Raw genomic sequence first — 121,896 nt, 5'->3', positions numbered from 1 at the left:
AATATACGCTTCCGGTCTAATGCCTGTCTGTTTATCCGCGAGTGGAACTCCTCCGTTATTAAAACATATATAATGACAAATGAGGTATCGAATGAAAGTTTATAACCCTAGGATAGTATTAAAGGTGAGAAATTTCACCTAGATCTTCCGGTTTCAGAGTTGCAACTGGAACTACTGTTTTAAAGTCGCCGAAATAGTACAAGCGATATATTATTCGACGCGCCTTCGCCAGACGAAAACAGATATTTACTTCCGGTTTCATGTATGTCTGTTCCCTCTATCTGTCTGTTTGCAAATACAGTGATGAGCGCGCTAATAACCGGCAAAATAGCACATAAGATGGAAAACGTATTAAGTTGTGAGATAAAATGAAATGAAACTAGTCGAGCTGGGAAATTTAGCGATAGTAATCTTTTTATTTACATTATATTGATTGTTTCCCAACTTTACACGTATCAGAGGAGTATGTCAACTAAAACTGTCACTGTGACAGTGGTATTTGCCAAACTCGTCCGATACGTCTAAAGGTGGGAAACAATCAATATGATGTAAATTAATAGGTTAATATCGCTAAATTTCCCAGCTCGACTAGTTTTATTTCTTTTTATCTCAAAACTTAATACGATTTCCATCTTTTCTGCTATTTTGCCGGTTATTAGCGCGCTCATCACTGTATAACTCCTACCCAAATACCATATATTTATGCATAAGAAGGCCACAATAAAAACTGATGAAAAAACGGACAAATCAATAATAAATACTTTATATTACTTACAAAAAAAATGTTATTACTTAATATGAGTAAACATCTGTTTCTAAAATGCTGAAAAAACATTTTTTCTTAAATAAATTTATTATGTCTTTTAATGTATATATTTACTATAATAAATGTTTTTATATATGCCTATCCGCTCTAAAAACGAACTAAAATTATATTTAAAGGACCTTACTGATTCTTACAGGGTTACAGGGGTCTAGGTTATAGGGGGAAAGAAAGAGATAAAAACAGTAAAAGATACACAATATACAGATTTAAATTATTTAGTTCCATATTGAGTTATCTATTAGATACTCTAACATAAAAAAGCAAATGAATGCAAAATAAAAGATAGTGGAATATAATAAAGGACGATGCTAGTGAACGATAGCTGGAATACAAAAAACTGAAACAAATAGTAGAAAAATTGACTATTTCACCTCAATTATACAATAAAATTGTGTCTTGGTCACAGGATGAGAAAACTGATGATTCTCAAGTACATAGATAAAAAAATTCAATGTAATCTTGGTTTCTTCTCTGGAGGTGGTTTGATTTTCCCCTGTTTCGGCTCCTTTTTTATCTCCTTATTCTCAGGAGCTCCATTGTCAGGTTCTTGTTTAATTTGTGGAGCTGGTGGTATTTTAGGCTGAGGAGGAGCAGGCAAGGGGAATTTTCTTATTAATTCTCCTAGTAACATATCAACCCTTTGTCTTTGAAACAACGAACTAGGTTCTTCCCTTGGTTTTTCATCTTTTTTTACCTTTTCAGCTGCTCGCTGAGATTTGAAATCCCAAGAATAGCCCTTACTGGGATGATACTTGGCAAAACCTGAAGATTCCTCAAAGGATGATTGCAAATAGTGTACGGCTGATAGCTGAAACAAAAATAATGGTTGAACCTTTTTTGAACTTGGGGGTTGAACTGAAAACATTCATCTTTACAACCTTGTTTAGTGATAGTGAAAGAACGAGATCAACAGTACATAAAGTCTATCATTCGTAATAAAATATTGAAATGGCTTGGTTTCTGTAAACTTTGAATTGCAGTGTTGGCAGAAAATAAATAAAAATGTTGCATAATATCGTGGCAACTAAATGTTCAGAATTATCTAGTTACTATGTATAAAATAGTCTTAACCGTTACTTGTAGCAAGCCTCTAGCGAAAAGCTCTGGTAAAATATTTATTCAAAAATGGCCAAAGGAAGTGCAACACACTTACTTACTAAATTTTGTGAATTGATAATTAAAAAATATTATCAGGGTAAAAAATACGAGAAATTACTGAATAATTAGATTTGGCTACGTCTATAGTTGTTGACATACTTAAGCATTATTGTGAGAGCGGATGTGTCCAACCTAAAGGCAAAAGTTCGGGTAGACCAGGAATTGTGTCTGACAGGGATCAATGATAACTAGTGAAAATTTGCAAACTAGGCTGTCACAAGCCCAACACTTTACAAGCTATCACAGCACAATTGATTTTGGAAGTGATTCTCAGGTTTCCGAGCAAATGACTCAACTTTTATAAGGTTGAATCGTAATTCTTTTATTACTTGTAATGTTTTAGGAGAAAAGAAAGAAGTCATATTCAGTAATGTATTGAAATTTAATATTTATGTGGGCCTCTTTAGAAAACGGGTTATCAGATGTAAGAATGAAGCAAACCAGAAAGATTTCCTCAAAAGCATTGTTAAGTTTCCCAAAGGAATTATAATTTGGGGGTACATTTCATCAGCAGGTTTAGGAAGATATTAGGTGGTGGAAGCACAGATTATGGAGACATTGTGTTGGGTCACTGCATAAGATGAAACCAAAATTGTTAATGATCCCCAGAGCATCGCCAACCTGAAGGGAAAATTAGGTGAATTATGAGATTCTACCCTGACTTGTTTCAATCCTCAGTAAGAACATGACAGACAGGACTGTTGGGGTTGTAAAAACGTGTGATAATGTAACCCCATATTATAAATAGTAATTTCTTGAATCGTCCGAACATTTAGTTGCCACTATATTATGCAATATTTTCATTTATTTTTCCACCAATACTGCAATTCAAAGTTTATGAGAAACAAAGTCATTTCAATATCTTATTATTAATGATAGACTTCAATGTATTGTTGATCTCATTCTTTAATTCAACAAGCAAGGTTGTGAAGATGAATGTTTTCAATCAATTTTCATTTTTCGTTTGTCAAAGATTTTGTTAGGGCTTGTATATTAGTAAGCTACTTCTGTACAAACATGTAGTAATTGATAATGTTATTTAAAGGAAAATATTACCAGTCTGGAGTTCAAAACACTTGCTAGATCAGGAGCCTGGTAAACAATACCAGCAATAATATAGTAATCTGCTAAAGCAATAGCCTGCTGAGGACTTTGCCTGTGCTGCTTTCGAATTACATACAAAATCGGTTCTTGAACGTGTAGAAGAACATACTCTACACCAGTCATATTTCTAAAAACAAAAAACATAAATGTTGAACAGTTTGCATATGTGAGTTCTTAATGAATGATATAAAAATAAATTAATAGACTTACTCACAATCAATTTTTATTTACTCCGGATGACAGGTTTTGCTTTCTACAATATGCGAAGCATCGTCAGGTCCCCGTCAGGTACAGGTATCATACCTTTTTGCTCCGTTATTGCTATTAGGGAACAGATGGAAAGGGCAGACTTAACTGAATTGATTAAAAAATATTTGGGCAAGTTCTTAAGGGGAAAGTGGCGAGTACAGCCAACAAACCAGTGCTCGATAGAAATTGTTTGTTTGTTATGGAATAAAAACTGTGATGTTATAATATATTATTAGATATTATTTGTACTGTACTGTTACCGGGACCTGAAGATGCTTTGCATATTGCAGAAAGCGAAACCGGTCATCCAGGGTAAATAAAATTGATTGTGAGTAAAAAAATATAGTTTTTCAAAGCTCTAGTAATTTCTTATTTTACTTACTGCAATTGGTCAGTACTGAGCCGCTGCATTTTGACAATTTCATTGTTACAAGTTCTATCAAAAAAAGGGTTTGATCCTTGGGAAAAGTATTCCATTATATTGGAAGTATTTAGAATGGGAATCCAGGCCGAATCATGCCATGAGAGACTAAGAGGGTTGTCGGGGATAGCCGGGTTCGTTATTCCCAGTCTGCCAGCCATCATTTTTAAATAATTAGCTACTATGCAATGTTTTAAATCAGATAAATATAAACAGATATACACAAATTAGTTAAAGTTAACATAAAAACATCTAAAATTATGAGGTTATGTTACTGACACCTGACACCTATGCCTGACACTGACATTCGGGTGACGTTAGTGACAAACGACACCAAAATACTGTTTTATTGGTTGCATATATATTAGGTCCCAATATACTACCGCCAGTTCGATTGAAACAAATTAATTATTGCAGATTCAATTAAATTTACAGTATGAATATATTTGTACACACGGTAGCACAGATTTGAGAGTTATTAGTCAGTTAGTTCAATATTAGTAGTTGCCCAAATGTTGTCATCTATCGAAATGTTTAGTTTGACAATAGTTCCACAGGTAGCAGCACCAGTTAGACTAGTAATTCTGTATTATTGGTTGCATAGATATGACATACTAATATACTGCTGTCATCTTGATTTGAAAGCGTAAAGCCGAACGTTTGTGTATTACTGGTTGTATAATTAGTAGGTGTTAATATTCTTTCTTTAATGTTTAAAAGGCCTTTTAAAAATCCATAGGTGTCACCAGGATGATCCTAAGGGGGGTTACAACTACTGGAAGGTCTCTGAGGGGTATGGTGTTAAGCGTATATAGCTCAAAGTCCATCCCAATGGGGGGGGTCATAACCCCCAAAACCCCCCTGGTTACGCCTATGTAAAAATCTAATTTAAAACAGGAATTTAAATGCAAGGATAAACAATATAATGTTCTATATTTTAGTTACTTTTATGTTTTTCAGAATATCCGATTTAGGCACCAACGCCAGCTGAAAAATTCACTGAAAATCTTCAGAGAATGTTGCTTCAAGTATAAACAGATATGCTCAAACAAACTTATATGGAATAATCTGATATTTTTTATTATTTTAAGCGAATTAAAGTTAAATTTTATTTTCTTTCATTAAGGCCCCGTCTCACCATCAAATAATTGACAGTTATTTGATCAAACTTGACAGTTAGTGACACAAAGTGACAGTTAGTATGTATAGTTTGTGTCACTAGTCAAGTTTGACTGTCAAGTTTGATCAAATAACTGTCAATTATTTGATGGTGAGACGGGGCCTTTACACCTCTCCGGAGCCTAACTACAGGTTATAGAACCAAATCAACATACCTGCGAGCTATTCGCCCTGAGCTTCGCTGGTGTCGCTCCTGGCGGATTAATAATTCAACTTTCACCGGTAACTTTTAAATTTATTATTTAATTGTTATCGCTTAATATTTACAACACAAAAAATTAATTAAATTATAATCGATTTTTTAAAGATTTTGCTAATCATTTTGACGTTCTATTGATAAAATATGAATTTCTTACTTCGGATACTTTCACAATTATCGTGTAGATGGCGCTAAGATTAATTTATAATTACATATTACGGAACATTAAAAAACTTAAATTCAGTATTTAAAACGTAAGTATATTTAAGGTAAAAATATATACCACAGCTTTGGCCAACTAATATTTTTTATAATTAATGTTTTTACTTTTAATTTTAAATTAATTACTTTGACATTTGTCAAATTTCCGGTAAAGGTTTACAGACTTGCCACTACTGGCGCTCACGAATTTGTAAATATCCCCTCTACGTACGAGCTCACAGCGTATAACCTCTTCGGTACGGTGATGCACCCGTGTGCATCATGCTTGACTGTCCGCTACGTACGGTGATGCACACGGGTGCATCATGAGCTGGCGTTCGCCAGCGGGTAAGCGCGCGAATCCGTATATAAGGTGCGTCTTGCCGTATGACGATCCGGCGCGAAGGGGTTAAAGTTGGTTGGATGAAAATTAAAGGATTTTTTACCGATCATAATTCCTCCCCAGAAAACGACCCTTCCTCTTTTATATTTGTGAATAGATCTGGCAGTTTTCCTTTCTTGCTTGTCTTCTTCGCCCGCTAAGTACACGAATTCGTTAATACGAGGGTTGAGAACAATAGGGTACCAAGCGACATTTTGTACAAAATCGTTTTTTTTAAGAATCGAATGATAGTTGAAAAACGTTGAATTGTTTCTAGATGACGGTGTAATCAATAATGAAAAAGGTTTCAAGTACGTGAAATACTTTCAGGTTAGGGCAATAAGGTTCCAAGCGACAAGTACTTTAAGTTAAGCTTTGTACCCACGTAAGAAGTTATACTTCTATTATATGATTTCAACGAAACAAATATACTTTCAATGGCGTACCCAGGGGTGTTTGTCCCCCCTTCAGCGCGTATAAAAAATATTTAAAGAGTACAGTGGAACCTCGATAAGTCGGCCCCCGATAACCCGAAAGTCCGGCTAACCCGGACCGATTTTCATCGGACAAACATTTCAACAATAAAATGTATGTATTATGTTAAAACATTTTATCTGCAGCCGCTTCTGGAATGTCTTAAAAATATCGAATTTCATTGATAAAACTTCCCTTCAATCATAATATAATATTTGAGAGATAATGGGTATCTGTGTAATTTGAACTATATGATGGTAAAAATGACTCATGCACACGGCGGCGGCAGAGCGACATTCATTATCGCAAACAACAGGCACCTGTTATTCCTTTATTTATTTTCAACTGTCTTTTAAAAAATTGTTTTTTAAACAATGGTCTTTTAAACAATGAAAGAGTCACTGTTCTTAAATTACGTAAGCAGACCAGACGAAATTATTGACACAACCAAACTGACTGAGTTTTTTTACCTAGAAATTAATAATACTCTATATTGTCTATACTAAACTCTATACAACCATAGGTAACTGTGCATATATATTTCATATTATTTTGCTTATAAGGGACTTTATCTATAAGTATACCGTATTTTATTAATTTTTACCATGCTCTCCGGCTAACCCGGATTTTCGATAACCCGGATCAGCCGCGGTCCCGATTAATCCGAGTTATCGAGGTTCCACTGTAGTAGGAAAATGTAACATTCTACTAGGTGCGCCACTGTAACAGTTTATTTGTATTTTATTTAAATGTCAAACTAATTTTAATACTTACCTACTTTCTAATAAATTTTGACAAAATGAAAAATGAAACAGTTACTGAAAAAAAAATTCAACAAATTGAATTTGCCTATAAGTGGATGCCAAATCAGGATCAGGAATATATGAGGGCATCCATTTCTGAATACAAAAAAAGATAATAGGTTTTTCCATAATGTATAAGTATTTTTTTTATTTTCATTTTATATTCTGCTGTTTAAGCTAAATTTAGGAAAAATATGTTTTGTGTTATTATGTTCTATTTAAAAATAAATATTCGATTCATTTTGAAATTTATACCTTAATTTCACCAATTGCGCTAACAATTTTTGGAAAACGAAAATTTAAATTTTTTTGTGAAATGTTTCTCATAATTCCATAAGGTTCCAAGTACAAGGCTTATAGTACAATAAGGTTCCAAGTACACTGCAGACGTCAGTAAATATGTTACAAAATTGCATATTAGAATCTTACTTATGACATTATCTAACGTGAGGCGTTATCACAATTTACCACATTGTAGTATAAAATAATTTTAAGATTTACAGTCCTTCAAATAACGAAGTTACAATAGTTTAAAATTAGAAATTTGTCTCCTGAAAAATTTATGAAACGGCGCTTGGAAGCTTATTGTTCTCAGCCCTCGAATAATCTGATTTTACATATCCTACTTTCTAGTTATTTTATTATTATATTTACACGTATAGCTTCCAAATGCCGCGGGTTTCAAATACATAGTGATTCCATATAAGTTTGATTGAGTATATGTTTAATTCGAATATGGCAGTGTCCATAAAATTGTGTAAATGTGTGAAAAACGACATTATTATTGCTTTTAAGGAGGTATCTGTTTCTTTTAATCGTTACTCATTTATAAAAACCTTTAGACAAAACTAGATAACATTTTATATACACTTTGCAAACAATAAACATATCTATATAAAAAAAGTCAAACGGTATCAGAACCAGTCACTAGTGAGTCCGCCGAACAAAGATGCGCTCTGTCTCATGAAGCTTGCTGGATCTTGGAATTTGTTTGAAGGTACTTTGGACGATTTTCGAGTGGTCTCCTAAATACAAATATATGAATTACAAATATAGTTTAAATTTTAGAATTAATTAGTTTAAACTAGAATTAACTTATTAAACACAACATTAAAATTAACAACCAAAGTGATAACAAACAAATTGAATGAAATTATAACATTAGCAGAAGAACAACAAGGTTTTAGGTTGGGAAGGTCATGCACTGACGCTATATTTGTAATGAGGCAAGTTCAAGAGAAATCGTTGGAATACAACAAACCGGCATATTTATGTTTCGTAGACCTTAAGAAAGCATTTGACAGGAGCACACTAAAGGACGTTATCCATTTGTTATACTCGAGCTCGAGAGAGGTACCTCTAGGAATAATTAAAACGATCGAAAACATCTATCAGAACAACACAATAACAGTAAAAGTAAACGATGAATTAACTGACTCAATTGAAGCCGGCAATGGAATAAGACAGGGGGATTCCTTGAGTCCTTTATTGTTCAACCTGATCATGGACGAAATAATAAAAAAGTAACAACTAAAAAATGATACCAAATGGGAGAAAAACAACTTAAAATAATCTGCTATGCGGACGATGCAATACTAATCTCTCAAAGTGAAGATGATTTACAACGTATGCTGCACCAATTCAACATAATCGCCAGAAAATTTAACATGTTAATTTCCTCACAAAAGACAAAATGCATGGTTATAACAGCAGATCCAATAAGATGTAAATTGGAGCTGGAAGGTCAGATAATAGAACAAGTGATGGAGTTTAAATACCTAGGCATCACACTATCTAGCTACGGAAGGCTCGAAACAGAAGTGGAAGATCAAGTGAATAGAGCAAACAGAGCCGCAGATTGCCTGAATGACACAATATGGAGAAATAAAAATATCGGAAAAGAAATTAAAGGCAGAATTTACAAAACAGTCATCAGACCAATATTAACATACGCGGCAGAAACACGACCCCACACAGAGAGGAGAAAAATATTGCTCGAAACAGAGGAGATGAAAACCCTTCGAAAAATCGATGGTAAGACTCTATGGGACAGAGCTGGAAGTACAGATATACGACGGAGGTGCAAGGTGTATAACATTAATAACTGGGTAAGAAACAAAAGAATAGAATGGAATGACCACATAAGCAGAATGACAACAAATAGGATAGTCAGAACAGCAAGAGACGGTTCCCCAATAGGAAGACAATCAGTGGGAAGACCACGAAAACGATGGAACGACAACTTACTAGAGGTACATTGAAAAACAGACAGAGACATGTCTATACAAAAAGAAGAAGAAGAAGACAAATATAGTTGTTAAAAAAATATATAAAATACTAACCTCGTCATTTTTGGTTGTTGTTCCTGGTAATTTTTGTGAAGGAACTGATACAGGCAAGAGTGGGAACCACGTAGACATAGATGGAGCACTCAAAGCTAGTAAATTGGGGTTCTGGATTCCTTGCTTCAACTTGTCGGACACTCCCAGATTTGCTAATTGATTTGAAGATGATAGAAGACATCCTGCTATGAGCTAGAAAAATACAAATCATTGAAGTGAATTTTTTTCTCAGGCGAACTTAAAAAATAATGTAATTTGCTCTTACCTGGGACTGTATTACAGCCTTCTTCACATTGTTTTGCAAATACGAGTAAAAAACGTCCAAATCAAAGGGGTCTATCCTACTTTTAAGAGTATCACAGATATCTTGGGAATAACTCAACAGCTGAATGTTCTCTCCGGGAATACATAGAGTAGTTAAGAACTTAACGTCAAACAAAAACTGCAGAGCTTGTTTCTGGTTCAATTTCTCTTCTGCGGATATCCTCTTGTAATGTTTAAGGATGATCATAATGTTCTTTTCTATGAATTGGGCGTGGATGGACTTGGGTACGGTGTGGGGGATTTTAAGGCCTATGGTGTTGTTGAGTTGGTTGAATATTTCGTTTAGGATCAAGCTGGGCTTTAATGGCACTTGGATATGGGACACGAAGACTTTTTCGTCCGTTTGTTCTTGGATTTCGATTTCATCCCACCTCTACGACAAATAAGACGTATTATGTCAAAGAACAGGCACCCCCGTAAATATAGGCAAAATACCCCCACCCCCAGAATTAATTTTTTCTCGTTTTTACGTTCTATGTGACTACAAAATAAGACTCAGCTCAATTTTAACCCGCGTTCCCCTCCATATGATCTCAAAATCGTCATTTAAAAAAAATTTGGTGTGCATAACCTAAAATTTTTTTTTTTTCGAAAAAAACGTATAACTTGTTTTTGAAGATCTAATATTTTTGTGTATTTGTGTGTATTTTGTGTGTACATATAATTTGATATAATATTTCTATAGAACATTCAAAAATTGGGCGAAACACTTTCAAGTGCCTCCAAAAACATGTTTTTCAGGTTTTTTGAGGGTTTTGCGGGGTTAATAACATGAGAGAATATGAACATAAACAGTTTCAGACCTCAAAGAAGATAGAAGAAAATACAAAGATCTTTTATGCGACAAAACAAGGTTTTCTAGAGTTATTGGTGGTTTTTACTGGATTTACCCAACTTTCTTTACCTTTCTACATCATTAACACTTTGGCTGCGTTACGGGACAAATAGTTCTCGTATTACACTAATCATTGGTTGCGTCGACTTTGTCGTAGCCCACTGTGGCAGGGTTCACAAAAAAGGTTCATTGCGGGACATATATGCCTCTTAACGCACTTAACGTCAGTTTATAAATATCTCTAAATGCAGCCTTATCCATACCAACTAGAAGCACCGTTGGAGAAATTCACAGCCAAACAAGTTTTCAACAAAATCGAAACAGATATGAATCCGAAAAAGTCCCCAGGGTTCGACTTAATCACTGCAAGAATTTTAAAAGAACTTCCCAAGAAAGGCGTGCAATATTTGACACAGATTTTTAACGCAATCTTAAGAACTGGTTACTATCCCCTTTTGTGGAAAGTGGCACAAATCATCTTAATACCCAAACCAGGCAAGCCTGTAGAAGAAGTTAAGTCCTATAGACCTATCAGTCTACTTTCAGTGATGTCAAAGGTTTTTGAAAAACTCTTACTAGACAGATTACAGCCAATCCTCGTGGAAAAGCAGCTAATACCCAACCACCAGTTTGGATTTAGACAACAACATGCTACCACCGAGCAAATTCATCGAGTCTGCAATTCCATAAACAAAGCCTTAGAAGAGAAGCAATACTGCTCTGCAGCCTTTTTGGATGTCTCGCAGGCTTTTGATAAAGTCTGGCACACTGGCTTGCTATACAAAATAAGAAAAGTCCTTCCTCTCAACTACTTTCTAATCCTCAAGTCCTATCTCTCCGACCGCCATTTCCTTGTAAAAGTTAAAGATCAGTGCACTAACTTATATCCAATCAACGCTGGAGTACCTCAGGGTAGTGTCCTTGGACCAGTTCTCTACCTACTCTACACAGCAGATCTTCCTACAAGCCAAAACATCATCACAGCCACATATGCAGATGACACAGCAATCATTGCAGCTCACTCAAACCCGTACATCGCCTCGCAACTGCTCCAGACAAATCTCGACAGTATAAATATCTGGTTACAAACATGGCGAATTAAAGTAAACGAAAGCAAGTCAGTACATATAACGTTCACTAATCGAAAAGATACGTGCCCAACCGTCTCAATAAATAATCAAGTACTACAACAAAAGGATGACGTAAAATACCTAGGTATGCACTTGGACCGCAGATTAACGTGGAAGAAACACATATTCACGAAAAGAAAACAGTTGGGTCTGAAACTCAATAAAATGTACTGGCTGATAGGAAAAAGGTCACAACTGAGTTTGTACAATAAAATTTTAGTATACAAGGCAGTGATTAAGCCAATATGGAGCTATGGTATCCAACTGTGGGGATCTGCGTCGAGATCCAATATCGACATCCTGGAGAGATTCCAATCGAAAACCTTGCGCATTATCACAAATGCACCGTGGTACATGCCCAATGAACACATCAATCGTGATCTCCAAATGAAGACTGTCAAAGAAGAAATTGCCAGTTACGCCCAAAAATACGACATCCGACTACAAAACCACCCCAACAGGCTAGCGAAGAACCTAATGAGACCCCAGGCAAACAGAAGGCTAAAGCGCCACACTCCAAGCGATCTACGAACAAGATTTTAAATTTTAAATTTTCAAAAATATTTTATTTATTATAGAGTTTTATTTATAGGGTTTTATTTATTAGTCACAAATAATTTTGTTAAGTACTAAAATTATGATTTTATAGGTTATTGTCACTGGACAGTCTCCTGCAAGTCTCTTTTAATTGTTAAACAATTTACTTATTGTAATCATTATTACAGATTGTAAATAAATGGGATGTTAAAAAAAAAAATGCAGCCTAGGTGTTAAACAGCATGTTTTGAACAATGTTATAAAATAACTTGAGACGATGTATTTCCCATATTCAGAGAACCTAAAGATTTCTGGAACCATGCAAAAAACGGTTTTCAAGGTGTTTTGCTAGATTTTTCTAATTTAGTTGTTGTTATGCGGCATTAAATGATACGTTTCAAAGTATGTTTCTGCCAAACGGGAGATCATGTATTTTTCAGCTTTACAGAAATACATGCAACGTAATCTTATAAGAAAAAACCCGTTTTAAAATGTTTTTAGAAGTTTTTACTGGATTTTTTCATCTTTTGCCATCACGTTTAAACACCATTCTTCTTCTTCAGGTGCCATCTCCGCTACGGAGGTTGGCAATTATCATAGCTATTTTAATTTTTGAGGCAGTAGCTCTAAATAGTTTTTTGAGCTGCATCCAAGGTTCTTCAGCCATGAAATTCGTCTTCTTCCGATGCTTCTTCTGCCATTAATCTTTCCTTGCATTATGAGTCGCAGGATACCATACTTCTCGCCCCGCATCACATGTCCGAGATACTGTAGTTTTCTTTCTTTAATTGTAAGTTCAACTTCCTTCTCTTTACCTATTCTTCTCAGTACTTCGTTGTTCGTAACTCCATCTACCCAGGAAACCTTCATAATTCTTCTATAGGTCCACATTTCAAAGGCGTTAAGTCGTCTCATTGTCTCTACATTTAACGTCCATGATTCCACTCCATAGTATAGTATACTGTATGTATACGTAACATTTTGTTAGGCGTAGTTTAAGAGCTAATGTTAAATCTATGCTACATAGGACCTTTTTCATTTTCATAAAATTATAACGTGCTTTTTCGATTCTGACTTTGATTTCTGCAGTGTAGTCATTCTTTTCTGTTATAAGTGTTCCTAGGTAAGTGTACTTTTTTACTCTTTCGATCTGTTGGCCCTCTGCTATTAAGATTTCGTTAGTACAGTCGAACCCGCTTAATGGAATAGCCTTTGTGCAAGGCAAAAATATTCTTATAACCAGGATATTCTAATAACCGATCATTGGTGGCTAATCGAAATAAGGGTTACCGAATATACGTAGGTATAGTAGGTAATAATATTATTTACATACTATGCCAATGTGTAGTTTTACATACTATGCCAATATGTAGTTTTATTACATACTATGCCAATATGTATATCATATATGTAGGTACCTACATAATCAGCGACATTCGTGAAAGAACAAAGATTACTGATGTCGCAGAACGTATAGCAAGGCTCAAGTGGCAATGGGTCGGACATGTTGCCCGAGATAATCCCGAAAAATGGACACAGAGACTAACAAACTGGAGACCAAGAGAGAACAGGCGAGGAGTAGGCAGACCGCAGAAGAGGTGGGCAGATGATATCAAACAAGTCGCGGGCAAGCAGTGGATGAGAATTGCCAAGAGTAGAAATCGATGGAAGCAAATGGAAGAGGCCTATGTCCAGCAGTGGACGAACACAGGCTGAAGAAGAAGAAGACATAATCAGTGTATGTAAATGGTTTTAGGTCTTTTTACGTCAATAATACAGTAGTGTAACTAGTACTTATCTATGTATGTGTTAAATACCAAATTACATTACATGTATGTGAATGAATACATTAGGTAATTAATATGAAATGTATGCAATATGTGGATATGTAAATATTTTCTTATTAAAATGCATATATAACAAAATTACTTTTTTTTTCTTGAGAAATTATTGGTAATTATAGCTTTTTCGTTGTTAATCCGTGTGGTCATCCTTAATCCATTGGTTGAATAGAAGTTTTATTGGCGTCAAGAAATGGATTGTTACATTCTTGTTCTTTTCCCTTCTTTTCGAATTTAACAAAGCCATAATTCACATCTTGTAAACAAGTAGGTACTCTCTGAGTGAATTCTAAATAAACTGCTTCTAACAATTTTATAACAGGCAACAGTGCCTTTGTGTAGACAAATAAAAATTATTTTATGACCCATGCATTTGTCGGTCATGCTGCCCATGCTAAAGATCGAATTGGTATTCGTAACAAAGTAATAAATATTTATTACCCTAATAATATCTAATCCAGCACTACAGGCCGTTGACGACAAACCATAATACCAAACATAATTTAAATTTTTAGTAAATTGTAAAAAAAATATTCTTTGACCTGCAAAATATGCTAATAAGCGGTATTATCTAGTTAGATCCTATTCCAATAAACAGATAAATTTATTAAGGAGTAAATGGAAATGTTTCGGGAACTTGAATTTATATTCCATAAACCGGGATATTCCTATAACAGGGATTCTCATAAGCGGGTTCGACTGTATTATGGCTGTTTTTTTTTAATTTTCATAGACTTCGTCTTTTTGATATTAAGAGAGAGTCCGTACTCCCTACTACACCTTACTATTTTACTCATGAGTCTTTGCAGGTCTTGTAAACTATCGGCTATTATTACTGTATCATCTGCATATCTGATATTGTTAACTAAGACTCCATTTACTCTTATGCCGACTGTTTCATCTTCCAGAGTTTCTCGCATTACCTCTTCAGAATAAGCGTTAAATAATAGAGGTGATAGTATGCAGCCTTGCCTGACTCCTCTCTTTATTTCCATTTCTTCAGATGTTTCTTTTTCAATTCTTACTATTGCTCGCTGATTTTAATAGAGGTGTGTTATTAGTCTTAAATCTCTTTCATCTAGGTTTTTAGTTTTCAGAATTTCCATGAGTCGATCATATTTTACTTTATCAAACGTTTTATTGTATTCTATAAAACAGACGTAAAGAGGACGGTTAACATCCAAACATCTCTGTGTCAGCACATTGAAGGAGAATAATACCTCTCTGGTACCCATACCATTGCGGAACCCATATTGAGTGTCACTAATATCCAGCTCCAGTTTAGAGTGTATTCTGGCGTGGATAATTTTCAGCAGAATTTTCAAGGTATGTGACATTAAGCTTATGGTTCGGTAGTCACTGCATTCTTTGGCATTCATTTTCTTTGGCAAACACACAAATGCTGATGTCAACATTTCTCTAGGGATGATTCCCGTAGTATAGATAGCGTTGAACAGTTCCACTATTATGTCCAGGTTTTTCTCGTTGACCAACTTTATCAGCTCGCTAGATAATTTATCTGGACCAGCAGATTTATTGGTTTTAGAGTCTATTGCCTGACTAACCTCTGATTTGGTTATCTCTGGGCCCACATCTCCGGTTTGGCTATCTACGGATGTACTAGCTTCTCTCTGGTCATGAAATAGTTCCTCGATGTACTCCTTCCACCGTCGTAGTTTTCGTTCTGTCTCCATTATAATATTTCCATTTTTGTCGAGCGATATATTTGAGGTGCTTCTATTTCCTATTCCGGCTAGCTAAACACCATTAAGCCGCGAATTTTAAAGAAAACCTGGTTTCTCGTATGTTTTAAGAAATCTCTAGCTTCTTTAGATATGAGAAATTCATCGTCTTAAGAAACCCTTAAAAACCCAAAGATTTTTAAGGGGATTTGGGAGATTCCCAAATTTTGAATGTCCTAAAGAAATCAGTTACTTCAATTTAGGTAGGTATATACAATTACTCTGGGCTAATTAGCAAAATTCATGGAAAACTTATTTACCAGCAATTTTATTGCTGGAATCGAATTATAAGATCCTATATATTAATAATATAGTTATGCAAAGTCCGCAGATAGTGTGCTACTTTTTTTATAAACAAAATGGCGCCGACAAATCGTATTTTTTTCAATTATTTCTCTATAACTCCGAAGATTTTAACTTTACAACAAAAACACCCAAACAAAAATTCACCGCAATTAAATTCTGCAAAGAGATAAGTTTTTCACGATTTGCTCCGACGAAAGTTTTCCTCGGAAAATGCGGGTTTTCCTAACATAAACTCTAATTTTCAAATAAAGTTTTAGGTAAGTAATTATTAATCAATAATTAAATAACTTAGTGACATCAAAGCTTTCTTGGTATAGATTGTAATTCCAGAAGCCGGTGAAAATTAAACGAATATTTTAGCAACAATTCAATTGTTAATAAACAATTTACGATCGCAATAATAACCAAAATAATCATGATACATTGATCAAACTTATAAAGATTATAAAGATGAGATGCTTATTTAATATTTTATCGACAAAATATAAATTTTTCTTTTTTTTTTGCATAATCTTTAAATTTTGAAAAAAAAATAGTTATAATACGCTGGTCTAATTAGTAAAGTACAAAGAAAGGTTATTTACCAGCAATTTTATTGCTGGAATCGAATTATAAGATCCTATATATTATTAATATAGGTATGCAAAGTCCGCAGATAGTGTGCTACTTTTTTTATAAACAAAATGGCGCCGACAAATCGTATTTTTTTCAATTATTGCTCTATAACTCCGAAGATTTTAACTTTACACCAAAAACACTCAAATAAAAATTCACCCCAATTTAATTCTACATAGAAGCATGTTTTTTCCGATTTGCTCCGACGAAAATTTTCCTCGGAAAATGTGGGTTTTCCCAACAAAATCTCGAATTTTCAAATAAATTTTTTGGGCCAATAATTATTTATCAATAACTATATAGCTTGGTGAAATAAAAGCTTTCTTGGTATAGATTATAAATTCAGAAGCCGGTGAAAATGAAACGAATGTTTTAGCAACAATTCAATTGTTAATTAAAAATTTACAGTCGCAATAACAACCAAAATAATCATGAGACATTGATCAAACTTAGAAAGATTATAAAGGTGTAATGCCTATTTAATATTTTGTCGACAAAATATAAATTTTTCATTTTTTTGCATAATCTTTAAATGTTTAAAAAAAATTGTTTTAAAAAAATTAACATTTCTCAGAAAATGTTTATTATATTCTAATTTTATAAAATACTTAAAATGCGTATTTCATAGGTCTTGAAAATGAATGCTTTAAAAAAATTTTCCAACCATTTGCAAAAAAGTTATGAAACAGCAAAATAAATATACGAAAGCTCCGTTGTTTATAAATTGTTTTAATTGTTTCAAAGCTTAAAAGTGAGTCTATGGTACAATCTAATTATTCACAAAGAATGTCAAAAATTAGTGCAATGGTTATATAAAATACTTTTTTTTGTAAGTTTTAGCGCAAAAGTAGGCCTGATACAGAGTCGGAGCTAAAATGTTCACTCGAAGCGACTGACACGCAGCATATTATATTATTTATAAAAGTGTACGTCTCGCGCGGCCGGTCGTCGCTCCGAGTGAAAATTTCAGCTACAGTGCTGTATTATTCTACTTTCGCGCGTGTAAATTACAAAAAAATATATTTATAATCTTTAATTAAAATATAACCATTAAATTGATAATCGATATTTTTTGTAGATAATTATCTTGTACATTATACTCACTTCTACGCTTTGAAAGAATTAAAAAAATATATAAACACCGTAGTAATCGTATGTTTACTTTGCTGTTTCATAACTTTTTTGTAAATTGTTGCAAAAAAGTTTTAAAGCATTCATTTTCAAGATATTTAAAATGCGCATTTTAGCTATTTTTTAAAATTACAATATAATAAAAACTTTCTGAGAAACGTTAATTTGTTTATAACTATTTTTTTGAAACATTTAAAGATTATGCAAAAAAATAAAAAATTTATATTTTGTCGACAAAATGTTAAAAAGGCATCTCATGTTTATAAGATTTCAAAGTTTGATCAGTGTATCATAATTATTTTGGTTATTGTTGCGACCGTAAATTATTAATTAACAATTGAATTGTTGCTAAAATATTCATTTAATTTGCATCAGCTTCTGGAACTATGATCTAAACCAAGAAGGCTTTTAAGTCACCAAATTATTTATATATTGGTAGATAATTACTTATCTAAAAGTTTATTTGAAAATTAAAGATTTTGTTGGGAAAACCCGCATTTTCCGAGGAAAATTTTCATCGGAGCACATCGGGAAAAACACGTCTCTATGCAGAATTTAATCACGGTGAATTTTTATTTGAGAGTTTTTGTTGTAAAATTAAAATCTTCGGAATTATAGAGCAATAATTGAAAAAAACACGATTTTCGGGCGCCATTTTGTTTATAAAAAAAGTAGCACACTATCTGAGGACTTTGCATACCTATATTATTAATATATAGGATCTTATAATTCGATTCCAGCAATAAAATTGCTGGTAAATAACTTTTCCCAAAAATGGCGTATTCTCCGATAATCAGCCCAGACTAAATATACAACCTATAAAAAAACTTTGATATGATCTATTTTGAAGTATATGTATAACCAAAAAACCCCGTAAAAACAATTTGGCGCAGCTTACGAAAAAATCTGTAAAAATCAGAAATATATTTTTTGATAAAATACACAACATAAAAAATTAGACTGTAGCCATCTCTAAAAAAAGTTATACCTACGCTTTTGTCAAAAAAAATTCATCTTTAGGTTATGTACACTCAACCTACAAATTGATTGCAACCCACTAAAGAGAAATAAAAACAAATAAAAAGAATGTGTGTGTACTTTGTACGCACGTAAGAAGTTATACTTCTATTATATAATTTCAACGAAATAAATATACTTAATAGTTACAATACCAAAAATTAACAATAATTACTAAAAATTAACCAAACTTTGAACCCGCGATCTCTCGATGTCTGGTCCAATGCTATACCAACCGAGCTATCAAGCCCCGTGCTATTGACGTGTCGGATATAATTACACATCACGGTGACAAATAGATCAAAGTGAAGTATAAAAATAGATAATTCTATTATCTTACGCCCGAGGAAGACAAATCCAAGACACAAAAATTATAATAAATAATACATTTACTAAAAACACTAATATATTCTTTTAATGACTTATTTGCGCTGATACATACATAATTTGAAAGATTAGCAACGAACTACATACTGTCTGTATTTCACCCTCGATCGTAAAGAAGTATAACTTCAAAAAAGACGTTTTTGAGGGTAGGCGGGAGGTTGCGGGTTAAAACCCCACAAGAAAACGAAAAAAAATTGAATTCTGGTAATGAGGACATTTTGCCTATCTGAACGGGAGATACCCTTTGTAATAAATCTTGAAAGAATCACTTACACTGAGAATTTTGAGCATCCTCTCCGGACAAATGTTGTTTAGTTCCTCACAATGCTTCTCAGTGGCTTCTAACACGCTGTTTGTCCAATTGGTCCACAAATTCTGGCTTGTAGTGTTGAAAGCATCACACACTCTGATCCAGTCATCGTTGGAGATGTTAAATATGCAGCATCGATGAAGATGCGGACACAGCAACGTGATGGCTTGCATAAATCTTGCCAGAATCGTGGATTTCGTGATAAAGTTGGATGTTTGGGTGGTTAGAAGGTTATTACAATAATTTGACAGTCTGAAAATAAAAATCTTTTTATACCTACCTATTGCCTTACAGATTGGAAGCATGGGAAATAAAGATACTTCGCAGAATGTTTATTGGAAAAGTAGTAGAGGGCGAATGGAAAAAAGGAACTAATGTAGAAGTGTACCAATGTATACTAACCTCCCAATAATAAAAGTAGTGAAAAAACGTAGACTAGAATGGCTCGGTCATCTAGAAAGAAATAGTCAAGAATATTGGTTGAACAGTACTTGAGGGCAAAGAAAGAGGAAACCAAGAAAGAAATGGAGAGATGTAGTGATGGAAGATGTCAGAGAGATGGGAATCGGAGATTGGAAGCTGACAGCTAAGAACAGAAAACGATGAAAATTATCCATCCAGCAATGAGCCTAAAAGGCCTGTTAACGCTATACATACATACGTATATTTATTGCTGGATCTAAAGGACATAAACAACAGACCCCAGCCTGTCAGAGTTAGTCAAGGATAACATGGGGGTATGAGTAAGCCAGGGGAGGCTGTAATCATTTAAGAGACTCTGAACAATAATGATACCTTTCGGGAGAGTCGTGGAATGATTCAGAACACACTTGAGTGATTTAGAAAAGATTGGACCATTTTAGAAGTATCCTGGAATATTCCAAGAGGCATTGGAGTGATCTAGAAAAAGCATCGAATATTTGACGACTGCCCTTGAATTTTTCAGGGCTTTTGGAAGAATGCAGAGAATATTTTAGGTAGCTCTGGAAGACTAGACGGTTCAGAGCAACTTGGAATACTTTAGAAGGTTGTTAGGGCTTCAGGTCAGCATGGCATATTGTAGGGGGTTCTGAAAGACTTTAGAAAGTCCTTTAAAGTTTTAGGACCATCCTGAAATTTGCCAGGGGCTACAGGAGGAATTGAAAGCTGCTCAGAATATTTTAGGGGCCCCTGGAAAATTTTAGAGCAGCATGTATGGTGTTAGAGGACTCGGAAGAAGTTTAGATCGGTTTGGAATTTGTGAGGAGATTCAAACGAATTCAGGACAGTATGGCATAGTACGGAGGGCTTTGGAATACTTAATTTAGCCATGATTTCGTATGGTATTGTCCCGTAATTTCTCAGGACAAACTGGATAACCTTATGAAAGCCTGGAATATGTTAGTACTATCCGGGACTTTTGCAGGTGCCACTCGAGGAATTTAAAACAGCTCAGAGTTTTGTAGGGACCTGTGGAAGACTTTAGAGCAGCTTTAATCGTTTAGGTTTAGGGGACTCTGGAGAATTTTATTATCGTTTGGAATATTTCAGGAAATTCTGACGAATTCAGGACAAAATAGCATAGTGTAGGAGGCTATGGAATAATTAATAGAAGAATGATTTGGTATTCAGGACAAACTGGAGATCTTAGAAAAACATTGAATGTTTTAGGACTGGCCTGAAATTTTGCAGGTCGCACCGAAGGAATTTTAAGCTAATCAGGATGTTTTAGAGGCCCCAGGAAGACTTTAGAGCAGCTTTTATGGTATTAGGGAACTCTGGAGAATTTCAAAGCAGTTAGGAATTTTTAGGAGGTTCTGACAACTTCAGAGCAGTATAGGGGTCAGTTTAGAGCAACCCTGAATGTTCTTGGAAGCCTGGGGATACTTTAAAGCAGCTTGGATGATTTTAGAGGGATACAGGGAACTTAAGACTAGCTTCAAATGCTTTAGGAGGTTCTGAGAACTTTAGAGAAGCAATACTTTAGCATGCTGTGAAATAAGGGCATTTGTAGAAGAATATAGGGCATTTATACAGCAATTAATTTTTTGTTCTCTTGTATATCTAACGATTAGGAACATAACAATCTCAGTGAGTCACAAGATTTGCTTACCGACCTCATTTTCAAAGAAAAACTACTGAAAAGTACTAAGAAAATCGCGATAAGGTTTAGAAAGGACCGAAAAAGGTATAGTAGGCCTCAGTGGCGTGCGGTGACATTTTCGGAAGAGAAAGCGATTCAATAAGGGTTTAACAAATATTTTCTTACGAGGGTCGAGATCAAAATATATACCTACTTAATAGATGTATACCTAATGTATTACCTGTTAACTTATATCGACTAAAAACAAGAACTACAAAAAATTAGGTATAGTGTTTAATCCAGACTGAAAGACATGCACACGCCTTGAGAATGAGATTCGGGTGATACAAATTCATTGAGGCAAGGAGGATTTACTCTTATAAGCGGGCGTCACTCAATCCCGTCCCAATGCTTCATACTATCCACTTCCCCTCCGATAGCACTCTGATGCGCTATATGGGCTCTCTATCAGCAAAGTGCTTATTATGTGGGAGTCCTGGATACAAGGACTCACAAACGAAATCCTACCCCGATCAATGCAGGTTAGTGACTCTAGTGACTCTAGTGACTTAGTATATCGTATATCTAGTGACTCTAGTGACTTAGTATATCGTATATCTAGTGACTTATCATCGATCTGTACTGCTTGCTCAGGGTCGAGTCCCTCCTCCAGGCTTGGTTTCTTTACACTTAAGAAAATGAGTTCTATTCAAAATTGTTTTTATATTCCGATTTCGAATCACCTTCCATAACACACAACTTTCAACAATATGACACTTATTTACTTATACTTGAGTCCTATTCTCTTATCAACCAATGCAAATTTTTTGTCGATAACATCGTCGTAAAATTTTGGATTTTCTGATAATTGTTTAATAAATGCGCTCTTTTTCAATGGATAATAGGGCTAACTTGGAAAGTCTGTCTTCACTTGTAAAATTTATTGTAAAACTTTTGATGCGTTTTAATACTCAAAAACTTCGTTCAACTGATGCACTTGTAGCTGGGATAGTTAGTACCTACTACTTAATTCACACAACTTGCCCACTTCACACAGAGACTGATTTAAACCAGTCGTATTAAAAAAATTCAACCGATTCCTAAGTATTTCTTTATCACTAATTTCAGGTGTTTTATAAATGACATTTAACTGAGAATGCAAAGCTAGATTATCAAAAAAAATCATAATTTAATCGTACTGAATTAAATATGTACATACCTCTGTGGGAGATTTTAATGAATTATAATTACACATATTAAAATTACATAATTCTACATATTTTATTTCTTTAAAATTTTCAAAGTGATAATTCATTTGTTGTAGAATATTATCAAAAATTTCGATGTATAATCGTCGATAGGTCTCTCTTTCGCCGACAATATCAATCATCATTATTTTTCTTTTAGGTTCGAAGCCCATATTTTCAGCTTTATCCCAAATATTTTTTAACAGCTCATTTTTTAATCATCATAAGTCATCAAATTGTCTTGTACAAAATGCAATGTCACTTGACTTCGTCTGTAAAATGTCGTAGGTACTATAAAATATCAGTAAAAGGAAAAATCTCAAAATGTCAAATAAAATATTAGTAAAAATATTAAGCAAAAAATTGAAATCGAGCCATTTGTACCTAAATACCTACCCCTTATAGCAGCAGTAACAGACTCCGCATCTCGTTTTCGGAATCGGAAGCGGTCGAACGAGCGCTTCCAGGCGTATAAAAATTCGCGTGAAAGGAACATGACTAGCGGGTGAGGTTATTAAACCCTGACCAATTTTTGAACGGGACAAATGCATGACAAGCAGCGATTTTGAGATGCGCTTCCGTCAGGACCGGACTGAATCGTTGAATTGTGTGCTTATTTGAGACCGTTCGTATGCGATCAATTTTTAATAATGTTTTAATGCCTATTAGTTACATAATAGATTACTTAGATTAGGGAAACATTGTTGATAATTAAATACTAATTAATAATATATGTATTTTCTTATATGGAAGTATAGGGAAGCGGTGCTTCCACCGCTTCCATGGACCGCACGCCTCTGGTAGGCCTACATAAGCTCCGCAGCGAGGAATAGGTTTAATTATCTTTTGAAGCAATGCCTTGATCCAAGAAAGACCTGACAGCACGCGCTAAAGTCTACCCCATATCTACAGTCTAAGGTCTAGATTTAACACCAATTGATTTGTTTGGTACTTAAAGATTTAAAAATTATCGCGTAAAGTTGAATTTATTTGTTGGATTATTTATCCCATCAAAATTGTTAGTTTTACTTACTCTAAACAAGTTTTAATGCACTCTGCTTGGAGATGATTTTCGATTTCATTTTTATCGACGAATTTCCTCTTAAACTTAAAATCCTTTACAACCACAGTAAAGTTAATATTGTCGTTGTATTCTTTGGCGTACAAATATTGCGAAGCATCTTCCAGCAGTTCCAAATATGTTTTATCTAGTCTACTACAAAGACTAGCTATATTCTGCGAATATCCTCTCGCCTTCATTGAAAGACCTACAACATATTATGATTATTTTAAGTACATCAAACGCATATTACCCCTTTTACCTAAATGTGTGCGTTCGTTCTTACTGACGTCGTCCATATCCTCGGCCCAAATGTACCACGTCAGGTCGGTTTCCGATTTTTCCGATGCACTGGCAGAATCCAAAATTTGTCGCACATGATCCTGAATCACTGTCAAATTCGAAGACACCTTACGACAGATCAGACTTCGACATCTTTCAGTGATCACGTCTTGGAAAAAGAAGTACCAAACATCGAAATTCTCAGGTAGGTGGGAATCTTTGCAGATCTGGTCCCAATTATCAGGAGGTTCTACAAAAAAATAATATATTTATATATAAGAAATGGACGTACGTATCTCAACTAGTCATAACAGGTGACATAATAGTGATAGATAAAGTCTGGATTATAAGCATTTTACTTTTCTTGCTTATAATTAGGATTTTGGTTATTCTTGACTTATCTTTGTTTATTTTACTTCTTATGATAAACTATACTGAAATTTCATGTTACTTCCTGTCTTAAGCAAAATTCTATGAAGTATACAGAGCTATAAAACTCTAATAATTCAATAAACCATAAGAATTTTAGGCTTAGGAGATAAAAGGGAAAAACCATCGTTATACCTGTCATGTAATGAACTAATATTTGTCTGCAGACAGCCCAAATTTATTATATTGTTGTAAAATAGTACCGGTACATTTGCTAAATTTTACGCACCAATCACATCTGCAGATGTTGAAAGAACTTTTTCTACGTATAAATATATATATATATATATATATATATATATATATATATATATATATATATATATATATATATAAAAAACACTTTTGAGTTTCGGTGGGTTGGAGTCAATAAAAAGGGGTTGTTAGAATACTATTTTTTATTACTCGAGCTTTCGAATGTGTTTACATTCATTTTCAAGAGCTAAAAAGTAACTGATAAAGTGGAAACAAAGATCATGTAAAAATATAACTCACCAGATAAATCTAGATTGGTTATTAAAACTTGCTAACATTAATACATATAAATAAGAGGAAAACTATTAATATCCATAAAATGAATTCTTCCCAGACTGCATAATATAAATTAATGGCCAAAAGATTTAAATTTTTTTTTTTTTTTTTTTCAAATGAATTTTGAATTTGTATGATCGGTAAATTGGAAAAAATTTTAATACAAAAAGTCAATGTCAGTGAAAAAATCAGCCTACATCGACAAGTAGCTAAAAGTAATTTATTTAAATATATTATAACGTGATGATTTGTTAAAAAAAAAAGAAAGAAGAAATAAATAAGTAGAGAAAAAAATATTTTAGTAGTTTACAGAAGTACAAAAGAAATGTAATAAGGATGTGAAAAAAGTGAAATATTTATGGTGCTCTGAATATTATTTAAAATTATAAGGAAATGATGTAATTATAAATTTTGCTTAAATTTTGAATTTCTGATCTTTTATTTAAACTATGATCACTTCTACTAATAGATACCATTTCCAAAAAAGTCCTTTTGAATTTATTACCTTCATTGCACAAAATTTTTATGTTGTTAAATTTTTTTTTTTTTAAATTTTTTGATTTTTTTTTTTTTTTTTTTTTTTTTTTTTTTTTTTTTTTTTTTTCTGATTTTTTCACTGACATTGACTTTTTGTATTAAAATTTTTTCCAATTTACCGATCATACAAATTCAAAATTCATTTGAAAAAAAATTTAAATCTTTTGGCCATTAATTTATATTATGCAGTCTGGGAAGAATTCATTTTATGGATATTAATAGTTTTCCTCTTATTTATATGTATTAATGTTAGCAAGTTTTAATAACCAATCTAGATTTATCTGGTGAGTTATATTTTTACATGATCTTTGTTTCCACTTTATCAGTTACTTTTTAGCTCTTGAAAATGAATGTAAACACATTCGAAAGCTCGAGTAATAAAAAATAGTATTCTAACAGCCCCTTTTTATTGACTCCAACCCACCGAAACTCAAAAGTGTTTTTTATAAACAAGTCAACAAAGTACTTCTTTTTTCTTTATATATATATATATATATATATATATATATATATATATATATATATATATATATATATATATACAGATATAAGACATAGCTTTTACAAGAAAATTTTGAAAATCATATTATTGTTAATTGTTTTTATGCTAATGGCCATGAATAAAAAATATAGTAATATGTTAATTATTTTTCGACTCTTTTTACATTATAGCTTAACACTTTGATAATTTTTTATTTATTGTTAATAATACGATTTTAATTTTAGGAAAGGTAGATCAACAGAAGATGCAATAAATAAAGTATTTGAAATAGTAAATGAAAGCATAAAAAAGTATGTTTTAATGATCTTTATAGACGTGTCTGGGGCTTTTGACAATCTTTGGTGGCCGTCATTCTTTGAAAGACTTCGAAGAATGAGATGTCCAAAGAATCTGTACGGAAGTCTCAGAAACTACTGTCAAGACCGATATGCAAGCCTAAGCTGTCCAACAGTAAAAAAGACAAAACATATCACAAAAGGATGTCCACAAGGATCAGTATGTGGACCTATGTTCTGGGATGTAATGCTAGAGGAACTGTTGGAACAATTGACTATAGATCCTGAAGTGCTTGGAAGCATAGCATATGCAGATGATTTGTTGTTGATCATAGATGCAAACTCAAGAAGAGAATTAGAAAATAAATCAAATGAAGTATTAATAAGAGTAAATGATTGGATGAATAAAGTAAAATTAACAATATCAGATTCAAAAACAACATATAGTTTAATAAAAGGAAATTTAGAAAGAGATCCAATTATAAAAATTAGAGGGAAAACAATAAAAAGAAAAATGGAAACAAGATATTTAAGGATTATAATAGACGAACAAAAATTATTTACAAAATACATGAGTTGTGTCTGTGAAAAGGCAACAAAGATCATGCATAGCATTGCTAGTCTAGCACAGAAGGAATATAGAATTTCGTTCCGACAGATGAGAATATACCTAAGTACAATACTTGCATCAATTGTAGGGTACGGTTCAAGTGTATGGGCACATAGATTAATAAATAAAAAAAAATGCAGAAAAATTAAATAGAGCTCAGAGAGGATTTCTTGTAAGAATGACGGGAGCATTTGGAACAACTGCAACACAGGCACTCACAGTTTTAACTGGAGTAATGCCAATGCATTTAGAAACACAAAAAAGAGCATGTAATTATTGGCTAAAAAAAGAAAAATATGAAAAAATAATACAAATAATAGGATTAGATATAAGAAATAAAAGAGAATTAAAAGAAATAATAAATAGAAAAAGACAAAATGAATGGGAAAATTCAACAAAATCTAGACGTTTATACAATTTTATACCAATATTAGAAAACATTCCAAATTATTTTAATCCAAAACAAGGTTTAGTACACTTTTTAACAGGACATGGACCGTACCCAACATATTTGGAAAGATTTAACTTAAAAGATGATGCATATTGTGAATGTGGAGAACTAGGTACACCAGAACATATAGTGTTACATTGTGAAAATACTATAGAAAATGAAGAACATAGAGAAATGAGAAGAAGATTAGAAAGAATTGAAATAAGAGATATATTACAAAATGAAGAATATTTTGGAATATTAAACAATCTAACAGAAATAATATCTAAAAAAACAACAAGAAATCTATAATAATAGAAGAAGACAACAAATAATCCAACCCTGATGAAGTTGAGTAAGATGAACTTAAAATAAATAAAATAAAATATAAATTCAAAAATAGATATTTACAATTATAATAATAATAATTCAATATAAAATAAATGAATAAAAATAAGAAATCAATAAATAATTCATTAAATTAAAAAAAAAAAGACTACCAACTCTCTTCTGAAAATAGAGGGACTGTCTTTATAACTTAGACGGGAGTTGATGGTACCAAAAATATTTTATGTTTACTTAAATTTGTTAAATGTATTTGTTTGTAAATGTTTGTAATGTAATTAATAGATTATGGCAAATTAGTCAATAAATTGTAAAAATAGATTTAGTAGTTTAGTAAAAAATGTAAAAATATAAAAAAATATCTGTAATCCCATCAGGAAAAAACGACCTGGATTAGTCACTATAGGCCAGGTCATATGTAAAAACAATAAATAAATAAAAATAAATAATAAATAAATAAATAAATAAATAAATAAATGTTAATAATACGATAATTAAAAATAAATGTAATTTAATGTTAATGTCCTCTATTCATATTTATATCATTATATCCATGTTTACTTACACGTTTTTTTTCTTGAACCTCGCTTATTTCATAAAAAATATTTGCTTATTTTTGCAACATTTTTTTGCTTATAGAAGTGCTTATTTTGACCTTTCTGTCATGCTTATAATCCGGACTTTAGTGATAGATGACGCTACAGAGTCACTGTAACTGATAATTTTAAATGGGACCTTATAGCAAATAATATCTCATTTGAGAGGTATTGAACGTACCTATTCAATCATACTAATTTTGTTGTGGATGGCCATAGCTCAGCTACGGCTTTCTAAACCAGTGTGTACGAGTTCGAATATTGGCGTCAACAGCCTGAATTATCAAATTTGTAATTCCCCAATTATTTGAAGTTTATTACGAAGTGAAAATCAACTGTAACCACTGTTGTCACTTGAAGGACCATCTCCCCTTTGTCGGATGTATTGTCTCAAATATTTCGTTTATACTTACGTATTTTTAAAGATTCCTCCCGTACTAGGTGCAACCCCTTCATATTGGGGACCAATTCTATAGCTTTCTTCAAGCCAGCTCGAACAACTGTCCGGGTTGAATCCAACCAATTTTTAATGATACCCTCCGTGTTTTGTACATAGTTTTCCGCCTGATTTAAGAACTTGCCTGCAGGCCTACAACACCAAAAATAGAAAATTTTTAGAGAAATAAAAGGCAGATATCGAGCACTGTAATTTATTAAACCTTGCCCAAGTATACTTTCGTTTTTAGAGCATCATCAGAGGCATCTAAATAATAGCTTTAATACCGGTACGTAATTCCAGAATACTAGACGGTGGATCAGTTTCCCTCCTTCAGCATTTCCCATATGTATGCATCAGGTGGCATTAGGTCTGGTGAGTGGCCATCTCTTATGATGATGCTCTAAGAGAGAAAGTATACTTGGGAGTGATTTAATAAAAACTGTGCTCAATATCGGCCTTTTATTTCTCTAAAATTCGTATATTCAAGCATTCAACCATATCCTATATCAAATAGAAAAATGTTCAAAGCATTCACAAGCATACATTACCTAAATTTGCTTATAACGTCAGGTATATAATCATCCTGATGGGTAAAGGGTAGGTCCAGTTTGGATAATGTGGGTGGGGCGGAGGGGGACATGATGTCTTGCAGTTGTTGCCAAATGAGACCTTTGCAACCATTTTTAACACCTAAAAACAATAAAAATAATTTATACAACATATATTTGCTCTCTTTACACACAACAATAAAAACAGAAATTTTTGACCTTTATTCAATATGAAGATGAAAAACATTTGTTTACACACTGTGAATAGACACTTATTTCAATCTGGAAATATTGAGACATATTTTCGCTTGCTTTTCTAATTTTTATACAAATTCCACATTCCACTTAATTCAGAATTATTAAAATGATTTCTATTCAATTTTAACAGGGAGTAATACAATATACAGTGATGAGTGCGCTAACAACTGACAAAATAACGCAAAAGATGGAAAACATAATATGTTATGAAATAAAAAGAGAAGAAATTAATAGGGGTGGGAAATTATGGATAGAAACCTATAAATTAACATTATATTGTATTACTACTATCGATAATTTCCAACCTTTAGACGTTAGCTTAAGAGCTAGTTGATTTCAGTTATAATTAAGTATACGTCATATGAGATCGAACATTAACATTTTTTTAATTTCACTTAAAGTTATAACTGATTGAAGTTAATAAAGCAAATATAAATAAAAACAGTAATTAGTAGGAATTTTTTAATACAAAATTAAATTATTGATTAAAGAATAATTTCCACTATGATTTGAGATGTCGCATACACTCTAATCAAGATGATAAGGGAAATTAAAGTAAAAATTTTTCCAACGTCACATTAGTCCAGAAAGCCACTGCGCATCCGCTAGGAAAAATATTCTGATTCGGATTTTTTACACAATCTTACTCAAAAAGGACTCCTTTTAACAAATTTGCATGTTGCCAGGACCAAAATGTGGTCAAAAATTTTTTAAACGTTTTTTTTTGTTTTTTTTTCCTAAAATTATTTTATTTGCACGGAAAAAGTTTTTTTTAGGTTTTTTTGGATCATTCCAAACAGAAAAGATCTTTAGTGACTTTTCTCTAAAAATGATAGTTTTCTATCTGGGGTTTGTTTTGGTTGGATCAGAGAGAGCAGCATATGTGCCTCCTGATGAGAGACTAATAAGTTTCGAAACCGGTAGAGGTGCTTGATGCACTCTCTGATTGGACTAGAATATGGTTCGGCTGTATTTTCGTTTTGCAACGAAATTGAAAATGGTTATTCATTTTTGATTTACATAATTATTTATACAGGGTGTCCAAAAAATGTTTATTAAATTAAATTATTTGACAAAAAAAGAAGTAGAAGGACACCCTGTATAAATAATTATGTAAATGTTTACATTACTGAATAGAGAATTGAAGAACCTTTCAAATGAGCTACCACACGACCCCTATTCTCATTTAAAAAAATCATCGATTACGTCATCACCCAGACGGATGACGTCACTAGTATGGGCCATTCCACGAACATACGCCTGTTTTGGATTACTTCGACAACGAATATTTTACTGTGCAACATAAGAAGTACGAAAGTAAATGGCGCTAATAATTATTCCAATAAACAATAATGTAATTTGCAATTTACTTTCGTCCTTCTTATTTTGCACAGTAAAATATTCGTTGTCGAAGTAATCCAAAACAGGCGTATGTTCGTGGAATAGGGTATATACCATATATGCCACAATATCATAACTTAAAAATAAAAATCGACCTTTATTCCTTTCATTTGCACCATACTGTCGGTGGAAAATAGTGTCGCACACGCTTGATTAGCAATTAAAAAACAAAGGAGTTTTGAATATTGTATTGCAAAAAACTCTTCGGGATTTCATCAATCGATGTTTAAAGAATATCTACCTACCTTGGCAACATTCAAATTTTCAGTTTTTCACATAGTTTTTGAGGGTTAAAAATGGCCGATTTCGCAATTTTTCAATTTTTAATCGCTTATATGTCAAAAACTATCATTTTTAGAGAAAAGTCACACTAAAGACCTTTTCTGTTTGGAATAATCCAAAAACCCTAAAAAAACTTTTTTCCATGCAAAAAAAATAATTTTAGGAAAAAAACAAAAAAAAACGTTTAAAAAAATTTTTGACCACCTTTTGGTCCTGGCAACATGCAAATTTGAGTAAGACTGTGCAAAAAATCCAAATTAGAATATTTTTCCTAACGGATGCGCAGTGGCTTTCTGGACTATATGTATAATTATGACTGAAGTCAACTAGCCACGTATAAGAACTACTAGCTTTATCTCCTACTATCTCACAATTTAATGTTTTCCACCTTTTGCATTGTTTTGCCAGTTCTTAACGCACTCATTACTGTATAACAAAAAAAATAACTTACTAAGAAAGCAGTCATGCAGAAGATGAACTGTAGTGATAAGACACTTGACCATGGAACATATCTGAGCCCTCACACTCGAATATTGACTATTAATAACAGTGTTCAAAGCAGTTCTGCGATGCTCAATAAAAATGCTGATCAAATCATTGCAACCCTGATTTTCCAGCAACAAAAAGGCGTTCAAATTTTGACTTGTTTCCTGCAACAAAAGTAAATATTATTTTTATGATACCTATTTAAGATAAATGATCAATTTACCTGTGCTGAAGTCTCTACATATTCTAGCTTCTCTATGATTTTCTGTAATATTTTTGACCTAAGTACTGACAAATTGGTCTTGACTTGGACAAGTAGTGGTACTCTATCAATGAACACTTTCTTGGACAGGCTCAAACCTATATAAAGATGATTTTTAAATTAGTAAAGAAAAAATATGCCAAATAATCAGGAAATAGTTTATAGTATAGAAGAATCTACAGTTTATTCAAAGTTTTTGACATGTACAACATCATATAGGAAATAGATAAGTACACAGACTTTTTTGATCATTTTGTAATAACAAAAATACTTTTACACAAAAACAAACATATTATAGTCGAACAAAAGAACTAAGAGACTAGTTAATATTCAGCTGAGAGAGGTGCCATTGTTCAAGGTGTGAAATTTCATAAACAAGGGATCCCTTGTGTATATAATTTCACACCTCGATCAATAGCATCCTGCTGAACTGAATATTAATGAGTCTCTAGTTCTCTTGTTAGACTTTACATACCTGTATGGATATGCTGAGCTAGTAAATAGTACTGGGCAGCCTTTAGATTATTCTCTTCGTCAAGGGCAATCCAAATTTGTTCATTCATAAAAATTGCTAATTTAATTTGACTCACAATGGCCTGTTCTTCCAATACTTTACTAAAAAATAAAATAAGCATATTATAGTAGTTCCTCACTAGTTTTTCTTGCTGTCTAAGGTATCTTATCAATGCTTCAATTTTGTTCATTCTTGATATTTTTAGTGTCCACGCTTTTGCGCCATACAAAAGTACAGACCAAATATAGAACTTAATCATTATATCTCTTAGTTCTAAACTTAGTTGCAAAGAAATGTTTTCATTTTCATAAAAGTACTTTTAGTCATTGCTATGCTGCATTTTATTTCTATGTCTGGATCTAGTTGGTCCAGATTAATAATATTTATTATTTCTAGGATTTCTTCATTAGGTTTTAGCATGTTTATGGCCTGAGAGGATTCATGGTATAATATGTTTCACCTCTCCTGCCAAATGCTGGCCATCACTTTCCATAATTAGTAACAGCAAAGAATATAGACCTTATACAGGGTGTTTCATTGGGAAAGTAACATACGTTAACTGTAGAAAGAGGACACTTAGGCGGTCTCAAAAATACCATACTTAATGGTTCTTACTCCATTAATAACAGAGATACTGGGTGTTTTATCTATTTTGCCATTTTCTTATTTGGTTCATAACTTGTTAACCCACCGTATATTTATTTTATATTTGGCACGCAAATATCCTTTAAGGTGTACAATAAATTAATTTATTTACAAATGTAAAAAATCCAGGCCCGGATTAAAAAATATTAGAAAAATATTCCGACCCAAAAACAACACCCTGTACATTAAATTTTTTTAAAATGGATTTTTTAGTCGAAAAGAGGATGAAAAACTAAATTTAGTGGTATACTTTGAATTTTCGGCAAAATGATTTTTCTGGTCAAATTTTGAATTTAAATTCTGAAATTATGTGAATTGCGAGAGCTCTAAGTAGAAAAAAAAATAAATACAACTTACAACTTGTTAACTGTACTGTATATTTATTTTATGTTTAACACCCGAATATTCTTTTAGGTGTCCAATCAATTATTTTATTTACAATTATAAAAAATCCAGGTCTGGTTTAAAAAATAATGTAAAAATGTTCCACCCCAAAAAACACCCTGTCTATTAAATTTTTTAAAAATGGATTTTTTAGTTAAAAAGAGGATGAAAAACTAAATTTAGTGGTATACGTTGAATTTTCGGCAAAATCATTTTTCTGGTCAAATTTTGAATTTGAATTCTGAAATTATGTATGTGAATTGCGAGAGCTCTAGGTAGAAAAAAAATTAAATACAACTTACAACTTGTTAACCGCACTGTATATTTATTTTATATTTAACACGCGAATATTCTTTTAGGTGTCCAATCAATTATTTTATTTACAATTATAAAAAATCCAGGTCTGGATTAAAAAATATTGTAAAAATGTTCCGACCCAAAAAACACCCTGTATATTAATTTTTTTTACATGGATTTTGCATTTGAAAAGAGGATGAAAAACTAAATTTAGTGGTATACTTTGAATTTTCGGCAAAATGATTTTTCTGATAAAATTTTGAATTTGAATTCTGAAATTATGTCAATTGCGAGAGCTCCAAGTAGAAAAAATTAAAATGCGACTTAATTTTAATTAATACCGTTATTTAATCTAAATTGGTAAAATGTTAAATCATTTCAGTGTTTTTTTATTATCTGTGACAAATAGTTTATGGCGAATATTCATCTTTAAATAATGCATAAATAATAAAGAGTCAATAAAGAATACATCACTTTAATCAACAAAGTATCTAAAAATTATAACAAAACAGAGAAAATGTGCAGCATAACTATTCAAAACTAAAGTGCTTATTCAAAATTACCACCATCAAAAATTATTGTTATGTGTCAAAATGTTAATATTTTACCAATTTAGATTAAATAATGGTATTAATTAAAATTAAATCATATTTTGTTTATTTTTATACTTTGAGCTTCGTAATTCACATAATTTCAGAATTCAAATTCAAAATTTTACCAGAAAAATTATTTTGCCGAAAATTCAAAGTATACCATTAAATTTAGTTTTTCAGCCTCTTTTCAAATGCAAAATCCATTTTAAAAAAATTTAATATACAGGATGTTTTTTTGGGTCAGAACATTCATACAATATTTTTTAATCTGGACCTGGATTTTTTTTATTTGTAAATAAATTAATTGATTGGACAAATAAAAGAATATTCGCGTGTTAAATAAAAAATGAATATATAGTGCGGTTGACAAGTTTTAAGCTGTATTTCAATTTTTTTCTACTTAGAGTTCTCGAAATTCACATAATTTCAGAATTTAAATCCAAATTTGACCAGAAAAATCATTTTGCCAAAAATTCAAAGTATACCACTAAATTTAGTTTTTCATCCTCTTTTCAACCGAAAAATCCATTTTAAAAAAATTTAATGTACAGGGTGTTGTTTTTGGGTTGGAATATTTTTCCAATTTTTTCACCTTAAACGATATTTGTGTGCCAAATATAAAATAAATATACAGTGTGGTTAAAAAGTTATGAACCAATTAAGAAAATGGCAAAATAGATAAAACACTCGGTATCTTTGTTATTAATGGAGTAAGATCCATTAAGTATGGTATTTTTGAGATCGCCTAAGTGTCCTCTTTCTGTAGTTAACATATGTTACTTTCCCAATGAAACACCCTGTATAGAAGGGTACTACCCTATAACGTTTCAGCATAGGATCTTGTGCACCTACTGAGTAGGTTCATGTGGCCTGACAATGACTACAGTATTTTCAAGGGACAAATAAACGTGACCATCTGTTCCATTCAAACTCTTCTTCTTAGAGAGTATATATTCTTTGGTAACAGATTGCAATTAAAGTGTCAATTTTATGCTGATTTTCCTGAGGGTACTCTATGAGTCTTTAATGTAGTGGTTCTCCTTTGTCTTCTGCATTCTTATGCTGCTGACCATTTGTTGATTCAACCACCCTCAACTGATTTCCCAACCCAAGGACAATCAGGTTTTGCCAGTGGTAGATTGTTTTTAGCGGCAATCATTCACGTCAGAGCCTGTGTGTTATCTAGTAGGATGCAGCAGATGATCAAGAATCAAGATAATCACACAGGCAGGTGGGGTTGACAATTGGACAGGAGAGGCTATATGTTGCGCATCACTATCTCTTGCATTAATTTACCTTAGCAATGAAATTTATTGAAACTATGACCTTGTTTTAATCAATAAATTTGGTTATTATCACCATTTTGGGTAATCAATTCATTATACTAAAACTTTTACAGGCAAAACCAAACTAAATTTTGAATATATTTGTTTAAAAAGATATGTTGTACTTTCAAAATGTCTATAAAACTTTTCGATGCATTTTGTAACTTAAAAACGGCTTAAAACTTACAAATGTAAGTCCTACAAACAACAAGTTATTTTCCTTAAAAACTCACTAAATATTTACCTATTCACTGCATAATTGGGTCCAGTGTCGATATTATTAATACTACTAAGAAGATTTTCACAAGTTCCTGTAATTCTTGTGAGGCTATCTACAATATTCTGGGAAATGTCTTTCATACATGTAATTGCATCTGAAGCTACTAGAATATCTTTGTAACGGTCGCTAAAATGTTAAAATTGATTTTTATAAATAATTTATTAGTATTTAATATCTGTAAAATATTCTTACCCAATCATTGATCTTAAATCTTTCCGTTTTCGTTCTATTTCTGCATCTAGGGTCTTTTTTATCTCAATAATTTTATCGATATTATGTTCTTTAAAAAGTGTTTCGGTGTCTAGGTCTAAAATATCACTCTTACTTTCAGTCATTGTGAAAACTATTTAGAGGTACGTGAAAATTGCAGGAAAAATAATATTTTAAGGTAGATTAAATTAGTATTTTCTTTTTGAAACGTCAACAAACTAAACGTCACCTAATGTTAGGTTAGAAACAGCTGTCAGCTCATTGTCAGCTGTGGCCTTCGACTGTTTAAGTGTCAAAATTATTTTTCTCTGAGACAACGAAATGTAAAATTAATATTCTTCACAATAATATTAAAAAAAAACGAAATTATTATATACTATACTCTTTTTATTGCTATAAACAAAGGTGCTATTTCTATGAACTTTAAATATTAAATTAGTACGCCTAAATGTATACATATGATTCGAGTAGGTATAGAGGGTCATCTAATCTTCAGGTTGTAACCGAGTGCAAAAGGCAAAAGATTTTAAGAATAATTTCAAACTGCAGAAATGATTTTAGGGTAAACAATAAAAAATCTTGAATAGTAGGGTTGTGCTTTGACTTATATTTTTGACCAGTGCAAATTTCATCCTCAATCACTCTCCTACATCATGGAAATATTTTGTATTTGATTAAAAACATGGGCGCTCATATAAACATTTTTAGGGGGGCAGACGTGAAGAAAGCACCCGAAAACCTAGGGGGGCCACGCTTCCCTGCCCATGTGTATGGGCGCCGATGATTAAAAAGGTTTTGTTTATTTAGAACAAATTTGTACACAAAGAAAGGCCTTACACAAAGAAAGGTCCAAAGATAACATAGATAATAAAAACAAAAAAAAAATTTTGGTCACTTGTTATAGTTTACCAGAAAGGATTCAAAATGCTCCTTTGTACATCTTCTGTGACACATGGACACATGACAGTAAAATAAAACGGTGTAAATGCGATTTAAAAAATTCAAAATATGAGTTAATACAGTTAATGGATAAAAATGCCCTGTTAGGAAAAAGAAGAAGAAAACAATAAAAAAATATTATTGTATCCATTAGTTTACTCAATATTTCTTTCCCTTTCTCCAATTACTTAATACAGGTACCTATGTATCTTTATGTATCTTGATAATAGGTATATATTTGTGCTTCAACAAATTAGGTAGGTATAGAAGGCCAGAGAAAAGAACAGCCAGAAATTTAGCGATTTATTAGTGTTCGTTGACTTAGAGAAGGCCTATGATATAGTATAGTAAAAAGATTATTTGAAATACTGACGAAGGCATGTCTAAGTATCTAATGCATACATCAACGCTATAGCGAATATGTAGATACCTACATAAATGCAAAAAGTGCCTTAAAATGAAAAATAAAATTTCAGACGCAATTCTTGTCACAAAAGGCTTAACAAGGATGTTCTTTGTCCCAAACTCTATTCAAAATCTATATTCAGGAAGCATTAAACAACTGGAGAAGAACAAATAATAATTACAAAAATGCCACAAGAAAATAGCTTCAGAACGACTGAAGGAGAAAAGAGAAAATACACAGGAATGGCAATAAAATAACTTGAAAAAAGAATGTGTGTGTACTTTGTACGCACGTAAGAAGTTATACTTCTATTTAATGATTTCAACGAAATAAATATACTTTCAACAGGTTATTTGTATTTAAAGATTAAACTAATTTTTACTTACTACTTTCCAAAAATTTTTATTAAAACAATACTATAGAAAAAAGTTAGATAACACACGGAATTGAACCAGGGACCTCTCGATCTCCGGTCGAACGCGCTACCACCGAGCTAAACTCCCTTTGCTTTGACAGCTTTCAAGATTTCTCATACATACTGACAAATTTAATAGACCAAGTGAGGCATAAAAATACTTTAAAATTTAAAGTAAATATACTTACTATTATTATAAAATATTTTATTCCCGAGGAAGACAAATCCAAAGACACAAAAATTATAATAAATAATACATTTACTAAAAACACTAATATATTCTTTTAATGACTTATTTGCGCTGATACATACATAATTTGAAAGATTAGCAACGAACTACATACTGTCTGTCTGCGCATGCGCCAGGTAAGTAGGTATAAAATTTCACCCTCGATCGTAAGAAGTATAACTTCAACAAGTATGTACCTAACAAATAATCATTTCTTCGCATACGATCAAATGATTCTGGCAAAGGATGAGGAAGACATTATGATTTAAAAGTTAACCGAAGAAAACGAAAATTGGGGACTCACAATCAACATAAACAAAACGGAATATATTAGAATAAAGGACGACGAAAGAGAGGACGAAGATAGATTTAAAAAAAATCGAAGAATTTAAATACCTAGGGACAGTGATAGCGAAGGAAGGTAATTGAAACGGGAGACCCAGTAGAAAATACAACGGGGCAGAAATGTGCTACAAGCACTAGATTTGTTACTTTGGCCCCTAAAATTAGTTTACGAATAAAAATGACAATCTACAAGTCTACAATCTACAATAATTAATAATTGTAGAACCAATTTTGACGTACGGATCTAAATGTTGGCAAATGACGATAAAAGAGAAGAAAAACACTGGAAGTAGTAGAAATGGGCAAGCTAAGAAGAGCGTGTTAAATTGGATATCAAGAGTTGATCACATCTCAAATGAAGAAATAAGAAAAAGAACAGAAAGTATTTAGGTAGATACAATACCGTAGATATCTACAATAGAATCCAAACAGCTTTTTGAAAGAAGGAAAGAGGAAAGGAAGACCAGCATTAGAATGGAGAGAAGGAATCAGAGGAATAATAAGAGATAGAGCTATATATGAGGAGGAATGAACCGGCCTAAAAGGTGGAGATCGAAATGCGAGATGTCGTAGGACCCCCGTAAATAGATATATCTTATAAATTGTGTTTTAATACAGAGTCAAACAGTTTTTCAAATTTTCTATTTTTTCTTTTCCTTTGATCGAAATCCGTGACAAACCTAAAGTCCTCACAAATAATTAAAAGAAATGCCACTTTAACGAACATATACTGTGACAGTGCAACGAATCTGAATCTGCTGTAAGTACACATGGTTGCATTGGGGCATAGCGCCTTACTTAGGCGTGCCAAGTTGTCACGGTGTGTTCCTACTGATAGACAAGGCGGGTAACTTTGTGTGCCACCTTAGCGGACGTCATTCTGTCATCTCGTCTCGTTTGTACTAATCAAGATCGGTTTAAAGTTGATGGATTTATTAGACGACTTTCTTGCTTCGCAAAAATTCAAATGCGTAAAGAGTTTGTGTGGAAATAACGAGAGGTTACTGGTTAACTATAAATATATGGGAATGTTGCAGGAGACAGAGGAGGATTTCAGAGCAATTTGGAATGTTGTAGGAGGGTAGGGAGTATAAAAGCAAAATCAAATGATTGAGGATTAGGTATCTTTGAAGTCGTTATAAACGCCATATGAATGCCATTAAACGCTTCGATTCGAAGTAAGTCCAGAATTATATTATAAGTAGGTATATTTTATATCCAGGGTCGCGTTTAGGTCAATTGACGCCCTAGGCAATTCTCTAGTAGCCGCCCTTCAAGCATGTACCATTTTTGCGAAAAAAAAATTGCAAGCAGATTTTTTTATTTAAATAAGAATACATAAAAATTGTCATTCCAGTTCGATCACATCAGATTTCTTTCTTGATTTTTCTTTGGAAAAATCATCTATAATGTAGTCATAATTTATCGCGTTTGTTACATCACTTTCTATGGACAAAATCGACAAATTGTTAAGAAGTTTTTGCATCATACTTGATCGGAAATTATTTTCATGACTATTTTCAATTCTTGACATTTTTCGAAAATGATCTTTCAGCGGACACGTTGGTTGGCAACTGAGAGGCACAAATAAATGCGCAAAGCAATATCAAAATTAGGGAAAATATCTTTCAATCCCCTCTTCTTTAAATATTTAGATATGTCAATTATTGGCGATTGGTGATTTTATTGTGGTATAGAAATGGCCCTTTAAGAGAATGCATTCATGTATGAATGATGTAGTTATCTATTAGTGCAGTCAGTGAGGGTATTTGGCTCCGAATTCCATCCTACTGCATCAATTTACTTGATATTTTCACTGTAAGTAGGAAATAGCTCAAGAAACAAAGTCTACCCTATATCCTATTGCGCTTTTAACTTAGGGGTGGTTCCCACCCGTTCTCAGGGTTGGAAATTTTTTTGATCAAACTAACACCGGAAGTGACCAGAGAACCTAATTCTAAGTAAAAACTGTTTTATAAATTTTTTTGAAAACTCAATACTTTTTGAGTTATTCGTGGTTAAAAATTTGCCATTTTCATTGAAAATTGACACTTTTCGGAGACTGTTTTTTGGGAATACACTATAAAACATTTTTGTAAGTGGTTTATGAAAAATCAGAGAGATTCATATTTTCATAAATCTTCTAGTTTTAATAAAAAAAAGAGATGCTAGGTGAAAAAAGATGTTTTTGGTGCATCCTCAAATCGGTGTATTCAACTTAAAATAACAGAGAAATGGTCGATTTTAGGGGTATAATGCTACGAATACCTGCTGCCTATATTGCCTAATGGATAAAGCAGCCCTGTTATATCCTTCATTCAAGTCACAAATTTTTCGCAACTTTCTCTTCTTTGCCATGTTGACTGCCCTTTTTGGTATTTTTCTCTTTTTAATATAGGTATTTCTTTTTACCGCTTTCTATCAATGTTTGGTTGTACTTCTTCTAGGCAGTTTTCGTTTTCTTTATTAATGTTTGTATTTCTTCACTCCTTCATTCTGTCCTCTTAAAAGGTTTGTAAAATTTCCTTATTCTGCATACTTCTTCTGCCTTACTGCCTATTCTTATGAAAATTTTCTACTTCTCATCGAGATTTGTTTGGATTTCTAAACTTTCTAATTTTTGTAAATTCTTCGTTTTTTTCGTGGTGGTATTTTACTTGTATTTTCTTCTTTTTTAATTTGTAGAGTGGTCAGGAATGCTCTGACTGAAATATTTTAAGGAATTGTGATGATGCTTGGCAGTCTTGAATATTTTAATGGCCTCTGGAAGACTTCATAGCAGCTTGGAATGTTATAAGGATATCTGGAGAAATTTGGATCAGCTTAGAATATTTTATAAGTTCTGAGGACTGTATAGAATGTTCTAGGAGGTTCTTGAAGATTTTAGAGTAAAAGAAAATATTTAGTGATTTTCCTGGACTTTTCCAGAATAGTCTGAAATATTTTGGAATTTTTCAGAGAACAACGAAGGGGCTAGAATGTTTTAGGTATTTCTTTAAGACTTTATTAGTTTGAAATGTCTTAGGAAACTCTGGAAAAGCTTGAAATATTTTAGTAGACTCTTAAAGACTTAAACTTAGAAGTTAAAACTGTATGATATGTTTTGAAATTATCCTAGACCTAGAATGTTTGAAGAGACATAGTAGAGCTGTAGAAAAGCTAGAATACTTTAGGACTGTTTTGAAATTACTGCTTTGTTATGGTGATGTAACAGTCAAGCTAAGAGCATAAAAATACCGAAAGAAAAAATAACGTCTTACCTGTTTGTCATATTAAGTTCTCCATATCTTCCCTCTATTTCCATATTTTTAGAAATTTAAACACGTTAACTTTTCTGAATGTATCATCAGCATACGGTTTAAAATACGGTTGGATATAAAAATACACCAAAAATCGGATATAGAACTTTTTATTTTTTTTTATTCATAAATAGTAAAACGACAAGTCACTTTCTTAAAATTAGAAAACAATGAGTGGATTTATTTTACAAAACAGTATGTGGAATATCAAAATAAGGCACTTCTTAAATTACAACAATTTTTTAGTTTTTTTTTGGGACGAAATGTACAGGGTAGGAACGCCCCAAAAGCACATTGTATAAATTAATGTAACGTTGATAAAAAAACCACAAAAATAGTAGATACCGAATATAGTTGTTTGTAAGGCAGATAGTTTTCTAAAGAGCACTTTTTACGGCAGACTGCGAAAAACAGGTTCCAATAATTGGAATGGAAGGTATACAACTAGAGTACTCAAAATCTGGTGCGCAGACTTGGGTCTGCATAAAAATGTAAATTTCACTAAAATATATTCAATTCTTCCTTTTTGAACGTGCCTTATAACAAAACAATTTTGCTATATTCTCGATGTACTCAATACTATCACGAAACTTCTATACATTATATACATTCAGAACGTGTAATTATTCTCGGATAATCCTACTGGTGCGCCACATTTTGATGACGTCACGAAGGCATTTTTTGAGGCAGCGATACATACGAAACAAACCAAATTGACATCTAAGGTAGTTTATTTTAAAGTCTTCTTTGTAGCATTTTATGTATAAGTTTTCAGGAGATCATATTCGGTAGAAAACCAATAAAAGTGAGCTATATCTAACTGGTATAAAATGATGCTAAATCGGTTAAAATTAACTTTTGTGGAAACACGCATGTATTAAGTTTGTTTGAATCAAAACTTGCTCAACGTCGCTCTAATGTGGCGTATATATTGCATTTCATACTAGATTTGAGACCCAGCTAGAGGCATTGTTCCCATACCACCATTCACCATGTGCATCGCTGTCGAGGTATTGCCTGACTGAAAGTACATATAATAATTGTAGTTCTGCGAGAAATGATCCACACCTCTCGGCGGCGTCCCCGACGTTAGTACGTCAGACAAGGAAGAAGCTGGGGGATTCCCATGGGAGCCTCTATAACCAGGTTGTACTCCCGTCAGTAAGTTCGGTAAAGGAGTGGGAGATGAATTATTGTGAGATCGTCTATAACAACTAGCTGCTTGTACACCCGCGAGGATATCTGTGACGGAGTGAGAACTGGGCCAGCAATGGAGGGTGTTGTGCCTTTGCGTGGGGGGAGGGGAGAGTTTTTGCTGGGGGTATGGATATGTGGGATACATTGAGGTGTAGGACGGGTGATTGTAAGGCTGGGTATGAACTAGAGAACCTATTTTATTTCTTAGTATCCTACTTATTGAACTGACTGAAGGCACGTTGTATTTGTCGCAGACTCCGTCGGAGAGCAGGCGGTCTCGGATTTCCCAAGCGAAGATGCCAGGATCTTTTTGTTTTAGTTTCTTTATGTAGGCCACTACCTGCAACAAAAAGAGAATTATTGAATGATGGCAAATGTTATTACCACGTTTTCAAAACATTGGTTACAATATTTTTAACAAGAAGCAACCAATGCAAGAACTATGTATGTAGATGATTTATTAATTTTATTGGAGAGTAGGTAACATAAATATAGATAATAGTTTATAGTCCAAAAGAAATCTTTTGAAAAGTAGACCATAATGGACATTTTCATTGATACAGTAGTTATAGTAGATAAGTTACACAATGGATGTACCTTGTATGTTGATAATTTTTCAGTCGTATTATAAAGTTTTCCTATGCGGAATATGAAGGCTGTACGTTATGTTTAACCTCCTAAGTTCATAGGTCCAGCCAGCTGGACAATGTTTACCAATTTATTACACGGTGACTATTCGGGTTGGGCATCGCTGCGTCCTATATTTCAGCATATTGGACTTCCTATTTATCAGTAAAATTTACTCGGTTGAAAAATTTGACAACAGAGCCTACTTCGGTAGTTTGTTGTTACATGTGGTGAAACTTTTTAAGTTATGATGATGGCTCCACAAAAATACAGTAAGTTGTAATGTTTTTCTGTACTTTAAAGTATTGATTGTTTTTAATGTATGTTACTTGATGATTGGACGTATTTGTGGTAAATATATATTTGAAAATAATTACAGCTGGACACGTTAGCGGTCCTCTAAACTTTTTGTTCAGCATTTTGAACATTGGGACTTAGCAAAATATGTTACCATACTCACGTTTTTAAGTTTAGTTACAGATAGTAAAAGGATATTGATAGAACGTGCATTGGAGGCTATTTTGACAGATAACGATTTTTTCGTCAGTGAAGATAGCGATAATCATCAAAGGAAATGGATTTACAGGAATTTAAGCTGTATGTTGGAAGGTCACTAGCTCTAGATGGTAAGCCTGCAAGTGGGAGACAAGCTAGTGCGTCTATTTCAAGAGAACCGGAGACATCTGAAGATGAAATGCCCATAATTCCTGTAAAAAGATCTACAGTTGTCCAGTTACCACCTATAGATGTAAAAAAAACCAGTAATGATCATTTGCCAATATGCTCTGTCAGCAATAGAAATTCTGACCGCGTTGCCTAAACCTCTTGGATGCATTAAGAAGACGAGATTCTTTTGTACAAAATGCAAAATGTATATCTGTACCTATTTCTCCTGAACGAGAATGTTTTTTCAGTTTCATACTTAAATTATATGAAAGCTAAGTCCTGATGTCCATTATGCTGGACCTGTCATATTATGTCTGCCAAATAATTTTTTTATAGTTTTTATAGATTTTCGTTTATTGTTTTCACAAATGAGGAGAGAAAATAGAAAATATTGTTAAAATAATAAAAACTCTTTTCTTAGGGCTGAAGAAAAAATTTAAAGAAAAAACTCCATGTTTTTCACTCTTTTTTCCAAATTTTTTGCTATTATTTAAGCAATAAACATTAAATGTTCAATTTCTATCTAGTCAAATATTATATACACTCACCGGCAAAAAATTCCGTCACCCAAAATTTTTGATAAAGTTTGACAATGTATAACTTTATTATCTATACTCCGATTTTCAATATTCTTGCACCAGTTTGTAACTGCATGTATTGATATCGTTTGGTATTTTTACGGTAACACAAAAATTTTGCTTGCATGGCATTATACGGGGGTGAATGAAAGCATTGTATTTTCCCCTAACTTTAAAACATTGTGTGGAAAAATGGAAGAGCTGAATGTGTTTCATACTCCTGTCATATTATCCCGGGGGTATTCTTTTTCTCATGATCATCTTTCAGTGCGTCACAGTTTTTCGATTTCTTTCTAACGCATTAAATTGTATGTGACAGAAAAAAAGGCACGTCGGTGATTACTTTGGTAAATATTCTAGTTCGGTAATTATTCTAATTGTCGATAGATGGCGCCATAATAAAAAAAATATTTTTTTTAAATTAGATTATATAATATTACAAATATAATCTGTATAATTTATAAGACTATACAAATCAAAGAAAATACCATTTTATAAATGCAAGAAACACATTTGATTTATTTTTATTCCAAATTGAAAATAAAATGTGACAACTGTCAGATTTAACTAAAATGTCATGTTGGAATAAATGTCATAAATGTATATTATCACGGACTTACCCTTTTTCCTATCATTTGTTACGCACTAAAAAATGCTCATGAAAAGGACAATATCACTAAAATTTTGTTTTTTGAATTATCCGAATATCTCTTTTCTTGTAAGAGCTGTACCATTTTTTGTAAATAAAAACACTGATTGACTCATAAAATAGAGGTTTGGTTGATAAGATTAGAATGGCCCGCATGCAGCCCAGATCTCAATCCTATTGAGCATTTATGGGATGAATAAAAAAAGCTATTCGCCGTCATCCTAGGCCTCCAGAAAATTTGGTACAGTTATTGCCCTGGTAAAGGAATATCGGGCTATTCCCCAGGCAAGGATAACACATCTTTATGCGATGCCTAACAGATTGCGAGCAGTCGTTGCTGCAAGAGGTAGACATACCCGCTATTAAATTGTTTTGTTTTGTTGTTAATTTTGTTTTGTTTTGCTTATTTTAGTGCGTTTGATATTTTTAATTAAAAAAACCTTCAAAGCAGTGATTTTATTTGCAGCTCTTACAAGAAAAGAGATATTCGGATAATTCAAAAAACAAAATGTTAGTGATACCTCCAGGATAATACAAAAGGAGTATGAAACAAAATCAGTCCCCCAATTTTTTCACAGAATTTTTTAAAGTTAGGAGAAAATACAACGCTTACATTCACCCCCATCTAAGCAAAAAATTTTTGTTACCGGAATAATAGCAATTGACATCAATACATGTACCTACAAACTCGTGCAAGAATCTTTAAAATCGAAGTACAAATAATAAAGATATAGATTGTCAAACTTACTCAAAAATTTTGGGTGGCGGAATTTTGTGCCGGTGAGTGTAGAATTGAAAAACGAAACTTCTATCATTTTTTTGTTGGAGCAATATCTGAGTTATAGGCCCAAAACACAAAAATTTTCGATTATTTTTTCAGATTTTGGTAAGTAAGATTTTGTAAGTTCAGATTTTGGTAAGTAAGCACAAACTTTGTGACTGGCGCATATCGTGACTATTGATAGAACGTGAACGTTGAACGTACACCCTGAAACTGAAGCCCTAAATTGATTCTATCAAAAAAATTTACTCCTATGGAAATTGTCCAATTCAAAACAGATATCGCCAGGACTATTATTAGACCAGGGCGCATCTGTAAAAATATTAGTACATTTGGACTTTGAGAGGTGACTCAAATTTTTTTGCAGAAATTGCTTGAAAATAAATCAAATAATAATATTTGAGTTATCCTCCCTCTCAAAAAGGTCCGGAACATTGTTTAAATAATAAAAATGTCAAAAAATTAAGGAAAAATTCGATTTTTTTCTTGGTTTTTTGATTATAACTTTAAAAGTATTCATTTCCGAGAAAAGTTGTACTGATATAAAAGTTGCGTAATTAAATTTCCTACAATATAGAATTGGTTTAAAATTTAAGAAATAGTCACCCTTGTTGCAAAATAGCAATAATTGTGAAAAAAACATACAAAAACAAGTATTCGCCTTTTACGTTTTTCAACCATTTATGCTACACTTAGGACCTCCATATTTCACCCTGAAAAATTTTATGATAAAGTAAAACAATACTGTAAATTTCATTAAGATCGGTTTAATAGATTTTGCAAAATAAATTTTGCAATCCAGCTTTCGTAAAAAAAATTCATTTTTTCAAAATGTTACAGGACTGAAAATAAAGCAGATAGCAAGTTGAAAATTTTTTTGCATATAGAAGTGTACTGTACCTTTCATTTGCAATTTTGCAAAATTAAAATCGCTTAACACCACGGCGTCAGGAATTTTTTTAAATAAACATTAATTATTGGTGCTACGCGCAGGACAGCGGATAGGTTGCTCTGATTGGGCATTCCAATGACCTTTGATAATGATTGATACATTTTAATTTTTATGACATTTCGATATAAATAAATAAATTTGTTTATTGCAAAATAAAAACACATACTCTATCCTTTGAAATAACACTTTTATTAGCAAAAACTTTCTTTGTTCATATATTTTAACTTAAATAATAAAAGTTTATTATTTTTAAACATATGCAATTGTTTAAACAATATTTCACAAACAATAATAAAATTAGTTTGATTTTTGTGGAATTAAAAAATTAAAATACAACAAAATATAGAGTAAGAAAATAATATATTAGATAAAGATTGGAAGAAATTTTGGTGGAAATCAACCTGTGTGAATCGAACACCGCTGTCCTGCGCGTAGCACCAAAAATTATTGTTTATTTCAAAAACTTTCTGACGCCGTGGTAATTAATCGATTTTAATTTTGAAAATTGCAAATGAAAGGTACAGTACACTTCTATAAGCAAAAAAAAATTCAACTTGCTATCTGCTTTATTTTCAGTCCTGTAACATTTTGAAAAAATGAATTTTTTTTGCGAAAGCTGTATTGCAAAATTTATTTTGCAAAATCTATTGAACCGATCTTAATGAAATTTACAGTATTGTTTTACTGTATCATAAAGTTTTTCTGGGTGAAATATGAAGGTCCTAAGTGTAGCATAAATGGTTGAAAAACGTAAAATGCGAATACTTGTTTTTGTATGGTTTTTTCGCAATTATTGCTATTTTGCAACTAGGGTGACTATTTTTTAAATGTTTAACCAATTCTATATTGTAGTAAATTGAATTACGCAACTTTTATGTCAGTACAACTTTTCTCGGAAATGAATACTTTTAAAGTTATAATCAAAAAACGAAGAAAAAAATCGAATTTTTCCTTCAATTCTTGACATTTTGATTATTTAAACAATGTTCCGGACCTTTTTGAGAGGGAGGATAACTCAAATTTGATTTATTTTCAAGCAATTTCTGCAAAAAAATTTGAGTCACCTCTCAACGTCCATCTCAAAACAGATCCGCCCTGGACTATATAGATCTTCTTCTTCTGCTTGTGTAGACATGGCTCTGTCTGTTTTTCAATATGCCTCCAGTAAGTTGGCATTCCATCATTTTCGTGGTCTTCCCACTGATCGTCTTCCTATTGGGGAACCGTCTCTCGCCATCCTTACTACTCTATTTGTTGTCATTCGTCTTATGTGATGTGGTCGTTCCTTTCTACTCTTCTGTTTTTCACCTAGTTATTACTGTTGTCGTGAACAACGATGAACAACGACTACAAATAATGATACAACAACTAGACCACGAAGCCAGTCAAGTTGGATTAAATATGAACTACAGCAAAACAAAAGTGATAACAAATCAAGAGGATGAGTTAAAAATCGTAGTTAAACAAAACCAAATAGAGGAAGTGCATGAATACATATACTTGGGACAAATAATAAAATTGAATAGAGGCAACCAAACAGCAGAAATAAAGAGACGAACGAAGTTAGCGTGGGCCTCGTTTGGTAAGCTCAGCTTCGTAATGAAGAATAAAAAATACCCTCAATATCTAAAAACGAAAATCTACGACCAATGTATTCTTCCGGTCCTTACATATGGATGTCAAACATGGACGTTCACAAAAGCGAATATGGACAGAATTGCGAAAACACAAAGAGCAATGGAAAGACAAATGATCAACGTAAGACTGTCAGATAGAAAAAGGAATCCCTGGGTAAGAAATATCACAAAAGTTAAAGATGCTACTCGTCAAACAGCTAAACTAAAATGGAAATTCGCCGGTCATACGATTAGACAAAAAGATGGAATAAAATTATTACAGAGTGGAGACCATGGACATATAAACGAAAGAGAGGAAGACCACAGATGAGATGGGTAGATGACATAAAACACCAAGCAGGCTCAAAATGGATGCACATGGCTCAGGATAGAGAAAGATGGAGGAGCGAAGGGGAGGCCTATGCCCAATATTGGATGTCGCAAGGCTAATAGATTAATGTTGTCCACCTAGCATCTCCGTCGTATATCTGCAGTTCTAGCTCTATCCTATAGTGTCTTAGCATCGATTTTTCGAAGTGTTTTCATTTCCGCTGTTTCTAGTATTCTTTTTGTCCTTTCTGTATCAGATCGTGTTCCTGCCGCGAATTTATTTCATTATTGGTCTGATGACTGTTTTGTAAATTCTGCCTTTCATTTCTTTTCCGATATTTTTATTTCTCCATATTGTGTCATTCAGGCAACCTGCGGCTCTGTTTGCTCTATTCACTTGATTTTCCACTTCTGTTTCGAGCTTTCCTTAGCTAGATAGTGTGATGCCTAGATATTTAAACTCCTTGACTTGTCATATTATCTCACCCTCCAGTTCTAATTTACACCTTATTAGATTTGCTCGTATAACCATGCATTTAGCATTTAGTCTTTTTTGGGGAAATTAACCTGTTAAATTTTCTAGCGGTTATATTAAATTGGTGCAGCATACGTTGTAAATCATCTTCACTTTGAGAGATTAGTATTCCATCGTCTGCATAGCAGATTATTTTAAGTTGTTTTTCTACCTTTGGTATCCTTTTTTTGTTCTTACTTTTTTTATTATTTCATCCATGATCAGGTTGAATAACAGAAGTAAGGGAGTCTCCCTGTCACCCTGTCTTATTCCATTGCCAGCTTCAATTAGGTCAGTAAGTTCTTCATCTATTTTTACTTTTATTGTATTGTTCTGGTAGATATTTTCGATCGTTTTAATTATTCCTATGTAGAGGTAGGTACGTATTGTATCCTCGGAGATCGCTGGGAAAATTTACACTCAAAATAACAAAATTCAGTTTGGCAACACTGTGTGAATGTTGATAGTAACATATCCCTTTTAGGATAAACAGAACTGTAATTTAGTCCAGACGAAATAATTTTTGCCAACAAAAATGAGATTTTTCAACCAAATAATGTTTCAAATATGATGTGCAAAATAATTTTTAATTGGGTTCTGTTAATGAGCTTGCTTTTTTTGTCATTAAAGTAGAAAAAACTTTAAATTTCACTCATTAAATCATTATCGTCCAGTTATCGTCTTAATTATTTTAACTGTACTAATATCCGTCGACTAATTCTGAATGATTAATGGGTTGTTAAAACATTTTATTTGTAGCGGCTTCTGGAATGTCTTAAAAATATCGAATTTCATTGATAAAATGCGCATATCCCACCGATCTTCGCTTCGACATTACCTCTCTTGCGTACAATAAACTGAAAATTATAAACGTCAAAATTCATAGTAAACAAAGCATCACAGGCATGCCGTATTGATTATTCTTGTTTAACTTATTGTTGTTTCTATATAGGGCTTTTCATTCCCAGTCATATATTTCGAGCTTCTGTCATATGTCGTATAATCCGTGTATATTAATATTATACACAGATTATACAACATATGACAGAAGCTCGAAACAAACGACAATCGATGAAAAGCCCTATAGACAAGAGGCCTAATTTTGCGATACTAGTTTCTGTGAGTAAAAAAGAGACCCAGTATAAAAAGTAATTCGTGAATAATTTCATGCATGGGCAAAGATAGAGTGGAAGAACTATAGGTACAAAACATTTGCAATGTTATTTTTAGCAGAAGACAATGATAAAAATTGTGCGGAAACATGAATTTTGTCCCGAATATTATTTTTTTCGGTCCCTTATTGTTACTTCTAAATGAAGGAAGCGCCTAAAAGAAAGATTTTCTCGGAATATGTTTGTGAAACACTAGAAAGCCGACCTACCGACAGTAGCTTTATAAATGAGGAACATGTGGAAACGCCCACAATAGATGAGGTGGAGAATGCCCTAAAGATATTAACAAACAATAAATTTTTAGTAAGTGACAGCATAAACCGAGTAGTTTCGTAGTTTGAATGAACTTCCACAGAGAAATAAGGGAATTGAAAAATTTGCGTACGGTAAAATGGTCTTTATGTGTCTTCATTAGGTATGTTTTATTATCTCCGTGACAATAAATAACACAACAGAAGTATGAGAAATTTAGGTTTCATTTGTGACCGTCTCTATATCTACTCTCTAAGTATTCTATCATTGAAATATATACAATTTCTTACTTTATTGATGATGTTTTTATACTTCTTCTTCACGTGACATATCAGAATAATTATCCGAAGCTGGCGATCACCATTGCGAAGGTTTTTCGATCTTCTACAATATGGAATAATAATTAGGTATCCTGCATTTGATATCTGAGTCCATTCACGAATGTTTTTTAACCAAGAAACGTGTTTTATTTCTACACTTCTACGGTCCTCTATTTTGCCTTTAAGGATCAGTTGTAAATTTGGCTATTGATTATATTCAAAATAAGATAGCTAAAAGGAACTACAACGTTAACGGGGTTTTATTATTTCATACGGTCAGTGGACATCTATATATGAAAAAACCGTGGAGTGCTACCATTTAAAGGGGTGCGATTTTGAGAAATGGGTGAATTAGTCCCTGGGCACAGGTTACATTAGTGTGAGTTCTATGCACTTTTGGTACAAACATATCGACATAAAAATTGTTCCTGGTTAAATTTCATATCTAAATATCACTTGTCAATGATACTTTTTTTTACAAAAATATATTCAAAAGAAAAAGCACAAAGGAACCCATAAGAAATAAATTTTGTTTTTTGTCCCATAACTTTTGTCCACGAGGATATAGGTATGGACATTGCTTTACAGAAAAAAAATCTACATATTTCTTCTTTAAAATGTTGTTTAGTAGAGGTAATTAGGATTTATAGTTTTCGAAATATGATTTTTCAAAGTTCGCCACTCACAGCAATTTTGGGCAATTTTCCTTGTTATTTCGCAAATATTGTTCTGTAACTTTTTTCTACGTAACTTTAGGTATATGCAATGGTACACGTAATAGGAATAGAAATCAATTACCTTTAAAATGGTCTACTGTATAACGTTGTACGACTTTTTTTTAAAGAGATTATGGTTTTTCAAGATTTTATACTTTAAACGATTTTTTATAATATAATTTAAAAATAAAATAATATTATATAATATATTATATATTACGTATTTTTTATGGGAAATAAGCCACAATTTTACTAAAAAATGAATTTATTAACGTTTCGAAGCCCAAATCGGGTTTCGTTGTCAAAATACAAAATACTATTAAAATAAAACAAACATGTTGTTGATTTTATTTTTTTTTTTTACAAACATGTTCATTTTCCCTCGTGATTTACTATGGAATCTCTAACGCGAGAATTTTACTGTCATCGTTGCATTTGGTTGTCTTTTTAAAGACAGATCACATGCTATGATTTTTTTTGCGACGGATATTCTTGAGTTGGGATTGATTTCATGTAATCGAATGAACTATCTTTTAGTAAAGTCGTCCCAGGAACGCAACTCATAAATATTGGCGATATCATTTTAAAGTCTTCTACTTTAAAATGTATAATATACGTCTGAATTGCCAATATAAATGAGTCAGATTAAATAAATTATTAGAAGAATTTTTTTACTTAGCAACAACATGTTTGTTTTATTTTAATAGTATTTTGTATTTTGACAACGAAACCCGATTTGGGCTTCGAAACGTTAATAAATTCATTTTTTAGTAAAATTGTGGCTTATTTCCCATAAAAAATACGTAATTATAAAAATGCCACAAGGAAATAGCTTCAGAACAATATTATATATTATATAATATTATATTATATACCGTATATATAATATAATATTATATTATATATTATGTAATATCTACCTAATATAAAAAAATATTATTTTTTACATTTTTTACGATTATTTTTGAAAATTCTCATTATAACTTTTTTTTTCTTGTACATGAATATACTATATATTGCTCAACAAAGGGGACTTACTTTCTGTTCTTTAAAATGGTGTATCATCTATATTTAAATATGTAATGGAAACCGAGTGATTCTTTGATATTTTTTTACCTGTATTATCTAAAATTATTTCTTTTACAAAAGTTACGTAAACATTAGTCTTAGAAAACATCGCTTTAGTTAAAATTATTTAAACGTTGACATTTAAAAAATTTTCAAAATCAAAGTTCATCTCTTTGTTAGCATTAGCTTCAATATCTTCCTCTGACACCTCAGTTATCTTAGAGTTCCCACAATTAGTACCCATGCACATGCACTCTTTGCAGAATATTGAACAACTAATTCCTATCTTCCTACAACCGCAGTTTTTTGTAGGTACATCCTTTGGTACATTTACATGCTATTTTTTCAAGCAAAGCTTGTGGTGCAGGAGCTTTGACAGTAAATATTGGAATTAATCCATATTTTGAAGTTTGCCCGGCCGAGTCAAGTGGATCCAAAGTATTACCTATAAAAAATAAGATTCAATCATAACACACAGTCACATAAAAAAGTTATAATGAGGAATTTAAAAAATAATCCTAAAATCAAAAATCGTTGCAAGTACTTATTACATTTTGAAAAAGAATATCTTATTCAAAAATAATCCCAGAATTTTTTATAATACACCATTTTAAAGTAAACAGAATAAGCTTTCTTTTTTATTATATAATATATACCTAAATGTAGAAAAAAAGAATGGGAAATTTAAAAAATATACGTAAAAATATAAAAACTCGTTAAAAGTATAAAGTCTTGAAAAAGATAACCTCTTTAAAAGAAGTCGTATTTACAACATTATACAGTAGAACATTTTAAAGGTAATTGATTTCTATTCCTCTTACATGTGCCATTGCATATGCCTAAAGTTACGTAGAAAAAAGTTATAGAACAATATTTGCGAAATAACAAGGAAAATTGCCCAAAATTGCTGTGAGTGGCGAAATTTGAAAAATCATATTTTGAAAACTGTAAATCCTAATGACCTCTACTAAACACCATTTTAAAGACAAAATATGTAAGTTTTTTTTCTGTGAAGCAATGTCTACAGTCTACACCTATATCCCCGTGGACAAAAGTTATGGGACAAAAAACAAAATTTCTTTCTTTTGGGTTTCTTTGTGCTTTTTCTTTTGAATATATTTTTGTAAAAAAAAGTATCTTTGACTTTAAAAAGATATATTTAGGTAGGAAATTTAACCAGCAACTATTTTTATGTAGACGTGTTTGTACCAAAAGTGCATATAACTCACCCTAATGTAACCTGTGCTCAGAGACTAATTCACCCATTTCTCAAAAACGCACCCCTTTAAATGGTAGCACTCCGCGGTTTTTTCATATATAAAGATTCATTGACCATATGAAATAATAAAACCCCGTTAACGTTGTAGTTCCTTTCTATAATACATAATCAATAGCCTTATAGCATTCTATATCGATTTACCCTCACTATATGTCCAAGATAAGACATTTTCCGGTGTTTAACAGTCTTTAGCTGTTCTCTATTTTTGTTGACCCTCCTCCTTAGTACTTCATCATTAGTTTTTCGTGCTGTCCAAGATATCTTCAGCATCCGTCTATGAAGCCATATTTCCAGTATATTTCCAATATTTCAATTCTTCAATTCTGTTCATGGTCGATACTAATGTTCACACTTCTGCACCATACAAAAGTACGGACCAAGCTCAAGCATAGCACTTAATCATTCTTTGTCTTAGTTCTTTAATGGTAGGGGAGCCCAAGCGGGGATTTTTGCAGTTACTCGAGCGCGTCAGATTATCACATGGGGAGAAACCTGCTTGTACCTTGTAAATGTACCTCTACCATATATTGGCTCTTAATACAGGGGAGATCGTTATAAGGGGGGTCCGAAAAAAATCTATCCTTAGAAAAGCGCAAAATCGTCAGATTAAAATAAGGTGAGTTAAGTACATGCAAGACAGTGTATATTTCAAAAACCTGACGGTTTGAGAGGGACGTAAGGAAATGGGTGAGTCACAAAGTTTCACAAAAAAGCGAATATTTCGCGAAATAAACTCAGATCAAAAAACTAAAACATACGTGCTCAATATTTTTCAAAAATCTATCGAATTATACCAAATACGACCCCCACAGAGAGGGGTGGGGGTAAATTTAAAATTTTAAATACGAACCCCGCGATATTTCGCGAAATGAACATCAGATCGAAAAACTGCAAAATACACGTATTCAACATTTTTGAAAAATCTATCGAATGGTACAAAACACGACCACCCAAGAATGTGGAGTGGGGGTTACTTTAAAATCTTAAATAGGAGCCCCCATTTTTTATTACAGATTTGGATTCCTTACGTAAAAATAAGTAACTTTTAATGGAGACATTTTTTCAAACTATGTATAGATGGCGCTATAATCGGAAAAAACGATTGTTGGAAATGGAAAATTAAATTAAAAATGGAAAGTCCCCCACTTTATAGAAAATTTAACTTAACTTTTTTGGTTTTGGACCTAATCTTCACAACCCAATAGGTCCCCTTAACGCTCGAGTAACTGCAAAAGCACACTTTCCTCCCCTACTATAAACTGAGATGATTATTGCAAAGAAATCACTTCATTATGAAAATTCCCAAATATGTCATTTTGTGAATTTTTCCAACTGGGACTCCATTTAAGAAATTTGGTTTTGTTTGAGTTGTGTTCCTTTTTAAATAACTGGTCCGAGTAAATCTTGAACAAGGTTGACTATACCTATTTTATACTTATTGAACTAATAATCCAGACAAAGACAAATTTGAAATGGGTTTAAATTTCATATAACCGAATATGTTGAGAATTTTGGCAACGTCGCACGAACTATTCACCTTTTGAACCCTTCTTCATTTTTGTCTGGACACCAGATTGTCAAACCGTCTTCGCCGAACTGAAAATCCAACTAATTACAGCGCCAATTTTAGCATGGCCAAGAAGGGGGCGGCTGTATCTGAAATTGATATGAGTCCATATGTGCACAAATACAAAATAACGAAGAAAACGTCATTGGATACTTCATCAGAAGTTTAGAAGAGCGCGATGTAATTTATGTTATTGAGAATAACATCACGGAAGTCTTTGTAGAAGTCGCAAAATGTACTTTTTTGTCGTTTCTCATTTTATTGTTAGTTTTCTTTTTTTGGTAGAAAGCGCCTAACATAGTTTTTCTTATTCGGAAATAAATTATATACCTACACTGTGTCCGTAAAGTATGGAACAAATTCCTTTTTAACTAAACAGAGCATTTTAAGAAATAATCCTGAAACACGTCGATTTTTTATTTTAATTTACCGTATTTTAAAATAATATTCTAATATACAGGGTGAATTACTTTCGAGTAATGACGTCAGCGTCATTTTTTTTAAATGGAACACCCCCATTTTGTCTCAATTTTCGGATTACTCTAGCTGAGCTGATTCCAAAAATGTATCACATGTTGATTCAAATTGGTACAGGGTGGGCAAAAATACAATAGCTTTGTGTGTGTTCATAAAGTAACGCGTTAGTTAAATTAACAATATTATCAAAAATACTTATTGTATTTTTGATATTTTCATTAATTTTTAATTTTAATTAATTTTTGATATTGTTTAATTTAATATTTTAATTTAATATCAAAAATTAATTAAAATTTAATATTATGAGCACACACAAAACTATTGTATTTTTGTCCACCCTGTACCAATTTGAATCAACATGTGATACATTTTTGGAATCAGCTCAGCTAGAGTAATCCGAAAATTGAGACAAAATGGGGGTGTTCCATTTAAAAAAAATGACGCTGACGTCATTACTCGAAAGTAATTCACCCTGTATATTAGAATATTATTTTAAAATACGGTAAATTAAAATCAAAAATCGACGTGTTTCAGGATTATTTCTTAAAATGCTCTGTTTAGCTAAAAAAGAATTTGTTCCACACTTTACGGACACAGTGTATAGTGAAGGTTGTGCGAATAGTAAAAAAGGTAAAAGATATTAGCATACGTCGCAAAAAGGAAAAAACAATAGTAAGTACCTATATACTTAAGATGGAAGGCAACAATAGTATACAGGGTGTAACAAAAATACAGGTAATAAATTAAATCACATATTCTGGGACCAAAAATAGTTCGATTGAACCTAATTTACCTTAGTACAAATATGCACACAAAAAAAGTTACAGCCCTTTGAAGTTATAAAATGAAAATCGATTTTTTTCCGATATATTGAAAACTATTAGATATTTTTTAATAAAAATGGACATGTGGCATTCTTACGGCAGAAACATCTTAAAAAATAAATTACATATAGTGAAATTTGTGCACCCCATAAAAATTTTATGGGGGTTTTCTTCCCTTAACCCCCCCCCCCAAACTTTTATGTATGTTCCAATTAAATTATTATTGTAGTATTATTAGTTATAGTATTTTTACTACAAAAGTGATATTACGTAGGTCAAAATTTTTGACGTAAGAGAACTGTCAAAACATTAGAATGTGACTTTTCATTATTGTCATGCTTATAATAAACATGGCAATAATGAAAAGTCACATTCTAATATGTTTACATAAAAATTTTGTTGGGGTTTTGTGCCTTTAAACCCCCCAAATGTTTGTGTACGTTTCAATTAAACTATTATTGCGGTACCATTAGTTAAACACAGTGTTTTTAAAACTTTTTTGCCTCTTAGTATTTTTACGATAAGTCACCTTTTATCGAGATGTGGCTTCTTTTTTAATTTGGTTCAAAATATGCCTCAAACTGTGATTTATAAATAATTTTTTATATCCTTACCAGGTCTCCATAATCGTACTTAACCATATACAAACATATGGTGTATTTGACAAATATTCATAATATTTCGATAAAAACTAGCTTATCGAACAAATACTAAGAGAAGAGGTAAAAAAGTTTTAAAAACATTGTGTTTAACTAATGGTGCCACAACAATAATTTAATTGGAACGTACACAAAAGTTTTGGGTGCACAAATTTCACTATAATTTTTTTTAAGATGTTCCTGTCATAACAATGCCACACGTCCATTTTCAATACGAAACCTCAAATAATACTTTTCGATATATTTAAAAAAATCGATTTTCATTTTGTAACTTCAAAGGGCTCTAACTTTTTTTATGTGCACATTTGTACTAAGGTAAGTTAGGTTCAATCGAATTATTTTTGGTCCCAGAATATGTGATTTAATTTATGACCTGTATTTTTGTTACACCCTGTATAAATACTTATTTCTGTAGTTTGTATAAATGTAATTATGAGATAGTGTAAGAAAACCTTTAAAGAATACTGTATAGGATGGAATAGAATGCAAATGATAAATGCAGAGATATTAACACGAAAAACTTGGACGACGAGTTGTGCCCAGTTACCCAGACGAAACAAAACCAAAATCCACTAAATCCAAAATGTATAGCGGAATTTTCAGATAAAATATTTATAAAAAAAAATTTGCTTTAAGCAGATCTTTCAACCTTTCAACTCATGTGTCTTTATAGATCTGACAAAGGCATACCCTAGTGTACCACTTTCAATGATCTGGGTAGCAGTGGACAAAACAAGGAATAAGCAAGAGAAAATAGAAAAGCAGTATAACAGCTTTATAAAAATTTGACGGTAAACATTAAATCTGGAAACAATTTCTATTAGTAAGGGTCTAAAACAAAACTGCTACATAGCACATACACTCTTCAAATTATACCTAAATGAGGGAGGCGATTCAGTATGGAGAATAAAATGCTGCAATATGTTTATCCCAATCGAAGACGAGAGATTAAATATTACAAATTGAAATGGGAATTATAAAACCAACTGAAACCTTCAAATACTTGGGAGTCCAAATAACATCAATAGCAGGGAGTAACGAAGAAATACATTCCAGGATTAGCCAGCAATATCAACTACCAGACAGCTACACAGACTATTGTCTTCTTCTTCTTAAAATTCCCTCTCCTATCGAAGGTTGGATATCATAATGGCTATGGTCACTTTGTTGGCTGCTGCTGTGAACAGTTGTAATGAACTACAGTGAAACCATTCTCTAAGGTTCCTTAGCCAGGAGATGCGTCTTCTTCCTATGCTTCTTCTTCATTGGATCCTTCCTTGCATAATAATTCTCAGCAACTCATATTTTTCTCCTCTGGTAATGTGGCTCAAATATTCCAGTTTTCTAGTTTTTATACTGTTCATAATTTCTAACTCCTTATTTAAACGTCGTAGCACTTCAACATTGGTAATCCTTTGAACCCACTGAATTTTCAATATTCTTCTGTAACACTACATTTGGAACGCTTCTATTTTTCTTATGTGTTGTCTCTTCAATGTCCAAGCTTCTATTCCGTATAGTAATATAGAAAATATGTAGCATCTTAGAGCCCTCAATCTGAGAGGCAACTGAAGGTCTTTGTTTGTAAGCAGTGTCTTCATTTTTATAAATGCTTGCCTTGCAGTTTCAATTCGGACTTTAATTTCTTTGCTTTGGTCATTTTTGTCATCAACCCAGGTTCCCACATATTTGTATGTCTTTACTTTTTTCTATTTGGGTTTGCTCTTTCATCAACCTTTCATTTCCATGTGTTTTTGAGACAATCATAAATTTAGTTTTTTTCTTGTTTATTTTTAGTCCGTATCGAATGCAATAATCGTTAATTCTATTTAGCAATTCTTGTAGCGATTCCAGGGTGTCTGCCATTATAACGGTGTCATCAGCGAATCTTATGTTATTTACTATTCTTCCGTTTATAGAGATTCCATCACTTTGCTCCGCTATCGCTTCCTGAAATATGGCTTCACTGTACACGTTAAACAGTAGCGGCGACAGAACACAACCCTGTCTTACTCCTCTCTTTATATCAATATTCTCGGATTCTTGTTCTTCTATCGTTATATTGGCGTTTTGATTCCAATACAGATTGATGATAATTCGGAAATCTCGTCTGTCTATATCTCTGTTTTTCAATAATTCTATTAGTTTTTCATGTCGGACCCTGTTGAACGCTTTTTTGAAGTCGATGAAACAGGAATAAATATCCAGGTTCATATCTAAGCATCTTTGAGAGAGGACATTAAACGCAAACAATGCCTCTCTTGTTCCAAGTCCTTTGCGGAACCAAAATTGGGTATCATTCATATCATCTTCTAGCTTTCTGTATAATCTTCCATGAATCACCTTTAGAAATATTTTGAGGGTATGGCTTATTAGTGATATTGTCCTATAGTCCGAACAATCTTTGGCATGTATTGTTTTTGGTATTGTTACAGAGGTGGACACCAACCATGCCTGAGACTATTGTGGAATAATAAAATAAAAGAAGAATTTATAAAACAATAATAGAAAGTACCTATTGGGTTGTACGGCGCCGAACTCTGAGAAATAAATCAAAGAAACAAATAAAAAATTAATTCCATGGAAATGAACTATTGGAGATGATGTTGCCAGCTCACTAGACTTGTTAGGGTCAGAAACGAAGATATTAGGAGAGAAATTAATGGAAATTGATCTAGATATAATAGACACGATTGAAGCCAAAAGACTCCAACTGGTATGGACACCTTCAGAGAATGCCTGAAAATAGATGGCAGAAAAAATAGAAAATGGATTCCGCCCACTAGAAGAAAACGAGATAGACCAAGACGGTTCTGGAGAGAAGATGTAATGACCACCAGGGATCTAAAAACTGAAGATTGCTTAAACCTAAAACGCTGCAAATTAGAATGCGACAAACGGCACCAACTGTAGAAGACTCTCTTATTGTAATAATACATATAGTACTTACTTTAGGTGTTGTCACCCGAGGTTTCGATCCTCCTATCGCACCTGGTAGGATGGATCCCGTCTCGTGGTACCTGGCCAAGATTTTGGAAACACAACCATGAGAAACTCTTAGCTGCCGGGAGATATCACAAGGTCTAATACCCACTTGAGATAATTCAACTATCCGCAATCGTACAGCGTTAGGAAGAGGTCTACCGTTGACGAATACACCACCCAGTTGGTTCACTTCTCCATATTGCTGGACCTGGTTTTCTGAAAATAACGAAAATTTTTATTTTACACTGTCTTAGTCGAAATCCTAAAAAGTGCTACCTATATAGACAAGTAAGGATAATAGAAAAAAGACATTGACGTTGTTACAAAATCATTCTCAGTCTTCCTATACTGTTTAGCCCGATCAAAGAACAATCTGACCCAAAAAAAATAGGAAGGATGAAAATTTGGGAATAGGTAGTTGAAATTGTCTATTATTATTTATTATATAAGAAAAAGTTTACAATTCTACATTCCCTCCATTTTACAAAAATGGAGAAGATTACCCCCTCTCCAAGGTGAAAAATATACATTCAAAATAAGACCGGAATTGGAAAAAATGACTACTTAATTCTAAACAACTTTTGTTCTATAGAGTTTTTTGCTAAGTCAATACTTTACGAGTTATTTGCGAATGAATAATTTCATTTTTAACAAAAAAAAAACATGTTTTTGGACGGTTTTTCGGAGATAACTCAAAAAGTAAGTATTTTATTGAAAAAAATATTCTTAGCAAAAATATAGCTTATAAAAAACTAAAAAAATGGTGTATGCATGAGGTCTGTAGTAGACCCAGTAGAAGCAGAGTTGTAGCTAATGAAAAGTAGGTTCTTCTTCGTCAAATTCCAAATCGAATATTTCAATGTGAAATAACCTAAAAACGGAGCACTTTTCGGGGAAAATTAATTTCAACTTTTTTAGTGTTTAAAAAAAAGTTTATTTTTGTTTTTTAAAAAAACTTCTAACAATAAAAGTAAGTGAGTTACGCTCAAAATGTTGTTGGTCACTTTTATTTTTTGGTAAAAAAAATTGCGAAAATCACCGCCTAATTAGCATCGCAAATAAATTTTATCATTACCACTTGATAAGTTACTTTGCTTATGTATTATTTATATGATTTGTAAGTTTCATCGGTTCAAAGTGCTTATTTTTGAAAAAGCTGTAGTTAAAATGGCTTGAACGAGTAACTAATCACCAGCTTAGGCAAATTTTGAACAGCCACAGCATAACCAATTTTTGTCTAACAAGAAAACAAAAAATCACAAAATATTCAGAAAAGCAAAACGAACATTTTATTACTCTTTGAGATTTTTGGTATTACTAATAATTTTTAAGTTAATTCCATAAAAAATTCAATTTTTTTCAAAATAAAAAAAAATGTTTTATTTTAAACCCATTTTTTTTTTAAATGAGCACTTTGAACCAATGAGACTTATAGATAATATAAATAATGCATAAGTAAAGTAACTTGTGAAGCGGTAACGATTGGTTTTACAGTGGAACCTCGATTATCCGTCTCTCTATTAACCGTCAGGGTCCGTACATCATCCATTATTCATTTTGTTAGCATTGAGTTTTGAGCATTGCGATGAGCCAAACGAAATTCGTTGAAATGTACAGTGATGCCACCATTGCATTTGCACAAACAAAGATTTGTGTAAAGAAGCCAGAGAAGGTGCATAGCACATGCAACAATTCATTGAGTGGAATTCTCGACAAGAAGAAGACTATAAAGTAGATTGCATGATCTTACGCGGATTAAGAAATTCTTCGTTGCAAAATTTGAATTAACAGTACAACAAACAAGATTTCAGAATATTCGAAACCAAATTAATTGGATTGGACGAACACAAATCCCTCTTATATTATTAAACAAAACATACAAATAAAATTTGAGAGTTGTACCTGCTGTGAATTTTTTTAACGTTCTGTTAACCGTCTTTTCGATTATCCGTCCTACCCTTGGTCCGGTGCCCTGACGGATAATCGAGGTTCCACTGTATTTGGGAAGCTAATTAGGTGGTGATTTTCGCGATTTTTTAGCAATAAAATAAAAAGGACCAGTAATATTTTGAGCGTAACTCACTTACTTTTAATGTTAGAAGTTTTTTTAAAAAACAAAAATAAACCTTTTTTTAAAAACTTTAAAAAAGTTGTAATGAAGTTTCCTCGAAAAGTGCTCCGTTTTTGGGATATTTCAAATTGAAATATTCGATTTGGAATTTGACGAAGAAGAACCTACTTTTCATTAGCTACAACTCTGCTTCTACTGGGTCTACAGACCTCATGCATATACCATTTTTTTAAGTTTTTTATAAGCTATATTTTTCCTATGAATATTTTTTTCGCCAAAGTACTTTTTTTTTGTTAAAAATGAACATATTCACTTGCAAATAACTCGAAAAGTATTAACTTAGTGAAAAAACTCTATAGAAAAAAAGTTACTTAGAATTAGTCATTTTATACAATTTCGGACTTATTTTGAACGTATATTTTTTCACCCCCGAGAAAATATTTTTCAACCGGCATTTCCCAATTTTTGTAAACATGGAGGGGATGTAGAATTGTAAACTTTTTCTTATATAAAAAATCCACAAGGAAAAAGTTTTCCTGTAGTTGGCTGTATACCATGTAATACAAAAAACAATAAAATCCTTTATAAAAGGTATATTTAAAATCCCTAAAAAGGGCTACATCACAATCACATAACTAGTTTTCGACTGGTTTATCAGTCATCATCAGTGCTTACGTGCAATGTACATGCTAACCACCAAGATATTATTTAACAAAAATATGTGGGTCAAAGCTCTGTAAAAGTAGTCCGTCAAGGAAACATCGGTTTAAAATGCCACATTAAGCGTGGATGTTTAAAGTATTTTACTAATATGCCCCAGGTAACATCTGAGCTGTGGATTTGACTTGTTCACATGGTGATCACTTGCTGTCCCATCTTACCCATATTAAATCCAGCTGTTCTGGGAAGGTTTTCTATTATTTTGTCCATTATTAAATTAAATATGACCTTGACGGATTCCTGTGTTTATAACCATGTTTTCTGTTGTCAAATGTCCTACTCTTATTTTTGATTTACATTGTTTGTTAATATCGTGTACTGGGTTAATTAGCCTGTGATTTAGGCAGAGACGTATCTATCGCCGTATCAGCCGTATCAATTATACGGGGCCCCCGACATAGTGATGAGCGAGACTGGTCTTGGTCTTGCGGTCTTGGTCTTGGTCTTGCAGCAAGACCAAGACCAAGACCGCCTTTTGGTTGCAAGACCAAGACCAAGACCAAGCTTGCAAGAACAAGACCAAGACCGAACCTTGCAAGACCACGCAAGACCAAGACCAACCTGCAAGACTCTTGCACTTTTTTGAGAAAAATTGGTTTTTATTATTTAACTTTATTTTTAGTTCAATAATATATACTGACATTGTAAGAAACCTTAAACAATATCGAATTTTTAAAATATATAATATTTTGGTTATATTTTTAAGTCGTTTTGATTAAGTCAAACGGTTTGCATTTTCTCAACCTTCAAAGTGTCCAGAAGGCAAGTTTTGAAACGGCGACAGTTCAAGGACAATTGAAATTACTTGTAAGACAAAAAAATGTAATTATAGATAGGGTAATCCATTAAAAAAAAATACAATTAAAAACGGTTTTTATGTACCAGTAGTTTTCGCTTTTTTGTCTAATAAAACTACTGACACTTATTTCAATTCTTTTCGCATAATCGAGGAAAAATGTAGGTCGTTAAATTTAAAATTAATACAAAAAATATCAAAATAAATTTTGAAAATGGATTCACAATGCTGTGAATGCATTGTGGCCTGAATAAAAAATAACTGGTTGTCGATTGTAACGTGTCAAGCTTGGTATCGCAAAATCCAAAGCTTAGGTTCAGTTTCTGAATATAATGACAAAAATTCCGATACTGGGAAATTTTTAAAATTATTTTTTGGATTAATTTTTTACAATCAACGAAAGTTGGAAGTTGAATTATTTGTGAAAATTCCGGATGACAAACGCGTAAAGAAGTTTACTGATTTCATAGTTGAAAACTATTTGGAAGAATCTAAGTTTTCCCCAGAAAGGGCCAGTACTACAAATAGTATGTGCCGCACTTGAAATGCATGCGCATCATTTCAGTGTGTTTTAAATTCTAGTTTTTACTACCCACATCCGAATATTTTCAACTTTTTAAATGTCATAATGGGTATTCAATCCAAAAATATGTGAAAATAAAAAGTGCGAATAACTCGTGTTACGAGAGCAATGTAGTTTAAATAAAATTAAAGAACTGCAAGATAACAAATTACAGAATTAAGCGTTTATAACTCCCCATTAGGTATAGTTATTATGTTATAGTATTAGGTCTATAAATAGGTATGGTAAATATGAACGTATTTACTAAAAAGTATGTTTTAGTTAGTTTATAAAAAAAGTTAATTATATTAAATAATGATTAAATAGAGTAAAAAATATTTGATTTTTGTATTCTCTTAAAAAAATTTAATTTATGTTCTTAAATTTGACCCTCGTAGGATAAATACTACAGTGTTCGAGTGAAAGGAGCAGATCATTATCTGTTAACAATTATAAACCGTTTATCCCTTTTCGTAAAATCCGCGAATTGAAGGTCCCCGACCATTTGTGGCACCTTTAAGAAGCTCTTTTTCTTTAACATTTTATTAAAATACAGGGGCAATAAACAATAATCCAGACTCAAGACGTGGTCTGAAGGCAGGCGGCAGTATCGACAGCATGCAAAACACAACGTGACACACCGAAGGCCGGCAATTGCAACAAGGGTTGTAAATGCAGGTTTTTCCTACTGATAAACATTACCATTATAAAAATATACTCTAATCTCTTTATATAGAGAGAAATAATTAGGTCATTAGGTGAATGTATAATGTTAAAATTGGTATCCGTTTGAAACTACATTCTACATTCTGTTAAAATTTTAAAGCAAATAATATAGTTTCATTCTTCACATCTTTATTTATTTCAATGTACATTTTATTCGAAATTGTTTGGTTCAAATTATTACTACCAAAAAAGCAAGACCAGCAAGACTCTTGCAGCAAGACCAAGACCAAGAACAAGACCGGCTAGTGCAAGACCAAGAGCAAGACTGCCTTTTAGCTGCAAGACCAAGACCAAGATTGCAAGAACAAGACCAAGACCAAGACTAGACTGGTCTTGGTCTTGTTCTTGTTTTGCTCATCACTACCCGACATTCAGGGGCCCTAGCGCGGCATATCGAAACAAAATTCCATTAAAAAAATTGAACAAAATATTCTTCAATTATTTCCCTATTACAACGCTTTGAACAGTGTATAGTGTATATTGTTTTAAATGGATACTTTATCTATATAAACTATATTTATGTATAGGTACCTATCTATTTTCTGCCTGTCGCCCTTTCTATAACTACAGAGCTTTTTTGTTTTCAAGCTACTTTTTATTGTCTATTCGCCGTTGGTTGTATGTGAAAAATTGTATAATGTATAATGCCAAATTGCAATATTTGTAATCGATTTACCTTTGAATATTTGAAACATTGAAACACTGTGTATTGTTTGCGTATATTTTCGTGTAATCTGTTCTTTATCTATAAATTGTATTTAGGTATATCTAAGTATTTGCCGGTCGCTCGCCGTTAAAGTACAGAGCTATTTTGTTTACGTTCATTTTCTATGTCCATTCACCCTTGGCTTGAAAAAACTAAATCTGTTTTAATACAACGAGTCTCAACAATTCAAATATGTTTTTCGACTTTGGTTTATTAGAGTTTATTAGGTCTATTATTATTATCTATATTTGGGTTTTATACGCAGAACTTATTAGTTTCTAAGGTTGTATTATGCAATTTGCAATTTATTTAAATTTTGCAATATACAGGGTGTTTCACTAATATTTGGAAATAATTTAACTGTAGATTCCTGGGCTCAAAATATTGAGATTTAATTTAAAAAGAAAAAACGAAAACTGGTATTAGTCCATTAAAATGTTACATTTTTTAGGCCGTACCTTGCATTTCTTAGGAGTCAATTTTATTTCTTTAATGTGTAAGGGGGATCAGTAGAAGCTTAAGTTCAAGTTTTTGGGGTTGCCATCCTTGTCCCCCGGTCGCCATCTTGGAAATGGGGTGCAAAGGGGTTTCGCGCTATATCTCGTAAACTACTAACCCTACGGAAAATCTAATTAAACAAGAAATGTAGCAAATTAAATTTTCCACAATTTTGTTTCTATTACTTTTTATCGTCAAGTGACCAACAAAAAAGATATAACCAAAAATATGTAAATTTTTTTAACAAGTTTCCTTTTGGATGTTATAACTTTTTTTCAGTTCATTTTAAAATAAAATAACATTATAGCAATTTTGTAGAGGGTTTTTCAGCGAACAATTTCCACTATAAAGTTGTTTAATTCTATTTATTTATATAGATTTTACAGCGCTCCAAACTTGACCAGATTCTCGAATGCTCATAGGGATACAATAAAAACAAAAGTTAGGCTTACTTTTCTATCAATATATATTTTTTATTCATACAATTTATTATGATTTTAACATTCCTATGCTATTATTAATCTGTTTTTGACCTTTCTTCCCACTATAAAACTTATAACTCTAAGCATATATGGAAAAGGCCCAAGAAGTTGTTTGAGGACAAATTCGCCGCTTCAGAAGAAGAATGACGCAAGCGCAAAATGCAAAATTCTTAAGCAGATCAAAAAAACGATTTTTGATATCAAAATCATAAAGTATGATAAAATTAGCCATTCACCACACCGTGGTCAGGATCTCGAGATATAAGCGTTTTTTGGGGTGTGCCGCTTGTATATGAAGTAACATAACTTTTTTCCTATTATATATTTTGACTTAAAATTTTCCAAAAAACTTCTTCATGAACTATATTTTATTGTTGTGTTGGTTAAAATTATAAACTAAAAAGTTTGTCACTCAACTTTTTTAAGTAAAGATGAAACTAACGAAATATGATGACAAAATGTTAATAAATTAACAACTCCTTTTTTAATGTGTTTAAACATTTTGGACAAATTTCATTGTTATCTACATACTTCAAAGATGACACAGTAAAATTTTTAAAAGGAAATATTTACAGCGACCAAAGATACAGCTAGGTAAATTTGAAAAATCATCAAAATTGATTTTTGGCATTTTTGTATAAAATTTATTTTTTTAACATGTTCCACCAACTCTAGATAAAAATAAATTTCATATTCGGATTCAGCGACCTCGAAAACATAAAAATAGACCAAAATTGATCATTCACCTTAAATTTGATTTTCGTGGTTGGCATAACGGTTAATGCCGCTCGTCTAATATATAGATAGAAAAGCATTATTTTTCTACGAGAATTCGAGAATCTGGTCAAGTTTGGAGCGCTGTAAAACCTAGATAATAAACAAAATTAAACAACTTTATAGTGAAAATTATTTATTGAAAAATCCTCTACAAAATCGCTATGATGTTATTTTATTGTGAAATGAACGTAAAAGAAGTTATAACCTCCAAAAGGAAATTTCTTACAAAATTTTCTTTTATTTATGTTTATAACTTTTTTGTTGGTCACTTTACGATAAAAAGTAATAGATATAAAATTGTAGAAAATTTAATTTACTTCATTTTATGTGAAATTAAATTTTCTGTAGGGTAGCTAGTTTACGAGATACAGCGCGAAAGCCCTTTGCACCTCTTTTTCCAAGATGGCGGCCGGGGGACAAGGGCTCAACCCCAAAAACCTGAACTTAAGCTTCTACTGAACCCCCCTACACATTAAAAAAATAAAATTGACTCCTCTAAGAAATGCACACTAAATGTAACATTTCAATGGACTATATACTTATTCAAGAGATGAATCGAGTTCATCAATAATTGCGAATTTCTAGTACCGATCATATGCGTCCGTTTGGGTAGGTCAACGGATATTTTATCGCATCATTTTTTGTGTGTTTAATTTTGAAGCATTTTTGACACTAGATTATTAAATTATGAGGTATTCTAGTACTAAAAGTTACTCTTGCTTTAGGTAAAATACACCGTTTTTTTTTTAATTTTACATTTTGTTCAAATTCAAAAAACGAAACATTTTTAAATAGATTTGTCTAGAAGACGGTGTATCCTACCGACTTCAAGTAAGAGTAACTTTTAGTACTAGAATACCTTACGATTTAATAACCCAGTGTCAAAAATGCTTAAAAGTCAAAGACAAAAAAAGTTATGCGATAATATAACCGTTGCCCTACCCAAAGAGGACGCATATGACCGGTACTAGAAATTCACAATTTATGAAATCGTTTTATCTCTGGAAGATAAATAGACGTCCCAGTTTTCGAGTTTTCTTTCTTCTAAATAGAAGTGTTCTAGAGGTATTTAAAAAAAACTGATTAAAAGTCACCATCTTCAAAGAACTCCAGCTCCCTTAGGAAGCATTTTCGGAGTAGGTGATTTGGGTTAATCCTTCATATTTTGAGCTCAGGAATCTACAGTTAAAATATTTGCAAATATTAATGAAACACCCTGTATTGTTTTGTTTTATTTCATTATCTTTTATTTTGTAATAATACTGACGATTTTTGTAATTTCAGTAAACTGTAATTGTTCTTATTTTTTTCCTGATCTTTGCAAGCTTTGTCCATAAAATTGTAAAACCTTTAGTGACAATAAAGCATATTTCTATTCTATTCTATGTAAGCGGTTTTGCTTCTTTTGTTGAAAATTTTTTTAGCACTGTGTCATATCAGTGGTGTAAACGGGCCCTGCGACAAACTTTGATATGGGGCCCCTGTGGGGCTAGCTACGCCACTGGATTTAGGCCTTTTTCTCCCATTATATCTAACATGTACTTTAATCGCACTCTGTCAAAAGCCTTGGTCATATAGGCGAAACACATAAATGCAGGTTTATTAAATTCTATGGATTTTTCCGCTATCTGCCTGAAAACAAATATTGCATCAATGGTAGATCTATTTTTTCCGAAAACCTTGTTGTTCTTCCCGTATGGATATAGTTTTGGCAATTTCTTCCAGTATAGTTTTTGTGAATGCTTTGAGAGTGCTGTTAAGCAGTGTTATTCCCCTATATTTTCTGGGGAAACATACCTTTTAAAACCAGAAAACATACCTTTTAAAACCTTCAAATATATTCTGTATAAGATTTTTACGGGAAATCAATGATTTTTTTACAGATATACTGGTATATTCGTATTTATCACTGTTTTGGTCACTCATTAATTACATAAATATGCGTAGAAAGATGAAGGAAGGTTTCGACTTCCGTAGTGGAGTGAGGTTTAACACGAGCGTGAAATATTTTGTCTTGTGGATTCCTCGCACGTGTGGAGAAAAATATGCCACATAAATGTCAATATGTGAACTTATGCAAATAAAACTGTAGATCGATGTCGAAAAATGTATTATGAAGAAAGCATATTTTGAGTACAATAACTGGTTTATTAAAAAAGGGTGTGTTCAATATATCTGGTTAATAGCTTACGACTATGAATTCTAGTCTTCTATACAGTCACTTTTAAGCACCTTAATCCACTGGCGAAGCGTCCATGTAACCACTGTTACCATTGGTAACAGTTAAAAATCTTGCAAATAAATATTTTATGACGATGAATAATTCTATTTACCAATATTTTTACCAATAGAAATATATTATTATATTATGTTGTAATAGTACCTAACTCAGTAAATAGCCAACTACTCGTAGACACGAAAATATTGGCTAGTTTATGTGACTCAGTTGCACTTTATTATACTCTGTTACCAGACTCATTTCTGGTTACAATGGTTATATAACCACGCTGGCGCTCGGGACCGGCTAGTGACTGAAAATTTTGAAGAAGCGACGCGACGGCCTAAGCGCGCTGTGTATCAGTAGCGCTATTACCAAATTTAAAATTGGTGACAGAACCTATAAAAAGTGTGCGTGCACGTGCAGTTAACCATGGATGAGTGCCGCTTCTTAATCGATCAACTACTTGAAAAGTAATTCTAGTATAATTTTAAAGAAAAAAATGAGATTAAAAATGAAAGACCTATTTTAAACAATTTAAAAAAGGAATCAACAAAAGTAGTTCGATATTTTAAATTTAGTTGGTACAGTGAAAATCTTTGGTTATACCTATGGTTGCAAGAAAAATGGGTGGACCAGGTTCACGATTTAAATAGTGCTAGATTTTTAAAAAGGAGACATGAAATTTCTCCGTTACCTACATGTAAGATGTATATCCAATTTGATTCAGTTTGGCAAAACAAAAATCAAAAGTTCTCTTAACCAAGCTTTTAAAGCAAATATTGCTAAACATAATGAGTTTGTTAAAAAATAGATAGATATATCCTTAGCACACTTATAATAGACACTGTATGTTTTTGGGCCAAACAAGAACTAGCGTTTCGTGGTCATTTTGAGTGCGACGACTCTGACAATCCAGGCAATTACAGGGAATTGTTAACATTAATTGCCAAAAAAGATCAAAAATTTTGTCAACATCTAGAAACAGCTGTTTTTTTCGAGAGTTTCAAGTGATATACAAAATGATATTATTGAAGCTACACTCACCGGCACAAAATTCCGCCACCCAAAATTTTTGATTAAGTTTGGCAATTTATAACTTTATTATTTGTGCTCCGATTTTCAAGATTCTTACACCAGTTTGTAGGTACATGTATTCATATTGTTTGGTATTATTCCGGTAACAAAAAAATTTTCTTGCATGTCATTGCACAGGGGTGAAAGGAAGCGTTGTATTTTCTCCTAATTTTAAAAAATTCTGTGGAAAAATGGAATAGCTGATTTTGTTTCATAGCCCTGTCATATTTTCCTGGGGCATCACCAATATTTTGTTTTTTGAATTACCCGAATATCTTTTTTCTTGTAAGAGCTGTACCATTTTTTGTAAATAAAAACACTGATTGACTCATACAATTGAGGTTGGATTGATAAGATTAGAATGGCCCGCATGCAGCCCAGATCTCAATCATATTGAGTATTTATGGGATGAATAAAAAAGCCATTTGCCGTCATCCTAGGCCTCCAGAATTTGGTACAGTTATGGCCCTGGTACAGGAATATCGGGCTATTCCGCATTCAAAGAAAACACATCTTTATTAGATGCTAAACAGATTGCGAGCAGTCGTTGCTGCACGAGGTGGACATAACCGCTATTGAATTGTTTTGTTTTGTTGTTAAATTTGTTTTGTTTTGTTAATTTTAATGCGTTTGATATTTTTAATTAAATAAACCTTCAAAGCAGTGTTTTAATTACAGCTCTTACAAGAAAAGAGATATTCAGATAATTCAAAAAACAAAACCTTAGTGATACCTCCAGGATAATACAAAAGGAGTATGAAACAAAATCAGCCCTCCAATTTTTCCACAGAATTTTTTAAAGTTAGGAGAAAAAACAACGCTTACATTCACTCCCGTATAATGCCATTTAAGCAAAAATTTTTTGTTACCGGAATAATAGCAATTTACATCAATACATGTAAATACCTACAAACTCGTGCAAGAATCTTTAAAATCGAAGTACAAATAATAAAGTTATAGATTGTCAAACTTAATCAAAAATTTTGGGTGGCGGAATTTTGTGCCGGTGAGTGTATATATACATTTAGCAATATTTTCATTTTTTTTAAATAAGATTTTTTGCATCTGGTTTTGGTAACACTTCAGAAAAAGTCACGCGTCGCCACTACCTTAATCTTTTTCCCAACCTTCTCCCCAAATTTTCTTTCAGATTCATATAGGTACCTACTGATAATGGTGAACTGATATATGTATTGCTAAGATTATTACTTTATTACTTTATTTTTTAACTGGTTAACACAGAGTGCTATACAAAGGGTTATAAGTGCCTTTAAGAGAAAGTGCTACATTTGGTAGAAATTCGAAGACAAATTCTAGAAATCCGAGACCAATGGGTTGGATACATCACCTCGGGATAGGTTGAGACATAAGCTGTTGTTGGAAGTCCCCTTCCTTTTCATTCCCTGAGCCCTTGTCAGGGCGTGGTGACACTCTAAATATGGTTCTTCTCATATTGTTGTCTTCACTGTCTGTGATCTTGTATCTGATAGATGACAATAATAAAAATCTTAACACAATGTGGTTAGACCACTACATAGGAAAAATACCACAGCACTGATCGTATCAGCTCCCTGGCTCTGTCGAAAGGAGGACGCTTTATGTTAAATTCCTTTGAACCGTGTCATTTTACCGACAATCCACGGGAAAAACGCTCCGCTCCCCCGAGGTCATTAAGTAGGGTTCGAAAATAGCTTAAGGATCATAAATAACAAATTTTGAGAGAAATTTCGTTATTTCACGTTGCGTTGAGTTGAATCCCGTCTTAATTTTTTAGCTTTTTCTGTTACATTTTTATATTTCGCAGAGCGCGCGTCCACACGCTCCATTGGAATTCTCTTTTAGATGTTCTGTTTTGGTGAAATGCATAAAATAATTCTCTAAAAAGTTCAGGCAGCATCTCTACATAAATTCTCTTCGGACCGACGACAAATCGATAAAATACAGTGCAGTAAAAATAATATAGACTCAATACTAATTGCTTCTGGTACCCAAATTTTAAGTAGGTACCCAAATACATTTTCGGCTGTTTGCGGAAGACATCGAAAGTGTTTGAGTAACGTTAAGGAAAGCAGCTTAAAAGGTTGTACACACCGTGTTCAAAGATACCGGTAGCTTGAGTAAACACAAAAAGATTCGGGTTTCTAATAGGATTTTACAAATTTATTTCTAGTGGGGTCAACAGCATTATGAGTAGTGTAGGGCATACTGAACTGAGTACTTAAAGGTAGGTCTTTCTTTCGGTCGTTCCAACAATAAAAGAGAAGAAGACCAACTATAATGAAACTATTTTTTCGATTTTCGATTTAATTATGCGTTTATTGACAAAATGTTGATCTTAAAATTGCCGCTGTCTTTTTCTGCATGGTTGACAAAAATATATTTAAATCGCAAAATATGATAGGAAAGCATAAATAAAGTGTTCTTAATTAGCCTACATGAATTTCAGACATTTTTCCCATAGATATAAAATGGAGAAATTTGCATCCATTTCTTGCCAAAGAGGAAGCCAGACATACGAGCTTTTGAAAAATTAATGAATCATTTTGTTCGCACTGGGTCAGTTGAATATGAAAAAAAAAGAATGTGTGTGTACTTTGTACGCACGTAAGAAGTTATACTTCTATTATATGATTATATGATTATAAACGAAATTAATATACTTTTTATTTATATTTTATTTAAATATTAAATTAATTTATACTTACTACTTCTCAAACATTTTTATTAAAACAGTGCCAAAAATTAAAATAATAAAAAAATAAAACACACACAAACACATTAAAAATGCCACAAATGATTTCTGAACATTAATTGTCGGAAAAATTTTTAACTAAATACGTATTTTCTGAAAATAAAATTATATAATAAATATACTTACAATCATAAAATGTATAAAAAAAAAATAAAAAAATAAAAGTTTCTATTGGGATTCGAACCAACTTACCACGCGGCTGGTATTTGCGTTGTATTGGGATTCACTCGCATTAAAACTTCGCCACAGAGACAGCTTGTCATTATGTGCGAAGATCGTGTAACTAAACAGATTAACCTTTTGACATTTTTAACTTATGTAAATCAAATTATTTTGATTTTGAATTGAAATGATTTAGAATTGAAAAAATACAACAGAGTAAGAAAACAATATATTAGGTGAATATTGATAGAAATTTTGATGGTAATCAAATTATGTAAATAAAAGTACCTATTACATACTACTTATGTATTTTGGTAGGTTCAAGGTAGGTATCGGAGCCCGTATAATGACTAATAAATTTCGCAATCACTTGCGTCGTGCAAAGTGGCTATGTTCAAATATCATAACAAAATTTGATCAACTATTTATAAAACACTTACCAGTGAAAGATTCTTTAGCTTTGAATAAGCGAGATCTGCGGCACTCATACTAGTCACAGTTTGATGAGCTTTCACATTGGCATGCAACAATCATCTCTTCTATGTAAATAAGTCCAAAAATATAATATGAAAACTATTTAAAAAGGCAATATAACCATTAACTAACTTTTTGTTTGTTGTTTCTCTTCCTACAAATTTTAAAACGCAACAAGCATACATTATAACCAAACCACAGTCCCACAGCTGTGCCACAGCTGCCATATTGGATAATTTTTGTCATGTCATTTGAACATCCAATCAGAACAAAGTTATAATGCGCATGCGCCCGGTCGCTAGGTTTTACCATATAAAATTTCACCGTCATTACGCCCGTAAAGAAGTATAACTTCAAAAATGAGACCATCAAAACTATGATAAGTAAAGCAAAGGAATATGATGTACTGTTAGCTACTACTGAGGATCCCCATAATTAGCACTTGTGTAATTCCACGTCAACGTGACATTAGTCAAATTTTGGCAACAAAAATCCTCCGTAACCATATGATACCATTGCAGATTAGCTTTTTGTCAATGGTCTGAGCAGCAAGTACATAGCGACCGATTTTTTTTAGATGTTCTTCTTGGAGATGAGGCCACATTTTACACAAATGGAACAGTGAACAGGCTTAATTTTCATTACTCTGCATCAAGCAATCCCTTTTTTATATTGGGGACTATGTGATTAGCCACATTTTTTTGATGGCCGTGTGAATGGTGCTATATAACTGAAGTTACTACATTACTACTGCAAAATGTTCCACAACCAACTCTGGATCATAAATGCTGTTAATACGAGAAAGGTTTTGTTCTCAATACAGGTCTTATTCCAGAGATGCAGAAACGTCAATGGCAACGTATACGAATGTTTCGTTGATTACGAGAAAGCGTTTGATCAAATACAGCACGCCAATATGATGTAAATACTAAGGCAAGCCGCACACCAAAGAAACATGAAACGAAAAACATGAAACATGAAACGAAAAACATGTTTCATGAAAAGAAAACACTGCTAAAAAAATCTCAAAGTCCGCCTACTAATGAAACGAGTGTGATTCATGCTCATGACACATTTTTATTTTCGGAGAGTCTCATAAATGGCCGGATATATATTTGTTTAGCAGTGGTTTATTTCCATGAAACGTAATTTACGTTTCATGTTTCTTTGATGTGCGGCCGGGCTAAAAGAAGTAGGAATAAACAACGAAGATCGGAAAATAATTATTAGTCCGCGAAAAATGCCAAAAAAACGCATTTTTGGATTTTAAATCGCTTATAACTTTAAAACTATTAACTTTTGAGAAAAATGTCAAGAAACTTATTTTATTTAGAATATCCCAAAGAATCTAGAAAAAATATTTTTCGGAGGAAAATAGGAGATTTTTGAAATAGAGCTCGCCGCACCGGCAAAAAAATCGGAAAAACACTCATATTTAACAATTGAAAAACAACGGTATGAATTAAGTTTAGACGCGATCACTCTTCAGAATCTTGAAGCTGAATGTTTAATCTTCAATTTAACCCATTAGCGCCCAGCGTTACCATATGGTAACGTGAAACACATGATTTTTAAAAATTATGCGGTATGCCCATAGAATTAGTCAGCCACATATTTTGAGAACTATCGTTTCTAGAAATTCTTCAGGCACCCATAAAACGTAACGGATTCGTATTTTAGCCTTTTCTCAACCGTCGAGAGATAATCATATGACAGTGTGGTTTAAATTTATAGAAAAAGATGGACGTCCGTTTTGCGTAAGCAATTTTTAATAGTCTTCTAGTAACTATATTTGCATATTAAAAAAAACTAAGTTTATTATACCCCAACTTATTATAAATTGTTGTATTTTATCAACAATTAAATGTAGCGAATTCCGTAGGAATAGTCAAAGTACGCCGTTACCATATGGTTGCGGTGGGCGCTTACGGAGTCATAATCTTATTTTTTTTTCAGTCGTGGATTTTTGTTAGCAAAAGCGATAGTGTTACTGGTGCGATGAAAAGATAACTCTGTTGTTACAATAGCATCTACGAGTTGTGATGGTTCAGCATTGGGCACGGTAAAAAGATTTTCTCATGAACAAAAAGGCCACATTCAAGTAAGTCGGCCTAACTATATTGCTGAATACAACAAAATATTATGGTGGGTACCGACTGGATGAATCAAGGTGTTTCAACCTACCTAGTAGCAATTTGCAGTAAAAAATGGTACTGGCAAATGGTAACATGGTTGTTGGATGTTGCAGTCCATAATTCATGGCATTTATATAAAAAAAATATATCCTTGCTATCGTTTAGGAGAGAATTGGCCCAAGTTCTTCTCGCAAGATATGGAAGTCGTCCCTTATATACAGGGCCGCGCCAAGGCTTTCAAGCGCCCCGGGGCAAGAAATTTTGGGCGCCCCTTTCCTCCTCCATTTGTAAGTAGTTTTTTGCAACTTAGTCAATCGGTATACCGTATTCGCTCCGTGCCTGACTATGGTGGGGGTACTTTGAAACAATGCCAACGTGAGTACTGGCGAAATATGACAATATTGGAGCTATCTTTGTAATGTCATTGTCATTGTTTGTACAAAAATTTTTGTCAAAAATGGTACATAACTGTTACCTACTTATCATATGCTTAACGTCAAATTGTGAGATCCAAAAATGTCAGATGAAGGCGCTAGGTGATGTCGCGTCAGTCATGTCATGCACAAAGCGAAAACCTACAAACTATTTGTTTCATCATCATTCTCTTTGCCTTTATCTCTATGCGGTGTCAGCTTCACTATTTGCATTTCTCCATAAGTTTCTGTCTTGGATTATATCGATATTGGGTGCGTTTGGACGACCATAGCGGCTGACTGTCAGCAGAAATCGGCTGAGTGGTTGTATCCAGCCGTGATAGGGAAGCTTAGTAAATCTCTCAGCGGCTGACTTCCAGCGGTGACGTCTGACAGCTACTGCTAGCTCAGCTGTCCAGCCGCTGTGGTCGTCCGAACGCACCCATTAATTCCCTTTACCGACATGTCCTGCCTAAGCCTCTCCACCCAGGTGTTCTTTTGTGTTCCTCTCTTACTCCTTCCAGGTACCTGCAGTTCAAGAATTCTTCGTATTGGGTGACTGACGTCGCGACGTTGAACATGACCAAATCATCTTAACCTATGCTCTCTCATTTTGGCATCTATTGGTGTCAACCCTAGACTTCACCTAATATACTCATTCCCAATCTCATCCTTCTTTGTCACTCCAGTCATCCATCTAAGCATTATCATTTCTATCACATGCATTGGTTATTCTTGTTTCTTTTTAACTGTCCAACATTCACTTCCGTACATCATAGCTGGCCTTATAGGTGTTTTAAAGAATTTTCCCTTCAGCTTCACTGGAATTTTTCAGTCACGCAACAAACCACTCGCTTCATTCTGCTTCATCCATCGTCCATTCAACTCTAATTCCACTACATGCATCTCCATCTATTTATCCATTACTCCGTAATACCGATCGTAGGTAGTTAAAACTGTTACTTTTCAAAAAGTTTTAAACCCTTTTCCTCAAGAGCTTGTCTCCACTGTTCCAGTTTTGTGTTCTAAGTCGCTGTTACTATTTCATACTAAGACTACACCAACAGCATACATTAAGAACCAGGGAATGTTACCCTGTAGCTTCGCTGTTATCTGATCCAAAACTAATAAGAATAAATAAAGACTAAGCACTGAGTCCTGGTACACGTGCAATCCTACTTTCACATGAAATTTATCAGTCTTTTTCACACATGCCCTAAAACTAGTTTTTGCTCCCTCATGCATATTCCTCACAATATTTACATATTCATCCGGAACTCCTTTGTTATTGAGTGCCCACTACAGAATCTTTCGAGGAATTCTATCATCATCTTTCTGAAGATTTACCATCATATTATAACTTTCTTTATTCCTGTATTTCTTTATCAGCTGCCTTATAATGAAAAATGCATCTGTTGTTGATGTGCCCTGCATAAACCCAAATTGATTATCGCATATTTCGGTTTCTGCACGTATCCGTCTATCAATTACTCTCCTCCATATTTTCATAGTGTGACTAAGTAGTTTTATGGCTCTGTATCTTGTACATTGTTGTATCTCCCATGTTTTTGTAAACAGGTAGGTACTAATATACTGCTTCTCCATATTCACCTGGCATTTGTCCAAAGTCCATAATTATATTAAATAAACCTGTCAGTCACCTTGTTCCTGTACCTTGTAACGCTCTCTACACTTCCCCAGAAATAATATCATCTTTTCCAACTGCTTTTCCTTTCATTCTTGAAGTGCTTGACTTCACTTCTTCGTTATTTACAAAAAAACGATTACACGATCACAGAACAAACATATAGTTCAGATATAAAGTTTAACATATAGTTCCGGCAGTATAATGGTTCAAACATATAGTTCAGTTAAGATAAATAAGGTTTCGTACACTTATGGGATCAAAGTAATACTAGCTGCTATTTTTATTTACCTACGATTGGTAAGTTTACAATTTTACTCCTTCTTTTCCTTAGTCAATGTCATTACTTTTATTTATTGTTTTTGGTAATTTCGGTATTGTCAAAAAAAAATTTCGGCACCTGCCGGCGCCATTTTAATAAAGCGCCGGGGGGCGCCGCCCCTCTTCGCCCTTATGGGTGGCGCGGCCCTGCTTATATACAGGAAGACCTAGTCTACATAGACAGAACTTGCCAGATCTTCGTTTTGATCGCTTCGACCATTTGTTACATCAAGCAGTAGAAGACGATGTGCTGGAGACAGATGTACAACATCTGGAAGAACAATGTGTAAAAAATGCAACGTTGGTTTGTGTGTTAATTGTTTTATAGGATACCACACCAGACGATGAAAATATTCTCAAATAAATATTTAAAAAAAAATTAAAAATTTTGGTTTCAACGATCCTAAAAATTCCTTCAGCGCCCAGCAGTACCATATGGTAACACCATATAATTTTTTTAAAAAAAGACAAGAAACCGAAAAGCTTGTTTTTTTTTTATTAAATTATTAACATTTTCATCAAATTAACCCTAAAAGTAGAGATTTTTAAATAAAAAAAACTTGGGCGTTAATGGGTTAAGTAAATATCTGGCAACCTTAAAAATACTAATTCAAATATGAGTTTTTAGGCCTCGAAAATGCGTATTTTTGCATTTTTCAGATTTTAAATCGCTTATAACTCGAAAACTATCAATTTTTGAGAAAATTTACAAGACACCTTTCTTGTTTAGAATGACCCACAAAACTTAAAAATATATAGAAAAAGAAAAGAAAATAATCGTTTTCGTTTTGATTCAATTCGAGTCTCTTGCCATCCTCTGACACCATGTTTCGGGGTCTACCTTTTTTCAAAGAGGCTTTGCAAGGAGACTGAATTGAACCATAACGAAACGAAGGAGAACTGCATATATTAAAATATTTGCAGCGGAGTGTGGTTAGACTGTCCTCTAACGGAGAATGACGAAATGAGTGAAAATAATTTCGACCACGAGCCAGTATTCTGTTAACCGAGATACAATAGTACCAAGCGGCGCCGCTAGGAGAACACTCCAATAATGCGTCTCAGATTACTTTAATGAAACGTGGTCATTTTGTACTCTAAACCGAGTAAGGTATGAAAAAGAAAAGAAAATAATCGTTTTCGTTTTGATTCATATAAGAGGATGGCAAGAGACTCGAATTAGCATTATACACCTAAAATCGACCGTTTCTCTATTATTTCAAGTTGAATACACCAATTTGAGCATGCACCAAAAAAACATACTCTTTTCACCTACCATATCTCTTTTTGTATTATAACTATAGTTTTTAATGTATTCGCAAAAAACCGTTCGAAAAGGTGTTGTTTCAATGAAAACGGCCATTTTTCAACCACGAATAATTCAAGAAGTATTGAGTTTACAAAAAAAAATTATAGAACAATTTTTGCTTAGAAATAGGTTCTCTAGCCAATTCCGTGGTTGGTGTAACCAAAAAATTTTCCACCCCCTAGAAGGGGTGGGAACCACCCCCAAGATAAAAGCGCACATCGACATAGGGTAGACTTTGAATTAGGAGATAAGTAGAGGCTGTTCCCAAAATTTCATTAAAATCCATTAAGTAGAATATAATTCGGAGGTAATATCCTATTCTTGCTTCCATTAACTGGCGTACTTCGAGTTTGAATTTTTTTGTTTTTTGCTTTTTGGTTGATTTTTTTATATTTTTAATTTTAGTCACTGGTAACTAAAGAAAAGCGTTTCTTAAACAATTTTTTCATATTTTTTTATTTTTTACTTTTTAGTCTCAGCGCTGTTTCACATTAAAAGAATTTTGACCGTGCGATGGTTAAAATCTACATAGTGGCTCGAGCAATCATATGGAATATTTCTCCCTTCGACGCTTGAAACGTTCGGAGAAGGGCGAGCCACTATGTAAATTTCAACCATCGTTCGGTCAAAATTCTTATAATGTGAAACAGCACTTACACTTTTTAAACATTAAAATATATCGTCATGTTTAAAAAAAGGATGTATATGATAGACATAGACACATTTTTTGCATTTATTTCAATACATACATTCTAAATTTTCTGTAATTTCTTCGTACAGTTCTTACACCTATTGTAATTTCTTCGTACATTTCTTACACCTATTACTGTTTTCGCAGTCTTTCCATCTCTTCTAATGTTTTACTATTGCACGGTGTAGACCCTGTTAATTTCTCGCGATTTACGAATTCTAATGTTAATTGTAGCACGAAACGTCTGTACCGGTGGTTTTTTTAAAACTACGTGAAAAACACGAAATTTTTGAATTCTAGTTTCAGTTGAAGTTTCAAACAAAGATATGAGCGTTCAAAATCGTCGCCGCTTAGGATGTTTATAAACATGATGTATAAACATGAAAAGTAGTCCGAATCGGCAAAAAATTTGAAACTTTATTGTTTATTTATGAAGCATAACGTAAACAATTAACGTAAAAAGTGAAATTATGTATAGTTCATATAATTAGCCACAATCTGTAAAAGTTTCAATATTCTACATAGTAAAAAACAAGAAAAATTAAGCATTTTCCATTAAATTGTTTTTTTTTTATTTAAGAGGAAACAGTAGCGATTAACAGGTAGCGAAAACGCGTTCCAAGATTGCGGCTGTAGTTTTGAATATTTTTTCGAGATATTTGGCACACGTATTCGTAATATAATAAAGAATGGCGGTACAGAGCCCAATTTGAAAAATATATTAATATGTGGAAATTACTCTGTAATTAAATACAATATTAAAAAAACGAGCCTGTGCCGCCATTAAGAAGAACAAACAAATACATTTTCTTCAAATAAAGTTTTTAATCCGATGCCTAGATTTTGTGTCATTTTGGAACTACTAAATTTTTTTATTTCTTTAGTAGTTCCAAAATGACACAAAATCTAGGCATCGGATAAAAAAGTTTATTTGAAGAAAGTGTATTTTTTTGTTCTTCCTAATGGCGGTACAGGCTCGTTTTTTTAATATTGTATTTAATAACAGAGTAATTTCCACATATTAATATATTTTTCAAATTGGGCTCTGTACCGCCATTCTTTATTATATTACGAATATGTGTGCCAAATATCTCGAAAAAATATTCAAAATTATAGCCGCAATCTTGGAACGCGTTTTCGCTACATGTTGATCGCTACTGTTTCCTCTTAAACAATTAATAAACATAAAACAAATTTTTATTGAGAAAAGCGTTATAAAGAAAAGCGTTTAAAAAGGTGATTAATATTCATTCGCTATACTTTTCTTATTTAATATCTTATTCATACGAAACAAATGTCAGCTGTAATCTGGAAAATATTATACGCGGCTAAATGTAACCTTACGGCATTATAGCATACGCAAATTATCCACGGCATGTCTAGATAGTCTTCAAGAATTTTTTAAGTATTTCCACCAACTCGTTAAACTTCTTAATGTGACAACCAAAGTGAAGTGGTGTCGGGGTCGTGAAGCTTTTTACGGTCTGTTAAAATATCGAGTTCGTTTCGGCTAAAGTTTTCCTTCTTGGAAACTCGAAAACGAAAATGAATTGAAAATTTACGGAATTAAAGAAATGTGTGTTGTATAATGAAGAAGTCGTCACGGACGCTTAACTCATACGAATCGATTCAATTGTTTATTTTACATCAAATTAACCGCATAATAAATTTAAATAAGCGAAAGGTTTATTTTTAATAAAATTAAAATGTTATCAAAAATAAAACTTTGTTGGGACCAATTTTCTGGTATTTAACACCTCCGTGGTTTCTAAAATTTGCAAACCAACGAATTGCCGGAGCAAAGAAGGCTGAGGGTGATCTAAAAGTTGCATCTCACTTCTCGCCTGTCCAGCGCCAGTGGCGGCTCGTGGCCTTGGAGACAGGGTCGGCAAGGTTTTTTTGTCTCCTCATATAGGTATACCATCAAACTAAAAGGCTTAAATCATCATAGGAGATTTTGTTGTTTTTTGTTTTTTTTTTTATTTTTTGTACTATTTTTATTTAATATGACATTCTCTCTTGTTTCATGGTGTTTCGACCATACGTGTTGATTCTTTTGAGACAAGATAAATCCCGTTTATTTGAGGCAGAAATTGGTGGTAGTGGTGATAAGATAATTGATGAACAGTTTGTTATAATGAATTGCAGTACTTACTACATAGAATTATACATACATATTTTGTAACTTATCCCACCGTCTGAAAATATTTGGATCGGCATAATTTTTAAGTACCTAACTTGTAATAATAAATATCTTGGAAATTCTTTGGCGAAGGTAACTTTTAAATTTTGAATCGTCAAAGAGGTCAAACATTTGCAAATCTTCAAAATTCGAAAAACGAGTATCTATTTGCATATATTAGTAGGTATCCAAAATTTCAAGATATACCTATTCGTTTTTCGAGATATGTATCATGTTGTTGTCTTTTTTGGAATAGTTCGGAAATATCAAGCGAGTCCAAAATGTCACTGCGTATATATTGGAAACTACTATCATTACGAAAGTCTCTGAGATTTTGCACCAGCTTTCGTATTCTATTTTCTGAATAAATAATGTCAGTTGACTGATTTTGAACAATAATGAATATCTTGGGCAAACTCTGTCTTAAAAATATTTAAAAGAAGTTAAATTTAAAAGAAAGTTCTCAAATCGATTGCTTCACGGATCGAGGTATCGCCAATTTCAAAATCGTCGCCTTCGATAATAAAATCAAAAACTTCCAAAAGCTGTTCACGAAAATCTGCTACAGATACTAAAACTACCAGAGATAATCTGCTTAGATAAAACTAACCGAGATTTAAAATTTCATCGCGTCTGACAAACTGTTCGCTTTTTTTTCGAAACAAATTTGTTCTAAAGCAGTAATCCGTTTAGTGAGCTAAACTGGCAAGAAAAGACGATATTCTTTATTTTTTTACACGTACATATCATGCAAAACTAAATTCATTATATGCGCATAATAGTGAGTAAATAAAGCTTGTGATGCAATATGTAGTTTTAACTTTTGCCTGGAGACCATGCAATTCACCACAGATCACAGCAACGCCGTCATAAGATTGCCCCAGTTTGCCCTACCAATTTATTTTTGATATCAAAAAATTTTAAAAAATTTCTTTAAAACACCAAAAATATATTCTGCCTTATTGCTTTTACTCACGTTTCTAAAACCTAAAAACCTCTCATAAATATTACCACGTAACGACGCGTAACGCGTATCGAACAACAATAATTGATAATTGTGAATGACATGATAATCAGAAGTTTCATCTACTTCCAGCGAAAAGCAAATGGTTTTCTAAATCTCAGATTCAATAACGTTATTCAAAATGTAACTATTTGATTATACCTATGTATTAGTTCATTCTGTATTACGAATACACTTCGAATCAGAAAGTAAATATTTCTAAAACAATTTTATTATTTTCTCTATAATTACTTTGATTTTTAACAAATGCTTCGATCCATCATGCCCACTAAATGATAATTCCTGACAACTTAAAAAAATTACAATATCAATTAAACGACGTAAAACGGCGTGATTATTTTTGACAATTTCTGCCGATGCGATCTGGCGATGCACTACCGATCGGCAGATTTAAATATGCCGTACCTGCCTACGGAGAGAATGTATGTTCGCTTGCTCATCGACTTGTTATTTCGTTGAGTTTTACGTGTAAATCGTCAGCTACGGGTGCGTTGGATACGGCTAGCCGAAAAGTCAGATGAATGGCTCGGATCATTCATTTTTTGAGAAGTCTGTTATGCGCAGGGATCACTTAACGCTCGGATTAATCAAATCCTTTTAAAAACCATGAATAAAATTTAGTCTGTATTATCTGACAGATTTTTTTTACTTCACAGATACAAATATTTAAGAAATCTATCTATATAAATGTGTGGGTCGGCACTGCCGACCCTGCCGACCCTGACCGGCCGCCACTGCCAGCGCGGTAAAAATTCCAACGAAAAATGGTCTCGCGTACTCAGTTAGGAGTAAAGCTGATATAAATAAATAATCGTTTCGTTGCCAACCGAAACAAGAGCCGTCTTGTGCTCTCTGACGACCTGAAAAATAAGAGCTGAATATTATTGACTCTCTTAGTTCGATTGCAGAACTATACAGTAAAGCCGATGACTATCAAACATCAGCCAGCTATAACGGAACTTTAAGTGTGTTTCTACTATAGATAAATTCAACCATTTCCACATAAACATAACAATATTCTTTGTATCGGCATGTTAGTATGAATATTCATTGTATGAATACGAAACCGGTCGTTCGACGTAGAATAAATTGATAGAGACGCATAGAATATCTAATATTAACAAAAAATAATGTGAAACAACAATAACAAATGTTTGACAACTGAGTGACATCCCCTTTTGCCACTGATTTTTAATTACATCCAAAATTCTTCGCCGCGTAGTTTTCATCAAGTTGTGGCAAAATTCTGATACAAATGAATAATATATTTCGTGCAATTTTTGCTTCACTTCGTTGAAAACCTCCTCCTTCGGAGTCGGGCTCTTTCGCCAAAATATGAAAATGAACTCTAGGAGTTTTTAGGCAATACGCTTTCAAGCCAAATTATCGATAATTTTGATGCACTTGTGTAATTACCCCCGATAATTTTTGATAATTTCCCGTCGTCAAATATTTTACATCAGGTACCCTTCGTTGCTACGCAAAAATACATTCAGTGACATTAATGACAGTTAATGTATTACAACTTGTCACAGAGAACCAGGCCCGGTCCTAGGGATTTTTCCACCCTGGGCAAGATCGGCGACCGCCGCCCCGCTCCTCCCTCCTTAGTTGGCCCAAAAACTCAAAAATTTCACTATGGCTCTTAATTTGCTGAAATCTATCACTTAATGCATTAACGGTTGTGTCTATAATTTTTAAATAGAAGCCAACTTTATATTATTATCGTGTCTCTGGAAATAGGTCCATCTTGCCAAAGGTGCCAAACATCTTGCCTCATGAACAACCATTTTATCATTGTTTTTATTGAGAGTGATTTCTACCAGGGCATCGTAGATTTCTTCAATGGGAGTAATTGCATCAATTCTACTTTCCAATCTAGTTTCGAACAAAGATTTTAGTGCTAGGCTAGAAATATCAATAGATGCTGAGAAAAAGTTGTAAATTTTTGTCACTAAGGAAAAAAAAGAAACTGCAAACTACGAGGCTTTAGTATCATCGTCCACGACTAAGTTGAGTGAATGGCTATAGAACAAGGGACAAAAATGCTCTAGGATTCATTTTTAAAATTCTGTTTGGAACTCTCCAGTTCTTCTCTTTCACCTTTGCCCCATTATCATACCCTTGTCCTCTCATATCTTCCAAAGGTATTCCCAGTTCATTCAGTTTTTGCACAATAACTTCTGTAAGTCCCAAGCCAGTGGATTCCAGTACAGGTATAAATCCAAGAAAATATTGTGCAATTTTAGCTCTTTGTGAACAGGAACCTAAATCGACAAAACGTGCAACAATAGTCATCTGTTCCACCCCAGAAAGATCAGGTGTACAATCTAAAATTATCCAATAATACTTTGCTGATTTCAAAAAGTTTAAAATTTTATTTTTGATTTGGCCATGGAGGAGCTGAATCATTTCGTTTCGAATACGTTTTCCCAAGTAATGATGCTGCTTGTTACTCCATTCGTTGTTCTCCTAATGTACTCTTGTAAAACATAATTAACTTTTCCAAAGAGGTCAACAAGCTTTACGAAATTACTAATTAAAATTTGCCGCCCCTAAATTTGCTGCTCTGGGCAGCCGCCCAGTTCGCCCACCCCTGGGGCCGGGCCTGCAGAGAACAACCAGAAACAGGTTCAACAAATAAAATATTAGTTCAAATGATTTAAAAAGACAGTTTTATTCATGAAATAATCTTACCGAATTACTCTCGAGCTCGAATTATTAATTTGTTTTTTGCCTCGTGACACTTTGACGTAATTTTACGACCTGAAGGGGAGTTAAGTTAAGGAGAAATTAAAACTGTCAAAGTGTCACTCGGGATACAAATCGATAATTTTAGTGCACTCGTGTAATTACTACTGATTATTTTTTCACTAAGTATGTATTCAGTGATTATAATAATTTATATAGGGGAGAGCGGGTACAATTGTAACATTTTTTACTTGTAATTTTTTATTTAAAAATGGGTTCCATATATAGTATGGTATAGTTAGACCCAAACCCAGACATCCAAAGTGAAAGTTATCCTCCAACACCAAATTGTTCTATATGGTCCACATAATGTTCAGAAAAAAGTCACACCATTTTGAGCGTCGGGTTTGGGGGGAGAGGGGGGAGAAATCTGCAAATTCGTAGTTTTTTAGGTTTTTCGTCAATATTTCTAAAACTAAGCGGTTTAACATGAACAACCCTCTACACAAAATTGTTCTACATTAAATTTGAAATAAAAAAGGCCCTATGCATAACACTTCTAAAATGAACGGTTACAAAGTTACGGAGGTATTTTAGTATAATTGGTCCAAAAAAAGGCCTAACCCAGTCATCAAAAGTAAAAGTTTTCCTTCAACACCAAATTGTTCTATATGGTCCACATATTGTTCAGTAAAAAGTTACACCATTTTGAGCGTCCGGTTTGGGGGGGAGATGGGGGAGAAGTCGGTAAATTAGTAGTTTTTTTACGTTTTTCGTCAATATTTCTAAAACTGTGCTTTAGCGTAAGGAATGTTATATAGAAAAATGTTCTACATAAAATTTAAAACAAAAAAAGTTCTATACATAATTGTTATAAAATCAACGGTTCCAGAGTTACGGAGGGTGAAAAGTGGAGGTTTTCGATACTTTTTATATTCACAGATTTCTCCCCCCTCTCCCCCCAAAACCCGACGCTCAAAATGGTGTGACTTTTTTCTGAAAATTATGTGGACCATATAGAAAAATTTGGTGTTGGAGGATAACTTTCACTTTGGATGTCTGGGTTTTTGGTATAGTTATATCATAAATATTGCCCAAAAAATATAAAAAGTATCGAAAATCTCGACTTTTCATCCTCCGTAGCTCTGGAACCGTTGAATTTATAACAATAATGTATCGAACATTTTTTGTTTTAAATTTCATGTAGAACATTTTTTTATATAACATTGTTTACGCTAAAGCATAGTTCTAGAAATATTGACGAAAAACTTAAAAAAACTACTAATTTACCGGCTTCTCTCCCATCTCCCTCCCAAACCGGACGCTCAAAATGGTGTAACTTTTTACTGAACAATATGTGGACCATATAGAACATTTTGGTGTTGGAGGAAAACTTTTACTTTGGATGTTTGGGTTAGGCCTTTTTTGGACCAGTTATACTATACTACCTCCGTAACTTTGGAACCATTCATTTTGGAAAGATTATGCATAGGCCCTTTTTTATTTCAAATTTAATATAGAACAATTTTGTATAGAGGGTTATTCATGCTAAACCGCATAGTTTTAGAAATATTGGCGAAAAACTTAAAAAACTACGAATTTACCGATTTCTCCCCCCCTCTTCCCCCCAAACCCGACGCTCAAAATGGTGTGACTTTTTTCTGGACATTGTGTGGACCATATAGAACAATTTGGTGTTGAAGGATAACTTTCACTTTGGATGTCTGGGTTATGCCATCTTTTGGATCAACTATACTATACTAATATTGGCATATAAAAATAGGGGAATATAGGTTGAACATTTAACTTCAATTTCCAATTTTATTGTGTAAGTTTTATTGATTAGGTAACTAGAAAAATGCATCATTTTAACTTAACAACAAGTGTTACATCTGTACCCATTCGAGGGACAATTGTAACACATAAAGGGGACAATTGTAACAAGGTCAAGATCATCGAATTTTATCCAACTTATTCCAAAAATCAGTATTTATAGACAGGTGTCTTGTAAACCAATAAAGAATTAAATATTATATGAAGATCTACTTACTACGACTTAAAGTGAACATACAAATCAAAAATGTTTTCCAAAACACACACACACACACACACACATACAATACATACATATATATTACATATAAATATATTTGTACCTATTAATATTGTAGCGTGATTAGTGTAATTACTTCTAATTACAATAAAACTAGCGGTTCGTAATTTATATACGACTTTATTTATATAAGTTACAGACGAATTTATCTTATACACTAAACTTATTCACAAAATATGCCCGTATTTATACCCAGTTGTTATTCTGGAACAATCGACTCCCATCTCGAGCTATCGGCTTGTTCCGCCTACGTGACGTACCTTCCAGAATTCTCCGGCGAGTCCTAGCACATCCGATTACGTCATTCTCGAGGTGTTTACTGTTATACGGGGATCGGCCAAGATTTCTCTTCCGCTACACTGCTCCCCTCTTAAGATCTGAGCGTCTCGATCAGCAACTCTAAATGAAGGCCCAGGATGGCGGAATCTACACGACTCTCCAGCTCTGCATACACCCTTCAAGAAGAAATAACAGTCTACTGTCTTTGAAGGGTACGACATCTTCGGGTTCATGCAACACACAGTGATTTGTACACCAGTTCCTCTGAAGACCACTTCAAGCATGCTTCTCACAATCTTCCAATCCAGATTTTCTACTGCATGGCCTATTTTTGGTAAAGCCAAATTTTTGATGTCATAATTACACACGATTTTCTTCAAATTAGTTAGAGCACGCCATATGTTCTCGTAGCTTGGCGTGTCCGTATAAGACTTTCTGGTCACCATATACAGCAAAGATCGAGGACCATCTTCCAATCGCAGTACTCTTCCAATTTTAGGCTGCTGATTTCTTAACTCGTCCAGGCGGCCGAACTTTCTATTGAATACGGACGATATTCCTTTAGTCATCTCGAGGTCTTGGGCAACACAGTGGGCCAGAGAGACGTTTTCTGGAACACCAAACAGATCTTGCTGAACTTCTGTGGTCACGCCGAATCTAGCACTGTTTCTCGCTGCGTAATTTGACATAAATTGATTAAAACTTGGCTGTGCGACATCTTTCATCTCCTGTTGGAGGACTCGTGCTTCTTCTGTTTCATTTGAGCCAGCATATGGTGCAAGACGATTTATGTGAATAACTTTTGGTTTACCGTTTGGCAACTTCTTAATTCTATATATTACGTCATTTATTTTCTTTTTAACTTCATATGGACCTTCCCATTGTCTTTGCAGTTTAGGACATAAGCCTCGACGACGTTGCGGATTATAAAGCCAGACAAGATCACCTACTTCGAAGCTTTCATTCTTGCATCGAGAATCATATTGATCTTTCATTCTGTCACTGGCTATCTGGATGTGTTGTCGGGCAAGTTCATGAATGTTGTTCATTCGTAATTTCAGGCGGTCAACGTAGTCTTCGCCTGCAACATGTTCCTCGGAAGGTCCGCAGCCAAACTCTAGGTCGCAGGGCAACCGAACTTCACGACCCAACATCAGGCAGGTTGGTGTTTGACCTGTAGTTTCATTTACGGCCGAGCGGTAGGCCATCAGGAATAAATGAATGTGTTGGTCCCAATCTCGCTGATGTTCAGATACAACTTTGGACAAGTGTTTACCCATCGTTCGGTTCATCCTCTCGACCATCCCATCTGATTGAGGATGCAGGAGTGTTGTTCTGGTCTTATTGGCACCAATCAATTTACAAACGTTTTGGAAAAGAGCTGACTCAAAGTTTCGCCCTTGGTCGGAGTGGATCTCCAAGGGAACACCAAATCGGCTGAAGAATTCTTTAACAAGTACCTCTGCAACGGTAGCAGCTTCTTGATTCGGTAATGCATAGGCCTCGGTCCATTTCGTAAAATAGTCCATGGCTACCAGAATGTATTTATTTCCAGCATCGGTTTCTGGAAATGGACCTGCAATATCGATTGCTACTCTTTCCATAGGACTTCCAACATTGTACTGTCTCATGGGTGCTCTCTTTTTACCAACTGGACCATTACCGGATGCACACAGTTCACATTTCTGGCACCATCTTCTTACATCATCTTTACAGTTCACCCAATAGAACCGTTCTCGAACCTTTTGCAGAGTCTTCGTAATACCAAAGTGTCCACCTGATGTACCGTCATGCAACTGACGCAATACTTCTGACACTTTACTTTTAGGTACAATCAACTGAAGCTTAGATTCTGTACCATCATCGTTCTCAAAGGTTCTGTACAGAAGATCATCTTTTAGTATCAGGCAATTCCATTGGCTCCAGTAGGCCTTGACTTCCGGACTACATGCACTAATGTTTTGCCAACTAGGTCTCTCACCTCGACGCATCCAATCCAATACTCTTTTTATACATGGATCGTCTTCTTGGGCTTCTTGTAACTGTTGTGGCTGCCATTGCTCATTAACGACGGTAGTTCGTCTCACAGGGCAAAGCTGTTCATCTAGTTTAAGCCGGTGATTACAACTTTCACTGCATGGCCGTATCGAGGAAGCATCTGTATTTGAACCAACTCTTCCAGCCCTCTTCATGCGTCTCTTCGGCATCGTGTCACGAATCACCCTCCGTACCATTTCCACCAAACGTTCATCTTTTCTCTTATCGCCTTTTTCCACGGTTATTACTCGATTGTTTCGTGAAGCTTGGCTAGCTGCTTCGTGTTCCAAGGCAATAGCAAGTGCTTCATCTAAAACTTTCGGTCTTGCTAGTCGTAAAGCTTTCTGTAGTTCATTATCTTTCAGCCCATTGACGAAGGTATCTACTGCAATTTCTTCTAAAACGCTGTCTGGCACCTCTGGATAAGCCAACCGCACCACACGAGCCACATCTGCTTCAAATTCTTGCAGATTCTCACTTGCTCGTTGACTTCTACTTCGCAGTTGTGCTTTGTATACTTGTTGTAGATGGGCATCTCCATAGCGTTTTTCTAGACGAGTGAACAAGGTCTGGTAACAATTTTCTTGACCCTTAGGAATTGATCTTAATATATCTGCAGCATCACCTCGCAAAGCAGCAGTCAAGGAAACAGCCTTTTCCTGTTCGGTCCAATGATTGGCGGTCGCAATAGCTTCAAATTGTCTAAGATATATGGACCAAGAGGACTTTCCATCGAATGGTGGTAATTTGAATCTCATATTATGCGACGTTTCGTCTCTCGGTAGTTCATCTTTCACTACAGGATCTAAAGCTACTGCATTAACTGACGGTTGCACTTTTGTATCGGTTATCATGCTCTCTAATTCTTTGATCTTCTCTTCTACGGCCAAAACTACTGCATTAACTGAAGGTAGAACTTTCGTATTGGTTACCATAGTCTCTAGTTGTTTGATCTTCTCTTCTAACATTTCTTTATTGGCGTCTACACTTTTCTGTATCTTATCGAATGTTCTAGAAACTTCTTCAAATTTCTCATTGTTCTGTTTACAAACTTCTTCAAGTTTTTCGTTGTTTTGCCTACAGACCTCTTTAAAAGTTTCTTCAATCTTTTGAGAAGTCTGGTCGAATCTTTTAGCAACGTTTTCGAATTTCTCGTCGCTTTTTCTACTAACTTCTTCAAGTTTCTCGTTGTTCTGTCTACTAACTTCTTTAATTACTTGAGAAACACTTTCAAATTTCGATAAGATCGCTTGTTCTGCTGTCTGGAAGTGGAACGTCTTTGGGTCCTCTCCATTCTTCTTGAGGACCTCGTCGAGTCGTGCTTTCAGGACTTTCTTGGACCCACTGGCATCTTGCTCGTACTCTTCTAATTGTTCACGGAGCTGTTTTAGCGAGAGTTCTTCTAGCAACATCTTTAGTCGGCACACGCGTACTTTTCACAATGTCTTTTAAGTCTTTCCGAATACCGAACAATCAACGCACTCCGGTTATTCCCGACGAATAAAGTTCAAAAGTCTTTTAAAGTCTCTCTGTAATTCACTTATTTATATCGCACTAAGTTTACCGAACACCGACACCAACTGTAGCGTGATTAGTGTAATTACTTCTAATTACAATAAAACTAGCGGTTCGTAATTTATATACGACTTTATTTATATAAGTTACAGACGAATTTATCTTATACACTAAACTTATTCACAAAATATGCCCGTATTTATACCCAGTTGTTATTCTGGAACAATCGACTCCCATCTCGAGCTATCGGCTTGTTCCGCCTACGTGACGTACCTTCCAGAATTCTCCGGCGAGTCCTAGCACATCCGATTACGTCATTCTCGAGGTGTTTACTGTTATACGGGGATCGGCCAAGATTTCTCTTCCGCTACAATATATTACCTTATAATACATATTTACATATATACACAGTGAGGCAAACATATATAATTGTATGTATGTATATACGGGTATAGGTAATACACGTTACAATTGTACCCGTTGCTAGTGTTACAATTGTACCACAACGACATGCTAATCGTTTGTCAGAATTTTATAACACATCACGATATCTAATCTCAATTTAATAAGTATATTAATAAGCCTTTCTAAAAAATAACTCTAAAACTAGAGCGATTATCCAAAAAATACAAAATTTAATCAATTTTACTCGCCCGGCGTAAAAACCAATATTTTCTTTTAACAACGTAACTACCTCACTTAACATCGCCAAACTACGGTCAACATTCAATCACTAAACACTTTCTCACATGCAGCGTTGCCAGCTCTATTCGACCAAAAACAAGATGTTTATAAGCAATGTTACATTTGTACCGCGTTACAATTGTACCTGCTCTCCCCTACTATATATAGGTACTATACATTCAAAACTAATAAAGAAAAGAGAAAAAGTGATAAAGTGATTTTTTTAATAGGTAATAAATATGTTGTTACTATGGAACGCATTGATAAATTTTGAACATCTTTAACAACAAAATACTTCACAGATCAAAGAATATATCCTGGTGTATTCTCTGCTTGAATCCTCCATAAATATTAAACAATAAATAACTTTTTATTAATTTCACGTTTTAAATCAATTAATTATCAAATACACTATCAATATTATTTAATAAACAACTCAAAATATTCCTGAAACCGTGTAAATATTTAGTAGCATTGTTTGTCCCTGTCTTGTCACCACATTCTATTCGACTGAGTGCGTTGTATGACAAATAAATATAGCGAATGTTCGATTTGGAAAATATCACCACGGACATGGTGTTCATTTTATTCGAATCCTGAAAAAACTAATTATTATTTTTGAAAATGTTAAACGCAGAATGAAAGACTACATTATTACCGAGGACCGAAAGTCCCTTAGAACAACTAAAAAGTTTCTTTTAAATGAGATATTTGAAATTAAAAATCACACTAAATTTTCTCTTTTCTTTTCACCCCTGTAACTTATTAAAATAATCATAAAAGTTTTCAGGGACTTTCGACTCTAGTTGTAATCTTTCATTCTGCGTTTAAATTTTTCAAAAATACTTATTAGTATTCTCAGGATTCGAAAAAATTAATGCATTTAAATAGCATTGGAGCCGACATTTTGCGCCTATCCCCTTAATGTATTTTTGATTAATTTATATATCAACTTATGAGTTTGTCAGTGTGTTGTATCCATCTGGCTGTTCCATTCTGTTATAGAACCTAATACATATTATTGATAATTTAATGATTATTTTACTTACATATGCTAGGCTACCTATAAATTTCAAAAGATACTTAACAGCATAATAAAAGGAACGACTACAAATTGTCTGCTTCATACTAAACGCATATATCGCTTTCAGTATGAACATGTCTAAACTGTTAAAAGTGACTCCATAAATTAAATACAGAATTCTGTAGATCAAAGGTACCAAGAAACATTTATTTATCTGTAGACAGGTTGTTCGTGGTTCCGTCGCTGTCAACAGATGTTAGATCATGCATCAAGCAAAAAGCTTAATTCGGGATTGCACGTGGGGCGTGCGTGAGGGAAGACAAAGAGTGGACATCGAAATATTTTCAAAAATTGTCGGGTTTTTTAAAGAATTTTCATAATTACGTCAAAAAATGTCCTTATCCTTTGAAAATTTGAATAGTTAGCAGGACCGCCGAGAGGGCGGTAGAGCCCTTAGAATTTTACGGGACCCGGCGATGTACGGGGTCTGCGGCGGCAAAAGGTACAATATGTTTCCCCTATTTTTACTCTTCACTTTTTAGTAGTTGAAGATGACGACAATATTAAAAAAAATGTCATATTGCGCGAATTTTATGAAGAAGACATTATTTATTATTGTTAATTTTATTTATATAGATACTTAGGGAGAGTTCAAGTATTACGTAACGCGATTTTTGACCCCTCCCCCTACGTAACGCACTCTAATGGGCGTTTAACTATTGCGTAATGCAATTTTTGAAGATTTTTGACCCCCCCCCCCCCAACCTGCGTTACGTAATACTTGAACGTCCCTTTATCTTCTATAATTTAAATAAAAAACATTTAAAAAGTAAATTTATTTTTTGAATAAACAGAGAAGAGAAAATTTCAGTCTTTATAAAAAGAGCCCCTACATAGGTATGCATATTTTTTACCTCTTCACTTTTTACAGGGGCCCGCTATTCACTTTTTACAGGGGCCCGCTATTAATTTTTTACCGGGCCCGCTCACCCCTTTCGGCGGCCCTGATAGCCAGTCGATCTTCTCTTACGTTATAACATTCCTCTCAATATCTACTAGGCATGGTGTGTTCTTTAAAGTTGCTGTAGCTATGTTATAGTAATAATTGATTTAAGAACATGGTGGATACATCTTTCAAGACATATTGGAGATCTGCTTCCACTTGGAATTGCGTTTCGTATAATAATTCATCGGGAAAGTTTCGTCCATCACAGGTTTACGTTCCATTAGCGGACACCTTCTTGGCTTCACCGGAATTTCACTATCTACGTCCTTCCTGTCCCTTACCGAAAAAGAAAGGCTCCTATGAGTCCATACAATGTTGTTTTGGATATTGCCGGGCCATTTCTAAAAAGTGGAAATGGATGCAAGTATGTATATGTTGATCGTAATTATTTACGGAATATTTCATGAAATGGGTCGAGAACTACGCATTTCCAGACCAGAAGACCGCCAATATTGCAGATATGGAGATCCATAGTGACCAAAGAAGAAACTTCGAAAGCGATCTATTCCAGGCACGAAGAATACAAGAACTACAGCCTATTACCAGTAATCGGATAGAATGGTAGGACAAATAAATAAGGCAACATCAAGAGTGGTATCAGTGCCTTCCGTTCTTCGCAATGGCCTACAAATCCGATGTTAATGAATCAACGGGTCAAACATCAGCAAAAGTTTTATTTGGACACGAGATGCGACTATAACTTGTGATCTAGAGTTTGGATGTCGATTTAGGGAAGTTGTATCTGGTGAATATCATGTGAAATAATTACAAATAAAAATGGACAGTGTACACGAATTGGTCCCATCTTCAGATCTTCAGATGGGACCAATTAGCTAGCTATAAAATAAAGAAACGGTACTATACCCAAGCCGAAAAGGGATATTTTAAGAAGAATTACAAGGTCTGGCTCTATAATCCAAAGAATCGAAAGTATTGTTCTCCCAAGTTGCAGCAGTTCTAGAAAGGTCCGTACCTTATTAGGAAGACGATTAACGATGACATTTACCAAGTAAGCAAATTACGAGGGAAAACCGATGGTAGTACAGCATAATCTCCTCCGAATAGAGGCACCATTCGAAGGAGACCGAGACGTAGGTGAAGAAGTGAAAGTATACAAAATCCAAGAGACCTGACCTCTCGTTTCAGAAATTCACAGGCGTATATAGGGGTACTGGTAAAGCAAGATATGGCGTTACCACTGAAGAAAAGCAAGATCTACTTGCACTTCCATATACCATCCACTGGCCTATACCATTCCGGTCAGTATTATAGACTCACAAGGGTTAGCATCCATCTTTCGGAGGAAGTTTGGTCGAGTTGCAAAATTTCAATATCAACTACCAGCTCTCGGAAAAGGTCTGAAACAACAAGATGCATTACGTTACCTTTTCTATCTGGTAACCAAAAACACTGTCCACGAGGAAGCATTTATTCAATTGAGGGAGCAGGTGCAGAAGTCCAACGTGCAAAAATTAGCTATGCCAAAGCTATAATGCCTCCAATTGGATTGAGGGATTGTCCGAAATATGATAGAGGAAATATTTAAAGACATCGAATTCCAGGTACTAGTCTGTTGCAATCCGTATGGTTACCGGTGTGAAGCGAAAACCGTCCCTTGCCACTTTTATATAACTGGGAGTCGTAAAATAGGGTCAGTTGTCGATAGCAGCATCCAGTTCCAGTCCCGACAACGTTTCAAGAGGAACCATCCCTTAAAGAGGGAAAAATGTTATGTCATCCCTTGCTACACCACTTATCGAATTTACTACGCAATTCGCAGAAGGTTTACAGCTGTTTCGACGGTAATTCGAGAGTTTCATGGAATACTAGAAATATATCTAGGAATTATTCTTCTTATTACGCCGTCTCCTTTCAAAGGTTGGCGATCCAAATGGTAATTGTGGTTTTGGAAACTGCTGCACGAAAAATTTCTGCAGATGAGCGGTCAAACCGTCTCCTCAGGTCCTTTAGCCACGAGTTCTGCGTCTTCCTACTGATCTTTTGCCTTATACTTTACGTTCTAATATGATTTTAAGTAGTTCATATCTTTCCCCTCTCAATACATGGCCCAACTACTGTATTTTTCTTTCTTTGATTATTCCTATATCTAAGAATGAGGGAACTAAACTTACGTGCATAGAAATCGGCCCACTTAAAAATTTGGTCATGTTTAATGTCTCATATTTCCTAAGCCTGTCGGCCGATTTAAGTCATTTTTTGAACATGTTATAGCCTAATTCTTTAACAATACTACTGTAATAATATTGTTGCTAAACAGGTAAACTTTCATTGTATACCGGGTGTACCAATCAAACTGTGTTTTTTTCTCAAAGTTCGCATCACCCTGTGGAATATGCTAGCATTTATAAAATACTGAAATTAAAACCCAACTATAGCCTCAGGTTTTCTTAACATTCTGTTTTTTGATTCATTCGTTTATGTTGGATAATAAAAAAGTTAGGTACTTTAACAACTAGACATGTTCTTCATCAATACACGGTGTTTCTAAATAAGTGCGACAAACTTTAAGGGGTAATTCTGCGTGAAAAAATAATGAAAGTTGGCTTTATAAATGTATGTCCGCAAATGCTTCGTTTCCGAGATATGGGATGTTGAAATTTTTTTTACAAACTGACGATTTATTTTATTGCTTTAAAACCAGTTGAGTTATGCCAATGAAATTTGGGGGTTTTAAGACGTAGTTATTGCACATTTTTTGACATACAATTAATAATTTAATAGTCACCATTAGCGCGCATACGTGTAATATGACCGATCATATTACCCGTATGCACTCTAATGGTGAATATGAAATTCTTAATTTTATGTCAAAAAATCCGCAATAACTATCTCTTAAATAAAACTACCAAATTTCATTTACATATCTCAACTGGTTTTAAAGCAATAAATAAATCGTCAGTTTGTAAGAAAAAATACAACATCCCGTATCTCGGAAACGAAACATTTGCAGACATACTTTTATAAAACCAACAAACTGTCATTATTTTTTCATGCAGAATTACCCCTTAAAGTTTGTCACTATTATTTAGAAACACCGTGTATTGACGAAGAACATGTCTAGTTGTTAAAGTACCTAACTTTTTTTATTATCCAACACAAACGAATGAATCAAAAAACAAAATATTATGAAAACCTTAGGCTATAGTTGGGTTTTAATTTCAGTATTTTATAAATGCTAGAATATTCCACAGGGTGATGCGAACTTTGGCAAAAAAACACAGTTTGATTGGTACACCCGGTATACATTGAAAATTTACCTGTTTAGCAACAATATTATTACAGTGGTATTGCTAAAGAATCAGGCTGTAACATGTTCAAAAAATCACTTAAATCGGCCAACACGTTTAGAAAATATGAGACATCAAAAATGACCAAATTTTTAAGTGGGCCGATTTCTATGCACGTAAGTTTATGTTTAAGGGCAATAATTAGATTTTATAAGTTAGTCTAATAAATATATTAGTATTTACTGTTATAGATTGATCGCGTTTTAGTCTTAATGTTTAAAAGATTTTAAATAAATTAATATAAACATGACAACAAGAATAAAGATGAATAATTAGAAAAAGCAGCTAACAAGAGGTATGGGGACAACTGACAAATAGAGGAAAGATCAAAGGAAAGAGTACGATAAGAATTATCGAAGGGTATAGGTATAGATAAAAAGAAAAATCGTGTCTGTATAATGTTGAAGATTGATTGGTGAGATTGAACACACACAACATGAAAGAATTTAATACATAAGTTCAAGACAGGAAACTTTTCTTTATGAGCGCCCAGTTTAATCGAGAAGCGAAAAAAACTAAAAAAACAAGGGGCGTGAAAAAGTTCCTCAATGCAGAACAGTTTTATACAGATCATCTTTGAATTTACACATTGGGACAGATATATAAACATAAACCGAAAATGTTTGTTTAGCATTTGTTTTCGGTTTTCGGTATTGTGACAACAACTCTGTCGCTTTCGTATCGACTCCCTTTGAAAAGCAGTGAAGCGCGACGATGTTAATTTAAGAAGTCAACTTCGGAAGTCAAACAAATTTGAAAAGAAAATTTATGGCGCAGTAAAAGCTTACATTTGTTTAATTAGTTGGTGGATGTATATGTCACATTCGGTTGTAACGTGAATATCTTTAGTTAATTGTAAAAAATATGAAATTGTAACTGACTTAATTTTGAATGAAGCTACAGCTTGAAGTGATTATAAATATGAGAATAGAGAAAAGGTAAACTGATAAATTTGTACACGAAACAATAATAAAGAATGATATGAAATTCCTGCAGACATCATCCAATCTTTCTCATAAAGTCTTCTTCTAACATACACATAAAAATAAAAAATAACAACGATCCAATTGCTGTACTTCAAAGTGCTTACCTTTATTAAATTTAGAATTCACTACGATGAAAAACAGCAATACCTAAATAGAGGAAAGACCCAATCGGTTATCTTGGAAACAGCAACGCATTAAAATTCAGCTAAGTACTTTCAGCATATCAAAATGCCATCATCAGAACTATCGTCTCATAGGTATAAATACCTCAAATGAAGAGTAATCGTTGAACAACACATTACAAAATTTAAAATTGGCCCAGGGCTCAGCCTCTGGTCATGGGTAAAAACCCCTCTTTGTTGTCCATTTTTTAATTTGACTATTTGTCCCTTTTGCCACTGTCGCGATTTTCTGCCGCAATTTTCAGTGCCGGATTTACCACTAGGCCGACTAGGCCACGGCCTAGGGCAGCAACCAGAAGGGGGCCGCAGCGTTTTGCAAAAAAAAACTTTTTTGGTAAAAAAATTTTACTAAGTGAATTGAAATCAGTAAACAATTTTTCAAATAAGAGAACGGCTATTCTACTAAACACGTGGTACGGTATTTTACAACGTTTTGACAAGAGTAGCAAAACATTAACTGCCACAGACTTGAATGTGACTTGCAACATACAAATCTCTACTAAAGGAGTATGCATTGAGCCTGAGAGACAACTTTGATTCCTATGAAAAAAGAGTTGTCTAAAAATGAAACCTATATTCTTGAAATAAAAAACGCCCGAATAGAAAAGCTCTCCCTGTCTAAGACAAAGAAGATAAATCCATTAAACCCCACCCCAAGTAGCAATTTTACGACCTGCAACCAATTTTGTCCTAATGAGACGTTAAATTTAAGGACAAAATTGGTTCACAATAAGCCTTAACCAAGGACAACGTCTGTTTTTCCTATGGACCAACGTTGCTGTTAATAAGTAATATAATCTGATGACCAACCGACATCGGGAATAACGACGTCAATTATTAGGATAAGGTTTGACGTTAAGTTGACGTCGGTCTTAACCTATCTGTAGTATAAGTGCAATTAATAAGTGGCATACATCAACGACTACTCAACGTCGGGAATTACAACGTAGTTTTTAGGATAGATGCCAACGTTCAAAGGACGTTGGTGTTTTATCGAGTATGGTAGACGTATCTTTCGGGAAGACGACAACGACAATCCAACGTTGAGAATACCAACGTTAATTATTAGGTTAAGGTTTAACGTTAAGCTGACGTCGGGTATAACCTCTATACTACAATTTAATTTACTGGAAGACATTTAACGACTGCTCAACGTCGGGGATTACAGAGTATTTATTAGGATCGAACCCAACGTTCAGGAGACGTCGGGTGTTTTTTCAGTAGGTATATGGTAGATTGCTGCGTGCTGCGTGTACTTGCGGGAAGGTGAGAACGAAAATACAACGCACGTAATAACAACGTAGTACTTAAGTAAAGTTGTATACGTTAACCTGACGTCAAAGTTTTTTTTTATAAGATACCTGTAATTTACTAAAAAACGTCGACGACTATCCAACGCCGTAAAGTAAATTTTCGACAATTATTTGTTTAGTTTCCAACTACAAAAAGACGTAAAAATTTGCTGATTAGGGCCTATCTGACTTGACTCATCTTGACTTATATGACTATAATATGACAGATATTACATTGCATAACATAACCTTACTTTTTTACACTTGGTTTTTCTAGTTTTTCTATAAACAGTATATTAACAATAACAATTTATTGAATGAAAAACCTATATAGTTAAAAAAATATATAGTTGTTCTTTGAGAAAAGCAATGTCTTAAAATGAAGGGGAAATGCATGGAAAAAAACCAGAAAAAAACAACGTCCACCGTCCACCAGATTAAGGCGTGTTCACGACGACGACCGGTCGTCGGGAGTCTGTCGTCAAAACCAGGTTGTTTGCGCTTACTTTAGGACGTATTAGGTATACCAATAGGTAAATTCGAGGTGTGCAAGGTAAAAATAGGTTATACTAAAGGTCGGCAGGGGGTGTCCTTGTCCAAATCAGTTAAAATGTAGTGCAATTTAGGTCGCGAGTCAAATCCGCCATTAATGAAAGATCGCCATGGTTCAGCCATTTTTTGAAACATAATGTTTGGCAATTTATTTGCTAGATTTTAATGAATATTTGATTTTAATTAACGAATTTTGTTTATATATAAATCAAGGATAATTTTGTGTGGGTCTAGACATAATAATATGTTTTTTTAATTACGATGGTTATTTCTATTTTTACCGTTTTGTTCGATTTAACCTGTAAATTTCTGAGGCGCTTTCAGTTTTTAGCAATTTTTATACCTAGTTTAACAGTACACTTCCTTGCGTTTGTAAATTTTCGACCGCATTATGCAATGAGGCTATGAGGCAGATGATTAATAAAATAATTATACAAGTCACTTAGGTTATATTCTGAATAGAGTAGGAACCTACTTAAATAAGTATCAACAGGCCGTCATGCATCTTAGTTTCTGATGATTTAATATCCTCCAAGATTATTAACCTATTTGGTAAAAATGAAGTGTGTCGGCCGTACTTCTGTGGTAGAGAAGTTTATACTATTACTTTACAAGACCAAAGTCCTAAAAACTAACGTAATTTGACGATAAAATATCTCGAGCTGAGAAGTCGAGAGGGGGACGTCGAGGCAACCCGTATTTCTATTCCCCACTTAGGTGCAAATAGCGGTTTTCTGACCGTCGTCGCAACGTCGCGTATTAACGTTGGGGCATTTAATCCAACGTTAAGACGTCGTAATATTACGTCCAATTGCTTCTTGGGACTTTAATGGCAAAGAAAACTTGAAGATTCAGGGCCGGTTGTTCGAACGCTAATCAACATTGATCACTATCAAATATTTAATTACTGTCACAACTGTCAATGTCAACTTTGGTTGGGTTGCTGAAAACATAGTTAATTATAATTATGAGATTAGTTAGTCAATTAACATAACAACTATTAACATAATTGATTAACTAATTTCATAATTGTCATCAATAATTATGTTTTCGGCAACCTAACCCAAGAAGACATTGACAGTTGTGACAGTAATTAAGTATTTGATAGTGATCAATGTTGATTAGCGTTCGAACAACCGGCCCTTAATGTTGTAATTGACACGCTTTATTCAGAATTGAATGAAAGGTCCGAAGTTTATTTCAGTCTTAATGAAGAATATGGATTTAAAACAACTTATCATCAATTTACAATGAAGAAATCGGGGTAAACGTTTCTATTTTGACCAAAAAGTATCGAATCGATATAGATGGCGACTTTGGAGAAGAGTGTGTACAGTTCAAAGGCTTTGTTGAAGATATATTTGATAAAAAAAAAGAACCTCATGACAACAAGATTACCAAGCCTCCGAGAAATACACTTTTGGAGTATCTGAAAAATCAGTTAACAACATTATGTCCGAATATGGACACGGCTTTGCGCATTCTACTATACAGTTGAGTCCGCGAGTCTTTACCCGTGCGTCATCATTTAAAGCATACGAAATAAGTCGGAAATTTACTAGGCAAGTGGATATTATTCCGATCACGGGTTATAGTATAAAATTTGACGTTATCAGATAAATATAATGTCAAATTTAAGTGCTGCTTTAAAATTTTGGTGCATAATTACAGCTACATTTAAAGTAGCTTAATAAATTATTTTATTATCATTGATTAAAAAATAAATAAACAATTTATAAAAAAATTCAATAACATATTTTCTTTTTGTTATTTTATTCACTTTGGCGGAACCTTAAACACAAGCATTCAACTGTGTCAACAATGAGGTTAGCTTTGTACGTTCTCAAAATTTATCGTAAAATAACATAAACTTATCAAACATTTTCTAACTCCAATATAAAATTTTTTGTGAAAACAACTGTTTGTATACTATAAAAAACTTCAAAATTCAAGAATTCGACAGAACAACAGCAAAAAATTCAACAAACTGACAGCCACAAAAGTAAACAAACCAAAACGTCAGAAATTGTACTTAAAATAGGTGAAGACATCCCCAATCGACTTTCTTTGTACCTATCTCTTTTCAATGCACTGAGTCTAAATCGTTCATAAAAATAACATGTGTTTTTACTTAATAGCATGCGGCAGCTGGTTTGTCATTAGATTCATGCGTGGAAGAGAATGATGCTAGATAAAAAGTATGTGTTTTATCTCGCCAGGTATTAAAGACGCACGGGTAAAGACTCGCGGACTCAACTGTACATGATGACATCTAATGCATCTGGAGAAAGATCATTCAGCGTGTTGAAAAGAATCAAAAACTACTTGAGTAACTCGACTTCTGAAGAAGATTTTAGATTGTCTAGTTTGGCCAGTTTTGTTTCAAATGCTGAGCTTTTTCAAGCCTTAGACTTTAAAAATTTGATTAAAGATTTTGCAGCCAAAAAAGCTAGAAAAGTGAGTTTTTAGAGTTTAGATATGATATTTATTATAATAGAATAATGAATAATGAATTGAACGATCTAGAAGTTTATTTGTTGTATTCTTATGCCTGGTTGCACCAACAGATCTTAAGCTTAAGGCGTGCATTAACGAAACATATGCGTTGCACCATTGAGTCTTAGATCAATTTTCAGCTTGCCACAATGGATCGTCATGTAGTCATGTGGATTGCATTGATAAGGATTGAAAATTATGGTGCAACGTATGTGACATTTAAATCGGCCCTATCTATAAGCTGAGCTGGGTTAAGCTGAAGTTTAAGATTTGTTGGTGCAACCAGGCATTAATCTTTTTATTTTTCAGTACCGTAGCCTATTACTAGTACAGTTCATATTATTTTGCTTGTTCTTTTACTTATAATGTCTTTTCAACTCGGCTTTTTTTAGTTTTTTGTTGTCATCTGTACTTTTCCCTCCGAATGAAACAAATGGCATTTAATAACAATTAACTACAATACTAATTATTTATAATACATATAATAATTTTAGCAATATTAATAATTTTACAAATAACTGCTGTTTGCTAACATTTTGAATTATATATTTTCTATCTTCTTCTTAAGGTGCCTTCTCCATTACTGAAGGTTGGCTATAACTACAGCAAATTGTTCTCTATCTTGAGCGGTTCTTAGTATCGAATGTGTGTCCATACCTGTCCAGTCTCTCACGTTCTTCAGCCAGGAGCATTTTCTTCTTACTGAACCTCTTCTTCCTTCTACTTTCCCTTCCATTATGAGTCGTAAAAAGTTGTATCTTTCTCCTATGTAAATTATTTCCTAGATAACTCGTTTTTCTGTTTTTTTACAATATTTAGGAATTCTCTCTCAGTCTCCATTCTTCTCAGCACCTCGTTGTTGGTCACGTGATCTGTCCAATAGATCTTCAGCATCCTTCGAAAAACCAACATCTCAAAGACTTCTATAAATAAAGAATACTTTCTATAAATTTTCTTTTTCGAAATTCCTATAAATATAGAAATTGTTAGAGCTGTTTTGGGGTTTTAGTCAAATTTGCAAACCAAGATTATTTAATTAGTAGATAAATACACTTCAACATATTTATGTCCGTATTCAAATAGAACATTAGAGGCATTTCTATTCATTTAGTTATTCTTTGTATTACGAATTTTAAAAAGTAAAATTATAATAAACGTTTTAATTATTATTATTATTATTAAGTCTTTATGCTTTAATTACATAATCGTGAAGTTATCGGGGGCCGCTCGGGGTAATTTGGCCTAGGGTCGCAAATACCCTAAATCACCACAAGCTAGTGATCTGTTGAGTTCACCCCGTGACCCGTGATACGTTCTGACATTAGTTATGTCTGTTGCCCATCTTTTTGAGATGAGGACGTGGTCAATTTGATTGGCTTCGTTGGTTCCTGATATTTTCCAACTATTTGTCCTGATTTTTCTCTTTATAGGTACTGAGTTTTTGTTAGAGTTAGGAATGTTTTTTATCCTTTTAAAATATTTTTCTTCCCTATTTCGTCATTTAATTTTGATAAATTCGTTAATACAATACCGATCCCTAGAACCTGTAATTTAGGGTCACAGTTTTTGTCATTTCCTGTATATAACACTCTAACTTGACCAGTTCGTTATCCTTCCACACCTGTCGAATAATAATAATCCACGATAGATATTTATAAATAATTTACAACATTTATATTCGCTTTAGAGATTTTTGATGTGCCACACATCATTAGAAATAAGTGAGCCTTGAAAAATACTAATGATACGGGTTTATCGTTAACACCAAATGATAACCTTACGACTCTGGGTCACTGGAGAAGATATCGAGCGTTAAGATATTATGTTAAAATGTGTAAAGGCATTTCGGTTCAGTTCTAGCATCATTGATAATTTTAGATTTCATTTATCATTACAGACGTAACGTAAACTGGACCAGGATTTAAGATACTTTGTTATTATCGTTTATATACAAAAAATATACATAATATATGAAAATGATGGGTAAAGTCTGTTTGATATAATTTCGAGAAAAAATATAATTAGGAAGAGCTGGACCGATAATTGGTATACAATCTTCGTTTCTTAATCGATCTCGACTAGTTTTTTTGCAGTCTCCTTCTTCTACAGATGCCTCACTTCGAATGATTTTGGCGACGCATTGACCCATCTTATTTTATTCACAGCAGCTCGAAATAGATCAGTTGACACTAGACCACTCCACTTCCTAAGATTGGCCAGCCAGGATATATGTCTACATCCAGAGCTTATCTTTTCCTCAATCTTGGCTTGTAAAATCAACTGTAGAAATCGATATTTATCACGTATAATGTAGCCGAAGTAAGCCAATATACGTTCAAAATAAGTTCGGAATTGGATAAAATGACTATAAGTAACTTTTGTTCTATAGAGTTTTTTCACTAAGTCAATACTTTTCGCGTTATTTGCGAGTGAATATGTTCATTTTTAACAAAAAAGAAAAACATGTTTTTGGAAGGTTTTTCGCAGATAACTCAAAAAGTAAGTGTGCTTGCGAAAAAATATTCCTAATAAAAATATAGCTTATAAACAAATGAAAAAAATAGTGTACGCGTGAGGTCTGCAGACCAAGTAGAAGCAGAGTTGTAGCTAATGAAAAGTAGGTTCTTCTTCGTCAAATTCCAAATCGAATATTTCAATGTGAAATAGCCAAAAAACAGAGCACTTTTCGGGGAAAATTCATTACAACTTTTTTAAAGTGTTTAAAAAAAGGTTTATTTTTGTTTTTTAAAAAAACTTTTAACATTAAAAATAAAGTGAGTTACGCTCAAAATATTGTTGGTCCCTTTTATTTTTTGGTACAAAAACCGCGAAAATCACCCCCTAATTAGCTTCCCAAATAAAATTAATCGTTACTGCTTTACAAGTTACTTATGTATTATTTATATTACCTATAAGTTTCATTGGTTCAAACTGCTCATTTTTGAAAAAAAAATTGGTATTAAAATTAGTGATGAGCAAAACAAGAACAAGACCAAGACCAGGCTAGTCTTGGTCTTGATCTTGTTCTTGCAAGCTTGGTCTTGGTCTTGGTCTTGCAGCTAAAAGGCAGTCTTGGTCTTGGTCTTGGTCTTGCACTAGCTGGTCTTGTTCTTGGTCTTGGTCTTGCTGCAAGAGTCTTGCTGGTCTTGCTTTTTTAGTAGTAATAATTTGAACCAAACAATTTCGAATAAAACGTACATTGAAATAAATAAAGATGTGAAGAATGAAACTATATTATTTGCTTTAAAATTTTAACAGAATGTAGAATGTAGTTTCAAGCGGATACCAATTTTAACATTATACATTCACCTAATGACCTAATTACTTCTCTCTATATAAAGAGACTAGAGTATATTTTTATAATGGTAATGTTTATCAGTAGGAAAAACCTGCATTTACAAACCTTGTTGCAATTGCCGGCCTTCGGTTTTGTCACGTTGTGTTTTGCATGCTGTCGATACCTGCCGCCTGCCTTCAGACCACGTCTTGAGTCTGGATTATTGTTTATTGCCTAAAATTTTAAAGAAAAAGAACTTCTTAAAGGTGCCACAAATGGTGGGGGACCTTCAATTCACGGATTTTACGAAAAGGGATAAACAGTTTATAGTTGTTAACAGATAATGATCTGCTCCTTTCACTCGAACACTGTAGTATTTATCCTACGAGGGTCAAATTTAAGAACATAAATTAAATTTTTTTAAGAGAACACAAAAATCAAATATTTTTTACTCTATTTAATCATTATTTAATATAATTAACTTTTTTATAAACTAACTAAAACATACTTTTTAGTAAATACGTTCATATTTACCATACCTATTTAAAGACCTAATACTATAACATAATAACTATACCTAATGGGGAGTTATAAACGCTTAATTCTGTAATTTGTTATCTTGCAGTTCTTTAATTTTATTTAAACTACATTGCTCTCGTAACACGAGTTATTCGCACTTTTTATTTTCACATATTTTTGGATTCAATACCCATTATGACATTTAAAAAGTTGAAAATATTCGGATGTGGGTAGTAAAAACTAGAATTTAAAACACACTGAAATGATGCGCATGCATTTCAAGTGCGGCACATACTATTTGTAGTACTGGCCCTTTCTGGGGAAAACCTAGATTCTTCCAAATAGTTTTCAACTATGAAATCAGTAAACTTCTTTACGCGTTTGTCATCCGGGATTTTCACAAATAATTCAACTTCCAACTTTCGTTGATTGTAAAAAATTAACCCAAAAAATAATTTTAAAAATTTCCCAGTATCGGAATTTTTGTCATTATATTCAGAAACTGAACCTAAGCTTTGGATTTTGCGATACCAAGCTTGACACATTACAATCGACAACCTTCTTCTTCTTCAGGTGCCATCTCCGCTACGGAGGTTGGCAATCATCATAGCTATTTTAATTTTTGAGGCAGTAGCTCTAAATAGTTGTTTCGAGCTGCATCCAAACCACTCTCTCAGGTTCTTCAACCATGAAATTCGTCTTCTTCCGATGCTTCTTCTGCCATCTATCTTTCCCTGCATTATGAGTCGTAGGATGCCATACTTCTCGCCCCGCATCACATGTCCGAGATACTGTAGCTTCTTTTCTTTAATTGTAAGTTCAACTTCCTTTTCTTTTTCTTTCGACAACCAGTTATCTTTTATTCAGACCACAATGCTTTCACAGCATTGTGAATCCCCTTTCAAAATTTATTATGATATTTTTTGCATTAATTTTAAATTTAACGACCTACATTTTTCCTCGATTATGCGAAAAGAATTGAAATAAGTGTCAGTATTTTTATTAGACAGAAAAGCGAAAACTACTGGTACATAAAAACCGTTTTTAATTGCATTTCTTTTTAAATGGATTACCCTATCTATAATTACATTTTTTTGTCTCACAAGTAATTTCAATTGTCCTTGAACTGTCGCCGTTTGAAAACTTGCCTTCTGGACACTTTGAAGGTTGAGAAAATGCAAACCGTTTGACTTAATCAAAACGACTTAAAAATATAACCAAAATATTATGTATTTAAAAAATTCGATATTGTTTAAGGTTTCTTACAATGTCAGTATATATTATTGAACTAAAAAATAAAGTTAAATAATAAAAACCAATTTTTCTCAAAAAAGTGCAAGAGTCTTGCAGGTTGGTCTTGTTCTTGCGTAGTCTTGCAAGGTTCGGTCTTGGTCTTGGTCTTGTTCTTGCAAGCTTGGTCTTGGTCTTGGTCTTGCAACCAAAAGGCGGTCTTGGTCTTGGTCTTGGTCTTGCTGCAAGACCAAGACCAAGACCGCAAGACCAAGACCAGTCTCGCTCATCACTAATTAAAATAAAACTTTTTTTTTATTTTGAAAAAAATGGAATTGTGCATCGAATTAACTTAAAAATTATTAGTAATACCAAAAATCTTAAAGAGTAATAAAATGTATGTTTTGCTTTTCTGAATATTTTTGCCTTTTTGTTTTCTTGTTGGACAAATATTGGTTATGTTATGACTGTTCAAAATTTGCCTAAACTCGTGATTAAGTTACTCGTTCAAGCCATTTTAATTAGCTTTGTCAAAAGTAAGCACTTTGAACCGATGAAACTTACAGATCATATAAATAATACATAAGCAAAGTAACTTGTGAAGTGGTAATGATAAAATTTATTTGTGATGCTAATTACGAGGTGATTTTCGAGATTGTTTTACCAAAAAATAAAAGGGACCAACAATATTTTGAGCCTAACTCACTTACTTTTAATGTTACAAGTTTTTTTAAAAAACAAAAATAAACCTTTTTTAAAACACTTTAAAAAAGTGAAAATGAATTTTCCCCGAAAAGTGCTCTGTTTTTGGGTTATTTCACAGTGAAATATTCGATTTGGAATTTGATGAAAAAGAACCTACTTTTCATTAGCTACAAATCTGCTTCTACTAGGTCTACAGACCTCAAGCATACACCATTTTTTTCAGTTTTTTATAAGCTATATTTTTGCTAAGAATATTTTCTTCGCTGAAATACTTACTTTTTGAGTTATTTCCGAAAAACCGTCCAAAAACATGATTTTTTCTGTTAAAAATGAACATATTCACTTGCAAATAACTCGAAAAGTATTGACTTAGGGAAAAAACTCTATAGAACAAAAGTTGCTTAGAATTAGTCATTTTATCCAATTCCGGACTTATTTTGAATGTATATTTTTCACCTTCGAGAGGGGGTATTCCCCTCCATTTTTGTAAAATGGAGGGGATGTAGAATTATAAACTTTTTCTTATATAATAATAGACAATTTCAACTACCTATTCCCAAATTTTCATCCTTCCTTTATTTTTTTTTGGGGTCAGATTGTTCTTTGATCGGGCTATTACTGCAATACCGATTCGTCCAAGGTTTTTCTAAAGATGTTTTCAGAGTAGTTAATAATGCTGGTAACAGTATGCAACCCTGCCGAACTCCATTTCCCGTGAAAATCTCGGACAGTTCATTTTCGAATCGTACTGTTGCGCTTTTTGTTGGAGATATGAGTTTAAGATAGGGGTCGCCAATTTCTTGAAAATTTCAAGATCTTGTCTTGATTTCAAGACAAGATCAAGACAAGAAGTAATTTTAGATTTCAAGACAAGACAAGAAATTTGATGTCAATACCAAGATTTCTTGTCAAGAAATCAAGAAAACTTGAAATATCTTGACTAGATAATAATGAAAACTCTAAAACGTATTTATTTGTGAAAAATATAATATATTTTAACATAAAATAAGATACCTTAATATATTGAACACTTTTTTTGTCAAAACGATTTACAAAAATGTAACTCATGTAAATGTAACATAAATTTTTTAATCGGAATCGATAAGCCATGAATTAAGGCAGATAATACTTCTTATGGAGTCAACGTCTAGCCGATTTCTTGACTTTGAGAAAAAAACTGCTCTTGAGTCCAGCCTTTCCGCAGGTACATATGTTGCTATCGTTCCGAGAAAATCCTTACACCGCATTTACACTCAGTCCTGTTGGACAGGGAATTGGACAGGGAAGTGGGTAGCGTGAATGTGTAAATAGCTCACTCGCGCTGCTGTTGCTCATGCTACTGCCATTGCACGGCGCTCCCTCAAAAGTCGGTTTTCGAGATGGAAGTCAAAGGACTGGCAGCGCTAGCGCGAGTAAGTATTCACATTCAACTACTCTCTCTCTTACTTGCCGCCGGCAAAGCGGCAAGTAAGTAAGGGAGCAAGACGATGCTGTCGTCACATTCCATTCTTGTGAGTCATTCGGTAAATGAGTTGTGAGGACATTGGCGAGGAACTGATGTGAACACCTCACTCGCGTCGATATCGTATTTCGGACAATATTTCCGACAGCGACAGCAGTAGTGGCAATGGCTGAGTATAAATCCGGCATTAGACATTTTTCGATAATTACGGGTAGACATTTTCGTGTCTTCTATACCAATCAAGTATATTCTCAGCATCTTCTGACCTAGGCTCATTTAAGTATTTTTCGGCTCTGGTATTGAATTCTGTAGATCATTCTGGAATCTATCAGGCCGTGTTAGCACTCAGCGCAATAAAAAGGTCGCCGGGAATCAGCGGACCAGGTAATCAAGAAATTTCAAGATCTTGAAATTTCTTGAGTCAAGACAAGATATAAGATGTTAAGAAAACGCCAAGACAAGATTTTTTAAATTTCTTGATTTTTTCTCAAGTCAAGACAAGAAGTTTAAGATTAGTTTAAGATTAGTCTTATATCCTTACCATCGAGTGCTGATGTTTGTAGGATACCGATTAATTTCCCATGTGGTACTATGTGAAATGCCTTCTCGAAATCGATGAAATATGCATACACATCACAGTTAACATTCCTGGATCTCTACATTCGAACTTGCAAACTAAAAACTTGCGAACTGTATATAGCGAACCAAGCATCAGTCGCGTCATAAAGGCACATAGAGTAAGATGGATGGGACACGTGATCAGAATGGAAAGGAAGAGGATGTTAAAGATGATCCTAAGACGGGGTCCAATCACGAGAAGAAGGAAAGGAAGACCAGAAGAAGAAAAGTGAATTCCAACTAAGAGAGGAAATTTTTAAACTTTTATTGCACCCTTTTTGCATATCCACAATACCACAACTTTCACTATTATTTACAAACAACTTATGGCTCAATTACTATTTTTATCAATTAAGAAATTATGTAAAAAGTTTATGTAAAACATCAGTCTTCTTGGCAGGAACATAAATTAGACCAAACCGCCTATCACAATACTTTTTAATTATAGTTGTCGTTTCTCTCCAGACTGCTTGTAGAATACTTGGATCTCGTCTCGTTGCGGGAACCATGGCTAATTTGCTGCTCACAATTTTAGGCTTTATGGTTCAGAAAATTTCTATAAAGACCTCGAAACTTTTGAAGTCTCCGTTTTTGATTTACGACCATCACATGTTCGCGACCAAATTAATTTTTTGTACGCGGCAAACTCGAGAAAGAAATTGACAACGTAAATATTGTATGAAAATAGATTTGGAAATTGAGTCCTCAGCTAACAATTGGACGGCTGGCTTTGATGACGGGATGATTATCGCTCGAAATTAACCAAAATTTGATTATTTTATATAATGAACAAAAAAATATTAGTGACAAATCGCCAGTAGCACATACGATATTAGATTTGTTTTTACAAAATCACAGGTAAGCCAACTAATTTATTTTTAAACTTAAAAGAGAACATTATTTTTATTGATTGACTTTTGGTCCTTTTTCTTAATAGAACTTATACTAAAATCACAATAAAGATGCACTAGAAATGTAGAAATAAACAAACTCAGACACGTTGAATGATACAAGGAGCACTGGCAAATCATGATTTCATCATAATCACGTAGCGCTACAACCCTGGGTGGGTCCTGGTTGACTGTACAACTTTTTTCCAGTTTTTTCGGTCTTCCATCTTCCATTGTAAATCATGATTTACAATGTATATATTTATGTTATGGGTAAAACGGGTAATTCTAGGATTACCCGGGTACAGTGCGAAGTAGGTACTCGCCAGGTTGTGGTAAAATAAATGCAAATGTAAAGTTTCTTCTTCTTCTTCGTGCGACTAGGATTACTCGTGTTTGTCTGCCTCTTATTCTGTTTCATTTGTTGTTGACTATACATTGTCTTTCCACTTTTTCGGCGGCATTCCAACTAAGGTAGAAGGTAGAATTCCGCACCAAGCGACCGAGACAGGAGACCGCGACAGGCGACAGATAGGCGAGGTCTCTCCACGACTTCTGTCAATGCAATTACATATATCAGGGTAGTTCTGCAGCCCGCGACCGAGACCAACGACCAACGATCACCTATTGCGACCTATCTGTCGCCTGTCTCGGTCGCTTGGTGCGGAATTCTACCTTTTCTTACTCTTACTCTTGGTACTCTTACTCTTGCTGCTTGTGTTGTGCTGTAATGTAAAAAGTAAATGTAAATCTGCTGGAAATATTTATTGATATTTTTGTAACTCCAAATGCCACAGCAGCTTGTCTTGTTTTAACAAATAGATTATAATTTTTATTTCTGCAGTATTTATAGTTTTACTTTCCTTACTTTTGTAAAATGTGTTTTTTCTTAAATTAAGATATTTTAACAGTTACGCCTTTATCATTACTATTATATCTACCCAATTAAGCATTTAACCAAGAGGCAGCAGGTAGAATGTGTTTTACTCTAGTAAAGCCCGAAATGTGAACTATTTAAATTATATTTCGGACTTACTATCGGATATTACCGATACCTCGCGAGTAGGTACTTCACACTTTACCCGGGTATCCGGGTTATCCTAGAATCAGGCGTTTACCTAACTTTACCCGTAACATATAGATTGTATAAATCCCAAATCATGATTTACAAAGTTTATACACTGTAAATCATGATTCGAGAGTGCTCCTCGTATCATGGAAGAGTGGTGATTTGTTTATTTCTAGTGCATCTTGATTTAGTACAGTTATTGAAACTTTTTAGCTCAGAAATTTTTTACTATAAACCGATTTACATGAAATTTTGGAATTAGGCTTATCCTGCCCTTAACTTCAAAAGTGATATTGACCCGAACTCCGTTTTCACTCTGGGGGTGGTTGCCACCCCTTTTCGGTGGTGGATTTTTTTTCAAAATAACCTCAGATATCGGTAGAAGACCTAATTTTAAGTAAAAACTGTTGTATAAAGTTTTTTCAAAAACCCAATACTTTTCAAGTTATTGGCAATTAAAAATTCGGAAATTTCTCACGATTTTCAACAGTTTTTTGCAAATATCTCCAAAAATATACATTTTAGCGATATAATATTAAACTGAATAAAATTGTAGCAGGTAAAAAAATGAACAAATTGGTTTTTTAAAGAGTGTTCTAAGTGCAATATTAGGCGAGATATTGAAGATCAAAGCCGTTTTTTGTTTTGTGTGAAATTTAATCGATGTATTCAATGCCATCTAGCGGAGAGCGAATAAATTTTATGCATGCTAATGAGAAAGGATTTTATAGTGCTTAAAGTAAGCTTTAAAATGAGCACTGTTAAAAGTCTTTTGTACGTAAAATGAGTGAGCTGTATTAAAAAAAGAGGAACATCTAATGGTTTTTTTTTAAATCAATGGATTTCATAAGTGCTATTTCCACCAAAATTAAAATTAATTGTATTCCGTCTAGAATCAACTGTAATATAAAGAGTTTGATGTATTCTAGCAGTTTAGCTACTTTGGAACACATATTTTTTAAAAAAAATCACGATTTTAAGAAAAAAAATTTTGAATTAAAAAAAAACACCTTTTCATAATATCTCAAAGATAATAAAATATACGTAAAAAAGTGTAATAATAAAAAAAAATAGGTTTTTTTTGACAAAAATTTTGATTTGTTTGTTTTTCCTGAAGATATGATTGATTAAAAAGCGCGCGGTAGCGCAACCACAGTCTCTCTCGAGCCCTTTGACCCTTCACCGATTCAAAATAAAAGGTTTTTCACTACATATTATAATGAAAAAAGTTGTAGGAATGATGTTGATTCTAGATGGAATACGATTAATTTTGATTTTGGTGGAAATGGCACTTATGAAATTCATTGATTTAAAAAAAACCATTAGATGTTCCTCTTTTTTCAATATAGCTCACTCATTTGCGTACCACAGACTTTTAATAGTGCTCATTTTACAGCTTATTTTAAGCACTATAAAATCCTTTCTCATTAGCATGCATAAAATTTATTCGCTCTCCGCTAGATGGCATTGAATACATCGATTAAATTTCACACAAAATAAAAAACGGCTTTGATCTTCAGTATCTCGCTTCAGTATTGCACTTAGAACACTCTTTGAATAACCAATTTGTTCATTTTTTTACCTGCTACAATTTTGTTCATTATAATATTATCGTTAAAATGCACATTTTTGGAGATATTTGCAAAAAACTGTTGAAAATCGTGAGAAAATTCCGAATTTTCAATTGGCAATAACGTAAAGTATTGAACCATTTTCAACCAAAATGCAGTATTACCCCACACCCGCCTGCATTTTTCTGTATAGGCCAGGATCCCTACTGTAAGGACTGCCTTATGAGCCAATGTATTGTTGCCCGTATCCCGCCACTAGGAGGCACGTACTTTATTCGGGATACCTCCGGGAGCTGTACATATCATTAATGAAACAGGTATTTTGTCCTGTCCTAGACAGGTCCGCGATGTATGAATTAAACAGTAAGAGTGTCAAAACAGATCCCCGTGGCAGTCTTTTGCTGACTTCATTTCGACACTTTTAAAATTGCTCATTATGACTTGAATTGAAAGGATCTGTCGAAGCATGCTATCAATGAGTTTAGTTAGTTTTTGACACGGAATAGCACGAAGGAGTTTGCAGACTAATCTTTTCCTTCAGACGGACTCGTATGCAGCTGATAGATCATTGAAAGCAACGGATGTTTTTAGCTTTCTTTGAAAACCTGCTTTGATAGGTATGTGTCGTTAAGAATAGGATCTGATCTGTGTAACCACGGTTGAATCTGAATTCTGCTTGCTCAATGGGTACCAAGTGAAATATATTGTGTTTCTACTAATAATTCTGTTGTAGATTAAGCGTGCTAACAGGCTATAGACACAGCTCAGCAGTGCAATCGTTTAGTAGTTTTGAAGCTGATCATTTGCCTTTCTTGGTTTCAATATGGCTACAGTGGTAGCCTTTTTAATTGGGTGTGGAATTTCTCTTAATTTTAAGACATCTGTATAGAAATCAGCCAGTCAGTTCATAGCATATTTGCCACAGTGCAGTGGTCACGTAATTATTATCGACCAACTCTCGTATGCGAGTGTATACATGTGACTGATGAAATAGGTATTTTCATTTTCACAGGCCATTAATGCCTGCACAAATTCAGCACCTAAAAATAGTAAATCCATTCGCCGAAAAGTATTTCGAATGAATAATTTTTTGGGAGCAATTTGTAACTTAAGGAACTCCCTGGTAGCTAAAACATTCGAGACGGTCTGTCGCACGGTTCCAGTACACTAACTGGTGAAAGTGATTATTTTCATTTCATTTCATTTCTGTATTCAGCTGTGCTTAGCGATGTCGTTTGCACATATTAAAACCCCGATTCCTTTTATTTTGGTAGACCAGATATTTATGAGCAAGTCTTTCGGACATTTATTAATAGCGATATGTTTAGTTCGTTTGTTCGTTTCTTCTTCTTCTTCTTCCTTCGCGAATAATGTAATTTATTCGCCGCTGTCATAATTTGTAACATATACATGGACTAATGTTTCTACTACTTAAAACTACATTTTAATGTTTAGGCTAATTAGATTTTGGTGTGGCTAATAGAAAATATAATTGGGCTTGCAGCCATAGTCGAAATTTCGGTAGAACATTTTTCACAACGTGATCAACTGAGTATACTATGAATATTAAAGTGAAACCAGTTTTAGTATCGTTGCTCAACAACCCCTTATGCGTCTTAAGCCGGGATATTACGGAATGTGGAGCGACGCTCTTCGCCAGTTTAGTTTAGCCTGTTGTAATCTGCCAGTATTGACGGTAGGAATTTTAGTAAGTTGGTTATACCAACAGAAATACAATGATAAAAGTTCCAACACAACGTCGTTAGACCACTCCATAATAAAATTACCTCGACGCTGGCCATACCAGCTCCTAGCGACTTCGAAAAGATTGGAGGGGTAAGTATCTGCTGTGCTTCAGCTTCCGATTTTCCTTTGAACCGTGTTGATTCTCTTACAAGTGACGGGACTGCACTCGCCGACTGCAAATCGACAGACTGCAAATCGACAGTTCTGCCCTATTCCACAGATTATAAACCACAAATATTGATAAAAAGAACAGTATTTCTCGTTGCTTTGGTTCCTGTTAGTTTTTGCAATGCAATGAAAATAATAGTTTTTTGAAGATATTTTGTTTACAGACCAGTCCTCCTTCACAATTCACAAGAAACATAATCCATCCATTGTACGTTATCGTTCTGAGGAAAATGAGTAACAAAAGTTGAATGTTTGGATTGGAAATTTGGGAGATCATATTATTGGTTATTCTGGGAAAGGCCCGATGGCAAAAGGTCATTTGGTCGCCCAAGAAAGAGAAGGATGGACGCAGTATCCAGTGATCTACGAAAAATGGGAGTACAGCAATGGGAAATAGCTGCTCAGACATGCGCAGGACCGACAACAATGGAGAGAAAATAGTAAACGCGGCCAAGACTAACATATAGAGTTGTAGAGCAAAATGATGATGATGATGATGATGATATTATTGGTCCTCTTTTCATCGAAGGAAATTTAAACACAGTAAAATATCTTCAATTACTACGAACTCAAATTATTCCTACACTTCAACATCTTCAAATTAACTTTAACGAAATTTGGTTTCAAAAAGACGGCTTATTCCTTCGCATAATGCAAAAGCCGTTTCAGACTATTTTTAGCTTTAATTTTTCCTAAACGTGTCATTACTCATTAGTACAGGGGACATCCATAAACTACGTCATTGAAAAGGGGGGGGGACTTTGCTTATTACGACGGTATACGACAGGAGGAAGGGGGCCATAAGTGCACATCCGACGTCGTTTGAAGTTCGCGAATATAAAAAATAGATCCTATTTTAGAATTAAAAAAAATTAGTATATTAGTTTTATCGCATACTTTTCATTTTGTTTTTATCACTCACAGCCTTAATAATATTGCTAGCAGTTTTATACAGACTAACAAACAATAAAACATTGTTCTATGTCTTTAAACAAACGCTTCTTTTCAGAACAACGTTTGGAAGCAATAAATATTAAACTGTTCACTTATTTACTGAATACTCTGTGTGAAACAATTCTACAAGAATGAATAGAAATAAAATATTCTATTCTATTTAGTAAGTACATTTTATCTATTTATACTTAATAAAAGAAATGGCATTGGAATCAAAACAAAATTAATATTAAGATTTATATGATGCAGTTAAGAAAGCATAGGAACTCCGATAAAAGTGTTGTCCGTTGTCCCAATAAAGTTAATTATTAGTTGTACAGTGAATTGAGAGAAAAAAGTACGCGGATATTAATGAGCTACATGGTAATACTGATTTGAATACACTCGTAAATAAACTTGGAGTGCTAACTTTAAAAAATCCAGAAATACCATTGAATTTTAAAAAAATCTCTAAAAAGGGGGTCATGAGTTGCAATTGCGACGTCGGTATGAGGGGGGGGTTAACTGTAAACGACGCTTTACGACGGAAGGGGGGAGGGTATTAAAAACCCCAAAATTTTTACGACGTAGTTTATGGATGTTCCCTACACAAGGTACAGTCAAATGGCCCCCTCGTTCACCCGATTTTATTTCATTTCTATATTTAGCAATGTCGTTTGCACATATTAAAACCTTTTATTTTGGTAGACCAGATATTTATGAGCGTCTTTCGGACATTTATTAATAGCGATACGTTTAGTTCGTTTGTTCGTTTCTTCTTCTTCCTTCGCGAATAATGTAATTTATTCGCCGCTGTCATAATTTGTAACAGATACATGGACTAATGTTTCTACTACTTAAAACTACATTTTAATGTTTAGGCTAATTAGATTTTGGTGTGGCTAATAGAAAATATAATTGGGCTTGCAGCCATAATCGAAATTTCGGTAGAACATTTTTCACAACGTGATCAACTGAGTATACTATGAATATTAAAGTGAAACCAGTTTTAGTATCGTTGCTCAACAACCCCTTATGCGTCTTAAGCCGGGATATTACGGAATGTGGAGCGACGCTCTTCGCCAGTTTAGTTTAGCCTGTTGTATGCACCCAGTATTGACGGTAGAAATTTTAGTAAGTTGGTTAATTCATACAATGATAAAAATTCCAACACAACGTCGTTAGACCACTCCATAATAAAGTTTCCTCGACACCAGCCATACCAGCTCCTAGCGGCTTCGGAAAGGTTGGAGGGGTGAGTAGCTGCTGTGCATCAGCTTCCGACTTTCCTTTGAACTGTGTTGATTTTCTGACAAATGACGTGACTGCATGCGCCGACCGTAAATCGACAGTTCTGCCATTTTCCACGAATCGTAAACCACAAATATTGAGGGGAAAATCGATATTTCACGTTGCGTTGGTACCTGTTGTTAGTTCTTGCAATGCAATGAAACTAATAGTAAAATAAAAATGTACCTATACTATTTTTATTCAGTTGCAATGCGAAGGCAAAACTGTCTTATTTTTCACTTAGAGCAGGGAGCGCAAATCAGCACTCCGAATCGACGATTTTCGACTCTTTTTGGAGTCATCATCGGAGAGGCGTAGGCCTGCTGCTCTCTGCTCGAAGTGACCAAACCATGAAAGCTTATCCCCGCACTGCAACTGACGTTCATGGAGTAGGTGACTAGCGTCATCTGGCAACTGAAAGGCAAAGTTTTCAATCTAATATAAATATTAATAATATTGAAAAATATTAAAAATGTTAATAAATGATTTTAATTGAAAATTTATTGGTCCATTTCCCTGGTAACACCTCCATGGCTTCTAAAAATTGCAAGCCAGGTGGATGCTGCAGTGAAGACAAGAGGGAATTCTAAAAAGTTGCAATTCACAACCCCGTCTACAGCTTGGCAAAGTTCCAACGGAAAATGGACCCAGTTACTCTATAGGAGTCATCATCATTCTCTTTGCCTTATCCCTATGCGGGGTCGGCTTCCCTAATTGCATTTCTCCACCCAATTCTGTCTTGGGTCATATCAATGTTAATCCCCTTTACCAACATGTCCTGCCTTATCGCCTCCCCCCAGGTCTTCTTTGGTCTTCCTCTCCTACTCCTTCCAGGAATCTGCACCTCAGCTATTCTTCGTATTGGGTGATTAACGTCTCGACGTTGAACATGACCAAACCATCTTAACCTATGCTCTCTCATTTTGGCATCAATTGGTGCCACACCTAGACTTCCTCTAATATACTCATTTCTAATTTTATCCTTCTTTGTCACTCCACTCATCCATCTAAGCATTCTCATTTCCGCCACATGCATTCGTTGTTCCTCTTTCTTTTTCACTGCCCAACATTCAGTTCCGTACATCATAGCCGGTCTTATGGCTGTTTTATAGAATTTTCCCTTCAGCTTCATTGGAATTTTTCTGTCACACAACACACCACTCGCTTCTTTCCACTTCATCCATCCAGCCCTAATTCTACTGCATGCATCTCCATCTATTTCTCCATTACTCTGTAATACCGATCCTAGGTACTTAAAACTATTGCTTTTCACAATCATTTCACCATCCAAAGATACCATTTTATTT

General features: G+C 33.5%; 3 protein-coding genes across 3 annotated transcripts; all 3 read right to left on the bottom strand.

The window, feature by feature from the left end:
- Window positions 1–747: 747 nt before the first annotated feature.
- Window positions 748–4,042, bottom strand: LOC114325402 (mediator of RNA polymerase II transcription subunit 6). Its single transcript, XM_028273470.2, has 3 exons — window positions 3,720–4,042; window positions 3,041–3,215; window positions 748–1,634 (listed from the first exon to the last, which is right to left on the bottom strand). Exons 1-3 carry the CDS (start codon window positions 3,920–3,922, stop codon window positions 1,275–1,277), a joined length of 738 nt encoding a protein of 245 aa, XP_028129271.1. The 5' UTR covers window positions 3,923–4,042; the 3' UTR covers window positions 748–1,274.
- A 3,732-nt stretch (window positions 4,043–7,774) lies between these two features.
- On the bottom strand, window positions 7,775–36,584 carry LOC114325403 (conserved oligomeric Golgi complex subunit 1). Its single transcript, XM_028273471.2, has 13 exons — window positions 36,326–36,584; window positions 36,098–36,259; window positions 32,571–32,710; window positions 32,057–32,193; window positions 31,799–31,997; window positions 29,407–29,548; window positions 28,833–29,008; window positions 24,145–24,414; window positions 23,856–24,090; window positions 19,477–19,765; window positions 9,604–10,035; window positions 9,339–9,530; window positions 7,775–8,021 (listed from the first exon to the last, which is right to left on the bottom strand). The coding sequence occupies exons 1-13, from the start codon at window positions 36,466–36,468 to the stop codon at window positions 7,911–7,913; spliced, it is 2,628 nt and encodes an 875-aa protein (XP_028129272.2). The 5' UTR covers window positions 36,469–36,584; the 3' UTR covers window positions 7,775–7,910.
- Window positions 36,585–42,919: 6,335 nt separating this feature from the next.
- LOC114325404 (paired box protein Pax-1) lies at window positions 42,920–64,161 on the bottom strand. Its single transcript, XM_050655160.1, has 3 exons — window positions 64,158–64,161; window positions 61,171–61,421; window positions 42,920–43,513 (listed from the first exon to the last, which is right to left on the bottom strand). Exons 1-3 carry the CDS (start codon window positions 64,159–64,161, stop codon window positions 42,920–42,922), a joined length of 849 nt encoding a protein of 282 aa, XP_050511117.1.
- Between the last annotated feature and the right edge of the window lie 57,735 nt (window positions 64,162–121,896).

This window comes from Diabrotica virgifera, chromosome 6 (genome assembly GCF_917563875.1).
Source record: "Diabrotica virgifera virgifera chromosome 6, PGI_DIABVI_V3a".
Lineage (NCBI taxonomy): Eukaryota > Metazoa > Arthropoda > Insecta > Coleoptera > Chrysomelidae > Diabrotica > Diabrotica virgifera.
The sequence above is the reverse complement of the archived record's forward strand: the minus strand, read 5'-3'. Positions and strand labels throughout refer to the sequence as shown.

Excerpts from the sequence above, each read along its gene's own strand:
- LOC114325402 (XM_028273470.2), bottom strand. The coding sequence starts at position 3,922 with ATGATGGCTGGCAGACTGGGAATAACGAACCCGGCTATCCCCGACAAC. Across the intron at positions 3,216-3,719 it reads CTCAGTACTGACCAATTGCA|AAATATGACTGGTGTAGAGT; the intron begins GTAAGTAAAATA and ends TTTTGTTTTTAG. Across the intron at positions 1,635-3,040 it reads GTGTTTTGAACTCCAGACTG|CTATCAGCCGTACACTATTT; the intron begins GTAATATTTTCC and ends TTTTTGTTTCAG.
- LOC114325403 (XM_028273471.2), bottom strand. The coding sequence starts at position 36,468 with ATGACTGAAAGTAAGAGTGATATTTTAGACCTAGACACCGAAACACTT. Across the intron at positions 36,260-36,325 it reads GATTTAAGATCAATGATTGG|CGACCGTTACAAAGATATTC; the intron begins GTAAGAATATTT and ends TTAACATTTTAG. Across the intron at positions 10,036-19,476 it reads GGATGCTCAAAATTCTCAGT|AGGTGGGATGAAATCGAAAT; the intron begins GTAAGTGATTCT and ends TATTTGTCGTAG.
- LOC114325404 (XM_050655160.1), bottom strand. Across the intron at positions 43,514-61,170 it reads CTCGGGTGACAACACCTAAA|GTAGTGGCCTACATAAAGAA; the intron begins GTAAGTACTATA and ends TTTTTGTTGCAG.